Here is a 121,896-nt window from a genome sequence, read left to right as displayed (position 1 = left end):
CCAGTAGAATCGAAGGGACGTGGTAGATTCAGAGGATTTTGGACTGAGTTACTGGTTTAGAATGCAGATTGTGACTGCGTGTCAGAGGAGTCAGCGTGCGAAGATGGATCTGAACCAAAGGCAATCCAAACACTGTCTGACTTAAGCCCAAGTACCTGGTGTGCTTCAAAAAACCCCTTCAAGTGTGTTGTGATGGACATACCACCATTGTTCCTGCAAATGCTATTTATGTTCATGTCATCTGGAACTAGCAATTTTCTTGTGAATCCTCCAGTAAGTAGGTCGTGCCTGAGCCAAAGTGCCAGGTCAGCCAGCTTTTAACTGAGGGAATACAAAGGGGGTTGGTTTGTGTTGCTGGCAGCCAGCAGCTGAACATGAAACTTCTCCCACATGGATAACCCAATATGATTCAGTTTTTGGACAAAAAGAAAAATAAACTGGTACCCTGAAAGTTGTTGAAAAAAGCCCCCAAATCAAGTTTCAGGTGCAAATCAAGAAAGCAAGGAACAAAAATGAAACAAAACACACATTCTTTTTTATACTCTCTTGTAAATTTTGGAGACTTGCTGCTGCTTGCATTAACGCTGTCCTGTCTGGGCCAACAGCTGGGAGGGAGTGTCACCCATGGGGACTTTCTAATGTAGCAGTGAGTAGGTATCACAGGAACCTGAGATGTCCAGGGGGAGCCTCCACACATTTCCTGGGGAAGAGATAGAGAGAAAGGGGACAGCAGGAGGAAATAGCGTTGTCACAGGTGGCTGCTTCATCCATCCATCCATCCATCGATTTTCATAATCTACCAGCCAACTACCCAGCAATGTGATTTCTTTGCACCTCATAGGGCTCTTCTTTTTCCTGTGAGGTGAGCTGAGGGCACAAATCTGCGAGCCATCATCGCTCTGGTTGGGTCTCCTGCCTTGAGGATCCCTCCGGGTGCTCAGTTTGGGGCAGAAACCACTCGGCGCTGCTCGGCAGCCTCAAAAATGAGACCCAGGGTTTCCTGGGGTGAAACCCCCCTCGCTGTCTCCTTTTATGTCACCTCATCCTCCGCTCGGCCCGCAGCCAGCCTTGCCCCTCTCCCCCCGGAGCGGCCTCTGGGCAGTGTTTTCCGCCGAACGCCGCGAATTCGGGGCTCGGGGCCGTTGTGCTGCCCGGGCGCTCCGCAACCGGCTGCGCTCACCGAGGGCTACGGGCGCGGGACTCACCCCCGGGCAGGCGGCAGCGAACGCCGCCCCCCTCCTCCCGCAGCAGCCGCGAGTTTTTTCCTACTACAGCCCTCAAACTTTCCACCGGCGCGGAGGCTTCCCAGTTAACCCTTGCGGACGCCGCAGAGAGGCCGCCGCGGCCGGACCAGGAGAGGACCGGGGGCGCCGCGGCGCCCTCCGCCCCCCATGACGGCTCCCCCTCCCCGGCAGCAGCGGCGCCGCTCGCCCCTGGCAACCTCCTCCCGCCGCGGGCCGGCGGCGCGGCCGGCGCCGGCCCCTTTAAATGGCGGCCGCGGCCCCGCCGTGGCAGCTGAGGGCGCCGCGCGGCCCTCGCCCCCCTCCATGGTAAGCGCCGCGCTCCGCGCTCCCTGCCCGCCCCTCCGGCGGGCTCCGTGCCCCCGGCCGCCGCCCCGCCGCCCCCCGGGCCGGCGGCGGGCCGCGCAGGTAGGTGCGGGGGCGGCAGCCCCGCTCCCTTCCCGGGCGGGCCCCGGCGGCGCGGCCCCGCGGGCAGCGCCGGGAAGCTCGGCCGTCCCCACGCACCTCCCCGAAAGTTTTTGGGGCGAGGCGCGGCCGGGGGCAGGGTGCCCGTCGGGGCTCCCCGGTGAGGGGTGCCCGCAGGGCCGGTCTGGGCTCCCAGCGGGGAGGCGGCTGCGGGGTTGCCGGGCAGCCGCCGAACCCCGGCGTTTAGGAGGGGAGGGAGCGGGCCAGCAGCAACTGGTGGAGGTTGCAGCGAGTGCGGGGGCAGCTCTGCTCTCACAGCACGTAGCCCGGAGTGTCTGTGCCTTTGCCCCGCTGTCCCCTCCGCAGCCTGTCCCCAGCCCGGGCCGCGGCCCCGGGGCGGCGCTGGGCGAGGGTGCGCACCCCGGGGTGGCCCAACACCGTCTCGGTTCTGAGCTGGAGTTGAAACCCAGCGTTGCCTCATCCCGGCTGGTCCGGTAGTACAGGCGGGGTTCCTCGTTAGGGCCCCGGGCTGGTTTTGTCCCGTTTGCTGGGTGGGATGGCAAAAAGTGACATTCTGTGGCTCAGTTTCCCTTCATAAAGAAAACTGACTTCCAAAGCAAAGAATACTGATAACAAGGGAGAGTGCTACAGAATTAGAAAACAGTGCTGCTTGTTATTTTAATAGTAACTGACATGAGTCAAATTATTTGTCTCTAAAGTGTTTGAATATTTGGTATATAACTGTACACATAAATTGTATGTAAATATATACAATTGTATGTAATTGTATTTATATACAATTCATAGTGTAACTAACAGTAAGTATAAGCACTTGAAGTATCAGTATTATAATAACATATGTCAGTCCTCTAGTAAAAATGCTACACCTGTATGACCTTTCTCGAGCTTTGAAAGGTCTCACAGGTTCCTGAGATGTGCTGCATGTTAGGCACTGTTGTCTCATGTTGATATTATTTCAGTTCTAAGTATCTGTGCAGCTCCAATATGCGAGTTGGGAGGCTGCAGTGCAAATAAAATACTTTGCTAAAAGGTGTAAAATATAATTAAATATAGTATAGTCTAGGGGACAAAAAATAACCAGTGAAAAAGCTGTCAGTGGGAAGTTTCCATGCCACTCACCTTGGTGAAAACTACCACGTCAGGTTTCTTTTAATATACAGCTGTTAAATGGACTAACTGTTGTGTTTCACCTTTCTCCACCACTGCTGGATCACATACCTTACTTCTTTGTTCACAGGAAGTTCATGAAGTGGATCATGGTCTTATTAACCAGCTGCTTGCTGAGCCAGAGGAGACTCTTAATTCATGCACAGAGAAAATGCAGGGTCCTTCTCAGTATAGCTGGAGTGCTGACTGGAGCTTTTGGGTAATGTGTCTTAGCTCTGTTCTAACTTGGTCTCAATTTTTAAATATAATACATGTCTGTTTTAATTTACATATGTGTGTATATGTACAAGCTTTATATCCATAGTTCTCGAGTTGCTTTGTAGTCATGAATTAGTAAAGTGTTCTCCACCCATGTAGTGAGGCAGGTAATTTTATCATTACTGGCTTACTAAAGTGTAAGGTGAGACTGAGAGGGGGTGAAGTTGTTTATCTGATGTCAGGGATCAAGTTAGTGACAGAACTTGTTGCTTCTGTGCCCAGTCCTGTCTCCCAGTTCCTGGCACGAACCCACCCAGTGTTTCTTATGCTTATAGAAAGACATTTTTTGATGCTCTGATGGCCTTTTAAGCATAAGGGCTGAATTTTGATTCTTAGTGGTGGTTTGTGGTTCTGAATTACATTCCTAGTGTTTTTGTCAAGTGAACATATTTGTTTTCCACAAGAGTAAATAAGTTTCCTGTGTCTTCTGTAAAAATTGAATTTGTGGATAAGAAAGAAAAGAATTTCTGCCTTTAAGTTTTTTCCTGTCCGAGGAAATGCCTGACTGAAGGCAGAGTGTGTAATAACAAGTGCTTATTTCAGTACTTTTCTTTTGGTAGTGGGTTTTTTTTTTTAATGTCTTGGGAGAAGGTAAATGTGTGTGTGCAGACTTGGAGTGTATGTTTTGCAGTTAATTTGGTGCGTGGATTGTGATTGTTTGATAAGAAAGGAGGCCACATGTGCATGGAGCCACAGGCATGGTAACAGCTGATCATGTGGGAGACACAGAGTGCCAGAGCTGTGAGGAAGGGAATCTGACTCAGGTGCTGTATCAGGTGTCCTCAGAACATCCGTGTGCTTCAGCTCCTAGGAACATTGTCTGGTCTAGCGTGTCCTTCTCCTGATGAGGTCATCCCAGTGCTCGTTGTGCTTAGCAGGTGAAAGATTGAGTGACTGGTGAAGGCCAGGAGGAATCCATGGCAGAGCTGTGAGCAGAAGGGGGGATCAGATTTCCCAACTCCTTGTTTATAAATCTAGCTTGTATGTTTTCAGCATTCCTCTTCACAAGTAGATGTCCTAGTGGTCAGGATATCTCTTTTCGCATCTCAGGCCATAGGATAAATCCCCTCCAAGAGCAAGAGTACTCTTAAGCAGAGCAGTAGTAATCTGGAACCAGTGGAAATGGGACAGGCCTAGTAAAATCCCAGCAGGTTTTAGACTTGTGTTGCTAGAGTGAGTTCTTGGGGTGTTCAGTATTTTCTTCACTATCCCTGCAGGGACAGGGGTGGCCCCGGGCTGTCCTGCCTGTGCCCAGCTGTGTCTCTGCACTGGAGTCGATAGGAAGCCGTGCTGTGCAGACACTGTAAGTGCCAGCTGTGCTCTTGTTAGGTGGCAGATTAGACTGTGTAAACTAATGCTTGATGGTTTGTGCACAACCACTCATGCAGGTGGTATTTTGTGCAAGGAATAAACCTGTTTGGGTCTTGGTGTCAGGTTGTTGGACGTGTAGTTAACAACTCAGTATTTCCTTGATAGGCCTGGTGATTGAAAGTAAAGTCATTTAAGTATGCTATATGGAGAATGCAGCTGTGCTATTGGCATTGCATTCTTAGGTTTGAGACACATGCTGGAGGCTTGAAGTTCCTTTGAGCAGAGCTTTGAGCCTGCACACTGCAGGATATTTTGTGTCCTCACAGTGCCACTCTCTGCTTCCTGTAGTAATGTGTGCCTGTAACTTCAGGGGAGTGGGATTCTTCAGTGCAGTGGCAGCTGCTGTGTGAGGTGTTTTCCATATCATTAAATGATTATCTTCTGTCTGATTTATACTCCAAAACCTTTGTATGTGTTTGATGTTGGTGTTTATCTGGTTCTGCAAATATGACCTTGCAGTTAAAACCAAGTAATTGTGTAAATACTTCCCTCTTGTAAGATAATGCTGCGGCTGGAAATGTTGCAGCCTTACCGTCTGTCACTGATTAGTTTTAAAAGCCTATACCAGTCTGGTTGTAGGAAGCCATGGTGCTTGTTTTCTCAGCCTCAAGGCAACTGAACTGTAAAGCAGCAAGAACCAGGAAGTCACAAATTCAAGGTGAAAATTAAGATTTTTTTTTTTAATGTTATGTCATTGGCATCTCTCCTTGCTCTTCTTGACAGAAAATGTTTCACTAGCTTGCACAGTTGATGATCAGCTGCTGACTATTAAAAACAAATTGTTGAAATTCCCAAAATTCTGAGTCATAGTAAATGTGTAGGTGATAGCAAAGAAGGCAGCTTGTTGCAGTGTGCGAAGCATGTGTCACTAACATTTGACAAAGATGATCTTAGTGTCCTGTGGCAGGTGGGGACCTGTTCTGCTTGTTCCCACTCCTGAGTCAGTAGAATGGAGGGATTTCAGCAGGACTAGCCTGTGGTAGCATCCAGGAATCAGCTTTGTTGCCAGGGTTATTTGCTTGGAGAGGCTGCCTGTTTCCAGCAACTTAGGTTTGCTCCAAGGATTCATTTCTTCTGAGGGTGACGTACTCTTGTTTTGCTGATGACAGAAACCAAATGTGGATGTTAGAGCCTGACTGGTTTGACTTCAATTTTTCCTGGATTGAGTGGGAGTAGGCAGTTGTGCCATGCCTCTGGAAGTCAGGCCAGGTATCATGAGTGCTCAATAGGTGCTGGGAGCACAAGTAATTAGCAGCAGGCTAGGGCTGGCAGCCTCTGGGACACAATCTCTCTCCTGGCTATGGTGAGTGGGGAGAAGCAAGGGTAGCTGAAAAATTATCAGGGAAGGAAGAGGAGTATCCTACTGTGTGGAATTTTTCGTGTCTCTCAAAAAAAATAATACTTTGGATCTCTTTATTGAATAATTTTTGAGAAATAGTTTTCTCCTTGAAGTGATTCTTGAACTGATAGTTTTACTAACTGCTATTTTTAAGGCTGATGGTGTGTCATGGGATATTTTTTGGTTTTTTTTTTTTTTTTTTTCTCCCCACCTGGTGGTGGACAAAGCTGGACTTCTGTAAACTCACTGGAAGAAGAAAACAAGATTGCTTACAAGTTTATTCTTGGGTCTTTCTCTCTCCACTAGAAACTGTACAGCTTTTATCTCCAGTTGATTAAATAGTCCCAGTTCTGACAACTGCAAATAGATGATGAAAGTGAAAGATGATTGAAAATTATGTTATATCTGGAAGCTCCATCTGAGGATTCTGAATTTACCTTTTTATCCTTTTTTATGCCCTTTATACTGAAATATGGTTCCATTTAATATCCTTGGAAGAAGGCACCTGTGAAAGCTTTAAGTATTTTCCTACCATAGTGAAGAAGGTAAAGGTGAATGAGGAAGCTAATGAAAAGGATCCTTGCATCTAAAGTGAGGGTGTTGTGTCTGGGAATTCTAGTTTATATTAATGAACAGTCAAAGCAAGTTCATGTATGTCAACAATAAGAAGAATGCCTGTGGAAAAAAAACCCAAAAAAGTAAGTCCTTCCCTTGGAATGAAAAGGTAGGTGGAATGAGTGGAAGTCAAATGAGCCTCTCAGAAAATTGCTTGTATCTGGGAGGCTTCTTTAAAGATTTGGAAATGTGAGGTGTCAAGGAGGTGTTGGAAAGCAGATAATAAAAGAGGCTTTGAAAAGGCAGTTGATTGGAGCATAGTGCCAGTTTAAAGAGTTGGTCAGTGTGAAGGAGTTTGAAAATAGAAGCAAATAATTGATACAGTGAAAAATGAAAATAAGCCTTTTACTTTTCATAATATAAGAGCAACTGAGGTTGCACAAGATTGAGAAAGTATTTTGAGTTTTTACATGCACGGATCTGGTTTCTACAAGAAAGAACTAGTCTGGGAGTGTGTGACAATATATATGGCAAGAATACAGTAAGCATATATGACTCAAACCTGCACAAGGAGGGATGCAGAGATGTATCCCAGTTGGAAGATAACTTATTGAAGCACAGACACAAATTGAGGCACTTTGAGGGCCAAGACTGGTAGGGTTAAATGAAATATTTCTTGTATCTATAGTTGTTTGAATCCTCCTTCCACCTTCCTCTGAAGACTTACACCACTTTTGGAATGGCTTACCGGGCTGGCTGAAGTGGTAATTGTTTTGGGTGCTGATATTTGAGGCCTTGTGACAGTAGCTTGTATACTTGGTATGCTGCTTCTCCTTATCTGTGCCTCCAAATGTTTGGGATGTGGAGGAGATACATCAATTCTCTTGACATTGGAAGAGGATTTTTAGCCTCCTTTTTATTTGCTGGTATGAAGCAGTCTGCTAAGGAGGATGAGAATTGGCTCAATTAATTGCTATAGGTCTACAAAGAGAGTAAAAGCCTTTAAGCACATTAATGCTGCATTTTGGTGTTTTGTTGGTTGGGCTTTTGTTTATTTGACTTGGTTTTGGGTTTTTTTAATGCCCTAACTTTAGTACAAATAGCTTTCACTGTAATTGTAGGACTGGCATGTTGTTTGTTTACCCACCTGCAATGTCCAGAAACAGGTGGCTTTTTTCAGCCCTGTGATAGCACTGATATTCAGCAGCAGTGTTTTAACCTGGTAGGAAGACAAACTGCAGTTCTAACCAACACTTGAACGTTAATGACACATAGCCTTGTGATTAGGCTAAAGGGATTTTTCTCCCTTATTTTCATGCTGGGAATGTCTTTATTTCTGTTGGTGCAGCTCCAGACTGAGCACTGAGATAGATCTGGTTATCATAAATTTTAACCAGTTCTGAACAAAGATTGACAGTGGTGCCATGTCAAAATAAGCTTTTGCCAGCTGTGGCAGTAAGTAGTTCTATATAACATGAATTATTACTATACACATACAGATTAGTCTAGAAGCTAAAGATTAAGTATAATAGGTCAGAAAGAAAACACTTCAGATTTCTTTCATTTACTTATTTTATTCTAGTCACTGGGAGCAAAACATCAGAAATGCAACATGGTCCAGGAAATCTGCATGGAGTTGGAATACTGATACCCTTTTAATGAAAGGGAAGTCCCTAAGTTGTAGAATGAGAACTTTAAAAGTCAGCTCTAGGAGATGGGAATATGGTTTTTAAATCTTTATTTTTTTTGCTTTTGTTGTTTGTTTACAACTTGTATTTCTGCAAACAGGCAGTGGTGTAGCATTGCCTTTTTCAGGTCTGCTATGGGTGAACCACTTGTACATAAGGAGAGGGAAAGAAGACAGGTAGATAAAACGGTGCAAGATGTGATTGTTTTCTGGTGTATTAAGTCATTAGCAGCAGCCAGGAGCAGAAGTCGGGGCAATTGCTTGGTGAGTGCCACTTTCCATGGAATTTCAAGTGCAGGGCTACTGGCAGGCTTAATGAGATGGCCAGAGTAATTTACAGCAAAGCAGTTTATGTAATTGGCCACAGTCACTCCTGCATTGTTAACTCTGTAGTGTTGTGGTTTAATATGCTCCTCCAGGTTTTCACTGTAGTCCTGATCGAAAGTATTTATGTATCCTTTTATGAGTTGCTGAAAACTAAATGGCACCAAAGGGAATTACTACCTTGGTGACTGTTTCCTTCATGATGTTGTTTTCTCATCCTTGTTTGGGCACTGTTATTAAACTTAAGCGCAGATCAGAGATGCAGTTACAGAGAGACAGATTTTACTGGCAGGGTAAGGAGGGAAGTGTCCATCTGAGGTGTGCTGTTCATTTTCTTCTGTATTTGGCTACTTTGGCATCAGATAATCTTGGTGGGACTTTGTTGCAGGTAAGGAAGATGAGTTGAGAAGTTGTCTTGTGGTTTCTTTATTGTACAAGGCATTTTTCTTCACACTGAAAACATGTGGATTTCCCCTGTGTTTGTTAAATGGATCAAAAAAGTCTAAAGACAGGCAGGTTGAATTTTTTTGTATTACTTGGGCAGCCTGCAGTGAAAGATCAGGTAAAAAAACAGCTGTTCTCAACCAGTAACACTTGCTACACACACGTGCTGTAAAAACAAATGTGAGTCAGATGAAACTGCTGTTCAGAAAGGAATGCATTTGGTATCCAAAAGGAAATAATCTCAGGTGAGCTTTTAATTGCCATTGCATCATAATACTTAGTACATCTATGGCTGTTGAAACGTGGACAACATAGTTACAAGACACAAAATTAGCCTAGGGAGTAGACAGATTGATTTGAGCTAAAGGGTACTTTTGTACTGGAGTATGACAAACTCACCTCAAGTATGATGTTAAGATAGTAAGTGCAGAGCTCATCCAAGCACACTTGCTTTATTTGTGTTAAGTTTGTTTTAGAAGCTGATGTATCACAGGACTTTGTTGTTATATTTTGATTTACCTTTTTCCTTTTTGTTAAATCTTCATGGGGTAGATAAATTACTGAAAAAATAGAACTATAAGAATGCTTGAATGCTGAATTTATGAAGTCAAGAAAGCAGGCACAGATCCACAACTTTTCTCTAAAATGAGAATGAGTTGGGCAGTCAAGAGCCTTGTGACCTTGGCTTGTGAGATCTGGTTTCTGGTTTCTCTGAGGCTACATGAGATATAGTTTCTGGTCAGGGGCATGATAGAAATAGTTATACTACCAGGTTCAAAGATGTTATTGCTAGCTAGGGAGGTGTTGATGAGAATGCTGAATAAATCTGACATTGGGACATCTTGGCTCTTAAAAGCTAAAAGTACCTTAATTTCTAATTCAGAACTGAGGAAGATGTTTGCCCATGGAATTGTCCAAAACTCTTGAACTTTTTACTTTCATATTTAAAATCTAAATGTTTGTTTCATCCAGACTCAGAGGTGTTTGGTGGCAGTTATATAAATTATATTTGAAACTGAAATAATCAGCCTCATTGCTAGTTGCAAATGTCCACACTCAGGTGTTCAATCAGCTGCAGATGGTGTTATTTTATAAACAGGAAATGCACTTATAAAACAGTCTATGCTAATGCTGTTTTTGAGACCTGAGTCACACTGGTACCCAGGCTCTGATAAGGCCTTTCTGAGATCACTTAGAATCCTCTCACTGGCTTTCTGATGGAAATAAATTGCCAATGAGTATTTTTCTGTGTGGGTATGCTTCCCAATGTTTTGCTGCTCTTTCAGCACAGGGAGATTCCCCATGATGTATCCTGTCTTTGCTTTGGGAAAGCAGAAGAGTTACCTTGTTTTTCTGGTGAAACCAGTTCCTGCTATTTACATATGTAGCTGATCTTGACAGCAGAAGCGCAGGCCCTCCAAAGCCACCACCCAGCCAGGTGCACAGAGACAGCCACTTATCCTAGCCAGCAGCCCGGGCTGCAAAATGACTGTAAATACTGCCTCTTTGTGTTCCATTATCTTTTCCTTTCAGACTTTAAGATTTAACTCCGAGTGATTAAAGTGCATTTTTCTGTCTCTTCTGTCAGTCTCCTCCGTAGGGCTGTGCTGGGAGAGGGCTCTCTCTTTGGGGCTGGCTCCATGTGGTTAGTTGTGGAAATGTGGCAAACAGGTCCTAGGTAAGGCAGGTGGAAAGGGAGAGCCAGCATGAAGAAAGCAGAATAAGTGCATGTCTGCTGCCCCCTCTCAGGGCAGGCAGAGATCTTTGGGCATGCAGAACCCTGTGTCCCTTGCCTCAAAGTGCCTGAGCTGAGGGAAGAGCTGAGCTCTGGGTGGCTGGTAATGTACACGTTTTGGGGAATTTGGGTGTGCGTGAAGCATGCTCTGATGTCTTGAGCTCCTGCTCAAGGTGTCTCAGTAAAGGCTTGACTTTAAACAGGGAACAGTGGCTGAGTTTTGTGTGAGAGATTTGGCTCCATGCTGAGTTGCCGGGTGCAGATGTACTCTTAAGGCTGCTTCATGGATTGTAGCCTTCAGCAATGCAGAGAGGAGGGGTGCTAGGCATTAAGTGCTTCTCTCCAAACTGGTGTTTCCCTGGTGATAATACTTTCCTCTGCTATTCCCTTTGGGACTTCTGTGAACTTGAAGTGATTTATGCTACTGCAGTCTGCTTCCCAAAATCAGTTTTGGTGATGGTGGTTTTAGATTGGAGCTAGGCAGTTCTTAAATGTCAGCCTCTGTGCAAGTTTTCTTTGCCCAGTTGCTGCAGCATTTGTGTGCCTGTTCTGCAAGGCTGGGGTGTTTCAGCCTGTTTCCAAGCTGGCATGCAAGCAGAGGCTGGCAGAACTCAAGCTAGCACTGCTGGAGGGTGGCCAGCACCAGCTCTGAGCAAGTGGGTGAGAGAGGGGGGAGCTTTAGAGGCTTTGGCCAGGGATTTGTATGGTTTGGAGCAGGCTGCAGGCAGCTAGAGGAGGTATGTGTGGGGGGTGTGTGTCTTCTGACTTTACATTAGCTTCATGCCTCAGTCAGTTTTATTCTGAAATGGAGCATATGCTTTGCTCTGCACTGTGCATGGCAAGCTTGAGATTTTTGTCTCCAAATCAGAGTTGCTATGAAAGTACATTGGCTTCACTGTTTAAATGCTTTAAAACACTTGCAGAAAAAAAAAGTACTGAATACTACAAAACCATTGCTTCAGAATAAGCAGAGGATATTCTCAATCCAAGCTCTTGTTTTTCAGGAAAAAATATATAGTACTACTAATGGCAAGAGGCTTTCTTGTAATTGATAAGAAGGTTATCAGCTTGTTTCCCAAGCACCTTGTTGGAAACAAGCACCTTCAGCTGAACCCTATTTCAGTGAAATGTGAAAATGAGCTAATTCTGGTATGACCTTGAAGGAGAAATTTGTGAGAGTTCCTCACATGTTCTAAACTGAAATACAGTTACAAAATTATTCCAGGTCTGTTCTACTTTTTTTTAAGGAGAACATTAAAATCGTAATCTCTAACTGGTTATGCAACTCAAAGTTCTCTGAAGAAATACCTTTATATTTTCAACTCTAAGTCTTTTAATTTTCTTCTTGGGAAGGATGCCAGATTTTAAAATTCTTCGCAAAGATGTTACCTTTTGTTATAATTATATAACCTGATGTTAGCAGCGTAGTATTACATAGGATGTTAAATTTTCTTGTCTGTCAAAATCATAATTGTAATAACTTTGGTTGTGGATTTTCTAGGCTATTTTGAAGCCATGCTCTACTGAGTTTTGATATCTGTACTTATATGGGTGAAGCTGAAGCATGAGACCTTCAATCCTGTTCTTGGAAGGACACCGAGGCTGGTGAGGTGCAGGAAATGACCAGGCCTCCTGTGAGCAGTATTCCAGTTCAGCCAAGTTCATGTTCCACATGGGGAAATGCTTGGGATCAGGACTTCCTGGTCAGCAGTTGGCCAGGACTGCTTTTCAGGAGAACAGGCTTTCACCGTGGATCAGGCCAATGATGGCTTGGTGAGACTGAGGTCCATCTCAGCTGGTGAGAGCTGGGCTGCTCCTGTGGGACACAGTGCTTTGATGTGCTGTACCCAGTCTTCAAAAGAAATGGAAACAGTCTCCTTTTAGAGGCACCTCATTCAGTCACTTTCAGGACAATGGGTGTCAAATGTTTTCCAAGTGGGCGTCCAGTATTTCAGCAGCTCTCCATAATGAAATAGTTCAGAGGAGTTTCTTTCTATTTGGAAGCTCCTGGTGTTGCTGGTAAATCATAGTCTGTCTGACATTTTCAATGTGCCTGCCTGTGCATATGTGAGAATTAGTTAATAGTAACACTCATTTTGGGAGAACTAGGGACTCTGTCTTTATCCTTGTTTATGGGGTCTTGTAGGCTTAAAAAAGCACAGCCACTACCCCTCACCCCCCTATCCACCCGAATCTTCCCACCTCCAACCAAACTGGAAGATACAGCAGCTGGAGTATTTGCCAATGATGTATTTTAATATCCCTTTCTTTAAGTCATGCATACTGTATTTCCAACAGAGGACATACTTTTGCCAAAGTTCTACTGGGTGCCACTGAAGGAGAATGCTGTTTGTTTTCTTCTCAGTCACTAAGAAATGTTAGACATCCTTTCTTCTTCAGCCTCCACAGAGAAGAGAGGGGCTGGGACACAGGAATGGGGACATAATGACCTTAGTGCACAGCCCTGTGCCTGCCAGTGGCCCTGTGCTTGTGAGACTCCCCTCTCCACAGGTAAGGGTGAAGGAAAAAAAGCATATAATGAATGGAAGGAAAATAGCTGTAGCTCCCTAAACAGTGCCCCCTCCCACTGTGACTAGAAGCTTGTTCACATTTCCTTGAGAGCATGGGAACTGTGGAAAGCAGGCTGCTAACGAATACAGGGGCTGAGCAAACCCTGGCAACAGTTACTTGGTTTCTTTTTTTTTAGTTGGCTATTTATTTTTAAATTGGTATTTAATTGATAGGTCTCATGACTTTTCAATTAAATACATCTGTGTGAATATGCAGATGTGATCAAATATCTCCTTATTAAAAAAAAAAAAAAAGCAACAAAAATTCCCAAACACACACAATCCCCCTCCCAAAACCAACCAAAGTGCTCAGTGTACTGTACCCAGCACAGTAAGTCACCCTAAGTCATGTCATGTCTTCAGGTCCTGTGAGTGGTTTTCCATGTGAAAGTTAAATGCTTTTGGCCTTCAAGACAGAAAAGAACATAAGTCACTGCTAGTAAAGCTTTTGAGTACTCAATGATTGCAAGTTGTTCCTAAACAATTTTTTTCTGTGATTTTTTCAAGAGGTGGTTTGTGAAAACAGATCGCTGTAATAGAGCAGATCTGGACTGTTTACATGTGACAAGGTAAACTGAACAAGTCTGACACTTCCAACATACAGCCTAGTGCTTGTTGTCAGAAGTGGGAAACTGCCCTGTAACTGCAAAAAGATAAGGCAGACTGGGAGTCATGTGGATGTGAGCTTTCACTGTGATTCTGTGCTTAAAAGCAATCTGTGATTCAGATTTATCTGTTTGTGGTAACTCCTGCAATGCTATATATAGCATTCAAGAGGGACACTGAGAGGATTCAGAAAAGCCACAAGAATAAGTCTGAAAAAGAAAAATCTTTTTTTGCTAATACACTTAGGAAGCTTAATCCCTACCTCAGGAGATATGGAGTAACTTACTTATCCAAAAATAATTCACAAAGTAAAGATAAAGTTAACCAAATATACTAGTAGAAGAACTATCCATAGGTAGGATGGATTTTTCCATCCAGAATGACTTTAAATTTAAAATGGAAAAATATATATTTCATTCTTTTCTAAAGGGAAGTTTGGTCATGGCAGCTCTAGTTTTAAAGCCAGAGAGCTGTGGCTTGTATGTTATAGATTAGATAGGATGATTAGTGAACTTTTGTGGACTGAAGAAATGTCTGCAGTGGGATCAACATTTCTGTGATGGAAAGGCTTGTCAGACATGGCACCTTTTACAGGTGAGAGATCATCTCAGTGTGCCATGGGAAGTGTTCCTGTGATAATAAGGGAGCCTGCCTGAATCTGTCTTGGAGTATGTGAAGTCTTGCCTGCCTTACGCTGTTTAATGAGGCCTTTGTTCAGGGCTGTTAACTTGGTTCTCACCTCTCCTAGTGAGGCTTTAACCTCACTGAAAGTGTCATCTTGGTATGTTTAGGTGGTGGGTTTTGTTGGTTGGTTGGTGGTTTGTTGGTTGGTTTTTTTGGTAGGTTTTGGGTTGATATTTTTCCCTACTGTATCCAATAAGTTTGAGGAATATTTGCAGTATAGAAGAGTCTTGTATAAAATCCAGACTTCTCTCTGGCTGGTTGTTGTTCTGAAGGCTGTATTCTTTTTCTTTCTCCTGATGCTAAGAAGAGTTTTATATGAATTTGAATAAGGAAGAAATCATTACTCAGTAGAAATGCAACAGCTTTTGCCAGAATACTTCATGTTTGTTATAATGTGCTAATGTAAGGTTAACATGTACTTGTATCCTAACCTTACTAATTCCTCCAAATTTGTTTTTGACCATGTCTAGAAACTTCATAGGAAAGTCTTTGGGGAATAGTCAGATGATCTTTTAAGCGGGGTTTGGGGTTAGTGTCCTGGATTTGTGTGTTGTTAGACACAGGAGGAAAGGTATGAGTTCCATGGGCCATATTTTGATGGTTAAGTGAGGCTTCTGAGCATGAAAGAAATGGTAATTTGGGCAGCTTGCTTATAGGCCTGTTTGATTCTGGGACCGTGTGCCTGTGGTGGTAACTGATAGGGAGACTGAAGCTCGGTGGGAGGCATCTCCTGAAATGAGGAGGTATGAGAGTTATTACCCTGCTGGTGAGGTCAGCTTACCTGTCATCTCAGCTGTTGTATTCGTGGCTGCATGTCACAACTATGGAATGCAAATTGTCAGGGAACCTGGGTTTTGTGGTGTCTCAAAACAAAGGGAAAACACTAACAAAGCAAATGCAGAATTATTGCTGTCATTAGTGATTGTTAAAAAATGTGCACAGCATTCTGCTGGAGTTGATTGCTTATTTGCATGCTTAGTGATATCTGCAATCAAATAATTTCCTAATGATTAGGATTTTTGCTGTACTCCTGGGAGAATGTGTTGTTTAATTTTCTTCTGCAGTTTGCTAAATGGCTCAAATTGTTTGCAGTGGCTACACTTTGAAGATGTAAATGCAAAGGGAAGCTGTTTTTTTAACAGGCTTCTATCCTATAAATAACTCAGCTTAGTTCTATTTAAGTTTACATTCTTTTTTTCTGGAACATGACTTTATATAGTTGAACTGGTCCCTTTCTAAACAAGGTATAAGAATGATTTGGTTATGTGTCTCCAATATCTGGTTCTTACATAACTTTCTGTAAAACTTTCTGGTCGTTACTGAAAATGGTTTTCTGTTCATGATATTTTACAAGTTTCAGGTGTATTTTGTGGCTTCAGATGAAAAATGCTAATAAGTTGTTGTCCACACTTAATAATTGCCTTGGTGATTAAATACAGCATAACCATAAATGGCTAAGATTATCCTCAGGCCAAGTGTTTGCCTGATGACTTATAATGAAGCATATGTATTGACTTAGAAATGTGTATGTATTAAAAACAAGTTGCTGTTTTCACCTTGTGAGTGCCATGCTACAACCTGTTTTATGCCTTTCCTCTTAATATTTGGTGCTAGATTCTGTAACTCAGAAGTGGCAACCTGCTTCAAATGCTGCCACGTGTTGGATGTTATAATCGTGATTAGGAGACATGCTGTATTGTAGAAATGCCTTGTTTCCTTCACTTTAATGAAGCTGAAATTGCCAGTAGTGTTAAGATTGCCCTTCTTGTTTCCCAAGTCTGTTGAGAGATCTCAATCACCAAGCCACCTACTGAGTAGGTAAAAAGTACAGATTCAAGTGAGCTAGTTTTCATGCAAAGTAGAGAAAAGGTAAGGTTCAAAAGTTTCAATCTGCTCACAGTTTTCTGCTGATCAGATAAGGATTCAGAGCAGACTCTGCATAAGTGTCCTAAGAGCTGAGTAGAAATCTTCAGTTAATAAGGATGTCTTATAGTCCAGTCACTCATGACAGCACTTCTGAATGCTAGGAAGGGTTTCTAAGACAAGCTGTAGCAGATTTTATGCTCTAGAAAAATTTCAGTTCTAAGTAAAACTCAGTATCCTGAGTCTGGATTTTTGGACCTGTTGAACTGGCTGATTGAGGCACTAATATAAATGTGTCTGTGACACTGTGATATTCCTATTTTATTTAATTGCTTTTGTCTTACAACCACAAAAATCCTGAACTTCAGGGTAGCTCTTATCTCTTGTATACAGTGTGTTTGAGAAACTGCATTTCTCCTGAAAGGCATTGCCTCCTAAATCATGATTGCACAAAGTGTGACTTTCATTTTCCTCTCATGGCAGACCAATTCTTTTATTCCCTGTATGCTGGCATTGGCAATGCAAGCCCAGACTTCAGTCAGCTGAGTTAGGCCTGTGTGTAAACCATAGGGACTCTGGAACTACAGGTGGAAACTTGACAGATGTGAGTTAATTTTTAATTTTCCCCTATGTCGCTTTCCAGAGTAATTGCAAAGAACTCAGTTTCTTCAAAGCAGTGCTGATATTGGATGCCTTTCTTGGATGATCAATTAAAAATTGCATTTCAGGGCTGGATGTTGCAAGCCAAGAAACCGTAGCCTGCCTACTTCAGCAGATGACATGCTTTCCAAGAATGTTATTTTCATAATCACAGAAATAACTGAAATATAAGTGGAGGCATTACAGCTTAGAGGAGACATGTCTAGCATGTTCTTTAGCTGCACCCAAACTTTTCATGTTTACTTTTCTTAGAAGGGGAGGAGTGGATGTATTTTTTTGTCTCCATCCCTTGCTGCCTTTTTGCATTACAATACTCAGCATATTAATGGACAGCAAATATGTATTCAAACAGAGGTCAAACATAAAGGCTTTCTTTTATTCATGATACTAGAAGGTAAATTGACTTTTTTTTTTTAAAGCTGATCTGTGTCAGGGTAACTCTGCTCTCTCACATGTTGCATGCACTTAAACACTTGACTTTGAGGTTGCACTTGTGTTCTTGTGGCTTAAGATCTCAATTCTCGAGTATAAGATGCCAGACCATTGTAGGATGTGAGTGTAGGGTGGTGTTCAGGGCACCTTTGAACTGCAAGAAGCAGGAATGTCCTCAGTGAAAAAGGGCAAAGTATGGGAATCTTGAGGAGGTGGGAGCACTGTTGGCTCTAGTTTATTAAAAGACCATCAAGCTGAAGATAAATCTATCTTTTTCCTGGGATTTTGGGACAAGCACAAACATAGTAAAAGGGTAGTGGCCAACTAACATGCTGTAGGTGTGTGTCTAAAGTAAGTATGCTGCAAGGTCGTACTGTCTAAAGTTGTTCTTTGCCTCCTTTCTTCTTTCTTCCCCCACCCTAAATATAAATAGCAACTAATCTTGTGGTGGAGTTGAGTTTAATGGTGAATACCAAGTTTTGGAGTAATACAGGTGCTCAAGTAGAGAATAGCATCCATGTGCTTAAGATCTTTAGAAAGGTTAAAGAAAAAAGTGTGAAAGGCTTTTTAGTATATCTATATCTGGTTCTGGGAACATTTAAAAGTGATTTCTTCCTGTAATAGCCTTAGTCCACCTGAGTCACGGTCTTACACAGCATTTAATTAAGACCGCCTCTAAAATAAGTGTCCAATATCTGTTAAGAAAAAAAGTATGATCCACTTACAACTGCAAATGAAATGTAGGACTTTTACACAGAATATTTTCTGGAGAATGTGCTGAAGCTCTTCATTTGAATGGGGCAGGCACATTTGTTTATAAGAGTAAGGAGCTGAAGTCCATCAAGATGGTCCTCTTTGCTGTGAGTTTGCTGCCCAACTTGAATCTTAAGAAAATCATAGACAGTGATCTTTAAAATGGGATGAACTGTAGAATATGACAGAAAATCAAGAAGTGATGGTCATGCTGCTCTTCATTCTTACTGGAGGAAACAATTACCTTTTTCCCCCACAGGTCTAGTTACAGCAACTGGTGAAAAATCCACTGCACTGCAGTATTCCTGAAGTGGTACTCCCAGTGGACATTGATGTTCTACGATGTGTCCCTGTGTTCTGTTGGCCTCCACGAGGGCTTTATTTTTCTCTCTTACCTCTGTGTTGTGGCTTTGCTGCCTCTTCACTTAGTCTGTGCTAGAATATTTAGTCCCAGAAGGGCTCTCATCTCCTTATGGGTGGAGCAGGTTGCTATCACAGCACTGTAATGCCTTGTGACTGGCATCTGGCCTGATACAGGGAATGGTTTTGCCCATGCCAGATAAATACTCTTACATAAGTAAGCATAAAGTTACAGTGAGGATCACATTTAGATACCACCTATTCTTTATTGCTCTTCTGAGGTTCATTTGTTCTCCAAGATAAAATTACACATCCAGTATGAAGGCAGTTGATGGCTGAAAATAAATCTGTTTGCATAACCTTTTACTGTTCTTTGTTGCAGCTCTCAAGTTCCACTTACAAATATAGGAGTGAGGAATTCAAGAGACAGTTTTCTCATCTGCCAGACTCAGAGAGACTCATAGTAGGTAAGAAGTAATCACAGCAAAAGTCCTTGTCTTCTGTTTGATGACTTCAGATTGCAGTCATGTCAAAGCATTTTGGGGTTTTTTTATGGCAAATTCTGATTGCAGCTGATAAGTCCCTATTCTCCTGTCTTTGAACCAGCATGAGATACCTTCAAGGAAAGCCAGGTCCACACTCCTCTCCTCTACTGCCTGCTTTGTGGGGGGATGGAAAAAAAACCAAAAAGGATGTTGTTTCTGAGACTCTGTTAACTAGGTAGATCATCCTTAGCAAAAACTTCCTCCTTGCTCCCTGGAACTAACACCCTTGCCCAAAGCACCTTGATTAATGTGACTCCTGGGACTGAGTGACACAGTGGGTGGCTGTAATTTAAAAGACTGTTTTTCAGATGAATGGGAGAGGAAAGAAGCAGGTGTCAGAGAATATCAAATTATGATGCATAACTTTTCTCAGCACTGAAATACTCCTTTTCCAGCTGTTTCACTCCACTGCAGAATCCAAAGCAGCCAAGCATGTAACCCTACCTCCTTTGCACCTTGTTCCCTTCTTTATCACCTGCTTGTGTTGTATTTGTGTAACAAGTACACTGTATATTCACATTGAAAAGTGGCATTGTGACTGTTTAAAGTTCATCTCTCATTTTATGCGACTTCTGAGGAAGCAAATATTGACAGGCTGTTAGTTGTATGCTTGCAGTATGCCAGCAGCAGCTTTGAAGCAGTTAAATCCCTGTGTCTTTTTCCAGCTTCAGGAGGCAGTTATCCTCTGAAATGCCTTCTGCATTTTTAAAATACTTCAGTAGAGATGTAAAACAGAAGAAAAGGCTATTACTTCAAAGCACTGTTTTGATGTTTCTCCTTACACATGATTGATGCAGAAAGCCATGGAGACAACTTCTGAAGCAGTTTCAAAGAAGAGATTGTAGCATTTAGAGAAAGATTTAGTAATGGGTTAATCTCAATTTGTTCCATCAGAAGCAAAGCCACTACTTTTATATAATTTTTTTTACCCCATAAAAAGCAGTGTTTCCTTGAAAGGACTTTTTGCATCCTCCAAGCAAGGAGCTTTTCCTTTGCTTGGTGTAGAGTAACTTAGTACAAGCTTTGCAGTGCTCCAAGAAGCCATTGCTTGCTGCTGTTCATTAAAAGAATTGTTACTGCTTCTGTTTTTAAATCAGCTGTTAAAAATAAGCGACTATTCCACTGTAATGAGCACTGTATGTAAAGATATATAAAATATTTCTTAAAATGAAAGGAATTACTTAGACTGTCTAAATGGGAGCTGGAAGGAGGGCCACTATGATTTGCCTGAAATGTTGTTTTCAAGCAACATATTAAGTTACTGGTTCTGAAAACTTAAAAGGAGAAATGCTAGTATCTTCTGTTTGTTTTGATATTCTCTTTTATGTAGGTAGGTCAGAGCAGGGTTGCTCATCACTTGCCCAATGGTGACCTTTATAGGTCTGAATCTCTTTCCTAAAAACCACAAAAGTCAGATGCAAGCTTCTTTGTAATGCTTTCCTCAAGTCCTTAACTTCAGTCCCTGTTGCCTTCCTCTTATCAGCATTTTGGTATCTGGCTGTTCTTAGACATGCACTTAACAACTAACTTCTTTAGATTTAGGCTTCTGTAGTTCCATTTGTAGTTACCTCTCCAAGGGCTTATATACATGCCTCATTCTTGTTACAAGAAAATTTATTTTCACTTGATTATTTGAGAGGGGAAATGCTAGAGAGTTTTAAAAATCGTAATAAAAGCTTCTGTAAATGCAGATATAGCTTGAAACTAGGGTGTTGGGGACTCCTGAACTTCCTGATATTTGAACAAGAACTGTATTTATTATGTTCTTTAGTACACAAAATCAAAATTCTGGCTCGGACAATACCAGATACAAAACTATTAGATACCTCTAAGGGTGAAATCCCTAATATATATTGAGTCAATACATAAATTCTGCATGTTTTCTATGCATTAGGTAGCCTTCTTTAGGCTGGAGCCCCCAAAAGAGGTCTGTCTTAATTATCTAGCAGCAATACTTCAAAAAATTCCTTTTGTTTGACTCTTCAGGCTCTGAAATTGGGAAAGCTCTCTGAGATTTTTAAGAAGTGTGACTAAATCCTCTGCTCATGCTCTTAATTAGCAGGTATCTGATGATGGGTAATGGCACTGTAGATGAAATCTGTTTCTCAATAGGGATGTTTCAGTCAGAGACAGTATCATAAAAATGATAGTCAACTTCAGGAAATACCCCCTGCCTCAAGTACTGGGTAGTTCAATCTATCTGTTAGTGTCTCACTCAGCAGATAGTTTTAGCTAGTTATAGGATCTACTCAGTGGAAAACTATTATCTTAATACAACATATGAGCTGTTCTGTAGGAGTTGATCTGTTGGACTATAAAATGTTTGCATTCTGTTGTTTAGGTGCTTTGAAGTCTGGCTAATGAATACTTCTCCCAAGTACTCCTGGTCTTGCCTGACCCCTCTTCTCTGAAAACATAAGATAGTGCACAGGGGTTGATAGATGGAGTGCTGTCCTCACACAGATGTACCATCAACTCTGGCTTTGGGCTCTTCCCAGAGCAATGGTCTGGATGCAAGGCAGTACAAGTCTGCCTTCACAGACTTCCTGCAAGTGAAAGAAGTGGCTTTTTATTGTATTGTAATACCCATCTCGTTTGAGTTAACAGGTTTGGGTCAGTGGGTAACTTGCTCTCGCTCTCTGTACACAGATTACGCCTGTGCACTGCAGAAGGATATCCTGCTGCAAGGACGCTTGTATCTCTCTGAAAACTGGCTCTGTTTCCACAGCAACATTTTCCGATGGGAGACCACAGTAAGATCTCTTAGCTGACTTGAATCCCACCTTTTCTTTGTCCTATCCTATCAGGACATAGGATTAGAGTGTCTCAGATCCCATCCTGTCCATCTCATACTAGTAACTCTGGGCTGTGAAGAAAGAGCCTGCATCCCTGAGTGGAAATGCAGATCTGTCCTCTGTAAAATAAGAAGAGCAATGGAGGCATTTGAATGCTGAAGTAAGCCTGCTTAGTCAGTCATTCCGCATAAGAAGTTTAGGGATTATGCTAAAGCTGGCTCTTTACATTTCTGGATGACAATTTGCCTTTCCTTACCATGCAAAGTTGTCCTATAAAGGAATGTAACACATAATCTCCTACTGCAAGTCCTGGGGCATGACATGGTATGTGGTGATGCCCTATTCAAGCACTCTCCAGCATTGAACCTTACTTGACTTAGCCTAACATGTAAATATCAGCATCTAAGAACAGCTGAAGGGAACTGGTAAATGACTTCTGCAAGTTCTCATATTGTGGTCTGCAGCTTTTGAACAGTACAAGCAAAGGTAGATATTTGTGATACCTTGGCCCTTTATTTCTGTCAGATTAGGTTAATGAGTTAAAACTTTTCATTTGAGCAGTTGTTGCATCTGCTGTAGAACTTGCAGTGAATAAGAAAAGGAAGATAACCTAGCAAACAGAGGGTGGACATGTCTAAATGTTGTGTGAACTGTGAGACTGCTCATAACTTTAGTATCTCACATTTGAGTGCTTTGAAATACACAGCACAAACAACAAATAGCTTGTGTATTTAAGACTGCAAGGGGCTGTAGAAATACTCAACTCAAAACCAAGCTTACTTTCATCAGATGGATTTGAGGATGGAATATTTCTTATTTTAGATGTGAAATTAATTAAAAAATAAACCTTTTGGAATTATACTTTTGAATATATAAACTGTTCAAAGACTGATTGGGTGGTTTTTTTAACCAGCAAAACAGCAGACATCCTGGTAACCTGTTTCTGCCTGTCTAGCAGAGTGATATCTTCAGAATACCTTTAGGTAGTCTGACTCGTCAGCTACAGTGGTAGAGCCAAGTTTGGGACCTCTTTAGCAGGCTGTGTTGTTGCAAAGAGAGCAGGAGTAAGTGGAGAACGTTCTGCTCATACAGGAAAAAAGCAAGTTAGAGCTTATATTCCTCCTTTCTCTAAGCTGAATGGCAGCATAGCCCTATATTCAAGAAGAGGGGGTAGGCTGGAAGGAAATGGCTTCTTGCAGCCAGTTAGACCATGTTCTTCTAAACAGAAACATTTCAACTACTAATATACAAGTCAAATATGCTGCCTAGGCAGGAAGAATTTCTTGCAATGACTAGACTGCAAATAAAATTTTGAAAATGGACTGTATTGTAAACTTCTGTGAGATAAAACAGTCTATCTGATCTCTCTCATGTATGTTCTGCTTTATGTACAGCATTCTGATTGGGATTGACTTTCAGATCTGTGGTTTGTGTTTGGTTGGGATTGTGGCTGGAGGAGTGGAAGAAAAGCAGAAAAAACAACTTTCTTCTCTAGCCCTAATGTGAAAGAAGGGAAGATGGCTCTTAAGTCACCTCAGCTTCTACCTCGAAATGCTTGCTGTTAAAGCAGCAAGTGGAGACAGTAATTGCCTTTGTGATCTCATCTGAATTGCATCACAGGGTTTGGGGTTAGTTTGAGTTCCTCTTGCATATTCTGTAACTTCTAACTTTTCAGTCCTACGGTTTTTTTAATATGTCTTATTAAATGTGTTTCTGCTTAGATTTCTATTGCTTTGAAGGACATCACTTTCATGACAAAGGAGAAGACTGCTCGTCTCATTCCAAATGCCATACAAATAGCAACAAAAGGAGAGAAGGTGAAAATCTGGTTTTAAATGTGTTCTTGCTAAATGATAGAGTCCAGAACACAGCACTTGTTCTAGTCTGCATTTGCATATGTAACTTCCCTGTCAAATGTTTTAAGTGTGGTTGGGATTCGAAGGCAGACTTAGGTTTCATCCCTGTGCATGTTTGCTTGATAATTCAGCTCCAGTTTGACTTCAGAATCCCTTAGTGGTGTTGATACAGTAACGAGAAAGTAAGAGTTTGTCTCAACTATTCAAAGGAAAACTAAAATTCAAAGCATGATTTCGGAATGTAAATTCTTCAGACTGAAAAAATATCAAAGTCACTGGATTTCAAGTGCTCCTTGAAGAAAACTATTGAAAATAAAAGGACTGTGATGTCATGGGATTTGAGTAATGGAGAAGTTTACCCCAGAACATGTGCTGGGAAATGAAGTTTTTGAGTGTATATTTGAAAAACTGAAAAGCATGATGCAGGAGTCTTATGAGCAATACACTGTGATAAATTCTTCTATAAATGCCTTGAAAATAGTAATTCTTGGCAAAGAACAGAGCTTTCTACAGTGAACCTGGAGCTGTTCTTTGAGAAGCAACTGTGATTCATCATATTTGGCTGCTCCCTCTCAATTCATCCAGTATTAACTTTCAGTGACAAGAAAGATAGACCTCTGTGCTAAAAAAACCCAATGGGAAATATTTTAACATTTCAAATGATGCATATAATTTGATTTCCTGTTTTAATTATTTTAATTTCACATCATCTCACGTGAAAATGATAGTAAAAGGCTAATGTGGCAGAAGAACAGAAATAGCTGTAAAAAATAGGCATATGTGTTTCTGATTTGTTCAAACTCCTGTGGGAAAAATGTGAATGTGTTTAAGTTGAGGAAGAGCTCTTCCTTTATGCCAAGGGTTAGTCACATGTCCAGAACAGCAAATGTCTTCATACACTGTGTGGACATTGGGGAACACACTCTTACTCCCTGAAAATGATACAAACTGGAACCTGAGGAATATGACCCCCCAGGTTTGTTGAATGTCAAATGAGGCAAACTGTAACTGATAACCTTGGGATGGTCAAGATACAAGGAAGCATTCTGGGATTCTTGAAAATAGCTATGTGTGAGCTTATTTTTTACCTTCTTTTTCTTTCTGCAGTTTTTCTTCACGTCATTCAGTGCAAGAGACAGAAGCTACCTCAGTATCTTCCGTTTGTGGCAGAATGTGTTGCTGGATAAGGTAAGCTTGCCTGCATCAGTACCTGTGGTTAAGCAACCAAATGAACTTTTTCTAATGTAGACAGATGTGCCTCTGGAGAATAAGAGACTTAATGTTAGCTTTTCCTTTCCGACTTAAAATTCTAATCTGATGTTCTGCTTTGGTTCCTTGTATTTTAGATCACAGACAAAATTCCCATCTTTTCCTTCTCAGACTGCCACCTACAACTCTGCTGTTGAAGTAGCATTTTGTCTTTGCATATCGATTGCATGCTTTTCTTCACTGTGAGCTCAAGCATATGTTCCTAAATTGATATGCATTTGCTTCACATTTTCTGTGCTTAATTTGTGATCAAAAAGGCAAGAGGTTTTCTCAGTGAAAACTTTCAAGGAAAAAAGCCGAGACTCCTTCTCAGATAAGTTAGGTTAACCTTTACCAGACAACTCATTACAACTCTGCTGACCTTGAAGAAATGCAGCAAAGGCAGGCTGTATGATATGGAAGTGTATTCTGGAAACTTTGGCTAGTTAGCTTGATTTATATTGAAATTTGTGGATACTTAAGCTAATCTTTCTAAAAATGGACTTACACTTTCACAGAACATCACTGTAAGACAATTTTTGTAAACCAATTCCTTCCTGTTTATGTCTCTCATTGTTTAAATATTTTAACCCAGTTGCAATTACACACTGAAAAATCCATACGTAACACTGCAGTGATCTCCAAAGGTTTAAAGCTGTTGTGCTACTTACACATAGTAGCTGCATCTTTTTTCTTTTTGTTAGATGAATTTTAGGGCAGAATTGAGACACTTTTTGTCAAAAGAAAAGCTGAAAATAAAGGGAAGTGCTATTTAAGGCAAAACCAGTGTTTCTTGCAAATCTCTTGTCCCTCAAATCAAATACTATTTAATTTTAACTTCATAACCATCTTGTCTTGAATCCCACCACAATGTACTATGTCACCTTTTGACTGGAATGTGAACTGGAAGTAACCTTGCTTTCTTTCATTGTGCAGAGTTTGTCAGAAATGGCACTTATGTTACTCATTTGATCAGGCTGAGGTGCTGGAGGGTCAATGTAAGGACATTCAGGTACACAAACCTATCCTAGGGCTGCAACAGAGGTAGCAAGCTTTGTGCTGTTCAGTATTACTTTTTTTGGTGTGTTTCTTCTCTGTGACACTGAAATGAGTGTCACATTAGGATCAATTTTTCACTATAGAGCAGTAGCTAAAGGATAGATAAGAAAGAGGCATGGACTGAATGCAAGATGAGAGGAATTAAGCCAGCAGGTTTTAGGAAACAGTGTGTTTCAGTAGCTTGGGAACTCTGGTTGTTATTTCTATCAAATCTTGCTGTTAGCTTGCTTGTGTCCTCACTGAAGTATTAAAAGATAAATCTGTTTATGAGGATTTCTGCTTGGGGTTCTCAGTTGTAAAATGGAGCATGGTCATGAGGTGTATGTAGGGCCTTTTAATGTAGTGTGTTTGGAACTATTATTGAAACAGGATTTCTGTTAGGTTGAGCTCCTACTTCTGAAACGTAGTAATGACTTCTGGTTCTCTGCTAGAATGTGTTTGAGTCACCTGTCAGCTGCCTTTATGATATTCTTTACTAGATAAAGCTGTAGAGGGGCTCTGTGGAATTGAAAGTAGAAACTGAAGTTGCTGGAGCTGACAGCTCCACTGACAGTACTAGAATGAAAGCTGTCTGCTGAACTAAAACTAAAAGAGACCCCTTGATGTTTTCAAGCAGTTTTGCTGTTTTCCCCCCACCGCTCCAATGTCAGGAACAGCATACATTTGGAAAATGTCTCATGCACCTGAAGCCCTGCCATGGTATGCAAAACCTGAGTGTGTGCAGTTTGGTGTTCCTGGTTTCAGTGATCAAAGGGATGCCATCAGAATTTGTAAGGCTTTTGACAAAAAGCAAATCTCACTATGGAACCAGTTCTAAAAGGAGCTGGTTTTCATGTTTCCTCTGCAAATAGCTAAATGTTTTAAAGCCTGTGAATAGCTTGGTTATATTCTGGAGCACATCTGCTAGACCTGGAGATGACATCCAACTCTTAAACTATGAAATAAAGTTGTCATCAGAAGTATAACTCTGACTATAGGTGTAACAGTGTTGGTTTGAGCCACCTGATGGTGAATAAACCCCAATTATCAGGATGTGGACCCAGGGGACTGAAATTACATTTGCTTCAAATCATGTCTGTGCAGTGATAATTCTCAGTCCCTGGCCTCTTCGGCACTTCTGGGCATAGATTTCGTGCTATGAAGTCTCACCTCTGAGGAGTGACTGGTCTGCCTTACCTGATATACCTTAAACTTTCACCCCCTGCAGAATTTCTCGGTGGGGTCAGCCTCATACCCTTTCCCAGATCTCCATCTGGTGGCCGTTCTGCCTTGTACCTGCCAAGTATTGCATGTCCTGGGTGGCTGAACAAGTAGTCCTTTGACAAGTCTGCCTTTCTAATAGAAGTGACTTGCACCGTGCAAGAAAACTAGCAAATGGTTACATGCTATTCTGTGCCCAGACTTACTTCATCCATCCAGATGCTTTCCCCCAACTTTGCACCACTGCTCTGACAGTCCTTGTCCCCTTTAGCTCAGTTACAATTCTCATAGCTCATCACACCTGTTTGTAATACCCTATAGTGTGTTTGGTGCCCTTCAAACTTCAGTTCCTCTGCAAATCAGTGGGTACTTTCCTCTTATCATGGGCCTTTCTTAGGCTTTTTATTCTTTAAATGTCTATGCAAAGACTTTTTTTTTTTGAAGAAAAATTCCACACTTTTTTTTCCCCCATCCCTGTTGCAAAACGTGTGCAGAGTGTGACTTGTAGACTTTTATCTTGCCATTGTTTTTTAAATGACCCAGCATCATGGAAAATAAGGAATCATTAATGCAGGTCTGGAAGAGACATGACACCGGTCTTGATAAAACAGATAGCTGCTTCCACATCCACTGCAGCTTTCAATAGTACTTCAGTTTATAAAATCAGCCAAAAATCCTGTTTTGCAGGGGGCTTTCCAGATTGGTACAAGAAATTTATTCATGGCTGCTATTGACAATAAGAGCAGTGCCATTCACAGCTTTGCTTTATTTTCTAAACCTTATGGGTGTCAAATATCCCTCAAGTTTAAGGGAGAAGGAACAAATTAAAATGTAATTAGGCAGGTCATTCAAATCCCAAACAAACACAGCACTCCTTATTTCTAATGGAACAAGATCTTAACTTAATCGGTCTCAATTCCCATGAGTCTTCTGCCTTAGAGTTGGATTTATTTTCCTATTGTTGTTCTTATGCTTTGCTGGGTAGAGATTTGCACCTTTCTCCAGAGACATTGTAACAGGTAAGTCTAGAGGTGTGAGAAGGGACCAGAATTTCTGATCAGCTGAGCTTCTTGTGGCAAACGTCTCCCAGGGCAGCAATTCTGCCTTCCCCAGCAGTTTCTCAGGGAAGGCTGTGAAAAAAGAGGTGTTTATTTGCACCTTTGTGTACAAGAAGATTAATTTAAGAGATGAAAGAAGGTTTAGTTTGATTCTGAGCTTCATGTTTAGGCAATCAGAAGGAGAGTGTGCTGTTTCCCTCCCCTGTTCTTCAAACAGTTCTGTATCAGAGTTGCCTGGCTGGAGTGTGGTGTATGGTGGGGGTTGTCTCTTTAGTCAACCTGTATGGCATGCCTTGTTCTTATTCCTGCATTTGTCCACAGAAGGTCAAAAATCATCAGCTTTGCTTCTGTCGGTGGTACTCTGTAGTATTGCTTGTGCCATGACACTGCTTTTTCTGGCATGAAGCAAGGTATTGATGCTCTGTGCTCTGCTTGAAAAGACAAAAGTGTATCCCAGCTGCTTCTTGTAGCCTTTGTTTTTGTATACAAAGAGAACTGAGGAAAAACCCAGTGTAGACGATCACCTTGAATGGGCAAAGTAATTCATGTTTAGATTTTGCCTTTCAAGCTTCAGAGCTTCTCTAAGCTGTCCTCTCAGAAGCAGAAGTCTGACCCAGAAAATTTATGCCCTTCTTTGCTTTCAGAACTGACTCTTTCTGATACAACAAAGCAAGTCTCGTTTGATCTTGGCTTGTGACCATTAAGAACTTATTATATCTAGCTGAGCTAGGAATAATTGAGGAGAGTGCAAGAATCCTGTTTTAGAAACACAAGTTGGTAACATTGCTTTTACAAAACAACAGGAAAAAGCTTTATAGATTCTTTTATAGAAGCTGAAAAGCTCCTCTGCTTTCTTCAAACTATTGAGCTGACTGTATAAGGGCAGACTGATTTGCCCATGGACAGAACATACCAGTGAATTTAATTAGCAACCTTAGCTCTGTGCCATTGTGACTGGGAATCAAGGCATTGGCAATATTGGGCAACAGAAATGAAAAAGGCTTTGTTTCTGTCCTTTGATTCCTGGTCGGAAGGTGTGCTAGCTAAAGATCCACCTCAGTTGTATTTTGAAACCGTGTAATGGCCACCCGTTTTTCGGCCTTTAATAAGAGCAGCTGTAGGTGGTTGTTTGTGGTTATGAGTTTATTGCTCCAGAAGACAGAATGCCCGGGGAAAGTAAGGCCGTCTCGAAGTGGATGCACGTGTTCCAGCACCGCATTGCTCTGTACAGCGAACCCCCGTGCGGAGCGAGGCTGGCATTAGCCGCTATGACCCTTGCTTTATAGCGGTGTGTTTTGTATTTTAATGTTTGCTTTGCCCTCGCTAGGATTAAATACCTTGAAACTGATCTCTGCCAATGGGGTGCTTGTTACCAGCTGCTTTCTGAAAAGCCCGAAACCGTGTTATGCTGGAAAATACCCGAGGGAAAAACCCTTCCTGGTCTCCCGAGCTGGGCTGTTTGCCCGGGCCCTCGGGGAAAGCGGCTCCCGTGCGATGCCATGCAGTGCGGGGGGCGAGGGGTCAGCGGGACCCCCGTGGGGCCCGGCCCGGCGGCGACGGCCGACACCGGCTGCGTCCGGCAGCGGGGGAAGGCGCTGCCCCGGCCGGGCCCCGGAGCCGCCGCCCAGCAGGAAGTGGGAGCGCGGCGGCACCGGCGGCGGCTCCCGGCGGGAGCGGGGCTATCCCGGCGGCGGCGCTGCCCGGTGCCAGGTGGGTCGCGGAGCGGGACGGGGCGCGGGCAGCGCCGGGGCGGCTGCAGGGGCGCATTTACATCCTGCGTGCGGGTCAGCTCCTCCGCGTCTGGCTAAAATTGCGGGTACTGTAACTAACACTCCACAGGTGAGGCAAGCGGGTGGAGGGGATCATTTAAAGGCCCTTTAAATAATGCATGGGTATTTAATGTCATCATTTCATGCAAATAGTAAGCACTACTTGTGTTACTGCCTCATTAGCACAGTCTTGTTCCCTTGATCAATATGGATGGTGGCCGAGGCACATTTTCCAGTGTAGTGTCTCCTGTTTTAAGATCGCTGTTATTGCTCTCTGAGCTCTGTTAAATTCCAAAATTTTTATTTCCTTTCTTTCTCTCTTCCTCCCCCCTCCCCCCCCGCCTCTGCACACCCTAGCTCTTTACAGCCGAGGTGGACTTTGAAACTCATTGCTTACTTTGCAGATATGAGTGTGTCATTCTACTTTCACCTCCAAGCTTTCCTGATGATTTTAGAGAACTTACATACGTCTCGGTAGCTGTGGGAATTTGTGGAAGAGGATAGAGATATTGTAGAGTAGGAGAAGACTTAGATAGTGGTGAGTCAAGGTAATCCTGAAGAAAAGCAATTACTTTTCATAAAGAGGATGCTGATGAGGTACAAAGTGAGGGCCCCTGTCCCACCTTGGCAAAGTGGGCAGTCGGCTGCCCTAGACACCAGTGTAGTGACTGAAATGCTAGCCAGCCTCCCACAATTTGTGAAGTACTCTGAGCATCCTCAGGAAACAGGTTTGTTCACAATCAGAGGTACTTCCTTACCTTGTGCCATGTCAAGTGAAGTTCAAGAGGGAGGGACCTTGAAGGTATCTGTGAAAATATTGGTGACCTGTGAAGAAGCAAGTAGTGGCTACAAGTGTGTGCTTTCTTAAAATGATGATTTTTCTTGCACCTGGTGTTACTGGTTGAACAGCGAAGGGAGTACAGTTGTCCAAAATGCTGAAACCCAATCTCGGAACATGATACCTGAATGCTTTCAGTCCGTGTCAGAATTGAGGTTAAAGGCTGTGGCGTAATTAAAACTTGTTGCTGTTTTTCCTCCAGTGCCTTTCTGTCCCATACCGTGGTTCTTGACTAGCTTGCTTTGTTTCAGAGGCTGACCAAGCAGGAATTCTGGCAGCTGGTGCACCAGAGCTATGGCTCTGAGCTGGGCCTGAACAGCGAGGAGATGGAGAGCTTCCACTCGTCATCTGAGGACAACGGGCAGTCTCGGTAAGGAGAGGCTGTACAGCCTATTGGAACACCTGGGGAGAAGCAGTGTCCTTTCTCTTAGAAACTCAGTTTCTAAAGAGCCCTACCAGAAAGGCTGAGCCTTTAGTAAAACTGACTGCATAGACTGAGTGTTCATAAAAACTTAACTGTGTGAATTTTCTGAAATAGTAGCAGTGCAGCTGAGGCCCCTTAGAAGAGGAGAGAGGAAGATCCTCTCTCTGGATCTGCTTGGGAACCAGCATAGGGGAGCTTAAATAGCAGCTTTTTCACGTGATAGTGCCTAGTCAGCACCTGTATACCCTCCAACAGTTTGGAAGGTTCAAATAGAATGGAGCTATACTATTCTTTTTTCTTTCTTCCCCTCCTCTGTGGAGACTGAAATACTTGTTTTGCCTTGTTCTCCTGATATATGAGGTCTTAGCTTATTTTTGTATTGTCCTAAGCTTGAACTGAGAAACAAGAATAATAATATAATGAGCTGGAATAATTGTAATAATAATGGTGTGTTTTTTTGAAAGAGTTGCCTTGATTTTTTTTTTTTAACAAATGTGAACTGAATAATGTGACCTGCCAGTCTCAGTCTAATAACAGCACTTCACATATCTCTGTGTAAATAAGCATGAATCTACAAAAGTGAACAATGTAATTTATGTCCCTTCAGTCCTGTGTTATCTGAGTATGTTTGTGGGAAAAGTGTCTTGAGTTGATTTTGTTTTGGATTTGCTTGAGTTTTTTGTTATGTTTTGGGTTTTTTGGTTTAAAAAGTCACAACTTTGCAACTGTGTAACAAGAGATGCAGGAAAAAAATATTTTCTGACACTTCCTTAAAACATTTTCTTTCCAAATTAATTATAAGCTGTATCTGTTTCCTCATTTCCCACAGCACTCACTTTCTTGGTTTTATTAACCTGATGATCAGAAGCTGAATCTTCTGAGAAGTGGTTGGAATGAGGAAAATGGTTTGATATTAATGAGCTGTATGTGGGAAGAATGACCTGTAGTTTATAATGTTATCTGAACAGCCAAGTTTTCAATGCAAAAATCACGCATGAGACGCTTTCTCGGATTTCTCAGCACTTATATCTCCAAAGATATCTTCCTTTTTGGTTTGAACAGATCCAGCATTTGTGACGATTCTGGAGAAAGGGATGAAAAACTACCCAAAATGATTGGTTTAGTTCGTGAGCCCACGCTTCAAACAGAAGGAGAGTCACTCAACAAACACATGTTGCCGGGAGTAAGTGCTGACAGAGCCTTTCTTGCTGTTTGTAGCTGAGAAGCATATGTGCTTAACTTGTACATCTGTAAGCATAGGATGAATGGAGATGTAACTTCCAAAGAAGTCTTTGAGAAGTCAAGGATGTTTCTTAAATTTGAGAATGAGCAAAATTCTGTATAAGAGAATATTGTTGGTGTGAGCGTCAGCAGTGCTCTGTCACTAATTCACTGCACAGCCAGGCTACAATGCTGAGGCTTATGTCCTGGTCTGTTTTCTGGTTTTCCTTTAAAAACAAAATTTCTTGGTTTTTCTTATCCAGTTCCCAAGGGGACCATATCTGTGTTTTATCCAAGTGCTTTTTGAAAGTAATGCCTTTTTCACTTCCAGTGCTTTCTTGCTTGTGCTATTTGTTATTTAAAAAGATATCTCCTCTTAGATTACTGTCTCTCCTATACATAAGGCTTATTGAAGGGCAGTTACACTTTGTCGTCCTTGCCTTCAAAGGTCGATTAGTCTGCTGTTGTGAATATATTAAACCTTTTTTTAATGCTTTAGAAGGAAGGGGAAAACCCTTACACTTGCTATAATAAGGATTAATTTTACCTGGATGCCTTGGGTTAGTGCAACTGAACAAGCATGAGTGCCTCACCCATGTTCATTCATGTTGTATGGATTTGTGAATGTGTTTGGCTGGTGTGAACAGCAAGTGCATTAGTAGTGATATCTGAGATGGCCACAGTGTCTAGCACAGTTACTGGGGCTCCTGTGTGCAGCTGTAGTCCTAAAAAGTTGCAGGTATTTTCTCTTGGTTATTAGATATCCTAAAGATCTTGGAAAAGGAAATAAACCACTAATGCATTTTTATAAGCTTCACTAGGGCTGGGTTCTTAATTGCCAGTTTTGCTTTGGAGAATTTGGGGAAGGAAGAAAGGAGATTGTTTTAATAGTTTTTACTATCCTGTAATTTTTCTGGCTTTTATCACTTGCTAAAACTGATCTGGAGGTTAAGTAGGATTTAACTAGTTTTGCCAAAATCCAAGTTAATGGCTAGAAACTCATATCCAGCAAGCAATATCCGTGTTTCTTGGGTTAAAAACTTAGAAGCTTGAGTGATGGGTATTCTTCATGGACACCTTAGCAGTATAAAACAGGATTTTTGGAGAGTTGTTAGGTAGCCTGAGAGGACTGGGGATGCTGCTGGAATTTGGCCTGTTTAGGATAACTAAAAATCTACACAGGTAGCCTTCATTTGGACTTGTGAGTCTTATTTGTGCAAGAACAAGCCATTTAAAAATAATTGCTGTGCCTGGAAAAGAAGCCACACCCCGAGATGTCTCTTGCATGTGCCAAATCTCATTGGGCATCTTGGTAAGGAGAAGTGCCTGGGGATTTGGTCTGTAAAAATTGATCGGAATTCTGCCTTGAATAAACAGCCTCTGAAAAGTCTTTTAAGTATAGTGTAAGAGTGCAGTCTTGATAAATGAGTTCCTGTTTCAGGGTGGCTAAAATGCACAATGATTTTGTTTAGCTGTATGTGTCACTTGGCATTACTCAAGAATGTCCATGTTCTCTCCACAGCCCCGGGATTGCAGCATATTTTGTAGAACCACAAGGGAGTAGGTGGAGGCAGTAGTGCTTAGAATGTATTTATCAGAAGCCATCACAGTGATGACACAAAGCACACTTAACCACCTTCCAAAGGTTGGAGGGAAACAGGCTTAAACTCCTCTATACTGCTCTGATAGAGCAAGTAAGTCCCAAAGCTCTCATAAGAGAAAGATCTGAAGAGTGGAGGGGTTGGCTCTAGTATTTGACCCATCTTGAAAAAAAATATTGTTAATGGCTGTCTGTAGTTGATTGAGGAAAGTCTGTGTGGAACACCAGCCAGGGCTCATCACCCTCTCAGTACATGTGAACGTGTGAGCCACCTCATTGCCTGATTTTGCAACCATCATCTTCCCTCCAGCCCCTGTAGGAAGGCCTTCCAGTCCCAGATCTTGCTGTTCACAGGCTGAAAACCAAAAAAGCCTTGGCACAGAGCTTAGCCATACTGGACTAGCTCAGGAGATAAATGCACATTGGGGAATAAATCATACATCTTTAATTCCAGCTGAAGGGTCTTAAAATCTTTACTCTTTAGTGTGAAAAAAACCCAAACAAACACAAACCAACCCAAAGCCCCATGAAATCTGTGTTAAACTCAATCAGTGATTAGAAGAGCCCCAGCTTGAATCTCTTCTTCCATGACATCATGAAAAGCTATCTTTTTCTGGGAGCTGTTGCTTTTGTCTTTTGACTGAGCCTGGCTTTCTTTCTCTGCTCATGGCATAGTGGGCTGCTCTTATGCTGCTGGTGGGAACCCTGCTTCACTAGATCCCTGACTGTTGTCAAAATGCCATGAGAGTTCCTTGGGTTTATGCTGGATCAGTGTGTCAATTTTTAGGCTGTTTTGTCACAACTAGCTCCTTTTTGACTTCCATCTGTATTCGTATTTTGACATTTAATGTTGGTTCTGTCCTAGATCCTGTTATGTGACTGAGTGAACTTACATGGCAGCTTCTCTCAATAGAAGCATTTGTTAATTGATCCATTTTCCTGATTCAGTCTTCCTTTTAGATTTTTTTGACTCTAAAGGAGTACTTCGGTCTGCTTATTCTGCAGTCAGATTTATGCCTGGCTCTGTTTTCCAGCCACCCACCTCCTAATAGCCCTTGGCTGCACAAAAAAGTGACAGGGTTTTAGTTTGAAAAAACCCAAGAAATACAGGAGGTGCATGATGACTGTTCAAGCAGTGGATGCTTTTGTGTTCTTGAGTCAATGCTGAATAATCTTTAGGGATGATGGTTTTACAGATGAATCAGAACAACTCGGTCGAGGAGGCTTAATTGTATTTACTGTGGTCCATGCACTACTCCTCTGGGGTCTGTGCTGCTCTTGATCCCAGATATTCCACTGGTGGCAGTGGGGCCTTGAGGAGAGGTTTAGAATGAAAACTGATTCAAAACTGGATTTTAGGGTGGCTCTAGACAGTATTTTAAAACTTTATTTTCAAAGGATGATGGTGTCCTACAACATAAGAACTTTTCAAATATGTAATTGGAGTAATCTAATCTTGCTGAAAGAGAAGAGCACCCTGCCTGTTTGAATGTGCTTCCCCTCTGGGTTGTTGGACCCTTGCTAAACTGCCAGGAAAAAACTGAGGAATACAAAGTAAATCTGTGTAAGGTTGATGAATTTATGAATGCTAATGTCAAAGCAGGCAAGGGGCGCAAACTGTGCAGATGGGTGCAAGGGGACTGTCCCATTTAAGGGAGCTCTTGGTACCAACAGTACATAGAAATAAATCTGTTCCTTGTTGCCAGGGTTTAGTGAAATATTTAAATAAAGGGAAGAGCAACAAGGGGGAAAAAGGGGGAAATTAGTGCTTGACTGTGTGGTAATTGAGCAGATTGAACTTTTGGCTTACTTTGTATGGCTGCCTTTTTTTAAAGTAACTTTCTCTTTTTTTTTTTTTTTTTTCTTTTTTTTTTTTTCTTTTTTTTTTTTTTGTAATGATCTCTGATTACTGATATTTTTTCTTCTCTTGGTTCTTTCAGGTGGAGGAGTCCCCAAGTGAGAAGCAAATAAAGAGTCCTCTTCCATCTCCAGAAAGAAAACCTGCTAAGCTAGTTAGGAGCAGGTCTTTAGAAAAGTCCTTGGACCTTAATGAGAATGAAAATCTTCCAGAGAAGAGCAGTGCTTCAGATAGTGAAGAAGGTAAATCTCTGAACATTTGGGATCTGTGAAACAACATGATTTTGGTGTTCCATCTCACTTGTGGAGAAAGTTATAGAACTTTCTGATCTTATGGAACTTTTTTCGTATTTGTATTTGTTTCGTATTTGTTTCACAGAATTGCAACAAAACCTTTTTTTTTTATCTTAGTTTGTGGAGGGGAAAAAAGGTTGTTTGGTGTTTAGAATGAAAACAAAGAAATTGTGGTTTTCTTTCTCTCTTTTCCTGGGTAGAGAATTGCCAGTAGCTTAAACTAGAAGTTTCTTGACAATGGAGTGGTGTTAATTTCAAAGATATTTCTTTCCTCTCTTTGCATATCTTGGAAACTGAGGGGAAACATTTCAGGCTGTTCTTAAGTTTCTGAAAGACTCCCCCAACCCCCCCTTCTTTACACTTATACTTTCTTGAGGTTTATGAGCTTAATTGTTATTGCTGGAGTAAGCTGAGGAACTTACTGAAAGCCCAGGGAAGACAACTTCCCAGCTTTCAGGAGAATATTGTGCATAATCTGAAGATGAAAAACCTTAATGGATGTCTTGCAGCAGATTACACTCTCTGTGCAAACAGTATCTTAATGGATCCTAATATCCCAGCCTCATAACTCATATCTCATTACCCAGTACAAGACAGAAGAAACTCAGGTACCTGGATGACAGACTTTGTGCTGAGGTTAGTGGGTGCTTGTCCTCTGGTCCCACAGTAGCTCCTGACAAGTTCCCACTTTCTATGGTGAGATTTTCACTTAGCCTGGGGAAGTTTTCTGTGCCAAAGGGCTGTAGCTGTTCAGACAGCTCATTGAATTTTGATGGATATTCTGTAATATTTGATTCTTGGATTCTGTAAATGCCTTTAAAGAGAAATGTGCACAACATGTATTGGTTCCAAGGTTATATGGTGGTGAGCAAATAAGAGAGAAAACCCCAACAGTGGTACTGTGCTCAGTAGCAGCTGTATATTTCTTTCATGTGCAAAGAGAACTTACTTCATCACCTGTTGGCAGGAATAGAACAGTTTAGTTAATTGAGGCCAGTTCTTAATCTCACTGAGAAATTGTGTCTTGTCATTTTAGAGGACAACTGAAGTTGTTTGCAGGTGTCATTACAGGGGGATTGTTGAGGTGTCCAGGAAAGCTTTCAGAGTTATGGATTGAGTTGGCTGCCTTCAGGTTGAGATTTTTGCCTGGGGATGTGCTCATATTCAGTTAACTTTGCTGCTGCTCTCCCATAGTGCTTCTGTGTTGGCTTGAGTTCAGACTCAACTTGGTGTGTGTCAGGCACTATCGTTTCTGTGAATATACCTACTTGAACAGGCTGTTGTTTATGCCATACTCCTACACACTTAACAAGCTTCACAAATTAATTTACTCTTTCACAGGTGTATCTTCTAGAGCAGCAGAAAATTTTGTCCTTTGTATATTTTAGATATTTTGCAGCTTTCCTATCTTCCTGTTACTACATCTCTCTTCAGTCTCTGGATTTTATTTTTTGTGGCAAAGATCTCCAGTGAAACTGATTAAAAAGTAGTCCTGTTGTCTTTCCTGCTGCTAGTTGCCTAAACGATAGCAGTAAATATTCCCTGGCATGCCTGCATTAGTGATGTTGAATAAATAAACCATATTAAACGGGAGATGTCTCTTTAATAGAAAGAAAACTAACTTCATGCTGCTTTTCTTATTTCTCTTCCCTTCCCCAAGACTAGCCTTTTTTATTCAGAGCAGGATTTCCTAGACTCACAGCATTAATCTTTTCTCTGAGAATCTTCATGCTTAGAATTTTTTTCTTCTGTTTCTCTGTCTGTTTTCTGTTGCAGTTGCCCCACACTCTTACAAGGTGAATTCCTTCACGCAAACGAAACTAGCTTTCCTACATGGCAAAGGTTTACCCATGCGATTAATTTCTCTTGTGTCCTCTGGCTCAAACTCAGGCTGCCCATGGAGGTGTCCTGGCAAATAAGGTGAGGGGCCAAGCTCAAGACTGTTGTTCTTCACAACATGAATTCCCTTGTCCTAAGCAGTTCTCACCTTGGGGATGGGGGGTCTGCATCCCACTGTGCACCACTGGCCTATTGACCTGCATCTTGGTGTTTTTGTCCAATTTCATAAATCAGAGTATAAATCCTGAGCCATGACAAATTTTTGGCTAAGCTAAACATTAATATCTCTGGCCTTAATTCTGAATTTCAGAAAAGATTTTATTTCAAGCATAGAACACGTTTCCAACACAGAGCCAAGAGATTTATATAATTTCCTCAAGACTCTTTAATATATAGGGTAGTTTGCTTTTAAAGATGATGTTCAGCAACATTAAATACTTCAAAGAAAGAAGGAAGAAGCAGAATATTGGAAGAACAGTATTTTCTGTTAGGAGGCTCTATTGTATACAGAGAGATCACACATTTCTGTTCTCCTTGTGTAACATGACAGACTTACTGTGTTGTTCCTGTGTGTACTAATAACCACCTTAAATGTGATCTGCAGGAGAGCATAGCTGTCTGCACTGTGGTGCTGTAAGATGGGCACAGCAGAGGCTTGGCTGCTTGCAGATAGTGATATATGGAGTATACAGTGCTTGAAATACAGAACAGTTGAAATTAGGTTCAGCCCTGTGTTAGTTGTCTCCCTCCCCCCACCCCCGATACAAACTTTTGGACATGCAATGTATGTAAGGGAGAGTAGCCCTGTTATCTTATTGACATTTTAATCAAAATACTGAAAGGATATATTTTGTTGGAAAAAAAAATTATTTACTTTGGTGTTTGGAGGATATATGTTTGAGTCACCTGAAGGCAAAAGGTTGTGGGGATTTTTTATCTTGTGAACTGGAAAAAACTAGCATTGTGGCAATACTTAGTGGCTCCCCAAGATAATTCTGTAGTTAGTCTTTAAAGCATAGGTGAGTTCTCTAAAAATGGTTAATCCTGCTGATACAGTCTTTAAATAGATGATATCTGGAACATGTTCACTCTAGGAATTGGTTTTATTCACTTGATTTCAGGTGTATTTGGTTAAAAGCTTCTACCTACATATCTTTCATGCAGCATGTAATTTTTCCCCATCCCCAGCGGTATAGAAAGTGCCAAGATTTGCATACCTACTTTTTAGAAATCCTGATCCTCCCCCAGCTCGGTGGAGTGGAAAAATCAACCTTCTTACTAATTTGTTTGATAGCCTCTGCTCTTATCAGTTCAGCTTTCTTAATTTGATTGTGGTATGTGTTTAGCTTTTTGCTGTTGGTTGTTGATGGGAATTTTAATAAAAATGTTTTTCTTACTGCCCCTTCCCCCTCCATTTTCTTTCTCTCTCTCTTTTTTTTTTTTTTTTTTTTTGCACTGCACATTTCTTTAAACCTCTGCCATCCCTGCTGCATAATGGTATTATATTCAAACATTATTTCACAGCTTGCTTTGCAGTGATGAAAATGACCTTATGAAGTGCAAGGCAGTAGTGGAGGAGGGAATAGACCTGCTGTCATTAGGCTGAACCAGGACACTCTGGGTAGTGTGTTTACTGCTGTGTTTTCGGGTCCCTAGGGATCCTTACCTAAAATAAGGATAATCTCGTGTTCTTTCAGTAGACAGCTCCAATTCAGCTGTAAATGTATTCAGGTTAAGAGAGTTAGGGTTGATAATCGTATGCTGCTGAGGGGTTAGAACAGCACTGAAAGTGAAAGAGTTACTGATATCTCTCTATTTGCACAAAACATTTTGTTAATAAAGAGCATTCTGAGCCAATCTTAGGTGAAATGCTTCATGTTGCCCTACTGTTGTGAGAAACAAAGGCAGATACAAGTTTACCTGTGTGAGTTAAAAGAAATGTAACACTAGACAAACTGTTATGTAACATGTTATGTTATGTTAAAACAAATGTAACAGGAGACAAACTGTGCATCTTGTAGCAGAGATAAGTGGCTAAAGCTGCCTATTCTGTTCAAATTGCAAGTGTATAAAGTGTACACTTCCACATTGCTATGCTACTGTTTGTGCTCACTGCTTCATCTAGGATTTCTACACATACATTTTCAGAAGCCCAGGTGGAAGTGACCTGAGGCTTGTCAAGCTCTTGGTGTATCTTGCTGCTTGGTTCTATGGATGTGGATCTCCCAGCAGCATTTGTGCATACGTGCACCTTCCAGACCCATTGGCTGAAAAGTTTACAGTTTTTCTGGAGAAGAGCTGTTGGAATCTTAGCATCTAAAGTTACTGATGCACCTGATATGTAAACCTAGGTTTAGCTTGGATTTTCTGAAAATTATCTGCTATTGTACATGTTAACAACATATTTTAAAAACCCCCTTTATTTCTTCCAAGAGCTGAGAAGAATTGTGAGTAAAACCCACATTTCTCAGTAGATACTCGTGCACTTGGCACTTTGACTGTTAGAGACATGACTGTATAGAGATAGTGTAGGTCAATGACGGGGAGTTTTGCATAGGCCTGTGGATGCTGTTTCTTCAGACTCACTAGCAAGAGGACAGACTGAGTAATAGAGCTTGGTTGCAAGATCTGCATCTTAAGGTAATAAAGCATGGGCTTTGAGCATATCACAAGTTGCCCTGGCTTACCAAATTACATTGCATCAGCAGAAAAAAATAGTAGCTGTCCTTAGGCATTTCAGGTGAACATGAAGTTGAGTTGTTTAGCTCAGGCTCACTGGGGCAGAGGTAACTTGTGTTATCTTCTGTTTGCTAAGACATGCAAATAGCTGACAAAGCTGATCTGGTGATTGTCTGGTGGCTTGATCATGTGTCTGGGTCTTTATTTTTTTTTTTTTTTTTTTTTTTTTTAATGGTAGCAGAGTCCTTGGGCATGGCAATGTCCAGCTGAGTAACACTCAAACACAGTAACTAGGTTTGAATTGCCTGGTATCTGATGCCATGCTAGCAGATGCATGTGGAAGGGGTGTCAGCATCAGTGTCTGAAACTTCCTGGCTCTTAGCAAAGGAGAGGATGTGGGGAGTGCACTCTGAGAGATATGTCATGTTGAGGTCTTGTTAAATGAGGTCAAACTTACAGTTCACTTGGCCTGCCTTTTGTTAGAGTTAGATTCAGCTGAAAGAGGAAGTACAGTGCGCATAAGCTGAAAAACTCAGGCTGAATTTCTGCTTCCTGCAGAATGTTTCAGCACAGCAGAATTTGTATTCTACATGTAATGACTGCATATTGACTGGTTAAATAAGCCTCTTGAAATGTGTGTTTGCTTTCTGTCCCATCTCATAATTGTGTGGAATTACAATTGCATAAGCAGAACACAGCACAGAGAGGAAGTCATTCTCCTGTGCAAGCACAAAATATGGCACTCGTGCTTCACTTTTGGGGTCCTATTTTGAAGCCTGAAGAGATTAAGGAGAGCTTTTTTGGAGGCAGATGTTCTAACAGGCTTCTAGCAGAGTAGGAGCAGCCCTAGAGAGGAAGTCTGCTTGGTCAGAACTGGTTTCATTGGGGACTGCTGTGGTTGTTCAGTTGGTGCATTTGCCTCATCAATACTGACTGCTACCGAGCCAGTAATGTTTTAAATGCTGTACCCTTAGCCTGCAGGCAGCTTGTGAACTACAGCGTGATATTCAGGCTACCTTTGCATTCATGGCTGGCACTGACCTTTCCTAGCCCTGAGCATTCATTTGTATCAGTTGAAAGTTTGGCCATCCTGAGTTGTGTCCATCTGCTGCAAGATTTGCTTTGGGCTTTTTGTTTCATTTTAGTGATGTGTGGTGTTGGGGGGGGGCTTGTTTTTCTTGCTGGTAATTATATTTAGGATTGACTTGTTTCTAAAGCATAAGCAGATTGAGTCGGGATTGGCACAGGAAACTGCTTGCCCTCCAGGATTATAATTCTATCCCTTATCTCTTGCAAGTGTGGCTGAGACAACCACAAAGCTGAGTCATGCCAGCAACCACCAAGTAGCAGAAATAGCAAAGATCAGTGCTGCAGCCACAGAATGCCACTGGGGTGCTCGGTGGCTTTGAAATGGGTGATGGCATATGAGCCTCTTTGTGTATTTTGGGGGATTGCAAAATGGAGCAGGGTATCCCTTGTGTTCCTGTTCAATAGGTATGGAGGGAAGAACTGTTTGGGAGTCTGCCTGGTCCCTCAGACTGTGAATATTACCAGTATTACAAATGTTAAGAGCAGAATTCTGAAACCAGCCACAAGAAGAAAACTGTTACTGTTTCCCTGTCCTTCTTGCTTGTCTTTTGTACAATAGACACACATATTAATGAAAATTATGCTAACTTTGTCTTTTGGCAATGTTTCCTGCAGGATTAGTAGAATACTGAAGGCAGAATTTAAGGGATGGAACCTTTTGCTGTTAATTTATCAATTTGCACAGGGAAGTGGTGGTAGTGGTGTGTATTTGAAAATCAGCTTTTGACTTTGTTCCTGAAGGCAGCCTGCCTACCAAATCATTTGCTGCTACTGGGTTTCTCCTTCACTGGGTCTCTGAGAGTGAGAAACAAATGCTGATGCAAGCTTGGGGAGGATTTAAGCTGTAATAATGCTTAGAATGCTATAAAGGTTCTTTATAATACTGTTCTTAATGTGATCTCTGTCTTTCTTAGCAGTGAAGGAGACTGTCTCTGACAATGATCTCTATGGGAGACTTTTTATAAACAGAGTTTTCCACATCACTGCAGACAAGATGTTTGAAATCCTTTTCACCAATTCTCACTTCATGCAGAGGTTTCTTAATTCCAGAAGTATAGTAGGTAATAAACTCTTTTCCCTTTTGTCTATTACAAGCTACCCTGAACTTTTTTACCTCTGAGAATTGCTAAATAGGGCTAAGTTGAATTTTAAGTTTCTCCTTACTTTAAAATAATTTCTAAGCTTTAAATTTTCAATGTGAGAGAGGATATTTAAAGCAAGTCTATTGTTTCCCTAGGTATGTACATTTTGGAGTAAAAATGTATTTCAGTGCACCACAAAACTGCACCTTAATGCCTGAATTTTGAGTAGGTTATTAAGTTGATGCATTCTATGGGGTATTTCTGATTACATTGGGTCTCAGAAACAGTGAAATTTGTATGGCTGGTACAGAGGCAAAAATCATTGCATCCTCCTAAAAAATTAATTTTCTGGATGAGTAAATTTTATTCACTGAGACCATAAGAACAGAAAATTAAGTCAAAAAGGGTGATATTTATTCAGTGTCAGCTTGGAAGGCAAAGTGGCAAAAGCTTTTGATAATGCTAAGTGAATCTATTCAACTTTGAGCAAATGGGAAATGACATATTTTCATTTAATTGCTTACTCTTTTCTCCACCCTCAAGTCTCTTTCAGTACATTCAGGCTCAGCTCTTTAGAGCCTCACCTTTGTTTATTAACAGATTACATGGGTATGGTTTTTCCTGGAAAAACTCCACAACTATTTGGGATCAGTTTTCTGTCTTTTCCCCTACTGTTCTCAAGCTGTTAAGACATGACAGGGCAGAGATAATGCCCTTCAGATAATTTGTGTGTGAGATTTTGCATAACTTCTCATCTAGATGCTGTATCAACGCCTTGGAATAGGGACTCCAATGGCAATCAGCTGAGGACTTTGACGTACACTGTAACCATTAACAATCCACTCTGTGGGAAGTTCACAACTGCGACTGAAAAGCAGGTACTCTGTGTGTGTGTGTGGTGCCCTTTAGAGCAAGGGACAGGTCAGCTCTGTGGTCTGTCAGAGTTCTGACTGTGGGTTAAAGTTCAGTGAACTGAATGTGTGTCTGCAGTTTGAACAGAGCATCTCTGAGGGTGGCTTGCTGTCTCTCTCACCATTACTGAGCCAGTGCTTATTAAATGAGAGAGGCTTTCTACCTTTACAGATGGCTGTAAATTCCCACAAAACTTGTGGGGAAAGGTATTAGTATTTCTTAGGAACTGGAAGGTGAAAAGGTTCAATTTAAGGCTTTCAATGTCCATTTTAGGGCTCCCCAGTGTGAGAGGTTAAGAGCCTAACAAAGGGACACTAAGATGATGAAGGGACTGGAGCATCCCTTGTGAGAAACGGCTGAGTGCTGGAAATGTTCAGCCCAGAGGAGACTCAGGGGCATCTTAAAATTTGTAGAAGTATCTGAAGGGAGGTTGCAAAAAATTCTGAGTCAGACCCTCACCATCAAAGGCCACAGATTTCAGTGGTGCCCAGTGACAGGACCAGAGGTGATGGACACAAACTGAAACACAGATGATTCCTTTTGAACATCAAGGAACACTTTTTCACTGTGAGGGTGACTGAGCAGTGGAACAGATTGTCATAGAGGTTGTGGTACCTCCTTTCTTGGAGATATTGGAAAGCCACCTGGACATGGTCCTGGGCAACCAGCTCTAGATAGTCCTGCCTGAATTCTTGGACAAGACAAGCACCAGAGGTGCCTTCCAATCTCAACCCTTTTGTAATTCTGGTTTGGGAAAGGTCTCAAAGAAGAGCTGTCATCATGGGGCAGTGGCCAGCCTTGCCTGTGGTACTTGAGGTGGCAGTGGGGAAGTCCTGCTGCTGCCAGTGTTGGCTCTAGCAGAAGGCATCTTCTCATTTTGCACCCCACCTGTACTTGATATTCTTAACTGGTTTTTATAGTGGCTCTTCAGGTGTTCTCTCTCCTTGAGTTCCCTTGGAGTTGGTTGATCCACCCTAAGGAACTCAGGCTGAAAGGGGGTAGGGGAAATTTGTGTACCATGAATATACCTTCTTCATTTCATTTTCTTTTATGCTAGATCCTGCATAAGCAGAGCCAGAAGGGTCAGTCTTACCAGGTGGATGCTGAGGTCCTGACCCACGACGTGCCCTACCACGATTATTTCTACACTGTGAACAGATACTGCATCAGCCGCACCTCCAGTCACAAGTGCCGCTTACGGTGAGCCTGGGTGGTGCACGGGGGGAGGGCAGAAGCCAAGGTGGGGATGTTCTGAGTTGATGATTACTTAAAGACCACCTGCCAGCAGCACAGAGAATGTTGGGTTCTATTCTGAAAAATAAGCTTAGTTTATTTCTTGTCACATGTATGCTCTGCTTGGATTTCATTAATGCAGTGAGAAATTAACTGAGATGTTGATTCTGAGGTGCAGAAGTCATCTCCAAGACTGAGCTGGGTCTTGACGAGCCTTGTGTTTTTGAGTGCAGCTGTATGAGTGGGAGAAACTGGAAAAAACTGAGATGTTTTATTAGAAGGTTTCCCAGGCATGCTTGCTAAGGGCCTGTAGAGGAGAATGGTTTCACAGGAATGTGCAGGGGAGATAGAATGTACATAATTTTGCAAGGAGGGTACTCAAGTGTCTAGATATGGTACTCTGTCTAGATATGGAATTTTCTCTCCCATTTCTTGAAAACATTGGAAGTGGTGCTGTCTTTAGTAAGAGCTTTTATCTCAAACTTAATCAGTATTCAGGAAAGGTTAGCAAGCCTGGATTCTGCTCTGGTTAATCTCAGGCTATAAAACTACTGAAAACTCCCTCTCTGCTGGGAGAAGGAAGGAAAGAAGGTCCTTGAACGACTGCTTTGGAATTTTTTGAGTGAATCACTGTTCTTCGAGACCTAGACTTGCTTTTTCTGAGATGTACGACAGCCCTAGGATAAGAGCAAAAACCTAGGTATACATGGTGCACAGAGCATACGTGTATAGAACAGAAGGCACGTGGTGGTGGTACATGCTTACTAAATTGTTCTTAAAATGGTTCAGAAACCCTGTTTGAAGAGAGTGATTTTGTTATACCATACACAGTGGGCTTCCCTTGATTTGGAAGATTACTTAAGAAGTTGAAAAAAGTGTATTCTAGGATGGTCAGTGACCTTGACTGAAATCAAGGACTTTTGTCCTTTATGAATAGCTTCGGGATTCACTCAGTTGTTAGAAGAATCCCTCTGAAGGATTCTGGTCCAATTCATTTTTATTCTGGAAGCAGTATTGATTAGCTTGACCTGAGGAATGCACGGTAGGAATGTCATTTTCCCCTCTATCATGCTCACAGAAAGACAGATTTTAATTTCTGTCTACTCAGGATACTATGTGAGCACTTGATGTATGAGTTGCGATAAAGAATTTCACCTTCTGCTATTGCAGTGCCCATGTAATATATCATGTGTACACATACAAAGTAAAAATCACAACTTTGTTATCTGGAAGACTGAATCCCATTTTAAATGTGTGCTAAAATGAAAACACTTCAGAGGGTAGAAATCATTTGGTAGTCTGAGTCTGAAGGAAAACATTCCAAAATGTTTGCCATAATTTGGACATTTAGATTTTGATGCTTTAGCTAGAGATATTGTCTTTGCTACTTGTCTCTTGTGTTTTTTCAATGAAAGTGCTGCCCAGCTGGAGAACTGTGGCAGTTCCAGTTGGTATTTCAGATTTAAGACATGAGCTGGATGCCTGCTTCTGATAAGAGATTTCTGCTCTCACTCTGCCGCCTAGAAGAGCACTCTTCCATTACTGCATTCTGTTTGCTAGGGTTTCTGCAGAAGTGAAGTACAAAAAACAGCCCTGGGGCCTTGTCAAGTCTGTAATTGAGAAGAATACCTGGGGAGGAATACAGGAAAACTTCAAACAACTTGGTAAGGTATTTTCTTCTTTGTGCTGGAGTAAGGAGGCTACTTTTTCTATGTATGTTTTTGTGTCTGTCAAATCTGGCTGCTCGAAGAATAGCTTGAAAAAAAAGGCAACACCTAAGCATTCTTGAAGACAGAGCCTCCTGTCATCAATGTATCTGCCAGTTCCAGGGTATGAAAGAAGCCTTGTGGCTAACAAGGGGCTCTTGTATACCTGGCCATAATTGCTTTCAGAAGGAAACACGAGGAGCAGCAGGAGAGCTGTTATTCTCAACTGCATGTGCTTATCTCTTAGAATTTCCTTGATTGTGCATATAAGAAGAGAAGCAGTGGCACTTGGCAGGCTCCATGAATGTTCACAGCCTGGCCAGCCACTGCTGCGGGCTCACAGACTAACACAATTCCTAGTCTCAGTCTAACAGTGTCTTCCAGTGCTCTTCCTGCTGCTGTCTGGCATCCTTGAACAATCCTGCCTGGGCTGAGTGAGCACCACCTCTCAGAGTGTTCCAAGTGCCCTCTAGCAAATAGAACAGGGTTGGAGGTCAGGGTGTAATTTGCCAATTACCTGCTTTAAGTTCATGTATTGGAAGGTGTGCTTATTCCTCTCACTGAGACCTTGCATATCTCACAATTTGTCTTCAGCTTTCCAGCTTTCTTTTTGACAGTTCAGTAACCTTATGTTTTTTTCCACTGCAGAATCAGATCTCCTAATGGAGGAATATGCAATTAATCAATCTATAGAAGATTCTGGGAAATTACTTGCGCTGAGGCGAAGGCGACGCACTTTACACCGGGGTTTGGCAGAATCACTTCCCAAACGCTCTTCCCAACATTCCTCTGGTGACATGGGAGTAGAGTCCCAGGGCAGCTTAATAGGTAGGATTTTTTTATATCAAGTGGTTTCCAAAAGATATGTTCAAGAACGCATAACTCTTAAAACAGTGCAAGAGTAGCAAAATAATGTTTATATTACTCTTGTCTGTGATAGCAAATGTTTTAACAAGTTCAAGCTTCTTCAGGCTTGCATAAAGTAGATTTGGAGCATGCGTAATCATTTTTATCATGAGTATCTCATGAAATTAAGCCTGATATCACCTTCAGTTTCAAAACAAATAATAATCAACCAAAATCTTAAATACTGCTCTGTATCTGCAAAGGATTGAAAATGAGATTGGATGAGGAAGTAAAACCAACCTGATTGTTGTGAAGTTTTTGAAAAATTGCTTTTTTTCTTCAAATAACTGCACACAGGTCATGAGTTGATTAAACTTTGCCACTTGCCTCAGTTTTGGTTATTTATTTTTAATGCTAAGAAGTCTGTTTCCTATATGCTTCTGTAATTTCTGTGTCACTGAAGCATTTCTTGCAGTTCTGCTGCCCTTAGGCATGACAGACTTGGCTGCCAGCATATACAATATTAGCCTCACCTAGAGAGATGAGGAACATCTGTGCACTAGTTTCCACCAGGGAATGAATGGTGGATTCCATGACAGAAGTTGAATTTTAAACAGTGAGGTAGCAGCAAGTACACTTCCCTAAAGAGGGAGGCAACACTGAGTATAGATAGCACTGAGAGAATATTTGGATCAGCAACATGTGTAAATGACTTTTCACCCATTGAATTGCTTCCTAATTGCTTAATTTTGCTACTGTTGCTGCACCTTTTCAGATGAGCGTGTCTCTCAGTGTACACTACAGCTTTTATGGATATCTTTTGTCCAGTGCAGGATGTGCAAAATTAATTATGTTTAAAGATCAGTGTGCCTACAGTGATAGGTGCTCAGTTTGGAGAGGGCACTCGCTCTGTCCCTCAGTGTCTGATCCCTGTTGCCTGATGAGTAGCAGATGGCCTCTCCAAAGGCTCTTTTCAGGACAATAGATAAACCAAGTGGGTAAGGATGGGACAAGTTACAGGAAAATGTGGCTGACACTGGTTGTCAGAAAGATGAATGTGAGCAGGAGAACAGGCAGGAGAGAGCCACTTTGCAGCCTGTCTCTGCTGTGTGTGACTAGCAGCACACGTGCATGTTAGTAATGGATGGACTGCAACCTTCTCAGGCTATTCAGGTTTAATGTGACCATGCCCCCAGCACAGTGGGTAGGGGGAATTCTGATGGAAGAGCCTGATTGTTCACTCAGCTTCTCAGAGATGACTGCAAAAATGCCTTGGTGAATGTTGGAGGTGATCCTGTGCACCTACATGACCTGATTTTTTTTCCTTCAGAAGTTGTTGAGCTATTCTGTGTGAAGTGCTGGACACTGACATACATCTATCTGTAGACATCCTTTAGGAATGTTCTTTAGTAGTTTTTAACCTCCTTCTCTTTCATGCCCTATAGGAAGGAAAAGAGATGCAGTAAGTAGGACCACCACCATCATTGTAGTAATGAGTGTCTTGTAAGTACTCACTTGCATTGAAATGTTGCTTGATTCAAGCTCGTCTTGGTTTTTGTTTGTATTTATTCCTCATTTGCATGTGAAGATTGCATGTAGTATGATAAAGTAATTTGAGTCGAACATGTGGGTGTAAAAGGGGAATGGATTGACTTGGAAATGATGTGCAGGATGAAAATACTGACTTGTCAAACTAGTCTACCTTACAGGTTTTCTCAGGTCTGATCCTATTAAAAAATAAAGTGTAGAATCTACTAATTCCTAATTTTACGAGTTCCAAGAAGAGATCCTGTTATTTGTTTGCTATTACCCAGCTTAGTGGTTAACTGCTAAAAATCGTTCAGATAGATAATAATTTCCAGTGTAGTGCTACCCCACACCTTTTTTCTCCCAGGATTCTGGGAGGATTCTGTTTCCTTAGCTGTCTTTAGCCATGATTTTGTATTTGTAGCATTGCAACTGAAATTGTTACAAAACTTGATTTTTGTTCTTTTCTTGCTACAGTTTGCTGCTCTTAGTCTTGCTGAATATAACACTGTTCCTCAAACTGTCAAAGATAGAGCATGCAGCTCAGTCCCTTTATCATGTCCAGCTTCAGGAGGAAAGCTCTTTGAAGTAAGTTGAATTCACAATCTTTGCTTGCTTTCTTCTTCAGCTTATGTGAGAATCTGATCTAAGGAAATAAATTATAAACAATGAAATTCAGTGGCAAGTTTTCAGAAGAGGCTGGGGCTTGCTGTACTTCTGTGGTCTGTGCTGAAATCCACTGACATGTCTGACTGCATCTTGCAGTAATAAATTTATCCTTTGACAAGCTGTTTTGGGAGAAATGTTAACCTTAGTTTGCATTATCAGCCTGCTGTGACTCATCTTCTGTGAATATCATAGTGCTGATCACAGAACCGGAGTGTTCATCCTGTGTGAACCAGCATGTTCTCAAATGGAATGTTAAAGATTCATTTAGCTTTTTAGCTTCTCTGTGAGTCTCCTACTAAATCTCCCCTCCTTCACAAACTTCCATGTTAGGTGCCTTTTGTACTCAGATACAGAGAGATGTTGCTTCCTGTTAAATACAGTATCAACAAAAAAGTTAAAAACCACATCTTGATGTTGAGTCTGGAAGGGGTGTGGGGACCTCCCACAGTGACCATCTCAGAACTGGTTAGAGCAACTTTCTTCATTAGAAAGATCTTGCTCCCTGAAGCATGGACCTTACATCGTAAATGTAACATGAGCACAGCTTCTTCTTGGTGGCTGTTGCCTGCCAAGGTCTGAAGTACTAGCTTCAAGAAAACAGGGATTGGAATTCAACTGCAGGCAGCTTTTTAAAGAGGATGCTTTTAGCAAGGGCAGAGCAATGGTGACAGAGAACAGTTGCTTTTGAAAAGGTATTGAGGTACTTGTTTCATGTTTCTGATGTAATTTCAATCTTTTTCAGCATATCCCCAGAAATTGTATCAAAAGAGGAGATACCTCAATATGATAAGGAACAGGTTAAACATGTGAAGGGAGTTTTAAGAGACTCAATTGAAATGCTTGAGCAGGTAGGTCTGAAAATCTTTCCTGGTGATGTTCTTGTTTCTCAGCAACTCAAGTTTTCTCCCTTGTGTTATCATAGCTTTTGTTTGATGTGGTCTGGTGCTAGATGAAGTTTTTTTGATCTGTTTTGCCCTAGGCTTGAGTTCAGTTAATAGGCACTGCTTATGTTTCTGGTGGTTTGGGTTGCTTTGGTTTTGAATTTGTTTCTTCCAGAGTTGGGGTTGGTTTGTTTGTTTGCTTGGTGGGTTTGTTTTGGTTTTTTTTTGGTTTGGGATTTTTTTATTTGACGAAGATGCAAGTGCCCATGTCAATTTTCTTAAACTTGTCAAGTGCTTAAGATGTGTTAATGCAGTTCTGAATCATGACAAAGCAGACTGGAGTATTTCAAAACAGATCCCCTTTTCTAAGAATACTCTTATTAAGATTTGTGAAGTATTTCCCCATCTTATTATGGGGTTTCTTCATTCAGATTTATCCTGGCCTTTGCTCCCCACTACTCTTCTAGATATTGGCAAGAACTTCACTTAGCGTTGGTATCAAGGGGCCACCTGATCTCCAGTGAAAAATAAATGATTTCTGCAGACCATATGTTTCTGAGAGGCTCCACAGAAGATAATCCTCCTTCACAGTAACTTAAAATTTCAGGCTCTCGTATACTACAGACACACATGGAAAAAAAGAAAGATGTTGAATACTGATGTTGTGTGTCTCTGATCCTGAAGTCCATGACTTTTAAATCCTCACAATCCCTAGGCTGAAATTTTGACTCAGTATTTGAAGAACAGTAAATTCATGCTTTAGTTTTTACTTACTACTCAGGGATGTTCTGATTTTAACTTTATTTATTAAATCTTAAAATGCAATGGAATAAATTATTAGTTTAGGAAAGCTGAAGGGGGAGCTCACATGTACCTTTTTCCATTGTTTGCTCTTTGTTCTTCTATACACTAAAGGAGGCTAGAAAAAGCAGCTGTTTTTTATACTCCTTGTTCAGAGGTGTCTCTGCACCCATAACTGCTATTAATCTATTAATTAACCACTTTGATCACAGCTTGAAAAAGCCTGAATGCTGAAGGTCTCACTTTAGAGATGAAGTTTTCTGGCTTCCATGCCCTTTTTATTTTCTCTGCTTACTATCCAAACAATTCCTAATTCTGAAGTGTTAAGTGCTTTTTGAACACACAGTGTAAAAAATAAAAGTGAGAATTTAGCCACCTTTTTCATCAGAATAACACTTTTTGTCTGGCAGAACTGACACATCTTAGTGCTTGCTACCTTGTGTTTCCTGAGGGTTGTCAATAATCTAAACATGTTTTGTGCACCAAAATGCACTAGAAGGGCCAGGTATTAAAAGAAAATTCATGTTGTGCTGCCATGTTCCTTGGAGTATTTGCACTGAACATTATCTGTGGCTAAAAATGAGTGGGGTGGTTTATCTTCTGTGCTGTTGTCTGGTGAGGTGTTAAGACTTTATCATCCTGGACTGTTAGTATTTATAAACTCTACAGAGTGTAGCTGTTAGGAGAGCACAGTAAGCCAACTGTTTATGGAAACAGGGAGGAGGAAATCACATGAAATCTTTAAAAGAAAAGGAGGAGGGAGACTTTATTTTCCTGATGTCACTCACCCATGCAGGAGACTGACTTAAGTAATTGGTGGGGGGGATGATTGTATCTTCGCAGCTGAAGATTTCCCTTTCCATGCTCCAAAGAAGCTTTGACCACTTGAACAGGACACAGAGCAGCAAGACTGAGAGTTAATAGCCACATCAGCTTTTCTTCAAGATGTTGGAAGAACAGATGTGTGTGTGAGGACTTGTGGGGTAGGGATTGTAACTGTCTTCTCTGGACTCTTTACTGTTTGGCTCAAAAGCTGCACAGAATAAAGGTTTGTGGAAGAAGTAAGTCGGGTTCTGCATTGCCAAAGCTTGGCAGTCTTGTCTCTCCTGCAAGCCTTCTACTCTGGGGAGTCTCAGTTCCAAGCAGTGCAGAGCTCTTGGATCCATCCCACGGTGAGTGAGCGAGGGCAGTTGTATTGCTGATGATCAGATCTGAACATTTCAGACGGGTAAAAACACCCTCCGCAGAGAAATGAGCTTGTCTTGTATGAAATTGCAGCTTTTCACGTCAACGTAGAAAATGACCATCAGTGAGAAGAGTGTTTTGGAGAAAAAAGAACGTTAGTGGATTCACAGCCACAGGATCTTCATAGGCTTTTTTTAGTCGTGGGGACCTTGTGAAACAAGTCACCGACTTAAGGATGAATATGCCTAAGATTAATTAACAGGAAAGGGTTTGATATCTCTTGCATATTGCAAGCTTTGGCAGGCTGCCTTCTGCCATATGTTGTTTCCAGCTCTCCCAGAGAAATTTCAGCCCTCGGTGTTTTCCCTCCATCAAGGGCTGTGCTTCAGTGCTTCAGCGTGGTGTGCCCACTGACGATGAAACACCTTTTCATGTGCTTCAAGCGTTTTTTAAGCAGGTTGAGGGAAAGAAGGGGAATACAGAAAGAAAATCCAAGAAAAAGCAGGGGCCCCTCCCTCGAGGCTGGGGCACGTTTGGAGGGCAGCGCTGGCTCGGGCGGCGCTCAGCCCGTCGGGCAGCGGTGCAGGCACAGGGTGTGGGGTATGGAGGTGGGTGCAGGCTCGGTTTAGGGGTGTGCGGGGGCAGCTTTCCCCGGCCGCCCGTCCGGCCCGGGGAGCGGGGCCGCGCCCGCGCCTCCACCTGTTGCGCTGCCCCTTTAAGGCAGGTGCCGCGCGTGACGGCGGCGCCGCCCCCGCGCGCCCATTGGCGCGCGCCGCCGTCAGGTGGACGGTCCGGGCGGGGGCGCCGCCCCCCGCACACCTCGGGGCTCGCGCGGCCAATGGCGGGCGGGCGCCGCGGCGGGGGCGGGGCCGCGGGGCGGGGGCGGCGGCGCGCGCGGGGCACCTGAGGCGGCGCCGCCGGCGGGAGCCGCTCCCGGCGCCGCGGGAGCGACGGGGCGGGCGCGGCGATGGAGGAGCCGCTCTGCTGCTGCGAGTACGTGGACCGGCGCGGCCGGCGCAACCACCTAGCGGCGTGCTGCTGCGACTGCGAGGAGCTGGACGACGGCTGCGACAGGTACCGGCTCCGCGACCCTCGGGGGCCGCCCGACTGCGGGATACCCTGCCGGCGGCGGCGACCCCACGGGGCTGCCGCTCTGAGCGCGGAGGAGCCGCGCCCCGCTTTCCGGGAAACTTGTGGGGAGAAAGGGACGGGGGAGGCGGCGGGACGGGGCAGGGGCGGGAGCGCGGTCGCCCCGGTGCCAGCCGGCGCTGTGCTCGCAGGTGGCTGACGTGCAGATCCCTGCCCCCGGGAGCGCTGGAGAGGATCGCCGACACCATCGCGGACCGGCTGCGTGTCCCCTGGTTCTCGGGGGCCGTGAGGATCAACGTCAGCCTCGTGCCGCCGCTCGTCCTGCTGCCCGTCTTCCTCCACGTTGCCGCCCTGCACTTCCTGCTGGGGCTCATCATCCTGACGTCCCTGCCCGTCGTGGTGCTGTGGTATTACTACCTCACCCATCGCAGGAAGGAACGGACTCTCTTCTTCTTGAGCCTGGGGCTCTTCTCCTTGGGATATATGTACTATGTGTTTCTCCGGGAGGTGGTTCCCCGGGGCCACGTGGAGTATTCCCAAGTGGTCGTTCTCACGTGCGGGTTAATTTTTATGCTTGCAGCCCTGTCCCGAGCCAAGAAGGACCCTGGCTACCTTCCCATCCCAGCAGGCGACGAGAAGCCATCGCACCAGGGTTTGCCCAACAGGAGTGTTAGAGGGAGCTCCATCGGACTCCACGGTATCTCAGGTGCTGCCAGCAGTCGCGCTGTGAATGGGGAGGCTAAAGGTTATTGCAGGATGTCAGCTGGGCAGCCAGAAGGTGTGAAAAAGGACTGGTGCACTAAATGCCAGCTGGTCAGGCCAGCCCGAGCAGGGCACTGCCGGCTTTGCGGCAGGTGTGTGAGGAGACTGGACCATCACTGTGTCTGGTAGGTTTTGCACTGATGAGGCTCCCTGCGTTCTCTCTCTGAGTTCCCTCCTTTCTAAAGTAACCTTCTTTTTTTACAGTCCCTGGCAAATAGAGTTGCATTTGCTATGTGCAAGACCTTATAACATTCATTAAATACAGAAAGCTTTGTATTTACCCTTTAAAAGAACAGTTAGAATAACTGTTTATTCTAAGTGGGTTGACATGATGGCTAAAAGCTTCTACAGCATGCTTTAGAATTGCCTTATTTCTCTACTGTTTTTCATTAGTTTGGGGTTGCTTTTGGTATGGGTTTTCTTAGGTTTTTTTTTCTTTAGGCTTGTCTGTAGAACACTAGCAGTCCTGCAGTTCAGTTGCATTAGTGCTCCCCTAGGCCAAGGGAACCCAAAGCTGCCTTTTGGGTGTGCATGTGGTGCTGGAACCAAGGGACAGCAGGGTATAATGTGTCTCAGCAAAGGATACTACCCTTGCTAAAAAATTGAGGCAAACAGTCTACTGCTGTTACCCTACAGGTCTGTTGGCTTGTGTTTGTAACTTTTCTATATAAAGTTATAAATCTTCTTTCAACATTTCTCAAAGTTCTTAGCCTGTGTTGACTGGAAGCACCTTGGAAATCATCTTCTCTGACAGCTGGGGGAGGGAGAAGAAATAGAAGACTGTTCCTTTTCTTTTTTTAAACAAAGTAATCTCTTCTTTCCTTTTGGAGGATTAACAGCTGTGTAGGGGAGCAGAACCATCAAGCTTTCATCCTTGCACTCTCCTTCTTCATGCTCACCTCTGTGTATGGGATTACCCTGACCCTGCACACCATCTGTAGGGGCCGAACTCCGTTTGTGGCATTGCTCTACTGCCCCGGGGCCTATTCTGACTACAGGTGAGATGTCTGTCTGGGACAGAGCTGGGGTAGGAGCAGGCTTGCTCAGGCAGCTTAGCTCCTGTTCCTCTTTCTGCTGGCTGTCAGACCTGAACACAAAGGGCTCCTTAAAAAACTCTGGAAAGCAAAGATGTGTCTCTGCTTTTACCAAGGTGGGCAGCCTGAGACTCAGAGAGAGCTTGCTATTTGGAAAAAGTGGAAGGAGTTAGTATTTGAAATATTTATATTATCTATAGATGTACTTTTAAATATCTATGCCCCCCAATGCAGTAGACAGCCTGGAATCCACACACTCTCTCTCGCTGTTGTTCCTCACTGTTTATCTAGTGACTGTCCTCCAAGTTATCTGCCTAGAACGTGCCCTGTCTGGCAGGGAAGGTGGTGGGAGCTGTTGGACTCGAGTTCAGAGACCAGCACTAGCACAGATGGGCAGAGCATTGCTAGTACACAAGTGACTCTTCCTTCCTCTACTGCATCTCATGACCTGTAGAGTGAGAGCATCTTGGGGTCCTTAAATAAGGCCCCAGCACCATTACAACAGGAAGAGGAAAGAGCTAGGTTGTGTGACAGCAGTGTGCAAGAGTAGCTCTGGTAGCAGTAAAAGCTCTCATTAAGTAAGCCCTGAAGCTTTAATTTTGAGAAAGCCTTTAAGGATTATCTGATGAAAGCAGCAAAGTGAGATCACTATGGCAGATGTAGACAGGGATTTGAAAGGATAGTGATTACCAGGGAAAGTCACTTTAAAGCAGCTGCTCCAGTGCTAAATGGCTTCCTTCCCATCTTTTTCCCTGCTGCCAGCTCTGCCCTGTCGTTCACCTGTGTATGGTACTGTGCCATTGTAACAGCTGGCATGGGATACATCCTCCTTATCCAGCTGTTGAACATCAGCTACAACGTTACTGAGAGGGAAGCTCGGCTGGCTCTGCGGGACAACACCGGGCGCAGACTGCTGGGCGGGTTAGTGATAGACACTGGCCAGTATAACAGGGGACTCCTCTGCAACTGGGGCCACTTCCTCAGCCTGGGCTCTTCTCCTCCACAGCGCTCTGCCGAGGACATCGTGTGACACCCCTCTTTCTGCAGGTGGCCTTGTGTCATGGCTCACTGACTTTGTTTAGCAGGGGAGCAGCCCCTCCCACCAGGACTCCTTCCTCGCACAACTTTCCTCGTGGTCAATGTGTGGGCTATCCCCGCAGTGACAACACCAGATGTTTTCCCTGGTGGAATGGTTCTTCGTGTGCTCTCAGCCAGCAATAGGATGCAGAAAGCAGTAAGCCATATGTGCAGATGGGGAGAGGAGGAGCCTGCTGCCTTTTTCCACTGTGGGAATCAGCAAGAAGAGCACAAGGTTTTGAGAACTTGAGTTTCTGTTAGATGTGAGTACTGGCATCAGGAGGAACCTGCTGCTGGGCTTCAGAGAGTGCACTGGTTCCTGCAAAGGTTAAGGAATCCCTGGGTTTGTATCTACGTGTGGCATTTTGGAGATGTCAGAAGAGTGAATTTGGGATACAGATGGAGCCCTGCAGAAACCAGGCTCTTTGGCTAACAGACTGTCTAGGCAGTCACTGGGCAGCGCTCTCCTCTCTGGTGCATTCATTTATTTATTTTTACTATCTCTGATTCCATCCAGCTGTGTACATGCTTCTATTAAGTGCCTTTGTGAGCTGCATTCCTGTGGGACTTTGTAAGATTCCTTCACCTCTTGATCCCTAAAGTTGTTATTCCATCCCTGTCTGTGTAAATGAGTGAAAAGGGATCCCATTGTTCCTTCTGCAGGCTGGGTCTGTGTTGATTTGAAGGCTTTGTTCATCTCCCTCAAAGTGTTTCTGCTCTGATTATGGGTTGTGAAATGTGACAGCAGGTAAATGCACCAAGTAAGGAGTTTTGAAGCAAGGTGTAACAGTGAACTCTGAGGGCAAAACAAGAGTGCTGTCTGTCTGGTGTAACCGTAGCTTTATGGAAATTACCTTCATCCTCTGTGTGTGGGAGAAGGGAGAGTAGGCAATTCTGCTAGCAGCACGTTTGGTAGGTAGCATCTTGGTTCTGTTGCTGTTAACACAGTGATCTTGTCTCCTCTCAGCGTGGTTACTGTGGAGCTGCCTGACTGCAGATCTGTTTTCTCAAGTCAAGAAGCCAAGGACCAGATCAACCCTAAGGTACATAGGGAGAGGTAGAGGATGTGTTTGTTTTTGGGATGGATGACCTGTACTGGCAGGTGAATGAACCTGTTAAAATGTGCTCTGCAAGAGTGCTGTTTCTGCCTCATCAGCCTGCAACTTATTATGGCCTGGACTTGAGCTCCAGCCAAAATAACAAGGTTTTTTGTTATTCTCCAGTGATTTCTGGATTTCATGGATGGGATTTTTTGTTGCTTTTTGTTTTAAACTCTTTATGTATGCTGTTGGCCCTGCAGTAATAGGGAAGGTCTATCTAGAAGAGCTGGGGACTATGGTACGAGGATTATAGGATGGGCCTAAGGTGCAAAAGCAGAAATAAGAGCTTTGTCCTACCTGTGGTGTTTCCAGATGCATGCAGCATGCATGGATCATGCTGCCCCTGAGTGCATGGGCATGGCAGGCAGCTCTGGGGGATGTTGGGCAAGTGATGCACATTCACTGTGCTGCTGTGCAGTAGCTTTGAAGAATGGATGGATGGTGCATGGTGCCAAAAGAAAGCAGGGTCGAGACTGTCCCTTGGGATCCCTGCCATATTTTTTGTGAGTGCTCCTCATGACGTGTCCCAGTTTAAGGTAAAGACTGTGTCCCTCTTTATACTGTTTGGTTTCTTCAAGTGGCACTTTTTATAACCAGCAGATAATTAAGGAGCAGCTGCATTTGGAATGTGGCTGTACGGTTACTGAATTTCCCTTGTTTCCTCTTGCCCGTTTTCATCCAGTGAGCAGCTCTTTTTAAGGAGGTAAAGGGGCAGCTCTTTTGCTTCCTACCTCTAACCAAGCACAGTAGGAGTTTCTGACCACTTTCCTGATCCTAATGTGAATAAAAAGGTACCCAGCTGGACTGTGCCAAGTGTTCCTTTATGACCTTCTGTTAGGATCTTGAAGCCTGATCCCAGGAGTTCAAACTGAGACAAAGTTGCTTCCACTTGAGTTGTCTGTATATGTTTCCATGGCACATATGTATTTTGTGATGCCTGCTGAGACGATGTCGAGCTTGGCAACCCCGGAGATAAGGATGCTGTGGGCTAGCAGGATCTTCTTAGGCCTTATCCTGCTGGCACTGCGGGAGATTAAGGCAGAAGAACCTCCTGGGCTAAACGAACCTCTGCAGTGGAGACAGCCAATTTGTCTGTTCCTGTGAGCTGCATGCACAGGAATCAATCATGCACCCACCAGCTGAATGAGCTCTGGAGCTTTTGTTAGGTGTGAGATAAGTGATTTCTCAGAGTGCTGCTACTCCTGGCTGGGAGAAAGCAGAGCAGATTGCAGGGGACTTCCCTGGCAGTGCTGACCCTGTGGTGCTCACCTGCTCCCGCAGGCAGAGATTGGTTGCACCTTTGCAGCCTGATTGTCACTGTAGCCTTGTCCCTTGTCTCTCAGCAAGTTCTTAGTGACTCAGAGGTTTCATCTGAACTGCTCACACCGAGACTCTCTCTGGGCTGTTCTCCTAGGCAGTGTGGAATTTGGAGTGCAGATTAGGAACAAAGGACCCGGGATTAATGTAACCATTCCATACCTTGGTCAAACATGCTCCAGTAGAGTGGAGGTGAAGTGCTAAAGTAAATTTCATTTTTTGCACTGGCTCCAGGGGGAAACCATGCAGGGCACTAAAAGGGTTACAAGGATTTTTTTTTTTTTTTTTTAGGAGGAAAATGCAGTGCTGGTTCTTCAGTGAATAGGAAGTTTAGATGGTTGTAATCTGCATAGTAATGGTGACTGTTTCTTTTACCTTTTCTTCCTGATAGGATTTGCTTTGTGAATGCTTTGGGAGATGAGAAGCATAAAGTAATAGGATATTTAAAAGACATCTAAATGGTGGAAGAGTTTCAAACCCTTCAGATGCATATTTGGGAACTCTAACTCTCCTTTTAACATCCCTGAGAATTAGCAGGAAACCCTTGGAGGGTAATGCTCCCTTTGCAGTTACTGCAAGGGCAAACTGTTGTGATCTGGAGTGCTTAGGAACGGTTTCTTTTCTGAGTAATTTCCTGCTGAGCTTGGTACTGACCATGCTGGTAGAGAAATGGTAAAATCTAAGCACGCAGAGTCAATCTTTAGGCTCCCCGTGTTAGTAGTTGCCTTGATCCGTGCTGCCTGGGGTTGGAGCAGTGGGAGCAGCCTGCCTGTGACAGGGGACTTGTGGGTTGTGTGTGGCCTTCAGGCAAGGGCCAGTGTCACACCTGTACAGCTATATGCCAGGCAGAAAACAGTACCCTGCTGGTGCTTGAAAGCTTTCCCTGTGTGTGAAGAGAGGACACAAAGCTGATCAAGAGCAGGGAAGGATTTTGGTAATAGCCAGCCTTGATGTTTTTCCACCCAGACTTTGGAAGTTAGTTTATCTTGCTCTGCCTGTGACCTTTGAAGAAGTATTTGTTGTTTCACAAATAGAGTGGACTTCTGCAGACCAGGCAGCTCTTAGGGGTCCAGGGTTCTGGTGTTGTAGTGTTACACCCTCTGTGTCCAAATGCCATCAGCCCAATGTTTGGTGTCTGTAGTAGGAACAGTGCACCATTGGATACACCCTGTAAGTGGTGGCTTGGCACTCTCTGTGTCTTCCTGCATTGTGCTTTTTTGTAGGCGAGTCACAGGTCCCCACATCGACTGTTTCTCCATTTAACTTGTCCTCAAATGACAAAAGTCACTGGTGAGCCTGAGCTAATGCTGCTTGTGACTCCTAATCACATTCCAGCCTTCATGCTATGATGGTGCTTTTTTTTTCTCTTCAAAGTAGGTTGCTTTCAAGTGTCTTAATGAAACCATTTGCTGTAAAATTTCTTCTGAAGATAAAATGGATACTGCCTCACTGCCTAATGTCTTAATAATGTGCTTGGTTTTTTCCTCCTATATGAATGTATATTGCCTCATTAGGGCAGGAAGTGTGATTATGGATGTGTTTTCCTGTACTCCTTCAGTGAAAAAGTCTACAGTTACCTAGGATTTTTTTTTTTTTGCCACAACCAGGATGTTCGTGCAGCAAAAAATCTGTCTGCAGACAGGTGAAGTTCTTCCTGAAATGTGGGAATTTAGCCTCCCAAGATCTTGTCTTTATGGAATTTCTCTAATGGTAATGTGAAGAGTGATGGGCTCTGGAAGAAAGTGGAAAGTTTTTTTTTTTTTAAACTTGAGCTTTAGGAAGAAATTTTGTGAAATATTTGTGAGCTTATTTGAAGAGACTGATGTGTGTATGTTTGTGTACATTTTGCATCATATTCAGTGTTTCCAAATGGGTATCAAATGAATCAAAATAAATTAATGGAAATTATCTGTGGAGTGGCCTGTTGATTTATGCCAACACATGCAGGCGAGCCGAATGACCAGAAGCTGCCTCATGGCTATTGAGCTGCACTTGGGAATAAGGGCGCAACAGGCTAAGGAAAGCTTGGGAAACAAATGTTCTTCCAGTTCTGCAAAAGTTGACCTTTGTGCTTGTTGGTACAGAGATGAAAGAGAGACCTGCTGGCAGTTCTCTGCATCGTAGAAACTAGGGATATTCCCTCATGGTAGGAATTTGAATGGGGATCTTTCATCCTATGAGCAATACATCAGTATCTGAGCAAGTTCCTGCCCTTTTTATCCTGTATCTTGCTTTCCCACTGACACCTGCCCACATAATACACCCAGAACCCCCAAAAGGAACGATCTCATACTTTAAACCCTTTCCTAAGCTATATTTGGAAATGACATGGATATTTGCCTTGTAGATAGTGGGAAGAGATGTAGCCTTTAATTCTGTTGGTATCTTGGGACAGCTGCTGAAAGGCAAGATAACTTTTAATGAGTAGAATCACAGGTGCCTTTGGTTGTTCCAGAGCTCTGCTTTGGTTTGCCTGGGTAGTACTTCTGTCTGCTGTTCAGCTGTTTGTTTGAAGGTAACTTTGCACTGCTGACAGGGACCTTCCAGCAGGGTTTTAGTTGGACGAGACTGGTGTTTGCAGAACGGTGTCAGATTTGGACACCCAGGCATGACCAGCTTTGTTAACTCCAGTGCTGTTGATGGGGACACAAGAAATTGTCTCTCCCTAGCTTTTTTTCCCCCCTGTTGTGGCTTGCTGTGCTGGCCCTGCAGAGCACAGCCCTCCATGCCTGGAGTGGCAGCTGCTGTGCTGAGAAGGCCAAGGTGCACTGCTGGGGCAGGTGCCCATAATGAATAACAGGTCTGCAAAGATGTGGGCTGTGGATCATACTGCAGTGGTCCATGGACCCTTCCCAGGCTAACTATTGTCCCTCCCAGCCTAGAGGGAGCAGAGGAGATTGTGTAATATTTCCAGCACTCTTTCAGATCCAGTTTATGCAGGGCCTGGGGGACTTAAAAGTGATCAGTATACAGATTTAATGAGAAGATGGTATTTCTGTGGTTAATGTTTTTGGGACACCGTGTAAGAACTGTGTAGGGCAGGGGTGTCTATAATAGAGCACGGGGAGTTTGCAATCACTTCAAGGTTCTGTATTTGCTGTCGTACTGCAGTAACAGTTCTTCCCCCACCCCTGTACAGGAGAAGGAAAGCCTGGCTGTGCAGCCACCTCCCTCTCTTGCTAAGAAAAGCAAGGAGCTGACAGGCAGGAGTGTGTCTGAGCTGTGAGTGTGGGCTGATGACCAGCATTAAGGCACTGACATCTGCATCTCTCAAAGTGCTGGAGCAGGAGGAATGCTCTGGCACAGCTGTAGGCTGAAGCTGTTACCTTGGTCTGACAAGCTCTCTCATGTCACCCTCCTGTGGGAGCCTCAATTTTCAAAACACCAACATTGTGCCAGGGATTTGAGGGGTATCCTGTGCATCATCTGGCACAGCCTTGCTTCTGCTGACGAGGTATGAGTTTTTTCAGCCAAGTATGGATCAATAGGGAAGTCAAAGGACTTCTCATCTCCCTTTTCATTTAGACCATACTCAGTATGAATTTGCCTGATCCCTGAACATCTTCCCTATCCCTCAGCTGGATCTAGCTGAAGCTTCAGATCCATGCTGATGCAGGGCTGTCAAAGCACAGCTCCTGGATCTTCTTTTGGCTTGCTGCTGCACTGTCTAAGCAAAGAGTGTCTTGTCAAGAGAATCTTTCAAAGCTACTAGGAATAGAAGGAATCCTGGAAGGTAAGAGCATTGGAGGCAAAGAACAGTTTCCAAAGTGCTGACTGTGCTTCAAGTTCTTTGGAGGCAATAAGCTCCACATAAGCAGTGTTATTTTCATGCATGGTGAGGGGCACTGAGATGAGTGGGAGCTGTGAGCTTTGAGGATAAAATGTGCATTTCTGGGGAAAGAATCTGCAGTTTAGTAAACTGGATACACCCCTGAGTAGCCAGTGGCTTGGGGCGCCTTTTTAGCTGTGCAAGATGTAAATTTAATACATAAGCACCCTGTTACTAGGGTCAATTCCAGGCTGCATGTGGGCACAGCCACTCTACTGCTACAAGCTCCTGTTCTTCCCCTTACAGCTGCAGTATGTCCTGTCTCTGACTGGCTGGAATGCTGCCTTCTTTCTAGAAGGAGATGCTTTCTCTCTCTCACCATTTGTCCTCTGGCTTACTATTGTCCTTACACTGTAAATCAAGGTGGAGTGTGGGCCAGAGACCTTCCTTGCTGTGCTTACTGTCAAGCCACAGTAGGGAGGAAAATTCCAGCAGAAAAATGGGAGTATAAGGGCTGGTTCAGGAGTTCCAGGAGCTTGTTGGTCATTACATGGCAGAGACTTCCAGTGGGGGAGAATGTCATAGGAGCAAGTGGATTGCTGATAGCACTAAGTGTGGCTGCTGGCTGCACTGGGGCATTACTTTGGGAGCTCAGCCCCAGCTCTGCTCCTCCCTGCCTGTTTGGCTCAGTCCTCTGCAAAAATCCTTCCCCGCAACACGAGTTATCCAGGCTCTCCCAGCTTGTGCTTCCTCTCACAATCTGCCTCTTAATGCAGCCAGATGGTCTGAGCTCGCCCACACTCCACGCAGGCACCTTCAGCTCCCTGTGCCTGCAGAACGTGCTCGGCTGACCTGCTGCTGGGCAGGGCTGCACCGCGCCTCTGGGAGATGGGCAGTGTTGGGGCGTTGCAGAGGATGGCTGTGGGAGGTACCTGGAGTGACAGCTGTCCAGACCTGCACCAACAGCCTGCTTGAGAGCCTGGCTTTGTGGGCAGGTCCTTCTTCTGGCCACATCCCTGTGTCCACATGGACAAATTCCCGATGCTAAAGCTCTGGAGAGCGTGCTGATGTGCATGGGCACCCATCTTGTCCTATGCCACTTTGTCTGCAGCATGGAGTGCTGGTCTAGGTCCCTGCCTCTGGCCTTCGGTCCAGTGCCATTCAGTTGGCTTGACACAATCTGCACCAACAGCTCAGTTGTATTCATTTTGGATTTGCGTTTATTGGAAACTTTCAGTGCATATATGGGTTTTACTAATGATCTGTTACACAGTAACAGTACACTGTTGTGTTTCTGGTGTTACTCAAGTACTTCCTGTACTGCCAAATGCTTTTGGAGAGCTTTGCCTATCTGGCTGTGAGAGGGAAGTGATTCCAGCTTCCTGCCTCATGTTGTTGCTAAGACATAGTGTACCTGAAGGGCATTACCCTGTCTGCATTATGCTGCAGGTTAAGGTTAAATAGTAGTATGAAACTTATTTTAATCATGTCAGCTTTAGCTTCTGTAAGCTGCAATCTGCCTTTTTCTTGGAGTTTTATCTTTTTTTTCTCTAAGTACTGGATCAAGTGAAACAGCCCAGACAGACTTGCACAACACACCCTGAAATAATGAACAGCTTGGGAAGTTTAAATGACAATTTAGACTCATAAACTTGGGATCACTGCTTAGTACCAAAATCAAAGCACTGTGCTTGTGAACTGGCCAGTGCTGCAAAAAAGGCTGCCCCTTGCAAAAGGTTTTACACTTTCCATATGGAATAATACTATTTCAGTCGTTACCAAATACAGTTTGCATGAACAGCTCTTCCCTTTCCTCCTCCCATCCAAACTTTCCTGGCACAGTTAGCTAGAAACAATGCTCTGGTGGCCAAGTTCACAGCAGTGGTTGGGGGTCAGCTGACAGTCAGGTCTGTCTGCCCTCTGGACAAGCTGTCACCCTACAGAGTACTGCCAACAAAAAAGCACCGGGTTACTGCTTAGACAAAAAGAGGTGCAGTTCAGTTCTGTGCTTCCCTGGATGGAAGAAGATTCATGTCATTGCTGAAGCTCTGCATCTGGAAATGGCCTTGGCCTCAAACACACCCTGTGCTAGGCTTTGGTTATCTGGGCTTCATAGCTACCAGCCAAGACACCCCTACAGAGGCTTGAGAGGAATGTCTCCACGGAGTGCAACCTGAAACTGTCAGGTAAGTTTCCATCTATGCTTTGTTTACAACAATAATGACCACAGGGAGCTCCCTTTGGCTCTAAGACCCTCTGCACTTGGTAAGTCCCTTCCCCCTGGGCTTGTGTCAGTCAGCAGAGAGATAGCACGGAACAGAACTGGGCTTGTTGTCTCCCTCCCATCTCTGACTCTCTTCTGTCATGTTTGGAAGTTGGGGAGAATTTCAGCTACTCTCCTGCGTAGCTGGTTCCTTCTTTCTTCTCTTTCCCTTTCCTTCTTCATCAGTGATGGGTACTGCCTCCATGCCTTGAATGCATTCAGTGTAAGTCTCCTGAAAGAAATTAGGGACACAAGGAACAAAGTGACAACATGCAGATGTGTACATGACATAACAGGCAATCAAAAGAGAACTTCTGTTCAAAGGAGGAATTCAGATCTTGAGGATTTGTCCTTTGCTATTAGTCAGGGCTGTCACATGTTAAGCATCTACATGCAGACCATTTCATTGGTAAGTCAATCATGCTGGGGAAAAATAACATATTGCCCTTTTCTATTCCTCTCCACCAAGAATTTTGCTCTTCTCTCTGACAGGATTCATTAGCTGGTGTTTGCTTAGCACTCTAAAGATGAAAGAGGTTTTTTTGAAGAATAAACAGGCCCTCTGAAGGAAGTTTCTTTAGAAAAAATGCTGGCTCATTTGGTCTAAACCAACCTCTTGGAAGTGCAGGCAGCTAGGCTCCAACTCTTAACTGATTTTAACCACCCCATCAAAGGTGCCCTTGCCCTGGGTTCCCATCTGGGCAATAGGGAACCACAGTCCTGTCTAAAGAAGGGTTTGTTATGGTAAGGTCTGAACTGCAAGTGGAGAAAGAAATAAGGAACAATATCAGGTGATTATGCTTCTAATAGGAGGTCGTATGTAGAACAAATCCAGTCTCTTCCTGGGTTTGACTTTGCCCTGGTTCCTCCAGTTTGCTGGCTTGTTAATGTTAAACCATGCACTATTCAGACCTTACCAATACAGCAAGAACAGGTTTGTTCTACCACATAAGAGGTGAATTTAGTTTCATTCTTCCTCCATGGTGCTGCAGATCCTGTTGGGGCTGTGCACAGGCACAGTCTATTCATGACTGCATGCAGCTACCACACTTCCCATGATGAGGCAGGTGAACAGACTTCTGTCTTCTGCTGAACTTTGACAATAGTTTTTTCTTCCTGCTAGAATGCACTTTATGGGACAAGGAGTGGACTGGGTGTGTCCAGCTCCAGCCATGACTGGTAGAACTGAGTGCTCTAGTTTTTGCTGCCAAGTCAGGTTGATGATGGCATAAATGTAAAGACTCCTAAAGTAGGATTTCTAGTTGATGAACATTGGATTTGTGAACTAAATCATTTGCTATGGACAAAAAAGTACTATGTAATTCCTACACAATCATTTGGCTTGCTATAATTGTACTTAAAGATTTTCCTAAGGCAGCTTTTAGCAGAAGCTGCATGGCCAGATCTGCTAATCAGCTTAGGAAGTTTCAGCTTCTTATCCTTACTTAGGCTTTCACTGTATTCTCTTTTTTCAGATTTAGAAGTCCTGTGAAGGGTGCCATTACACTTTCTTTTCCAGGCTACATGGAAACTTAGCATAAACCTCTGCTGATGCTCTCTGCGCACATGATAGAAGCAAAATACCAGCAGTATAGAACTTGTTTCATGTGTTCCTGGGGAGCAGCTGACCTGTCAAAAGTAGTACCTAAAATAATCTACAGGGTATATTAAACTAAAGTAAAAAGAACCAGTAAGGGAACTAGAGTAAGTGCTAGAACACTTACTTGTTACTGTGTTCAGTAGCAATCCTCAGCCTCTCCTGTAAGGCCCTTTTTTCCTCCGTGGTATGATCAAACCATGCCCAGAAGCACTTCCTCACAAGGCAGACTGTGTGGAAGGTACTTGCTCTCTCCTCCTGAGCAGAGAGATAATCCTTGTACTGGGGAGGACAAAGAAACAGGTGAGAATGGCTTTTTTTTCTTCTACCACTACATACTCCTAACCTCTGGCCTAATAAATAAAACAGTGGTGACTGTGGCAGTGAAGGGTAGTGGGCACAGGAGTGGAGGAAAACCAGCAGGGAGTAGGATGAGAGACTGGACAGTGAAGGAGCACTGTGTAAGAGAATTCTGTGTGGAAGAGAGTGATGCAGAGTAAGAAGCTGAGAGAAGGTCTCTGGAAAAGGGAATAATGTTGTTGGAATGGGGATAGCATAACTCTACAAAGGTTGTACTGCTGGTGGGTGAACTGGCACTGTGGTGAGGGGAAGGCGCAGCAGCAGCCAGCTCTCTCGGTATCATTTCTCCACTGTGGTGCAGGCCAACCTTTAGCCAGTTCCTGAAGCCCCGTCTCAGTAACATATGGGAATAGAAGTCCTCAGCTTGAGACATCTTCTCCCTGAGACTCTGCTGGGCATCCTGCAGCCAAGTCATCAGGCATTTCCTCTGCAGGCCCAAGCTGTGGTGCCTTTGTGCCACCTGAATGAAGACAGCAGAGACAGCAGCTGGTTACCTGAACTGGTGACAGTACCTAAGTATAAAGCCACAGAAAATTTGGTGCACTAGAAAATCATCTCAGCTTTTTGGGGCTGCTCAAATCCAGATTTCTGACAGCTGGAATAACTTATAGGACCCCACAAAGAGGGGTACAGCACAAGGAACAAGACCAGTCTCTCTACCCGGCCACTGCTGCATCACTTCTAGAGAAACCCCTTTTGAATGAGATGCTCAGTTTAACAGATGGTGAATGGGGTAGAGACATGTCTTGTAACAGCTTAGTCCAAGCCTGTCCATAATGCTGACCAGCGGGGTGGACATATGGAACAGCTTGTATCCATCTCCCTCTTCCCAGCTGGAGGCCTGCGTGCATTTGGTGAAGTACTGTGAATAGCTCCAGTTGCAGTGACTTAAATGGAAGCTTTCCAATTTAGCCGTGGGCTCTGGCTGGATCTTCAGGATACGGCTGAGTGTTATCAGTCTCTCCCTGATAAGGGATGCTGACTCAGTCACGTGTGGAAATGTTTCATTAGCAATATTCCTGCATCGAGGTCTCGGAAGCTGCCACTCGCTGTTCTGCACTGAGGATACGGCCAGGATAGAATAGACTGTTGGATTATCACCTGTAGTGTCCTGCCACTAGCAGTGGCCAACTCTGTACCAGCAACTTCAGAGTGAGTGAAAGTCCTGATGATAGACTGGGGTTAACTCCTGCAGCTGAAGTTGCTTGGCAGTATCTCACTGATAAGCATTGCTGTGGAGTAGAGAGCTGGCAGGCACATGTCATCTAACTTTAATATTTTTTTTTCTGTTTAATCCTGTTTAATCAGCTATAAATGAGGATGCCATCCCTGCGGGTTTTTAATGGCTTTTCATGATTATTGTCAGATGGGCTGATTTAAAGAACTAACATAAAGCCAGGGTATGCAGGAAGAGTTTTTGCTTTTTCCACCTCTACCTGGCCTAAAAGCCTATTAAGGCTTCTGCTAAGTGCTGCATCTAGTTTTTCCCTTCCTCCTATGGCAGCAGTCATTTCCTTTACCCTCAGCACTTACCATTAGGTTTTCCTTGGCTTGCTCCCTCAGCCTTTTCCATGGCACTATTCCCAGCTTTTTGAGAAGGACCTTCTCATAGTGATCTCTAGCCTTTTTCTGGAGCTGCTGCTCTTTCTCCAGCCTCCTCTGCTTCTCCAGTTCTTTCTGCAATATAAAAAGCAGTAGTTTTAATTCTCTCAGGATGAAGAGGATATTTGGTAATGACAATAGATTATCATATTGGAGCTGGAGGTTCTGACCTGACAGGAAATAGGGATCTGCCTCATCTTTAGCACTGCAGACTAGACATGACCCCATGCAGCAGAACCTGTGTCCTTAAAGCAAACTGTCTTCTGGGAGATGATTGTATTCCTGGACTCCCTTAGCCTGTGTATCAGCACTACAGTTTGGAGTTACTGTAACAGACATGACACCTGTGGCTACCACAAGTGCTGATGTATCAGGAACCTTCTTTGATGTCCAAAACATGTCCAAAACCGATTCTGAGTTTATGCATGGACCCTACCACTTCATCTAGCCTAAACAGCAGGGGAGTGATGTGGGTATTTTGTAACTGCATAACACAACTTTTGACTGATAACTCGAGGATGAATGTCAAACGTTCTAAGACACTCAATCCAAGTAGAACAGTAGTTGTAGGTTGAATTCCTGTAGGATTTTAAATGTGTTATTTGGGTTATTAGGACAACTCATTTCCAAGTAACAATAATGAAGTGCAGCTATTCCTAGGTTAGCTCCAAGAGGAAAAGGTGCCCTTGATGTAACTGTCAGGCTTGTTTACTTGTGAATCATGTGTTTGTGACTGGTATCACTGTGTACATTGGAGGAGCGACAAGAGTGGCAGGAATCTGAGAGTAGACTGAACATTCTGCCACTGTGAGGGGCTTATGTGGCTGTATCTCAGCAGACAATGTCCAGCAGCTGGGACCTCTAGTGCTGCTGAGGAGACAGACAGCATATACTTCATAGCATGTTTGAGACACAGCCCTTCCCCTAACACTGCCAGCAAGGACGCAGATTGTGAGTCTGTATTGTGAGTGCTGTGCTGTGGAACTCTGCTCTACCAATGAAGACCTTCAGTTCCCATCACTCTGGCTGCTGACTGAGTACCAGTGGGTAATGGATCTTCTTCCCTATCCCTCCTAAAGTGGAAGAAACAGGTGAGGCATTTGGTTACCAGCTTCTGCTGCCTTCTCTCCTCCCGGCGCTTTTCCTGCTGTGCTTTCTTTTCCTCGGCTTCCTTCCTCTGTCGTGCTTCCTCTTCAGCCTTCAACTGGGCCTTGAAATGGAGAAAGGTGAAATTCAATTTGTTTCATGTGACTTTTTCTATGAACACAGATTTCTAAACTTTCCTAGTATTCCCCTTAATATTGACCAGCACCTGAAAACTCAGCAGGTGAAGTTTTCACATACTGGGCATGATCTGTGCTCAAGAGTGAACTTGAAGGAAGGGACGGGGAGGAGGGACTGTCCTTTTTACTACCCATATACATATCTCTATCTATCTATTTTTCTATGTGTGTACATGTATATCTTTCTTTGCCCAAAGTTATAGTATTTGTCCACTCTTCCTCTGAAAAAATGTAAACCGTACACCAAGTAATTTATTGAGAACTTGACTACTGAAGTCAGTTCTGAATCCCTAGGCACTGCTCTCAAGTTTCATTTCCACATGCAGCATTACAGGTACCCAAACATTTCCTTCCCCAGACATTGAAGATCACACTTTCTAATCAAATTTACTAGAAATGTTTTAAGAGTTTAATACCCTGACTTGAAGAAGGCTCCTCTGTTGCATGTGTATCACAGAATTTGTGTATTAACTATGCAAACAGTCAGTATATTCCCTCTTCAGCAGAGATTTGCTAGGAAGTTGTGGATTTTTATTAGGTGAGACTGTATATCCTCAAGCTGCATGTGACCAGAGAAGAAAGGCAGGGAGGGGAACCCCACCACTGCCAGGTCCCATCAAGTCCATCTCTCTGTGTACTTCCACCCTTACCATTCTCAGCAAAGACAAGCTTCAGTCATGTGGTAGGTGTGAAAAAAGTGTTGGGGGTAGTAAGGGAGACTGCTTCTAGAACTGCAACTTCAAGATGAGGTGTCTGCCTATGATACAGCAGGGCTGGTGCTGCAAAAGCAGCAGTAACTACTTTATTTGGTATGTGATGAGCATTTGCTTTCTCACAAGTCATAAAACTCCTGCTTTAGATAAAGGGCCTTTTCTCCCTGACTCTGGGGTAAAATCAGTTTTTCTTGTAACTGGAATCATGTGAAAGACACTTTATTTCATTTTCCGCTTCCCTTACCAATTTTTCCTCTGCTTTTCGTTGTTTGGCTTCTTCTATTTTCTTCTTCTGTTGTGCCCGCAGAATCGCTCTCTCCTCCATCCCTACAGAAACAAAGGACATAAGGCTTAGTGGAAACCAGCTATGGTGTAATGGCTGAAGTTTGGTGAACAAGGATGCACCACTCTATGCCAGGCTCCCTCTTCCTTGGCAATGCCAGCACAAAGGGACTTGCTTCCTACTGCCCCTTGCAGCCGGCAGTGTCATGAAAAAGGAACCTATAAACATTTGTGAGGTGACTCAGGACCATGGCAATTACATTCACTCTACCCTCCTTGGCTGACAGTCACAACCATAAGGCTCAGTTATAAATGAAGCTGTATTCAGAGGGTTTGTCCCTCCCTGCCTTTCCTGACTGAGGGCCAAGGCTCAGGGCACATGATTTAGCAGCAATTGCTCTGAGGTCTCCAGTAAGCTCCAACTGCTTCTTTAAAAGCAATTCCATGACAGCATCATTGTCACAGTGACATACAGGTACTTGGTCCCACTAGTAAGAAATTACTGCTTAATGCTTCTTCTGGAAGATAAATTGCAATGGAGTGATCTTGCTGGCCATCAGCAAGGTGTTACACACAGAACATGCAGAGGGGTTGGGGACCTGTGCTTGCTTCCTCTGCAGTTGCAAACAAAGCACAGCCTGAAGCAACCAATAACTGAGAGGCATTGAAGTGTTTTGACCACAGTACATTTCCTCAGATTCTCCTCTCCTCTCAGCTGTCCCAGGATTCTCTGCCAAGGGAAAACCATTCAGTGATAATTACATCACTGAATTTTTTTTGGGATCTTTAAACACAAGTACTTGAATGCTCTGAAAAATATGCTTGCTGTCTCTAAGGTGTACAGTGTTCAGGCAAATCAGGGTGAATGATGGCTTGGACTAGGTAGCATTGGAGCTGAACACAGGTAGTGAAAGACAACTATTAATGCCTAACTGTCATGGCCAAAAGGGTCTGCTGATCCCAAAACTATTGAAACATCACAATTATCATATTCCAGGCAACCTTTCATGCACACTGTTACTATCCTGCACTGATACAGAAGAACTTGACCTAGAGATGTAACAGAACCCTGATCCTAGTTTACTGATCAAAAGGCAATGTTGCATGTTTATTGTGTTCCAGTGTGGCCAGAGAAGGGGAGATACCTTACAAAATGCAGGGATCTGGAGTTCCTTCCCCAGCCTGGCTATTGTTGTCTCACAAAACCTTGGCTAGGCACTTAAGTCCCTCTGAAATCTCAACACCTCTGTCAAAGTTGGATGAAAATAACTGGCTAGTTTAAGTGTTACCTGGATGCATAATGAAGGGAATGAGACTGATGGCAAAAATCACCTGTACAACTTCTGAGTCTTGTCATAGCAGAGACAACCAGAGGTGTTAGGAGTAACTGCCACAGCAGTGTACTCAGTGTGGACATGAGGGGTGTGCAGCGTCCCAGGTTTTACACATGCCTGACTCACACAGGAAAACAGCTCACCCTTTCCTCTCACAGCACTCGTCAGACTGGGAAAGAAAGTGCAGAATTTTACTTGCACAATATCATCAACCAGCAAAGCTGAGGCAAAGACAGACATTTCCATACAAGCTGTTGAGAAAAAGTGGCCTGGAATGGTGTTTGCAATCTAGAACAATACCTTTCAGTATGGGATGAGGTGAGGTCAGCCGGCTGGAGGGCCTCCTGCCTTGCACTGCTGCCCTTGTGTTTTCTGGCCCGAGAGAATCAGGTGGGCTATGAAAGAAGAGTAAGGAAATTTTTCAGTAAATGTAGTCAGACTGTGTCTCACACCTACCACCTATGGCCTTGTAGCTTCTGTTCTCCATTGTGCTGCATTATCCCTGACACACCTTTCTTCTGCTTCAAATGCAAATGCTGATGCATCCCTGCACAGGAACTGAGTTCCAGGGCTCCTGCATAGTCTGAAATACAGACGATGATGGTCTCTTTTTTCATAACTAAATAGATCCCAGCTGCTACTATAGGGGACACTGGTGTTGATGTTTCTAAGTAGATCCTGCTTGGAACACCTGATGTTGAGCCAGTGCAGGGAGGGAGAAGGAGAGAGAACTGTGGCCAGTCTGACACTTCCTTTGAGGCTAAGTCATAGCTGAGAGGAACAGCAGATAGCACTAGCATGGCTGAAATGTGCCTGGCAAATTCTGGCTCAACTTGAGTGGGAACGAGACATGACTAACTGACCCTGCTTTATTGAGGGCATATACCTCAAAGGGGTTGTATTCTTGCATCTGGATTGTTTTTCCTCCCTGGTTTGAGAAACAGAATTGTTAAATGTCTGGGTTACAGCCAGAGCTTGTGCTGCCTCTTCTTTATCACTGTTCAGCTTCTGATTTTCCTGCAGTTTAAGGATCAGCTCTTGCTGTTTCTGAAGCTGCTGCCTCTGCTCTTCAATCACACGTTGCTGGAAGGTGTGACGGTCCTCAAAACAACTACCATAAGCAGGAGATGTCTTTGGACTGGGTGCCTGAAAATGCTGGAGAACTGTGGCTATTTGATTCATAGCCTGGTCCTGGGTACTCAGAGCTGCATGCTTAATGGTAATCTCCCAGGCAAATTTGGAATTTCTGCAGAAATGAGATGTGTGAACAACATCCCAATAAGTCTGGTCTCTGGTCTGATCAGGCTCTTTCTGTATGAGGCAAGTTTCAGTTGGCTAGGAGAAAAACAAAAAGAAATGAGGAAAATTTAGCATTGATTAAAACCAAGCACTCTTCTGCCCTTCCTGCATAGTGTTTTTTTAAATGCAAATCTAGTGAGATGCCTAAGAAGTAGGGTAATCTCAGCTATGCAATCTTTATCCAGTCAGGCCAGAGGGGCCCCATTATGCATAAAATGGAGGCTGTAGAAAAGAACTCTCAAGGAGCTGAGTGCCATTTCACGAGGAGGAAGAAATCCTGATTAGGCAAGAGCTTTGGCAGGAATACATTCTGACTGTTCTGTTAGGGAGCACATTTTAGGACAGCTCGTTTCTCAGGGATTAGCACACTCCCTTTTGAACTGTGTTGTCCCTGCTCAGCACTCAGATGGAGAATAAAATTAAAAACAGTTGTTGAAGTGATCTACACAGCTGATCTACTGAACAGTTCCCTTTTAGATGGAAGAGAAGTCTACAAGGTGCTGCTTCTTCATGCCTCTTTTCCAGCTTTGATAAATGTTACCACAAAACAGGTGCACAGCAGGGAATGAGGCACCTTTCTGACAAGTTCTCTGAAGAGGCATCAGCTATAAGGTGTGCTTTCAGATTCCTAGGTCAAACCTTAAATTCAGTCCCATTCCTTAAGCACAAATTTTACCAGTGCAGCAGAAGAAAAATATGGACCTGCTAGGATGGTATAAGCACTGAAAGAAATCAACTTTTGCTTACACTTCAGCAGACAGAAAGCTTGACCTGTAACATGTGTGTGTGAGCTCTAATACTGATATTAGGACACTGATATTGTACAGGTTTTATAGACAGATCCAACCTGACAAATGCCAATTTAAGGAAGCAACCTCTGATGCTTCTCTTTTACCTTCCTGTGATGTGCATTATCCTCAAACAGCCAGTGACAACCTTTTTTTCTCCCATAGTTAAAAGCAGGAAAGCTGCACTGGCATGAAAAATATCTCTTGTCATGCAGTCAAGTTATTCTTTTTAAGTCTAAGCTGGCATCAAAGATGTAACTAATCTCTCAGTAAAAGTGATCTGGGGGTGGGATGCTCACTGCGACTCAGAGTACATGCAGGGTTGTTCTTTGGCAGCACTAGAGGTTATTTTTAAAACTCATCCATTGTCCTTCATGTTTGCCTCTGATTTTTAGACTTCTCTCCTGAACAGTTGCAGGGAGGTATTTGGGGGTCATCCTGGGAAAGCAGCTTTCCTCTGGGACCATGTATTCTTTACTTCAGACTGCATAAAGTAAGTACTTTCTAAGAGTACTGCTATGCCAACAGGCAAAGCTACATGAGAAGGATTTACCTTGTCTTGCTGTAAATCTTGATGAGGGTTTACTTCTGCTGTCCCAAGCTTGTTAGCCTCCAGTGGCCTGTGCCCACCTTTCCCCAGTGACACAGCCTCCAGCAGCTGTTGCATCTTTCTCTTTGTCTGCTCCCTCCTTATCTGCAGCTCTCGCTTTTCCGTCTCCTCTCGGCTCCAGTGCTGCCAGGCCAGAAAGCAGCGGCGCAGGAGGCATCGCTGGTTGTGCTCCTCAGCCAGTTGGGTTTTCCTGAACGAGAAAGTGTTTGTGTTATGGCAGGAGTGAGGCTTCTGCCCAGGCACGAAGCCACATCAATTCCCAAGTCTTTTTGTTGCTTAACTCTGAAGGCTCTCTGAAGCTGTACAGAGCTCCTCCAAGGAGGAGTGGGAGGGTTGAAAGGATGCCTGCTAGTCTGTATTAAGTTTCCCTAGGTCACACTTTGCAATTTCCTGTGGCATCTCTGGGATGCAGGACAGCTGCAGAAGAGGTATCGTGTTCCCTGGCCAGCTGCACCTGGGGAAGTGACAGCGTCTCACCACTGCAGCCTGCCAGACACCTGCGAAGGGAAGCATTTTCTCTGGATGATAGGGAATTCATCCAACAGCCTCCTTAATGAAAGGCACTGGACAAAATCATCTCTGCTGTACTTCTACTGAAACAGCAAATATATTTATCAGGAATAAATTTGGCAACTCATATCCTCTGGAGCCCAAAGCGTGCCAGGGTGAGTTTTCTAGGAAAGATACTTACAGAGACTGAGACACAGGCTTGTTGGAAAGTGCTAAAGCTCTCGTTTACATCTGTCCTCCTTTTCATCTGTGCCACAACGCCTCTGGCAGACTGCAGGCAGTGGAGCAATTTTCTCAAAAAGCTGCTGTTTCCCTCCTGCTGGATAACTGACAAGCTCCTCTTACAGCCCCTGATCGCTGCTCTGCCCAAGTACGGCTGTAGCAGGAGGAATTCCACAGTAAAGGGGCACTACCTGTTTTGATCTTGGAGATGAATTTCCAATTGTTGTGTCTGCTGCTCTACTTTCTGAGCCCAAGTATAGTTTCTCCAAGCTCGCAGGGCCTTCAGCTGGCATCTCCAGTCAGCAAGGGCTCTGGCTTTTCCCATTTTTATTCTGTGCTCCAGAATGACTTTCAGCCAAGCAGAGAAATGTCGTTGCAAGCACTGCAGGGGAGAGTTTCAGAAAACCAATGAGCAAGATACAGCCTGTCACACAAATACTGATCCTCTCTACCCTTTGCCTGTTTTGGCCTTCCTTTTTGAGATTCTTTCTAGAATCCTCATTTTCAACAATTATCTTGAGGATTAAAAAAAAAAGTATTGCAGAGCATGTGCAGGTCTACAAAACGCAGAAAGGGTCTAGCAAGAGACATCATATCAAGGGACTCTATGCTTTGGAGTGAAATGAACTTAGTTCACCAAGTATAAAGGAATGAAATGGGTGAGGAACATACAATTTCTAGAGACAGAGAAAATATTTTCAAATCAAGAAAATGTCTAAGATGCTACAGGTAAGAACACATCTGTGAATAACTGCTGCTTTAAAAAAAATTAACTTAGACAAAAATCAAGACACTTCCTAGAGTGAATTTATGACATGGCCTCAGCTCATCCTCATTTCAGCAGGAAGCCAAACCTTTCCCCTATTGTGTAATTAGACTCGCTGCCTTTGGGAGTAAATTACATTGTACAGAGCAGCAATTTGCTATCTAATCTACCCCATAATTCTAGCCCTGTCACTGCAGACACTGTTCATTTTGATCCTCCAAGTGGGTCAACTTACAGGACTCTGCTGTTCCCCTTTTGTCATAGTGCCTTGTGTTAATTGCGTTCCTCTCTCACTGAAATCTTCAAATGGAATCTTACAAAAAGTCAATGCATTAGCTGTTTCTTTCTGCTTTAGGAAAGTAATCAAAATGTCACTATTGCTTAGCTCAGCCAAGCTGTATCTTCTCACATTATGCCAGTCCTGAATTGTTCTGTGGTTTCATTCAGGCTTATCTTCACCGCTTAGACTGTGCTGGAGAGAGGTTGTGTACTGCTAAACAGCAGCCAAGCCCAAATCCAGCAGATGGACAGATGGATTGAGCTGTGAGGAGAATCACCATCAAACCTACAGGATTCTTCCGCTGAAAAAAGCCCTAGATGTAGCTATATAGACATCAATGATGAGGACTGCTCTATTAATTAAAAACATTCTGTGATGGATGGCATTCATACCTGCACTCAGGAAATTTATTTCCTTTGCTGACACTGCCCATATAAAATTATTCAGTACTAAAAGATCACTCTTTAGTTGCTAGTATTTGATATACAGTATCAAATACTGTATTTGATACACATTTAAGCCAGAGCTGACCATGGTACCAGAATAACGAAGGTGAAACAAAAAGATTCCTACTAGGAATTATTAAAGTTTGTTTGTGTTGAAAGAGCTGTTGCAGTAACACAGAATATCCTACTGGCGTGCATCAACTCTCAGAGCCACAGATCAAAATTCATCCAGGCTGCAGCATTTCTCTTTCCTCTCCCTGTTCCTGAACTAGAGTGTGCAAGGCAATCTTTAAAATGCCTTCCCATGCATACAATAGGGGCTTCTCAGGCCTTGGTGTGCCACTTTCCCCTTTTATTTCCTTCCTTGAGGGAAAACAAATCTCATTCCACTTCCTCCTGTACATCTCCTTACTTTTTGATTGCAGAAGCCTTTATGGTCTCATCTGTCTTGTGAGCCATGTCTTTTCGACAATTTTAAGTGAAATATTCCACTGGATACATTTTAGGCACAGGCCCAGTGGGGTTGGCACCTCAGGATTTCTTGCTCCCAGTCTTACAAGACACTTTTGGCCCTGCTTTCCTACTTTCCTGATATCAGGAGGTCTTCAAAAAAGTAAAAAAAATCTGCATAAGCAGGACTTTTTACTTCAGGTTTGCAAATGGTAGCCAAGGGCAGGTAGCTCAGTGTCTCAGATAAAGAAAGGTGATGCTCACTCTCTGCTTACTGATCCTGTGCAGCAGCTCCTGAGCCTTTCTCTGTTTCTCCTCTCCTTGCTCTTCTCTCTTCAGCAGCAAGGGTGGTGACACAGCAGACACCTCCTGCATTGACAGCTTCTGAGTTTTTTCTTGTCTCTTCCCCTCCCTGCAAAGTGAACAAACACACAGATCTAACATCATGATATACAATCTAATACCTTCTCTTTTTGGCCAATTGCAAGAGAACCACCTCTACAGCTTACAAACTTGCTGATTTTAACTCGGCCTTCTTAAAAACCACCTCTGTAATGGTTTGGGAGCCCAAAGATTAACCAGTCTGGTGCATTTCCTAAACACAGAAGGCAGAAGGAAATAGTAAATTATTTCAGTATATTTCATTAAAGCACTTGTATAAGAAGATTTACGATCTCAGGCCTGCCTAAGTAATAAATGGCATTCCTGAAAGTGAGATCTCTGTGACAAGACAAGCTCAGCAGAAGAAAAAAAATGATGTCTGCAGAATTCTCAGCCGAGAATGCTCTTTATTCTCTCATAGTAGGGAAAGAATTGCAAGTGCTAGACTTCCAACAGAGACCTTTTTTCTTTTATTTTTTTCTGTGTACTGGCTTTCACGTGGCATTAGATGCTAACAAGGCTGGATGTAACCACAGAGCTGATGGAGAGAATGCACAGCGGTGCAAACACCCTGCTGCCTAGTGATTCAGTGCACATAATGGCTGAGGGGAGGATAACACTGTTCTTAGCCCACCTTCCCACTCATGAGACTCTGCCACTGGTGTTAGTAACAGAGGAATAAAAGGTTTTGGGAGAGTTCAAAGTCAGTAACAGCTGTTTTGTTTGGGATCACCACTGCTCTTATATTTAGCAAAAGGACCTTTTAAATGGCTTTCATCTCTCCACTCCCCCCACACCCTCCTTACATTCTCCAAACTTTTGCCACAGTGTGCTTCTTTTCAGCCATTTCCTTTCGCAGCTTCACTATTTCCCTCTGGATCTCCTCCTCCTCCTTCTTAGCCTGCAGGGCCTTCCTTCTGTCCTCCTCCTGTGCTCGGAGCCTGGCCTCAGACAGAATTGCTTTCTTCAGGGACTCTTCTTGTCTCTGAAGCTCTAAAGCCTTCTGATACCTCATTCGGTTTTCTTTCACCTGGGCAAGAGAAAATTGGCAAAAGTCAAAGCAAACACCAAAGGCTGAAGAATTTGAAGTTCACTGTACACTGCCAGTGTGACTGGTGGGTCACAATCCACCTTTCACATGAAGCAAGAAGCCCTATCTGTAGCAGGCACTGACTGGAGAGACTGTGCTCTTGACCAGCAAAACACTCCATGTGAGAGTGAAATTAAATCAATACTCCTTAATGGGAGCAAACTCAGAACTGACTGCTGTGGCAGCTCTTCTTGTCAGTCCTCAGAAAAACGGGGAAAACCTCAACAGTTTTAGTGAAAGCTGACTGTGCAAACTGCTGAATGACTGATGTGCCCATGGAAATGCAGTAAAGTTTCAGCTGAAATGTGGAAGAGTATCTTTGGGTGGTTGCTTCCAAGTCAGAGATTATTGCAGGCTGTGAGAGAATACTGGGGAGGTATCACTGAGCATTTACTCTAATCCTATAATCCTCCACCTTATTCCTTTTAACTGAGCTGCTGTGCCTGCTCACCTGCTTGTGTCTGAGCTCCATGATTATTCGTGGATCTGCAGGTTGTTTTTTTTCCTTGATCTCTTCAAGTCTGAGGTGTTTTGCTATCCCACAGTTCACAGCTTCACTCTGCAAAAGATGCTGGAGGTATTTCTGGACAGAGGAACTTTCCATTTCACATTCCAGATAGCTGCACAAGTCTGAAATGAGAAATTCGGATTATCTCAGGCTAGGCTGAAATGAATAAACCCTTCTGTCTCAGATCACAAAGCCTAATGTAATTAAAGGGATCACTTCCCCAGACTGTGAATGCATTTCTGATGAACGTGGACATACTGACTGCACTCCATTTATCCCCAGAGCCTTAATCAGTCTCCCATTGAACACCCTAGAGCACTAACAATGTTTCCATTTTTTACTGTCTTGCCTCTGAGCATCTCAGACGGCTGTATAAACTTGACAGGCCTCAAAAATACCTGTTCACAAAAGAAAAAAAACAAATTCTCTTTTTACAAAGGGAGACATTGAATGTTTATGAGGTGCCTTTATGCAGCCCTACAGCAAATGCTGTAAGATCTGGGGGACAAAAATAATCACATATAATCTTGTTTCTACTGAGTCCGCTGTCCTCACCTCAAAACACGTGTCCCCTTTCAGTCTGACAAACCATAAGGCCTGACCTCCTTCCCCAGCACAGCCTCAGAGAGGAAACCAGGACTTTGCAGTGCTCTCACCATCAAAGTGCTCATACTTTGGAGGGGCTGCAGAAGGCTCTTCCTGAAGGACAGAGTCAATGACCTCTTCTCCATCGCTCAGCTCCAGTTGCAGTTTGGACTTCATCCAGTTACTGAGCAGCTCCTGGGCTACCATGAAGAAAGAGACTGATGACTTCACTTGCTTAAAAAAATATATGGCTAAGTATAAACTAGCAATAGTCTGGGATAGTTATATCACATGCTAGGAATGGCTGAAACCGGATCTGTAACAGAAAGTGGAATAAAGCTAATAATTTTGTTCTTACCTTCTTGATCTGTAAAAGAACAGGAAGAGAAGGTGGCAAACTTTTCCCCTGTCATGTATATCAGAAATTAATTCTTCTCCACCTCATTTTTATACGATTCTGCAGACATTTGGATCACTTTCTTGCATTTATCAAGGAGATGGAATTCACATGAGGTAATTCATAATTTAGATAGCTTTCATATGTTTTACCTCTGCACTTGCAGACACTTAGATGGTTTTCACATGTGCAGCCAAGGCTGTCATCTGCTAAATTCAAAAGAACCACTATTTGGACAAACTTTTGCTTCATGTGTACAGGTTAACCCTTTGCAAATACCACAGAAACAAGTGGTGAGTCTAACTACAAATCTGTCAGGTGGCAAGCTTCACCTGGCACTCAGGGTTAAGACTGCAGCTACAGAAATGCACCCATGATGAATGTGGTACTCTTCAGTGAGCTCAAATGCCTAATGAACAACTGGGTATGAAGTCCTTCACTGGACTGTTGCCATCTCCATTCTTCTGTGGAAAAACGAAAAAATTCTTTTTTCAGAGTTTCTTCTCAAAAGCAAGGTCAGCTCATGTGTCTGCTGCCTCAACAAAGCAGCTGGCCTTGCTGCATGGGTGGCCAAGCTGCTCCTGAAGCTGGACACAGGGCTGTAAACTGCAAGGCATCAGGAGCAGCCCCACGAGAAGTGGAGCCATCCTCAGCCATCCGTGCAGTGAGGATGGACAAAGAGCTGGGACCTCAGCAGCCACTCCAGTGGGAGTCATTACACAGTGTAAGACACACAGGCAATGGACAGGAGCAAGCAGCTGCTCCTAATAGCTGCTCCTAACACAAGTGAAGATGCTCCCTGGTACTTCTAAGGCAATAAAACCTTTTTCAAACTTTCTTTGAAAACAGGGCGTTTTTTGAAGAAAACATAAATCTAATGTTCATTGTCTTTCAAATCACTTTTATTCTCTTTCATAATCTCTCCAGCCAGAACAGGAACAGGGAAATACATCTGACAAGAGAAAGACGAGCGTAAAACAACGTGCCACTTGGGGAAGTGTGACATTTTTGACTGGGATTTGTGATCTTCTCATAACTAGAGTAAAAGTCTTCTGGCACTTCTCTTATTGATACCTTCCTTTACAAAGTGGGCTTTGTGTAGTTACTACCATTAACTATTGTAATAATGAATTCCAGGTGAAAAAAATTCAGTTGAGGTAGGAACAATTCTGAGGGATTGGTAGCTATAAAAAGGAAAATCCTAGCAGAGAAGGGCAAACAAAAATAATAAACACGAGGAATGTAAGCAACCTTCCCACCAAAGGAAAAGACAAGGCTTTTCACCAGCAAAGACAGCTCCTTTGGAGCCATTGGCTGTATAATGCATTCAGACAGTGCACTGTAAGCAGGTAAGTGTATTCCGTGCTGTTAGTTGAACCCTTGATGATTACAAGTGAAAAAGCTGACTTCCTGGATTGAAGTGGATGATCTTAAGATGTGTCGTCATCTTGTTCTGTAATGCTGACTTTTGATTCTTAAAAGAATGGTTAACTCAGTTTCTAAAATCCTCTCAGCTTTTTACACTGCAGACATATTCTAGTACTGATGGGTGATAATTTCCCTCCTTTTTGTTTTTTAAATCTACCACAGCTTTACTTTCAAACTTCAGCAAGCACTTTTGGCTGCAGGCTTTACAAAAGAAATATTTAGTTAGGTAATTAGTGAGGAAAATCTTACATGGGAATCAAAACAAAACCACATTGTTATTCACAGATGTGAAATTTACACAGAGCAACTCCATTTCCACAACTAATCTGCTATCAGAATTATGTCAGGTAATTTCACCTGGTTTCCTATAGCACACTAACTTGGTTTTGACCACACAGTGTATCTTCAAGGACAGTTTTTTTCCTTGTCTTTACCTGATATCTCCAGGAGACAGAGAGATTACCCTTCTCTCAAGCATGCCATTTAAGATCTGCCTTGAACTCCAGCAATTGATCCTTCTTATGCCTTTCTCCATTAGACAAAAGACATCTTACTATAAACTCAAGCTTTGCAAGAGACTGTTCAGGTCAGAACCACAAAGCTGGATCAAGAACAGTTCATTTTAGGCACCTTGTGGCAAGCAGAATTTTACCTCACCTTCCTCACAGGCCTCACGTTGAACTTGCAGTCGTTCTGCAGTTTCCCAGCTTGTCAAAGGACCCCAAGGCCTCTGTGGACATCCTGACTTTTGAAGGGAAAAAGCTTCAGAGACAGCATACTCAGAGGCTTGGTCCACTCTCTTAAATTAAAGAAAGAAACACATTTCTAAGGATATTCATTTTTACACTTCCTATATCCACATTTCTCCTTTGGAGAGCAAACATCAGTGGGAATGTAACACAAAACAGCATGGCTGTTATAAGGAATTGATTTCTTTTGAAATGCATTTCTACAACTGCTTGACTGCATAAACTGGACTTAGAAGTCATTAGGCAATAAAAACTCATTTGGCAACTAGTGCCAAACACAGAGACTGGAGAACACAGAGAGAACAGAAACACCCAGCCTCCAGGTGCTGGATGGAGACTTGCTGAGCTAGTGCCCAGCAACCAGCAACTATGAAATTTGTTATCAGCTTTTTGTCACAGCCAGGCTGAGACTTCCTGTCCCATATTCATCTCTCTGAAATATTAATGGTCCTGATGTGTCACTGTGTTTTCACAAGTAACGCCTGTGCCCCAGACAGTCCAGATTGCTGAACCCCTTCCCTCTGTGCTGCTGCCACAGGCCCAGGATGCCGCTGGAGGAAGCAGATACACTCCTACCAGCCACAAGAAGCAGGCTGAAGCTGGGAGCACTGGGTGTGCCCAAGGAAGCAAAACAAGGGGAACCTCACGCTAGAATTCATTTTCTTTGATGTCAGGTGGTTGTAGGTGCAGGACACAGTGCTTTGGGGTAAATCTCTTGTATTACTTGCCCAAAAAGCTGCAGCACTCCTCAACAGCAAGTTTTGTGTGTTGAGTTTTATGCACAGCAACACCTTATTCTTCATAGAGTTTGGATTGGAAGAGACCTTTATAGGTCATCTAGCCCAGCCTCCCTGCCATGAGCAGGGACATCTTTGATAACACCAAGTCGGATAGGAGTGTTGCTACTTGAGGGCAGGAAGGCTCTGCAGAGGGGTCTGGACAGACTGGATTCATGGGCTGAGGCCAGTTGAATGGGGTTCAGTGAGGCGAAGTGCCAGGTCCTGCACTTGGGTCACAACAAGCCCAGGCAGCACTACAGGCTGGAGCAGAGTGGCTGGAACGCTGCCTGGCAGAAAAGGACCAGGGGGTTCTGGCTGACAGCAGCTGAACACGAGCCAGCAGTGTGCCCAGGCGGCCACAAAGGCCAATGACATCCTGGCCTGGATCAGCAGCAGTGTGGCCAGCAGGAGCACCAAGGTCACTGACTGTCCCTCTGTACTCAGCCCTGCTGAGGCTGCCTCGAGTCCTGTGTCCACTTTTGGGTCCCCAAATTCAAGAAAGATACTGAGGTGTGTATTGAGAGAAGGTCAAAGCTGCTCTAGGGTCTAGAGGAGCAGCTGAGGGAACTGGGATTGTTTAGTGTGGAGCAATGGAGGCTCAGGGGTGAAGTTGTCACTCTCTACAACCACCTGAAAGGAGGATGTAGCCAGGTGGGAGTTTGTCTCTCCTCCCAGGAAAAAAGGGACAGGGTAAGGGGAAATAGCTTCAAGTTTCGCTATGGGATATTTAGATTGGATATTAGCAAAATCTCTCCACTGAAAGGGAGACCAGGCATTGGAACAGGCTGCCCAGGAAAGAGGGGGTATCCATCCCTGGAAATGTTCTAACAACTGTTGCACTTGGATGTAGCACTTGGGGACATGGTTTAGTGGTGAACACGGTGGTGCTGGATTAATGTTTGGACTTCATGATCTTAGAGGTCTTTTCCAACCTTAATGATTCTATGATCTTCAACCATCTCAAGTTACCCAGAGTCCCGTCTAACCTGATCCTGAACGTCAATGCGTGAGTTATTCCGCCTTGCCCCATTGTTCCAAGCTACCCGATCCAAACCTCGGCAGGGACTAAGGAAAACCACAGCGTCCCCACCTCCCGTGCCTCTTCCTGAGCCCGAGTTTCACAAGGCAAACTTTGGCGCCGTTCGCTCGAGTGCGGCGCGGACTTCCCACCCGCCGGCAAACAGCACAGCCCTGGGAAACCTCATCGCTGATCCTGACCCTGCCGTGCGAGGTGCCCGCGATCCCAAGGAAGCGGGATCCCAGGGACGCGTCCCGCCCCCGGCGCCCCCCGCGCCGCAGAGGGGAGCGGGCCGCGCTCCGCCGCCGCGCCCCGTTACCTGCGGGAGGCGCTGCCCGCGGCGCAGCCCCGGCCGCTGCCCGGGGAGGGCCATGGCCGCGCCGGGCACCGCCGCCCGCCGCCCGCCGCTCCCGGCCATGGCAACGGAAGGGCGGCGCCCGCCCGCCGGCGCCCGCTGATGACGCCCGGCGCGGGAAGGGGCGGCCCCTTTCCCCGCGGCCCCGTTCCCCGTGGCCCCGTTCGCCGCGTCCCTGGCCGGCGCCGCGCGGCGAGGATGAAGCTGAAGCTGCTGGGAGCGGGCGGAGGGCGGCTGGGCTCGCTGGCGGGGCTGGGCCGCAGCGGGGCCGGCGCGCTGGCGCTGCCCGGCTGCCTGCTGTACACGCGGACCGGCGCGGCGCCGCACCTCAGCCACGACACGCTGCAGGAGGTGCGCGGCGTGCCCGGCGTGGCGCACGTCGCCCTGCCCGCCCTGTGAGTACCGCGCCCGGCCGCGGGGCCCTGCTGCCCCGCCCGAGGGACGTGCGGGGCCGGGGTGGGAAAGGAGAGGGGAAGGGAGCTGCAGGGCTGCGTCATTCGTAGCGTGTTTAGGCCGAACCCATCGTGGTGACTTCACGGTCGTCTTCCTGAGGTGGTCAGCAGGGCGAGGGAGCTGATTCTGCCCCTCTGCTCTACTGACACTCCTCCGAGAGTGCTGCATCCAGCTCTGGAGCCCGCAACATAAGAGAGATGCGGGCCTGTTGGACCAGGTCCTTTGGAGCACCACAAAGATGCTCAGAGGGGTCGAGCGTTGTGGAGGAAAGTTGCCAAGCCTCTCCCCTGGAGGGATGTCCCTTGAGAGGAGTGTGATAAGCTCATCTCAGCCCTCCCCGGGGGAGATACCCTTGGCTGAGGCTGTTCTCCCTGGTCACAGTGACATCCCATCGTGCTCAGATATACTCACGTAGATTCTTTCTGACCCATCGGTCTTCTCCCTTTGGTACCACCCTCACTTTCCCCCATAAATACCCCAGCTTCTGCCCAGTTCAGCAGGGAGCTGTCGTCCCTGGCCCCCTTCACAGGGTGCGGGATAATAAAGCTACCCCTGTCTCTCTGTCGCTCCTGTCTCTCTGTCCCTGGGTCGGGCCGGGATCACCTCGCAAGGCAGAGCTGAAATCACTGCTGGGAGCCGATCGCTTGCAGCCGCAGGCTGTGCCCACCTTGCTGAGGCCGCCCGGCGGCCGAGGACTGCCCGAGACCCCTAGGAGGTTGTCCCTGGCAAGACCCATCTTTCTGGGAAGATTGCGGCATTCGGGGTCGGACCAACACACCCCCGGCTGGCCGTCATAGAGCATCGCTCTTGTAACAACAGGCAGAGAGATTTGGGGATGTTCAGCCTGGGGAAGAGAAGGCTCCAGGGAGACCTTTTACCAGCCTTCTGGTACCTAAAGGGGGATTATAGGACAGATGGGGACAGAATTTTAACAGAGCCTGTTGTGGTAGGATAAGAGGTAATGGGTTTAAACTATAAGAGGGTATCTCTTGTAATGAGGGTGTTGAAACACTGGACCAGATTGCCCAGAGAGGTGGTAGGTACCCAATACCTGAAAACACTTAAGGAGCAGCGACTAACTCTCAAAACGAGATAAATTGCAACCAAAAGGAAAGATTAACATGATAAAGCTTGTGCAGTTGTTGAATGATGTGAACACATTAGTCATGCTCCCCAAAAAGTCACAGTCTAGCTTCATGCTTTTCATCGAGTTAGTGGTCCCTGGTCAGTGCAGGTAAAAGCTTTACTTTCTTGCCATAGACTTATGAGAGCCCCAGGTTGTGAGCTGTGATTCTTGAGCTCTGTGGTTCTGGCATTTCATTCCATCTGTCTCTGCTTCACTGCCTGACAGCTGGATGGTAAATACCAGTTCAGTGTCAGACAATGCATAAGTATGGAAAAAAAAGCCTTAGTTACGAAACCACTAATCTCTTTAGTTGTCTGCTTAGTTATTGTGTTCCTATATCTGGATTGCAGGGCAGAAATTCATGACGTCCTGGAAGAGTATAAAGAAGGAGCTGCAAAATTTATGGGTAAAGTACAAGTATTTGCTTGTATATCTGAGAGATAGTGCAGGTGGATCCCACTAGAGCATGTTCAGGCAGTACAGTAGGCAGAGAGATGTAGGCTTTGCACATTTAGAGATTTTCTCACTCAGAGTGGCACTAGGGAAGACTTGAAATAGTATGTTGTCACTAGTATGGCCAAAAATCCTTCAATCAGGCTACAAAGTGATGATGTGTCTGTAATTTCTATAATTTGCACAGTTCTTTGTGTATGGAATCTAGCATATTTTGCAAGAAAAAAAAAAGAGTTACCAAAGCTTGTTTTGTTTGTTTTAGTTTTTTAAAAAGCACATAAAAATTTGGGACATGCATTTCATTATATATAAAATAGTTATGGTTTGGCTTTCCAAAGGAAGTTTGCACCCAACTTTCAATAAACTTTACCTGTTTGGAGCAATTAACTCCTTCAAGAAAAATTGAAAAATGTCTTTGTCTGGAACTTCCAGGAGGCTTTACCAGTTTCAATGACTATCTCTGAAGAGAAGGCTGTATGTCACTGAGACATACTGTCTAGCTTTCTGACATTTGAAACCTCCAGTCTGTCAGGGATGATAAATTTCTCATTTGTGTAATTGATTCATTATCTCACTCTCCTGTTCTTTTCTGTGAGGGTGGTGAGCCACTTAAATTGCCCAAAGAAGTTGTGGATGCCCCATCCCTGGAAATGTTCAAGACCAGGTTGGATAGGGCTTTGAATAACATGGTCTAGTGGAAGGTATCCCTGCCCATGGGGTGTGGATCTCTAAAGTCCCTTCCAGCTCAAACCATTCTGTGATTCTACTTTGTCCTTCCTTAAAAGTCCTAGGCTAGCGATTGTAGCTAGTTTGGATTGTGTCGAGTGTCACCAATGTCTCAGTTATCAGTTGAGTGATCGAGTGAGTCAGCTGTTGGGTCTGGAAAATTATAATAGGTGAAGTATTAATCAAGAAGAAACATAAATAAATCCCAAAGCAGCTATGCAAGCTGCAGAACCAAAGGGTATTGTTTCATGGTTTGTCCTGCTGCTGCAATCTTCTCCAGGCAGTTAGTAAAGCTGGGGAAGAAGTCTGCCTTCTTTGGTGCTGAGAGATAGATGAACAATATTTTCTTTGTCAGAATGGATGTACTTGTCTGGGGGACAACATCCTGTTCCCTTTTTCAGATCTGCAAGCCACATCTTTGTGTTAGCTTTGCTTTGATTCATGAAACTCTGCTCTGGATCTGTCTCTCTGTTTCCAGGTATGCCAGATGCCGTGCTCTACTGCTCCCTTCATGACCCAGTCGCTCCCTGCCCCTCTGGCTACAACACTAACAAGGTACAGTAGCTGTAAAGACTTGAAAGGGTCCACCTAAAGTTCCCAGAAGAAATCCGCCAGTCCTCCCTTCATCTCTGTGGATGTGCTCAGACAGCCACAAGATTAGCAAAATAAATCTTTGCACAAAGAGGATTGCCGTTTACATGCTCATAACTCCAACTAAATGAAGCTATACATGTTCTTACTTACGTGGCAGCATGTTCCCTGAATGGTTCCTGAGCAGTTAGGTGGCAGTTCAAGTAGAAAGGAGAGCTCTGGACTACCATGCTGTTGTGGTTTAAACAGCAGTAAAAGGAAGTACCTGTGTTTTGCCATATTTGTTGTACAAGCTTATGCTTGTGCCACTGACAAACAGTAAATCTGAACCCCTGTGTGTGTATTTACACACAGCCTGCTAAAGGCCCCCCCTCCCCTACAAGAAGGACATCAGAATTCTTGCAGGAGGGTGGCTCAGCAGTCCGGGGGTGCTGGACAACAACATTTCTCTGTTGCACCCTGCAGGCACACACACTGCCTGTGCAATCCACACACTGCCTGCTGCCTGACACAGCTTCGTGCTGGAGCTCCTGGCACCTGCTCAGATACAGTCAGCCCAAGGCCAAGGTTTGGGGATGGCCACTTTTGGTGGAAGGTCACTGAGTGACGGAGAATAACTCCTGCCATACAACTATCAGTGTGTATTCCTTGCTGCTGGGATCCAGGCTGACTCCTGTCTCTGCAGGGAATGAATTACCTGAAGCTTGTCCCACTGTTGTGCAGCTTTGAGGTGAGAGGAGCAGTCTAAGCTTGGGTGTTGGGAGTTTGATTCAGACTTTTTTGGGTTTTTAAAAATAAGCTGGTAAAGATATTTGTCACCTTGTTGTAAGGCCTTCTGCAGCTGGATCTGTGCTGACAAATACTTACGAAAGCTTTTTGAAAGCAATGGGACAGAAAGCTCTGTGCCAGAAAGCCTAGCACTGGCTGGATTTAAATAATCACAGGATAATGCTCAGCTCTCTAAGCTGCATGGCTATTTTATTTATTAAAGCAGCTTTTTTCCTCTCAAGAACAGAATGAAGGTAACTAGATGTGATTACACACTGGCTCAGGCAACTCTGACTTTCCTCTGCCTGCCTTCACCAGCTGTTCCTCGATGTTCTCACAATAAGAGGCAGCAGGTACTGTGTGAACATCATGCTGCTGCAGAATAAATGCTGCTGTGCTTCAGTTATTCTGTAGATACAAATTTTGGAACTCTGGAAGTTTGCAAAAAAAATTATTGTTTTGGAGACTTCTGTTTTTATTCAAATTTGGTGAAAATGGCTGATAAGGCCAGAAGTAATCAGGATGGATGGACGGACAACAGGCATGCAGTATACTTGTGCAATCCTTTTAGGTCTTTGTGGGGACCAGACCAGAAAAAAAATGCTTTTGCTCATACTTTTTGCATCTGCTGATGAAATTCAATTTGCAAATTAGTATGCATGAGAACTGCACTGCCTAATCTGTCTGTCTGGCATAGGCTAGGAGAATGTGTTTAAACCCTCAGGCCCCAAAAAGTGCCCATAACCCTCCAAGCTATATGCTGTTTCTGATGGCTGAAAACCCATTCTCATTTAAAAAAGCATGAATAGAATTGCAGATGAGAAGAGCTGACTTCCAAAGGGCTCGAGCCCTTTACTTAACCTACTTGAATACCCCTTTAAAGTTGTGGAGCAGCAGTTCCACAAGCCTAACAATAATACAACCAAAGCAATGGCCAAGCTGCACTCACAGGTTAATTACAGATTCTGCAAAATAGGCTAAAATGTGAACATTTTATGAATCTGAATGTTTAGTGAATTGAATGGTGACATCTGCTAGCCTGGAGGTGTTCAGGTAAGATAACCTCTCTGTCTATGTGCTTTTGTCTTGCTTTATATTCTTCTGAGGGTATCACAGAGTAACGATGGAAGCTCCCATGTGTGCTGGCAGGATGGAAAGCATGTGAAGAGACAGGGAAGAATCCTAATGAGCGCCTGCCATTCCTTGCATTGGTTCAGTTTGGGTATCGCAGTGCCTTCTGGAGTTGCTGGATTAGAGACCTAAAATAACATGGGCTTCTAAAACTGAGTGCTTAACAAGCCTTTGTATTCTTCCCAGTCTGTATGGTTTATATGAACACCTACATTCGTGTGTGTTGTATGAGTGAAGTGCTCAGAAGAGGAAGTAGTTTCTTGGGTTTGCATTTTGTATGTAAAACTAGCGAATTGTATTTGCCATTGCAACTTTGCTGCTTTTTATAAGCTTTTGCTTACTAGACAACAAGTTTGATGGGAGTTCAAGCTTTTTTTTTTTTTTCCCAATTCTGCCACTAATTTGTGTGATGAGAGGCCAGCTGCTCTATCTTAGGTTTTTAAAACCGGAGAAGTCAGTGCTAAGTGGGATGGTTCACCAAAGAGTATCTTAGAAATTCCAGTTCAGTCATTTATTTCCTTTCATTCATTGTGCTAAATGCAGCTGATTATCTGAGCCATGCTCCAGGGGAACTTACCTAATGAGCTATCATTCCAGTATCTGGTGTTTCAATTCCTTCTCTCCTTTCACCCTAAGATCTGCTGTCCTTACAACTGCTGTTCACCCCTGTTCTTCCTGTACAGACGGTTTCCCTGTGGGGAAGCTCCGGGCGCATGGAGATGACAGCTTCCAAGTTCATGGACATCCAGCGGGCCATCCAGCCAGACTGGTTCCAGTGCATCTCTGATGGAGACACCATTTCTGGGGAAGCTGGCAGAAAAAGAGCCAAGAAGTCTGTGGATAGGTCACTCTCCTTCTTGGATATATGCCTTCAGCTGCAGGAAAAGTCACCGGTAAGGCCCCCAGGATACTGAGGCAGTATCACTGCATGTGCTTCTTGGTCTGTGCTGCATCCTGGACCAGCCCCAGGATGTGGCTTAGTAGGAAATTGTGTCGTGTGTGTATCAGAGAATGCCCAGCTTACAGTCCAGAGTAAAGTATAACCAGCAGCACAGTGAGTTTTCCTTCCTTCCTTTAGTAAATGGTGTTCTGCACCAGGATCACCCCTCATCTCTACTAGTTGAGGAGAACTACATTTTAGGATTTTTCTTTCTGCTTTTGGGTTATGATGCATTTCTTTCACTTACCTTATTTATTAGATGCATGGGCAAAGTGGGATCTTCTTATTTGGATTGAGAAAACCCATCTTTTTGCTCTGAAGTCCCCTTCGTTCCAAGTGAGGGAGGATTTGATAGAATTAGTGAGTGCTATTCTTTATTTCTTCCAGCAGCTTTGAAACTTTCCTCCCTTTTAGTGAGAGGAAACATGCTATCTAAATCTGCACTACAAGGGAAAGGAATGACAGGAGTTGGTGTTTGTATGTCCTGAAAGGGAATTTCCTGTGACATCTGTTCTGACAGCCAGGATGATGACACCTGCTTTGTATTTTGCACTAACACATCTATTGCTGAGATCCCATCCATAAAAAGCCCTGTACAACGCTGGTGTGTGGTTATTGCCTTCTGTAGGGAGGTGGGAAGAGTGGCATCCAAATTCTCAGTGATTAGTGTCAAGGCAAGGAGCAGAATCTGGTCTCCACTACTCCCATTTCTTACACATGGACTTCATAGTGTTGTGTGGGGAATACTCTTACATGAGATAAAATCCCGTGGTTCTGGCAAGTTCCTGGGAATGTCGGGCTTAGGTAGCAGGCATCTGAAGTCTCGCTATGAGATGTGTTTCATGTCTTTGGCAGAGCATGCTCTAACACTTGTAGCTTTCTCCTGGGACAGGAACTACAAGGAAGTGTAATGTTTGGGGCAATTGAAGGTGGAGATATCTTGGAAGAGAGGCTCAGATCAGCCAGGGAGACTGCCAAGCGGCCTGTGGGTGGCTTTCTGCTAGATGGCTTCCAGGGAAGTGCCATGGCCAAGGAGACCAAGTTGAAACTGATAGCTTCTGTCACAGCAGAGCTGCCAGAGGATAAACCAAGGTAAGTTGTGTGGGCAACATCCCAAGAAATCCATCTGTCCTATTATGAGGAACATCTACAGGCTGCTGTGCAGTTTCCCTGTAGGAAATAATCACTGTATTGCACAGCTCTGTGTGTGCCAGGCTGTGTAAATTTTACCATTGTCAGGCTGCAGTCTTCAACACTTTTTTAGCTGCAACTGGCACCAGGCTTTGCTCGTGCTGTGGGTTTGAGGAAGAGTTTTTAGGAAGAGTTACAGGTAGGATATGTCAGGGTTACTTGCATTTGGTATTGGAGGCCATGGTTTACTTGAAGTTCACCTCAAACAAGAACGTTATTATAAAGATATTTTGCAGGGACTTCTCTTTAGTTTCCAGTTCTCTCTGGCCTGAACTGGCAGATGGCAGAGAGGGGTGCTGGCAGAACCAGCCAGTGCTTGCCACACAACCTTGGTCACCAGCTCTGTCCTGGTACCTGAGGCACTGGGCCTGTGCACTACCTGGGGTGGTACAGGCTGGCCCAGAACAGTGGTATTCTCTTCTTGGACAGTGTGGGGCTTATTGCATATCTGAATTGGTAGTTGTGCCCATCAGACCCATGCCAAGGACTGGACAGGAGTGGCAGCTTTCTTAATCCTTACAACTGACTAACAGTAACTAAAATGTGTGCTAATATTTGCTAGTGGTTCAGAAGTGTAGAGGTTTCCTTATTGGGTTGAGCCCGCTAGATTGCTCTTACCAGGACAACTGCTACAGAAATAATATGGTTGCCTTTTTGATTATTTCCTGAAGAGAATGACTGAGGTCCCACTGTGTTCCTGCTTCTCTTTGCTAGCAGAGCATTGCTCTGACCTAGTGGTGTTTAAAAGGAAATTAAATGCAAGAGCACTGTGTCTGGTGTTGCAGCAGCTTGTTCTTGCTTAGTGGTGCCTGGGGTTTGAATTTTCCTGACAATTAGGAGGCTTGCTGTGTTGTTGCTATCCTGTCTGGTTGAGCTACTTAAAAGATCCCCTGGGAGCATTAGAGTCCAATCTGCTCAGCTAACCTCGGTGGCTACCAGTGCATCTGCCTCCTCTATCAAATAGTTTGCTTGTCTTGTTAAGACAAGTGTTTCTGACCTCTTGATAGGAAGAGAGCTGATTAGCCCCTGAGGGGTCTTGGAAGTACTAAAGTGAATTTCAGGCAGTCCTTGCTCCTGAATCACCCTTGCCATTCTGGCTGGAGAAGTTGTTTTTCAGCTCTGTTCCACCCCAGCATGAAATTCTCTAGAAGACACTTTCTGTGCTTCACGCAAGAAGTGGCTGCTTTTTGTGTGATGGTAAAATGATCTTACGAGTGTACTCTTTATGAAGAGTCCTTTCATGTACCTAAAGGGACTTAAGTCTCTTGATAAAATTCGTTTTCCTTTCCAATAGCGTAGGAACCCTTGCAAGAGCAAATGTTTGTCCTTATCTGTGCAGGGATGAGTTTCAGCAAGGCTTTGATCGAGCTACTGTTTTGACTTTTGCATATTATTTTCTCCCTGTCATGGGAACCTGAAACATAAAACACTCATGCTGTAAACTTCTCCTATCCTTATTCTGCGCTCATCAATTTAATTGGAGTACTTAGAAAAGTGACTAAAAATGGCACCTTGTGCCTTCATTTATCAGCCCCTGTGTATTTTCCTAATTATCTGTTTAGCTCATTGCCCCACATTAACTTCTGCTGCTTTCAGCCCAGCCATGCACCTGCAGGAGAGCAGGCAGTGCTCTACTCTCTCACACTTCACCCACCCTCGGTGAAGCTGCCAGCTAAATTTGGCTGCCAGCAGGATCTCTATTACTATTGATGGCAATCCAGCCAGGCTCTTGCTGGCTCTTAGTGCCATGTCTCAGGAGATGTTACAGCCCATGTTTTTGGGTAGATCAGGTAGGGAGAAAAGAGAAGGGAGGACTAAAGCAAGGAGGTTTTCTGTTTCTAATGATGTTTTTCATTAGTGCGTTCTCCCCCAGGCGGTTTCCCAGTGCAGCAGGATGTGTCTGTCACCTGAAGGACTTGTATCTTTGACCAGCCATCTACTGCTGTCTCTGTTGAGACTCTTGTTAGACTGTCTTCTAAACAGCTAACGAGCAAAAGGCTCCATGTGTCTGGGAACTGGTAGTTCACTGGGACACAAACATGAGTAAGGAAAATATCTGTCCTATGGCACAGATGTTGTGAATCTAATTGTATTTATGTGAAAGAAATCACGTGCAAATAACTTCAAACACAGTGAACAGAATGGGGTTTTTCTACAGTAAATGAGGCATTATTGCTGTCTTCCAAAGGGCAAATAATGAAAAGCATGTTGTGTACTGGATGGGTTGGAGGTGGGGAAGTGGAAGCACGCGGAATTCTGAGCGGTGGCTGTTAGCAGTTGCATAGAAAAGCTTCATGTGCTGCACATGACCTGGAGGTCTTTTCCTTCAGGTACCTGCTTGCTTCTATTCAGAATATTGTAGATTTGGCTCCCTGTGTGTCTCCTGCAGAATGATTCATGGTGTAGGCAAACCAGATGAGGTGCTGGAGTGCATTGAAAGGGGAGTGGACATTTTTGAGAGCTTCTTTCCCTTCCAAGTGACGGAGCGAGGCTGTGCCTTGGTTTTCAGTTACAACTACCATCCAGATCCTGAAGCAACAGGTAGGCTTCTTGATGGTTGTTACAGTTTTTACATTTTATATTGTGGTAAGCATAATTCATATTTGGGAGAAATCTGTGTTTGAGGGCTTTGTTCCTGAAATAAATGCAGTGACCACTGGAAAAACTGGGATTCCACTACCACGTGTTGCTTTTGAAGGCGGGGTGCTTTGGGGTGAAATCTGCTGAGTAAAACTTGAGGCCTCTGAATGTCTCATGAGCCAAAATGTGATGATTAAATATTTCTTAAACACCTCCTGAATAGAGGGGTTCTAGTTTGACACCATTGGCAAATTTTCTGTTACCATTAACAGTGAAGGCTAGACCTATTAAGTGATCTCTAGAATTAAATTAAAATGTGTCTGTTGTAATAATATATTTTTAAGTTCTTTTTTCTAGCTGTCAGAATTTTCCCATTTATTTGGGCAGTTTTCCTCTCAGTCCTTGCATTCATAGGTTTATGTCAAAACCAAAATGCTCTGTTCATAATTCATTGCTCTGTGAGATGGGCATGTGTATCACCCATTAAAGCAGCTATCAAATGTGTTTCAAGCAGCTGTTTTGTTTTGGCCTATTAAATGTTTTTAATACAGAGAAACATTTTACATTTTTTCTCTTGGGTAGAACCTAGTGGCTTTTCATGCCTGGATAATTCAGAGCCAGCTGAATAGAACAGAACTATTCAGCTGGCTGAATAGTTTCTTTGTGCTTGCTGCTATTTTTTAACAAAAAATGTTTGTTTTTCTTTATCTTGTCTTACTTTATTCTTAAATTATAAGGCTCTGGATAATGGCAGTGGTTTTGTCCTGTGTCTGTTTTAAAAACAAACACGGTAGGCATGGATTATGCAAACAAATATACAAAGTGATATTATACAAAGTGATATTAGTATTTCCAGATACATCTCCTTAAGAGCAAACTTAAAAATGCAAACCTATAAAATCATGGGATGGTTCTTTATTTTTCAGATAGATGCTGAAAAGGCAGACGTGGAACCTACCTCTTCTGAATTAGTGCTACCAGCCTCTTTGGATTCCAGGGTTGATTTTTTTAAAAAAAACAAGAGGCATCTAATTCCCTGAGTGATCACAGTATGGAAAGTAGAATGACTGAATGCAGATGAGTTGCCTGTCTACTCTAACAAAATCTCAATAAAATCAATTTGTTCAGTGATTGCATTCTATTCAACATACAGTTCAGACAAAATACTTTTGGCATTTTATAAAGAATTCAGCTCAGTAGAGCAGCAAAAAGTTATACTGTTATTTCAGTTCTAACTTTTGATTAGTTTTCACTTGTCATTTGCTGTTTTGATCATCTAAAAGTGTATTTGTGTTAATTAACCTACAGCAATTAAAGTAAAATATCTGCTTTGTAGAAGAAAAGTGGAAACTTGTGGCAGGAGTTTTCAGTTGCAAGAAAGTACCAGAAATATCTACTCTAAGGTTGCTACCCTTGCTCTGCTCTTGCTCTCTGTTCTAAGGCTGTTGTGTGTTTTTAATTTAATCAGTTTTAACACAAAATGGGACCCAGGACTTGGAGAAGAATGGTGCTCAAGAAGACCAGGAGGAAGTCTCCAGTGCTGACCCCGAAATGACACCATTTGAGATATCTCTGAAGGACAAAAAGTATGTGAGTTTGTAGGGAGGGTACCTGCAGCTGTGTGAATAAATATGATGCTTTTGTCCTCTGTATTTATTTGTATCTGGTCAGCAGCTGGATGAGAGACTTCATAAAGCATGAAGTTGTTGAAGAGACCACTTCTGGACATTGAGTGAAGGACAAAAATTCTAGCTTGTTATCAGGCAGCAGCCTGTCTGTGAAAGCGTTGTCTTTTGCCTGACCTAGAGCCAGGGGTTTCCTGATCATTTATCCAGCAAACATTCTGTGGTCGTAATTATGTCTCAGCTGAAAGACCATAGGTTCACAAAGGTGGTCTCTGAATCACTTTGGTCTTCCACATCTAACTTGGGTCATCTTGAGATACTAGATCTTATTTAAACTATGGAGACCCCTACTCTGGGACTCAGTTTTGGCAGCTGCAGAGCAGTTCTGCCATTTCTGGATACTTCACAAAAACTTGGGCTGTTGTTATCACTTGTCCTTCCTTCTTTTTGTCACAGGTACTGCCAGGCTGTCTGAGTAGACAATTGTGTTGTTTTGCTCTCTCTGTGGAATGGTGCATCTGTTTTGTGAATAGTGGGATTAGTAAATCTGTGGTTTTGGTGGCTTTCTCCTTCATGAACTGTGTGATAGCTGTCTTGCACTGCAGCTTTTCTGCCAGGGAAGGCGCAGATGAGGCCTCTCTCTGCTGTTAGCTGTAGTGTAGTCAGAGTTATTCTGACTTAAATGTGTGGCCTTTTGGCTCTGAAGCGAGTTCTGGCATGAGGAGGCCTGGGCCATGGCAGAGTGTGGGAGCTGCACGATGTTTAAGGTCCCTTCCAACCCAAACCATCTCTGATATCTGGAGTCCTTTGTGCCAGTGGTGCTGGTCTGAGCTGTCAGCAAATCTGGATTAAGGACCTCAGGACTTTAGGCTCAGGTCCCTGCAAAAGGCCTGGTGGTTAGAGGGGTACTCTTTATTGCTTGCATGGGTCTTCTTAGCTCTGATGTTACCCAGTGTTGCTTCTTCCTTAAGGTACCACGACGACTTTGGTCCTGTGCTGGAAGGATGCAGCTGTTACTGCTGTCAGAGGCACACTCGTGCCTACGTCCATCACCTCCTGGTGACCAACGAGCTGCTGGCCGGTGTCCTGCTCATGATGCACAACTTCCAGCACTACTTTGGTTTCTTCAGCACCATTCAAGATGCCTTAAGGGACAATAAACTGCATCAGCTCAAGGAGCTTGTCCTCAGGCAGGCGCTGCGAGGCCCGGCAGATGGGACGCTGGGACAGTGAGCTCAGGGAGGACAGAGCAGGTTGCAGGCTGCATCCTCATCCAGGAGGACTGTGTTTCCTGGACCTGTCAGTAGTAAAATGCCTTTTTTCCTTCCTGGAGGGACCTGAAGGAGACATTTGAAGAAGATCTCACTTCCTGGTGGGCAAGGACAATCTTGTTCAAACATCTCTTTTGGTTAATTGGCTTGCTGCATTCTTGGTGGGTGGAAGAGCCTGGACAGTTTACCAGTAAGACCAGTATGGATAGGTTTGTTTTCAGATACTCACTGTTGGTTTCCCATGTGCAAGGACAGAGTAATTGAACTCGTGATTGAGGATAAAGCAGGGCATATGCTTAAAATTAATCCAGCTGCCTGGAGACTCAGCAGCTGCTTGGGACTCTTGTTCCATACCCAACAGTAATTATTTTTCTAGAAAAACCTAGTGATGTCCTAGTCTCTCATCATGTATCTCCTGGGTGACAAACCCCCCGTCAGTCTAACACACTGTCCTTGTAGCATCTGTCCTTGTAGCACCACCGTAGCACCATTGGCAGCATCTGTGTCCTTGGAAGAACTGACTGGAAGTGCTGCTGTGTCCAGTGGTGCAAGGGACTGTGTGTGTGCTCCTCTCTCAGGCCACCTGCAGTGCAGAATGTTCTCTGGGCCTGGAAGAAGTTTGCCACCTCGGCCTGGCCTTGGACACCCCTGCCTCAGGAGTCCCGTTCAATGACATGAGAGCCAGAGAGAAAAGACAGTGTTTAATCCATGCCCTGCTGTAGAGGTTTTTTGTTAACTCTGTGCACTTTTTCCAGATTTCACTCCTGTGTTAGCACAGGGGTGACAATGTCTGTACCATTCTTTCCAGCCACCCTAGCACTGGTCACAGAGCAGGCTACACAAATGTCACTGTGAGATGGAGCTGTGGAAGGAAAATGTCATAGGAAAGGACTTTTAGAAAACATTCTGGTGGGTCCTTGTTTTAAAATGTAACTTAGTTATGCCACATTCCTCTTATTCAACTGGGTTTTTTTACTGTCTCTTACTGTGGAATCGTGGATTTAATCATTTTATATTACAAAGCAACAATAAAAGAAATTTATTATTTGTTACACTGACTCCTCAATGTGTGACACAGGTGGTGTACCAGAGAATCTGAACTCAAGAAGATGTCTCCTGAAAACTTGACCTAGCAGCCTGATGGAAGACATTATCCAGGAGTGGGATCCTGTCATGGTGCATGTTTCCAAGTAATTTGCTTCAAAAGAATGTCATAATAGACTTGGAAGTGTTGAAGACAGCTGCTTGTCCCTCTCCCCATAAGAGCTCTACTACCTTAATTAAGCTTGAAAAAATACTAAGCTTAATGGCCTTAAAGCCATTAAGGATTAATCTGTAGTTTGCTCTTCACAATTTCTGCAGCGCTTTAAGATTTTAATACCTCCCATCAGAATGACTTTACCATAGAGTATAAGGGGTTTTAGTTTCCCTGTCTCTTTGTCATAGTCCTTTTTACCATTCCAGCCTCTTTCACTCTGTTGCACTAACTACACTTCTGTTCCACAGGCTCCTAAAGAAAGGGTGCAAATACGGCTCTGCTGTTGTCTTCGAACAGATTACAGAGTGTGATTCAGAAACTACATAAAGTACAGAATTATCATCCTCACTCCAAGTTCTACTTTGTGGTTGTTAAAACTGATGCAGCACTGGGAAACTTGGAGATGGTGTCCTGGGTATACAGTGTGAGGTAGAAGGTCTGCCTAACTTCATAAATCTAATGAAACAAAAATGGTTTATGCTTTTTTCAAGAGGAATGCAGTGGTACTGCATGGAATCTTGCAATGCTTGTTTCTGCAGCACCTGTTTCTACAATGTTGCAAGTGCCTGTGCAAAATCTTTTGGGAGGGGATTTCAATCTTCTGAAACTTCTCATTCACTGACACTCCTGTATCCACATATTGGATCACTGAAATGCCTGAGTTAGCCTGGCACCACCGTGGTTGTGTCCTGCAGGTCAGTCAGGAATGTTCTGTGATGACACAGAGGACAAGGGGTGCTGCTCCTTTTGTGTCCTCACATTTTCTGCATCCTTCTTAGGTTGGTAACCTTACTGCTAGTTTTGGAGTTGCTGTTTTATACCTTTTGGTGACTACTTGGGATCAGTCAGTCTCCCCATCCTGCCCCAGGGTCCTGCCCCTCTGAATCATTCAGATTCATTAATTTTTCTTTATCTCCCAGTCTGGATATTCTCAGGAGATAAATGTGGCTGTACTGGGATCTTAGTGGCCTGCTAAGCTAAGTGCCAATAACATTCTCAATAATCCTTCTCTTCTTCTGGCTTTCCAGTCCTTCCATACTGCTGTGTTATGTTTCTTTTTCCAGTCCTACCCATTAGGCTTTCCAGTTCTCTTGCTTGGCTTTTATGTGTGTGCACAAGTGTACCACGGCTGCACAAAGTAAACCATTTCATACTGGGCAGAATTTGAGCAGCTGCATCATTCAGTATCTAACAAACACACTTACAAACATCACTAACCCTGAAACCATCTTAATGTGTTGTATTTATACATATAAAGAAGAATAAAGAAGAAGTTATAATTAACTTCTCAACATGTCAGTCCTCTTAGTTCACACTGTAAAAAATCAGCAACATTTTTCATGCTAACTTAGAAAGTTTTTAAATTTATTTCCAGGCAGAGATCTAATTTCTTTTAAAAACAGAATTCTTGCCCTAATACGGGGGTGGAAACTGCATGAAGAAAGCTAAACTTCCCATGGAGAAGTGAAAATTGAAATTAATAAGGAGTGGAAAAATGTCTGTGCTGAATTAACTTCACTAAGCACAGAAGACTGCAAAAACATCCTTGACTGCCATCCATCCCCAAAGGGCAGAATATAAAAGAGCAGAGCAAAATACAAAAGCAATGGTGTGTTACAAAAGTATTAGACCCTTGAATATCTTTTCCTTAGCAACTTTTAGAGTAATCTTCCCCTTAATACAGAAAAACCTTTCATGCTGATGAGAGTATAACTGTCAGGGCCTCGTGTTCAGTCCTGTGCCTTTCTGACCACTTAATCAGTATTCTGCTCAGTAACTTCCTCCTTCCAGAGCGATATTAATGTTGCAGACTCTAGCAGTTTCAAAGGTATGCCTTGAAATGTATTAAGGAAAAAAATCAAATTGGCTTATCACAAGAAAGTTTTCTCCTTCAGGTTTGTAATTTCCTGCCCTCCTCCTGCTGTTTATCCACCCCATCCTGGAAGTTGCTGGGACACAGTGTCCAAGACACACACTGTGTATATCCAGCCTTGTCTGACAGTTTCTGGGTCTGCTCCTCTGTGGCTCTGCAAGATCACAGGAGCTGCCCAAGACTGAGAGTGTTCCAGCAGGGTGTTCAATTTATTTCTACATCTCTAAGGTCCAGAGATTTTCCAGATCATGGGATTTTTATGCATTTAAAAAAAAAAAAAAAAAAAAAAAAAAAAAAAAAAAAAAAAAGAAAGACTTCCAGGTGTGTTTGAGAGGTGCTTTTAAGCATTGAGTTGCTTTTTTTATTTTCTTCATCCTGAACCCTGTTGGTTTTTGATTCACAACCTGAGGAGGCAGACAAAGGGCTCCAATAAAATGTGTAAACCTTTCTCTCAATAATTTCAGAGCTGTTTCCTCTGTGATGTGGAGGGCATGCATGAAATAGATGATGGTGCAGGACAGTTTAATGGTTTTATTTGTAGTAATCTGGAGTGATCTGCGTAATTCACTAGGGGCCTCATCTCTTTTCTGGTAATTCAGCACTCCTTCAGACTTTTAAAGAAGTTCAAGCACATGTTACCAACCTTTCTTATGCACATTCTTATGGGCAAGGCAGGACTTTTTGAACAAAAAGAAAATTAATTTTAATCCCTTTGAGAAGTTGGATCTAGACTGGCAAAGTTGGTTTTGGCACAAAAACGATGCAGCAAAATGTTCTTACTTCGCTGTTGATGTTGCCAACGTGAACGGTGTCTGTCAGAGTACACAGTCTCCTCCCTGGGAACATACTGACTTGGAAAAGCAACACCTTTCCTGCCTCACAATGAGGTGATGATTAACTGCCTGGTTAATCTACATCTGTTGTCTGTATGTTTTAATTACACTGGTCAAGTGAAGGTGCAACACAGTGGGATGCTCTGTCATGCTTCTGACAGCTCCTCCAGCTCTTGGCCTTGCTTACTCTCCATCATTACAAAATCTTTGGAGAAAGCCTGTTCTTTTACAGCTATTTGTGCATCTGAACATCTTGCAGAGCTCTTTGGGAAGCAGTTTTGGATGAGAAGGGGTTATATGTTTAACCAGGATTATTTCAAACTTCTGAAGCCTGAAAATCTAGGAATCTGTTTAGTGAGGACCAGAGGTAAAGGAATTATCACTAAAGGCATTTGGGTCTGCCAGACAGCTCAGGATGAGCCAGCTGTCTTCCCTATCCTTCTGCTACTCTGTAAAGCATTTTCTGGCTCAAGTGTGTGGCCACTGCACTGGGAAAGGCAATGGTTCATGCCAGAGGACACGGAGGACAAGGTGCATCTTACTGCCTGTATGTGCAGAGTCGATTGATTTACAGGGTGCTGATCAAGAAAAAAAGCTAAAAACTATGGCCTGAATATGTAATTGGCCAGCACAGACCTTCACAAAGAAAGGAGTGGTTCCAAGGTCCATGGCCAGAGTTCCTGGACCCATTCCTGTGCTCTATGTGTGGCACCTTGTGTTCTTGAGCTGGCTGCCTTTCTGAGCTGGTGGGTGTGTTGCAATGTATGACACGAAGGTGGCTTTGTAGCTTTGTGCTCACTGCTCCCTCCTGCCACAGGAGAACATCTGCTTTGCCTTTTGATGAGGTAATCAGGGGAGGAATTGATGCAGCCAGCATCTTGCAGGGAGTCAGCAGAGTCTACAGATCTGTCTTGAGCTTTTTTATACTGCCCTTCCTGGGCCAGAATGGAGCCATCTACAAAGTAATGTCAACTTCAGTGGTACTATGTGCTGAAAAACAGCTGAAGAAACCAGCCCTTAGGAAAGCCAGATGCTTTCCTCAGACAAAGCTGAGGGAACTGGGATGAGAGAGAACAAACTGGCAGGCAGCCGAAGCCTTTAAAGAGATGCAGCCTCTTCAAGAAAGGGAACAGGAGATGGAGCGTCTGGGAGGAAGGAACATAGGCAAACAGGATGATTAGGATTTGGCAAGGCCAGCAAAAACAAGAAGTGGGAGCTGTGCAGTATGTCCATGGGTAGCACTGCCAACACCAAGTTGCAGAAGCCACTGGCACGTGCCTTTTTCCATCCCCTGTTTTGCGTGCATCTTGAGGAGAAGAAGCACTCTGTTGTGGTTCAGGGAATTCAGCAATGGCTGCAAAAAGGCAAAAGGCCACAGAGTGATGCTGGTAGCCTTCAGAGCTAAGGCTGACAGGGGTACTTGGTGCTGGACTCAACCCTGGTACCTGGCTCCCCTACTGCCCACAGCCAGTGCCATCACAAATATCCAAGAGAGTCCTGTAGCATCTGCTCACGTCCCTTGCGCTGACCCCCACACAGAGGCAGCAGTGCTGCTGCCTCTCAGCTGAGGCATGGCAAGGTGAGCAGTCCACCTGGACTACTGCCCTTCTGCCATGACATAGATGGCAGAAAGAAATGTGATTTAGCATTTGTGCTTCTGTCCGGTGAAAAGTGGTCTTTATTCGGGCTGTTCGATTTGCCATGCTCACAGCTGTGCGGTAAAACTTATTAAAACTGACAAGAGTCCCCAGGGCAAGAAGGCAGAAAGGTCTTCCCCACATCACCAAAGATACAACTGCCTGATGCTTGTCTCACTGAGATGCTTAAATCATTATACTGAAATTAATTTTTAATTATGTTCATTTTTGTCTTTGGCCCTGGGGGTTTTCTTTGCTTCACATTTCCAGAGGCATTCAGGGATCAGACCAGTGTCTGGCAGGAAGAGATTCACTCCCAGAATGATGAAGGAAGCTCAGGAGAATTCCTGGCCTAGGCCTGGGAGAAAATGGATCCCTGTTGTGGAGAGGTGTGATTGGCATCAGAGCTGGTGGGCTCCTGATCTGACACTTGGGGCAGAGAGGAAGCAAGGAAAGGTGGCATGAGTGATGTCAGGAAGGCATAACAAGAATGGTCACTGTTATGTCTTAAGATTGACTGTTTGGGGAGTAACACAGAATAACTGGATCAGTGGCTTTTGAGATTGAAAGGCAGTGTTGGTCTGGGATGCATCTTCTACATCCTGTTCAGTGTCATGCAGCAAGAGGTACATAGCAGCTGATGCTGACTTTGAAGAGGTACAGTTTTGAATCCCTCACACTTTGAAATTCCTACAGTCTTGTGAGCCTTCCTTTGCTCATAAGGCAGCAGGTCAGGTGGCAAAATACTGCCAGGAGATGACATTGTTATGTTAATGTTAATTCATTATTACCATTAGATGAGGAAAACATCACCTCAATGGCTCATTTAAAGGCTCATGCAGATTTGGGACACTTGCACTGGTCAGGGAAAGAACTGATGAGCCCATTCTTCTTGTTAGATAAGACACCTCACAGCCAGGTGTGTTTGCAGACTGAGGGCTGCCAGGGTCTGTCACTTTGTGACCAAACCACCACACACTTAGCTGAAACTAATCAGATTGCTGCAGGTGTCCTCTGAGTTGTCCACAATTCCTATTAGTAGTTTTCTGAGTGTCTCCATATCAGCAGCCTGCAGGCTGTTGATCCTTCCTTGAAAGGCTGGCATTGATTAGAGATTCTTCAGAAAACATCACATCAGGAGCAGCAATAAGCTGCAGCCAAGCTCTGCCTTCCAGGGGAGCTGCCATCCTGAGCAGGTTGTGCTGGCCCAGCTGGGAGCAGAGAACCCTCTGGCACTCCACTGCCCTCAGAGAGGCAGGCTCCAGGTGAGCTCCCTCCTCTTCCAAGGGGGAAGCTCCTGTGCTCATCCCCACCGTGGGGTCCAGCTGAGCATCTGGCCAGGCCAGGCCAGCCCCTAAGGGACCTAAGGAGGGTTACCTGGGGAAGTGAGATTTTTCTGTGAGTTTGGCAAATGTGGATTTTAAAGCTGGCTGCAGCTGAGATTGTTAAAATAACATGTTCAACAGCTGCTGCAAGGTACCTGCAGAATGCTCACTGAGCAGTGTCACCTGCAGAGCGTTGGTCTGTGATGGCAGGTGAAACCCATCTCCCCCATAACTGCCTTGTTTTCCCAGGAATCAGCTTTTTTTTCTCATTGAAGATGGTTTTATCTTCTGCCCCGTGGACCTTTGGGCTCTTCTGCTTAAAGATTCTTGCATGATCTGGTGCCTGTTGTGCCTGTTGCTGCCTCTGACAAGGTAGAGTGTTTTATGGTTTCTTCTCTGTTTGTATTTTACAGTGCAAAACTCAAGAGCTTTTGGTTTTAACTTTGGATGGCTTCTGTTCAGTGCCTGGTACCATTTAGGATTTGAGTGATTTGGGTAACCTGTGTTTTTCGTCCTAGACCTGAAGTTTAACACATGTCACATGCAGTACATCTGTCACAGATGGGGAGCCCCAGGTACACCTGGAATGGCAAACTGTGGGATATGTGGGTGCTGTGGCTCATTCATCTGGGTTCCTGCAGCTGAGCCAGAGCCTGTGGCTCTGTGAGCTGGGAGATGCAGGGGATAAATGGTGTTTTTCAGTCCATTTCTCAGGCGTGCTGTGAATGTGTCCAGATAGGCAGTACTTGGATGGCTGCCTCCTACCTTGGGGGGGGTGGGGCTGATCTTCCCAGTGTGTGCTGCCAGCTCTACTTCATCTCCAAAGGGGCTTAACTCTCCTCAGCTACGGTGGAGCTGCTTCCTGGCTGCTCTCTGCACTGGCTCCTTGACAAATGTCTTCCAGCACAGGGCACCTGAGGTGTCCCGTTCCAGCTGCCTGGAGGTGAGCACAGGCTGCAGGGCCCCGTGTTGCACCTGCACAGCTGCCCAGCCCTGCTGCCACAGCAACTGTGCCCATCTCTGCAGGAGAGGAGGCTCCTGCATTCCCCAAAGGCTCTTCTGATGTGAATATCAGCGTGTAAATGAACCCCCACAGAATGCAGAGCACAGCGTCACAGCTCACCTCTGCCAGCCCGTTGTGGGGTCAGGGAAAACAAAACACCAGGGAGGAAAATGTAGGAAATTAGGGTTAGTAGGAGACATTGAGCAGTTGGAAAAGGAGAATGCAGATTACTCTGCTGTAAATAATGAGGGGGGAGGTGTCTTGGGGGAGCCCTCAGCAATCTCTCTGGCTTGCTGGAGAGGGTGGAGGGACATCAACTCCTTCCACCTTTGATTGCTGCTGTTCCTTGGCATTTTCTAGGGGTCACCTATGTTTGCATTGCCAGAGTAAAACGGCATGGTGCTCAAGCAGCACTTGAGGGAGGGGGAGACAGAAATTGTTTTGGTTTGGACTTGAGTTTTTGTAATTGTGTGAGGGTTTTGTGCTGTCTTTTTTTTTTGTTCCTGGTCAGTTCTGTGATCTGGTAGTTCAGATCTTAGTAAATAAAGGACCATATGTTTAGATACAGAATTTTCCCTATCCCTCATAGCTGTGTGGACATCAAAATGCTGCTTAGTCTTCTGCCACACCTCTTGTTCTTACCTCTATCCTGAATCATCTTGGGGATCGCTCCTTGAGGAACTGGTTCACATTCAAGAAAGATCAAACTGACCCCTGAGAGATGCTAGGCTAGGTCTTGAAGGGACCTACTAATTCTTGAAAAGATTTTTCAGTTTCCTCCTTTCTGACAATTGTTAAATAAAGCAGCTGGACTGGTCATCTCTGTTATGAAGCATCCTAATGAGGATTCCTTGAGTGGCAATCTGTCCACGGGTTGGTTCACTCCATTTATACCTTCACCCTCCTGTGTGCTGAGTCTCCCGTGCTAGCCAGCATCTTTGAGCAGATGGAGTAACACTACTGCATGTCTGAGTGGAATTGCTGGGAAATTAATTGACTGTATTTCCAGAATTCATCTGCTAGAAGTGCTCACAGCAGCCTTTGATTTCTTTCCCAGTTGCAAGGAAAATGCCAGTAATAATAAAGACTTCTTGTGGGTGTCTAGGTGGATGATAACTTTTTACACAGTAGGTCTTAAGAGGGCTACAGGTGACAGAAGACTTATAAAGAAAGAGCTACATTTACCACAAAGATACCAAAACTTCCAGTTACACTTGTGTTTTATTGGGTTAAGGCAGCTACAATGCAGTATGGAGGGCACCTGCCCAGGCAAATGACGCTTGCTCTCCACAAGATCCTCCTCCCAAAGCCCAGACAAACCAAAGCAGCAGCTAGAGCTCTGCTATGTGCTCTGGAGTCAGAGGACAATGGCTTTGGCTTCATATTAGGAAAGAAAGGAAGCCCTTCCCAGATGGAGAAGCTGTAGCATGGACACAGGCAGGAGCAGCACACAGAGTTAGCCCAAAGCTATCAAATGAGCATGGCTGACAGCACAACTAAGCCAAGTCCTGGGAGTGAGAGCTGAAGCCTCTGATCCAGTACTGCAAGGGGGCAAAATGAGAGAACCATGCTGAGGCTCTCTGGCCCATGCCAGGTTTGTCTGTATGAGGGGAAGAGCATTACAGTGCCCTGACATGAGACCAGCTTAGGGTACATCAGAACTTGTCTGTTTTTTTCATCCAGGAACTACTAGAGATGGCTTTGTAGAATACTGCTGGGAAAGGACACCATAGCCAGGCTGTATTTGGCCAGCTCCTGGATGCTGGGATACACAGATGCCATATGTGGTGACTACAGTTTTGGCAAGGGGTGTTAGGGAGAGTCCTGGGGCTGATGCCAAGACCAATGTCCCTTCTCACTGGGAGGAACGTTATGAAACAGCTCTCCCCCAGATTTGGGCTGTAACTGGAGCGATTGCAGCAGCCAGGTGGTACAAACCCTAAACCTAGCAGTGCTCCTGTCAGGAGAGGAGCACAGGTGAAGATTGGTTCCGAGGAGATGTGAACGGGTTTTGAGATGGGGTGCATGCAATCAGCTGAAAAAACAGGTTTGAATCTATGGCAGCAATCAAGAGCCTTGTTCTCTTGGTGGCCCCAGTAGACCCCTGGGGCGTGTGGTGGTTAAGCAGTGGCCAATCTATCACTGGTCCTTGGGTCAGGAGGAGAGGCGACCCCGGGGTAGTATTGCATTTCCAATGTGAGCTGACCTACCAGAGGGAGGGCAGCCACCTCTCTACCTTGCAAGGAACAGTAAAATACAAGCTGGCAGCACAAGGGAAAATTTCATTTGCAACTAGGGCGATTTTCTCAAGCACTTAGACTGACCTGGTTTTACAGGCAAACCCTTTCATGGAAACAACAGGAAAGTTGTTATTTCTCCATCAGTGCTCCTTTTCTGTTTCCTTGTCCAATTTTCACTCTCCTGACTGAAGAGATCAGGGTCCTCAACAAAGAGGCCAAGTTCTGTCCTCTTACTAGGACTGCTGTGCATGAGCTGGGTGCCTGCTGCAGGCTGAGGCTCCAGCTGTGGGAGGGCAAATGCATTTCCATGGTGTAGGAATCCACCAAGATGAGCGATGCCCTCTGCGGCTGGGCCGCGTGTGCCCTGCAGGCTGTCAGCTCCCAGGAGCCATGGCTGATCTGCTGCACACCTGGCTGTGCCCAGGGCTGAGGGACTCCCTGGCTCATTCCTGTCTTTCTCTCCTCCTGGGGTGCTGCTGCAGACCCGTGTGGCCCCACAGTCAGCAGCAGAGGATCTTGAGGAAGGCTTTGCGGAAGTCGGTGTTGAAGGTCGTGTAGATGATGGGGTTGAGGGCGCTGTTGACGTATCCCAGCCAGGTGCTGGCACTGTAAAGCCCTGGAGGCACGTGGCAGGATGGGCAGTGGGCGTTCAGGATGTGAATCAAGAAGAAGGGCAGCCAGCAGACTATGAATGCCCCTGGGTTTAGAGAGAAGCAGAAAACAATCCATGAGTTCAGAGCATCAACTGTTTAGAAAGGGGCCTCACTGGTGGCCTCTCCCTCTAACCCCTCACTATTTCCATGATGTTCCTATATTTCACAAACACTGAGGGCCACATTTATTCCTGACACAGAGGGACCTGGCAAAAGCTTGGGCTCCTTGGGACCAGCCTTTTGAATGGATGTGGCTTCAGAAGTGTTTTGTTGACAGACAAAAGCAAGTGGCCACAGCTTTGAAGGAAAGCCTCAGCTGCTTTAATGAGTTAGGATAAGGGCTGCTCCATTTCTGTGCTAGTACTGAGTTAACGGGGGGGAACAGTGCATGTGGTGACCATAGCAGGTGACAGAGACACCAATCTCTTGGCTTATCTACACAGCTGTATGAACTGGTTCCTTGTGGGTCCTTGCCTCAGTTTCCCTTTCTGTAATTAGATCTAAGAGCTTCTGCATGTATAGGAAACTTAGGATTGTTCCAGCCTTGTAATAGTAAAACAAGGGAAAAGGAAAAGCAAGGTATTGGCTGTTGCTCCCTCTAGTAGGACTTGCTGGCCCCTGATTTTAAACACAAGGGTAACAAAATATGGTAAATAAAATACTAACATACATGGCTCTCAACATTTGGGAGCATTATTCTAGATCCCTAAATGCCCTGCTACTGTCTCTCCTGTGTTTGTGAAGCAGTAATAGCTAAAGCCAAGGCCCAGCTTGCACTTCTTACAAATCTCAGTGTTGTATTAGGAGATTCTGTGCTCCTGGGAGTCCCAAACCATCACCCCTTGCACCCCACAGGCAGGATGGCTCTTGCTCACCCAGGACGATTGCCAGCATCTGTGTAGCCTTCCTCTCCCGCAGCTGGATCAGTCGGGGCTGCTGCTGGGCCAGCCTCAAGCTGCTGATGGTTCCACCGTTGCTGAGCCTCCGTACCTCCACTGCCGGCTTCGTGCTCCTTCTCCTCTCTTCCCACCTGCTGTTTTGGGTAGTGCCTGGTGCCTTGGTGAGGGAGGCCTCGTGGCAGAAGCTCCGGTACCGCTGCAGGCTGAAGGCTGTCAGCAACCTCCCTTTTGTCGACATCTCCTGGCCTGTGCATTTCAGCGAGAGGCAGGGGGAAAACGTGCCCTGGCATCTGTTTGGCAAAGCCTTCCTCTCTGTGTGTTCCTGCAAAAGAGGATGCCACAGAGGAACTGGAAACCATCCAAGCTGCTCATTGGGCCAGAGGATGATGAGGGAAGTTGTAGAAGATATCCTTAGCCTCACTTGCCTCTTACATTGCACCATATCCTCTGGACTGACCGGGGGTGAACCAGCAGTTGATAACGCTTTGCCTCCATCCCACCAAGGAGAAGCATGAGAACAGTAAGAGCAGAAACCCCTGCTCTGCTAACCTCTCGTCTGTATTTTTCTGTTGGCCCTGCTCCCCTCAGCATCCCCACCCTTTTAAAGCAGCTTCACTGTGCAAAAACGAGTGGGTAAAAGGAGTGGATATGCATGACCAGGTAATTTCTTTCAAACTGCTGTTTGAAACCAACTGTGTTGGTTCCCATGGTTGCAGATATTTCATCTAGAAATGTCAGTGGAATAAATGTTGCATGCGCCACGAGTATTTTGACCTCTTAAGTCTATCAGATGAAGAGGGTTTTTTATTTTAATAACAGAGGTTAAAGCCTGTGAAGCCCTGAGAATGAATCTTCATAGAGCAAAAATCAATAAATGAAGACATAAAAATCAATAAATGAAGAAATTACTTAGACTTATGCATGGCTGAGAAAACCCTGCTCTGAAGAAATATTGAAGTAGGCTGTGCTCTTTTCTACTTGCCACTTCTGGAGGGCAGAGATACCCAGGGAATATCCTCATTCTAGAGGTCTGAAAAGGATTTAACTGGAGCTTCTGCGCCTCAGATATCTTGGTGTATGAGCAAGGGATGGGATGAAAATGTGTCCTGCCCCTCCTTATGCTTTCTGTTCTGTTTTAACCCTTTGAGGAGAAGAGAGGATGCATTCCTGTCCTGCTGGCTCGAGTGGCTCTTACTTGGTGTGCGTAGCACGGTTTGGTGCTGGCGCTCGGGCTGCCCTGCCGCGTGAGGCTTCGCTTCCTTTGCCTCTCTCTGAGCACCAGGTAAATCCGGACATAGAGCAGCAGGGTCACCATGAAGGGGAGGTAGAAGGACACCAAGGAGGAGTAGATGATGAAACTAGGGTTCGATATGGAACAGACACTGGGATCCCCTAGGGAGGAGAAGAGAGAGAGAGGAGTGGCTGAGCTGATTCGGTTTAGTACAAGGAAGCTCTGGTGAGTTGGCAAAGCGAGACAAAAGGTGGCTGGGGGCAAAGGCAGGCTAAGGAGTGCAGATTATGCTCTGGCTTACCCAATTACCTATGTGGTGCTTAAAGTGAACCCAACACAGGACCATCTAGCACTAGCCAGCATGCATCTGCCTGCTTTTCTGGCCAATAGGTCTGTTCTCTTCTCCCATGTCTATTCCCATCCTTTCTCCTATTCCTTTGACAGCCTCTGAGCTGTCTAGATGCAGGGTGTGCATTCACCCCTATCTGTCTGAATCAGGCAGAGGGGGCAGCCAAATTTCCCACTCCCATGCCTTTCCTCCCTCAAGTACTGCAGAGAGGATGGATGGGGAGCAGAGGCTTCTGCCTGTGACTCAGTGGGAGGGGAAGGAAGGCTCCCCTGCTCCTCTGCCTCCAGGGAGACTGTGTTGCCGTAGCTGAGGGAAAGGAAAAAGACCAACCTGCTTCCAAGGTGGAGGCTAAATTGTTTGCTCTCCTCAAGGGATTAGTTAAGGAGGCAGACAGCCAGTTGGATAGGAAGGTTTCTAACAAGAAATGCTAATATGCAGTCCTTGCTGTTTAGGAATGTGTTCTGTATCAGAGTCAAAACTGTGCTTCTGAACCTATTGATATTGGCAAGATGCCATTAAGTCTGGTGTGTGTGTGCTGTATGTGCTGCACGTTTTGATGTGTGTGACCAAAGTGATTGTTTGATGGGAATCTGAAGAGCTGGACGCCTTGATGGGCATTGATTTGGCAATAGAGCAGGCAGGTTTGCCCTTTACAGCAATAGTCAGTGTCTGCCTGAGCAAATGGCAAGTTTATAGGCAAGAGCACATGGGGATTTTTCTCTCCTTTCATAGTGTGCTTCCCAGTTCCTTAAAATTTCCTGTAGCTTGGCAAATCTGCAGGACCCATGTTCAATGACCTGGCCACACACAGGGCAGCTCCACTGCCAACCCCTCCTGCTTGCTGTTGTTCAGGATATCACCCACCTGTAGTATTGAAGCCAAAGAGGAGAGGGCATGACACTGCGAAGGCCAGCATCCAGACAATCACAATCATGAGAGAGACCCTCCTGCAGGAGCTCTGCCCAGTGCTGTACTGGTACTGAACTGGTTTCACCACTGCCGTGTACCTGCAGACCGAACCAGCTCCGGGAAGAGGAGACGGAGGAAGGAGGGAGGGAAAGGACCAGGTTTTTAAAAGGAGAAGTGAAAGCAGCACAGGGAACGTGATGGTGGATGTGGTGAAGAAATAGAAGAGGAAAGTAGAGAAAATCAGATGATGGGATCAGCAGTTTGTGGAAATGGTAAGTGGGGCATTGCAGGGAGGAACAGAGGAAATCACAGTTAGTTGGCAGCAGTGCAGAGAAATGCTCAGCAGAACTCACAGCATGTGAAGCTGCCAGGTTTGGGCTACCAGATGGATCAAGAAACTCCAGGAAATCCCTAACCCTCAAGCCCCTACAGTTACTGGGCACTGCTGTGAAAGAGCACTCTCTGGAGTAACCACAAACTACAAAACTCTTTGTCTCAGCTGCCTGGTCTGGTGTTAGCCTGACGAGCAGAGAGTTGCCCAGGGGCAGGTGTCAAGGAGCTTCAGTTGCTGGGGTGCCCCAGGAGATGCAGCTCAGCAGGGTAAGAATTGGGAAGGCACAGGAGTCTCATTTTTAGGAGAGCCTGGGGACTGCTTTCTGCAGACAGAGCCAAACTGAAATGGGGATACAGATTCCCATGGAGGAACACTGGACCAATGCAGCACTGAGAGCTGCCTGTTATCCTTGAACTACACATTAGGTAGTACACAAAGGTACAGCATGCAGTATTTTTCCCTTCTCCCACTCCTTGGTCCCAGTAGGATCCCATGTGCCAAGGTCTTGGCTCCCAGCCCTCAGCATTACTTAAAATAGGCTCAGTTTTAAAAGGCAGAAAACCAGGGCAAAGCTCAAGATTACACAGCAAGAACGCTCATCTCTCCCTGTGTACAAGGCAGGATTTTGTTTATTAAAGCTTCATGAGTGAGATCTCCAGGAGAAACCCTCTTTGACACCAGTGGGAGTTGGATTACCAGTTGTGGTTCCTGCCCTTAAAAAGCTCAAGGATGTGTTTGACTATCTACTGGGGATGTCTTATGGCTTGTGTCTCCCTGCCCTCCTGTGCAGACCTCTCCTTGCACAGTGAGAGCAGAGCCTCATCAACAGCAGTAGTGGCAGGCACGGACCTTCAGGGGTTTATTGTCCTGAAGACACCGACGATGTCTGTGCTCACCCCACCTCTTTGTCCCTGCCCCACTGGGGCACAGGGCTGCCCCCATCTCCAGGCTGTCCCCTGGATGCTGTTGTGTCTCACCTGTCAATGCTGATGGCACAGAGGTTCAGAATGCTGGCTGTGCACATCATGACATCCATGGTGACGAAGATGTCGCAGCAGATACGGCTGAAGGTCCACACCCCTCCGGTCACCTGCACCAGGGACACAGAACTGTCAGCGTTGCTCTGCACCTGGTCCTGACAACTTTTGTGTAAGGAGCTGCTCTCCTCAAGTATCTCAGCAGCTGGAGGAGTTCATGTCCACAGTGATGGGCAGAGGGAAACTGAGGCACCTGTGTTGTGTTCTACAGCAGTAGGACGTGAAGAAGGAACCTCACTTTAATTTCAATCCTTTATTTGCTCTTGCAGAGGGAGGCAGGGAGAAGAAACAACAGTTATCCCTTATCTCAAGGCCTAGCATGATAAATTGATTTAAATTTGATATCACTGTATTTATCCTTTGATTAATGGTTATCTGAGGAAATTTAAGGGCTGAAAGTCTTTCTCAGCTTAGCTGCCAGGGTGCTCTTCCAGGCAGCAAGCCGGGAAAGTGCTGCAAATTTTCTGCATTTATGTATGAAACTGAGATCTGACACTGAGGCTGCTCAAAAACCTAATTTGAATTCTTATCTCAGTTACAGATTTAGATTATTAGATCTGAGTGAGAACTCACAGACTACTCAGATAAAGGGGCCTGAGTTGCTACCAAGCTGTTGTTCTGGTTGTTTTGAATTTTTAAGCTGAAGTGTGTGGTTGTGGAAGCTCAGCTGCAGCCAGTCTTAGTGATGGACGAAAGTGGGTTTTGGAGCAGCCACCAAGTTCTTCACAACGACCTTTCTGATTGACAAACATGCTCCAAGCACTGTGTGGCCCTGCTGTCCTTGGGGTTGGGATGACAGCCTGATTCTGAGGGAGGTGGTCTGCCTCAGTGCCCACTCCACATAGGAGATGGAGGGCAGGCTTCTCCTTGTTCAAGTGCAAACAAACCCAGTGCTGTGCTGAATGGGGGAGTAGGAGAGAAAAAAGGGGGAAAGTCCATGCTTGGGAGAGAGCCTTGATTTTAGCCTTCAGCCCTGTAGATTCTGCTGTTTCAGCTGGATCCTGGGAAGCTTTCAGAAACTGCCACTAGTTCCTGGTCTCTCTGCTTACATTTAGACACCATCTGGAATACTGTGCCTGGTTTTGAGGTATCAATAGAGGAAAAACATTGATAAACAGGAGTGAGTCCAGTGGAGAACCACTAAAACAATCCACAGGGGCTGGGGCAGCTGTGAGGACCAGGTGAGAGAGCAGGACTTCTTCAGTCTGGAAAAGAGATGGCTTTGAGGGGTGGGAGACTAACAGCCCTCAAATGCCTACTGGAGGTCATTGAAAAGATTGAAGGCAAGTAGCTGAGAAGATGGAGCCGAGTTCTTCACAGCAGTGGTGTGGTGGGAGCAGGAGAGGCAACAGGCATGAGCTGGAAGCAAACTGGTTATGAAGGTTACTTTTCTACTACAGGACAGTGGAGCCAGTTGCTTGGTAAGTCTGTGCAGGATCCATCCTTGGGAGTTTTCAAAGCCCATTCAAAAATACCCATCCCAGACCACACTGGAGAGGGTGCCACAAGTAAGCTTGGCTTCTCAGGCAATGGGTCAACCTTGAGTGTTGGTGCCTAGGAAACATGCAGCTCCCTGCACAGAGAAGCACTTGTATAAATATAAGATTCACTCTGTGGGAATTTTGCTGTTTAAGAAATAATCCTGAGAAATTCAAGTGGTTTTGATAGTGGCAGCATTCCCACACATGGGCACAGAAACTTGCTGAGGGGTGAGCTGTGTCTTTATGGTGTTCTCTGCTGGACCCAGCTGCTACATTTCAGAAATCAGGTACTGAATGAGGCAGTCTTCCATTAGACCCTCTGACCCTGAATGAATGCAGGGGAGGGAAATGGGAACTGGCTTTCTTCTCCAATTCTCTTGATAATGGTGGTGTTCCTTTGTTTTCTTATAAAAAAGTAAGTAAAGGGGAAAAGAAGTCAATCCAAAACCATTGAGCTTTTCTGCAGTTAGGTGAGCTACAAGACATGCAAACTGAAGGCTGTCCATCTGAGATTAGGGACCTCAAGAGGTAGGTTCAGCTTCCAAAGAAACACTACACTGGTTTTACTTTAGTTTCATGTTTTGAGATCTGCTTGACCACCACAAAATATATTAAAAACAAAATGCTGGAAGCCTTTGCAGTGGGACCCAGTAAGGGATGTTTCTGCAGTTTGAGGCAAAAAGCAATGCAGTTCCTGTGTGTGCTGTGGAGTCTGAAGAATATTCACCAAGCCAGTGGCAGGTGTTCACATGAAAGCCAGCTGCTGCTAACCCAGCAGATGAACAAGCACTTAACAGAGGGAGTTTCCAAGGTCCTGAACACATTAAAATGCTGAGCTCAAGAATGTGAACCATTAAAACTGAAAAAGGTGCTGGTGGGGATGTCTCAGAAGTGAGCCCTCTCAGGATGATTCTATCAGATCACACCACCTGCATACTAGACTGTAGCTTGTCTAAGAGGATGCTTGACAGATCAAAATGTTTGGACTTAAAACCCATTCTCACTTCCACCTGCCACTTCTAAAATGGGGAGTAGCTCTGCTGGAGTTGGTGAAGTAGTTAATATTTACCTGTGGGGTATACAAATGCAGGATTTATTCCAGAATTTAGGTGAAGAAGAATTTAATTTAGTGAAGAAGAGGCTTTTTATTGTATGCCATGTTCAAAATTTAAAAAATTTTATTTCTGCCCTTCCTTTTATTGCTCTGTTCTAATCATCTTTGTTACAGCAGCTAGAACCTGCTAGTCTGCCTTTCTGGTTTTCATGTGCTGGCAGGGTACCTCTTTATCCCTCTGGTGCTTTTTGTCCAGGAATCTCAAAGAATATCCCAGGTATTGAATGAATTCGCACATCTGCCTGGGTGAGGTGGATGGTCAAATATTATTATCTTACAGCTGATGAGAGCAAACTACAGAGAGATGAGCTGACACAATCTCTCATTACCACTCAGTGATTATGCAGCAGAAGAGTGTCCAGGGTGAAATCCTGGCTCTATCAAACGCAATGCTAAAGATCCCTATAGACTATTCAGGCCAGGTTTTCACCTAATCTTCCTTGACAACCAGTCTGCTTTATCTACAAAATTGTGGTGTTATTATTTTTTAACTTCCAAACCCTATAGGAAGCTTTCCAGTTCATGAATGCGCAATGATTATTTTTTTAAACTTATGCATATCCACCACTCTCCTGAATTTTTAAAATAAACAACAAAATCTCCACAATTCAGATATGAATGGTGATGCCACATTGAGCAGCACCTGGGTGGGAAAGTAGGAAACCAAGCTGCATCAGGCAATGGCAGGTATGAAAGCAGTGGTGCTCTTAGCAGGCTCCCTGAGGGTTTTGTGTTGGAGAGCTGATGCTTGGGGCTGCTGCTGGCTCCTGCAGCTGTGAGATGGCTGCTGGTGGGTTTGCACAGTGGGAGTAAAAGAGCACTCAGTGGTCAGGACTGCTGAGCTGCAGTAACTCAGCTCTCTCCTCCCTCTGACACCAGTCCAGCACAGCTCCTGGAGCTCACAGAGCAGCTTGGGTCTCACTGCTCCCCTGTGAGAGACAAGATGAGGAGACAGTGTGACTCCCACAGAGTACCAGCAGATTAGACCTCAGTGACAACCTTCTCCTGAAGCTTTCTTCCCCTCTGGAGGTAGAACTGGATGTTGTGAGAAGACTGAGAAGGGTGTTCCCAGCCATGCTGCTGCATGTCCTCCTCCATCTATGCCATGACAGTGTTTAACACCCTCAAACTCCAGTGGGCAGGATACCCTAATGCCACTGTCTTGGAAACCTTGGTGAGCTTCAGCAGCCACAGCACCAGGGATCAGTAAAGAAGGCAGCAGTATTGGTGTGTCAGACCTACAAGTTGGCCCCCAGAAGATTGCTAGACACATTGCTGAATAGCACTTCTGTGCCAGAAACCTCCTAACGTGGAGATGAGGATTTTGAAGCTATAAAATGTTCCTGTTGCTGCTCTCTCACAGCCTTCCCAAAAGATTTCTCAGAATGAGACACTTATGGTCTGCATGATTGATAAAATAACACATTTCATGGCCACTGATAACTTTAAAAATGGAGTGTAAAGCACAAACTTCACAAACAGCGTTGAAGTCTGAGGCATTCATCTGCCTTAAGCTTCTCCATAAATAAGGGCCAGTTCTGAAGTCTAATTTGGCAAACCTTCAGTAAATGAATAGGTATTCTACATGGGTTCAGGGACTGAATGTTTTTTTGGCAATTTCCAGGCTCATGGTGTATTGAAGCATGATGCCATTCCTGCTTCATTGATGGCATTGCTGACCCATAAACAGCAGCAAATATTGAAAAAACTTTGGGGCTTTTTGGACTGTTTTTTAAATCTTAGTCTTGCTGGAGTCAGACAGCCCAGTTCCAGAGGAAGTACTGTGCAATGCCAGGATTGGTAGTTGGGTTTGGGATGTGTGTGAGTTCTTTTCCCTGTTGTTTGGATGACTCTTGCATCAGCTGCTTCAATTATCCAAGCTCCACAGATGGAAATTAGTCTTGAATGGGTCTACAAACACAACTAGGAAATGGACCTACTGTTGTGCTCACAAATCATGACCAAGGCATTGCATGGGGCAGAGGCTGCTCCACAGATGTGCCTCAGTCCCACCCTGTCCACAGCAAGAATGAGTGCCAAGTGTTTTCTAAAGCAAAGCATAATGTGATTTCATTAAGGATTGGAATGCACTTGAGTTGATAGACTATTCCAGTCTGAAATAAAACTTCACTTCAATAATATTTTTTAGTTGCAATCAAACTGAAGAGTCTAATTCTATCTTGCTGGGATGGCTTCCCACACACACACACACACACACACACACACACACTTATTCCTTTTCTTTTTCATCATTCCATGTAGCACACCCAAGCAGCACACAGCCTGCAGGACAGCTCCAGGGCTGTTCCACACAGATCAGTCTAAACTGATCAGTCTAAACAGCCCTCGTTAGGAACACGACCACGCATGCAGCGGTGTGGGTAAGGTCTGTTAATCATTCCTGAGAGGTACTCACCTCCAGGTACACCATCCATGGCATCACCAGAGTGGCCACCAGCAAATCTGCCACTGCCAGGCTCACCACGAGGTAGTTGGTTGTGGTTTGCAGGGTGCGCTCCCTCAGCACGGCCAGGCAGACCAGCACGTTCCCGAAGATGATGGCCAGGATCAAGATGCAGTAGCAGAGGGCGTAGTAGGTGTGTGACTGGGGCAGCTGCGGCTCCGTGGTGCTGTTTGCCCCACAGGGAATGGGTTCTGTCGTGTTAGGATGGCTGCTGGCTCTGGTGATGAGGGCCATGGGGCTGCCACTGCAAAGAGGAAAAAAGAGAGGACTGAAAATCAGAGCTCTGCAGTAATTGTGGAGAACAGTACCCCCTTTGGGTACTGGTATGATTTTTATACTTTCCTTATGAATTCTCCTTCAAGGCAATCAGAGAGGTCTTTTTTCTGCTCATATGTGGGCAGAGGTTTGCTTAAAGACTTGTTTGGCCTGTTCTGTTTTTCATTAAATATAAACCAAGGGAAGAATACAAGATTTCACCTCCTGTGTGTATGTGAAAGGTGGATCTTAGCAACCAATACAGCAGTTTGGAAAGTGGGCAATGGTTTTGAGAAGCACCAAAGTCACAGCACAGTACAAGTCAGCTGGGGAAGAGTGCAGCCTCAAAGACAACAATTTGAAATGATGAGGAAGACCCAACACAGTTACTCAAACGTACTAGGGCTTGGCCAGAATTTGGAACTTATATCTTTTCTTCTGGGAAGTATCCTCTTCCTTCTCTCATCAAAAAACGTCTTCAATACCTTCACACACTCGGGTGCTAGGCAGCTTGGCAGAGCCTCTTGATCCCTGCTTGCCTGGCAGCAAGAACCACCTCCAGAATTCCTCCTTTCCTGCTGCATGTCCCAAGCCTGCCTGCCTTGTAAAGGGTTGACTGCTGGTGCTGTTCCCATTCCATCCATACCATGCTCTGTGTTTTCCATGCCTGGCCAGAACATGTGCTTCCTGTGCTGAAAAGCAAACCAGCTTGATGTTTGGGATGAAATAATCTAAAGATTGCAGGGTGGTCTGCATTTCTTTTTCTTACAATAGATTCAAGTCTGTTCCCAGTAACCAACCTTTCCTTGATTTCAGAGGGGGATTTTCTCCCAGAAATATGAAAGCTGCTGTACTGAGGTTGTTCCATGACATTTAAGGGCTTGTATCTTTTTTTCCTTTGCTACTGCCCCTGTTGCTGAACTCATCATCAGCATGACAGGTAGGAAAAGCAAGGACAAAACATTGCAATGCCAGTGGTATAAATGTTTCTGTTTCACCTCACTTCTTGAACAGCAGCATCTGTGATGCACAGCTGCTGCACAGCTACACTCCAGGAAGAATAGCTGTGCAAATAGGTACAAATTGCTCCAGCCCCTTGGGATATACTCATCCTTAAAGTGGTGCCACTCTCCCCAGATGCTTTGTAGCTGGGAGAGGACAAGGGTTGAATGAGATGGAAACAGAGCTTCCCCATGTCCTGTGAACACGGATCCCTCAGAACAGGGGTGAAACAATCTCTTATGGCTTGTGCTTGTCTTCTCTATCTTTCTACTGCCTGACCCTCACAAAGAAGTTAAGATTTCCACTGGATCACGAAGATCTCTTGTAGCATGAATGCTGCTGCTGAGTCCAGGACTGTTTATAAAACAGTTGAGCTGCAGCCACCCAAAGACAGGATTCATTTTACTGTGTCCCTTGCACGGACACAGCTCCCACCCTGGGAATTTTGTATTGTCTAGAGCCAGGAAAGGATGGATCTGTAGTGCTGGACAAAGCAGCTGCCTAGGTGATAAGCAAGGCCAGAACAGGGGATGAACAAAACATCACACACAATATACATAACCAGAAGGCATAAGGCATCCCAATACACAGTTTGGCTGTGAGTTTCCTGTCTTGTCTTCTGTTTCTTATACCCATGAGCACTGTTCTCGTCTCTAATCCCAAAGTCAGTCTTCCCTACCAAGATCCCTCCCAGGTCCCGTATCCCTGGACTGTCCTCCACCCTTCCCCAGTCCTGCTCACTCCGCACCTGGCCAGGGTGCTGCCAACCCGGGCACGTTCCCGTGCACCTGGATACCCTCCCAGAGGGGTGGCAGGACACCCCCCGCCCTGGGAACGGGGTGCCACACTGCCGTGGGGACGAGGGTCACCGCCGTGGGGAAGAGCAGAGTGAGGGGAGAGGGGGAAAGGGACGCTCCTCCCGTGGCTCTCCGCCTCGGAGGGGTCCGGGTGCGGGGATGGTTCGGGGTGCGAGCGCAGGCTCCAGGTGTGCCGGCGGCTTTGGGTTGGTCTCCGGCTGCGCTCCGCTCCCGCCGTTCGCAGCCGCCGCACCCGGGGGGCAGCGGGAGCAGCGCCGCTCCCCCCGGTGCCCCGGGAGTGCCGCGGGCCGCCGGGGGCTGGGGAAAACCGGGCAGGGAGGGAGGCGGAGGGCTGCGGGAAAAGGGACCGCCGGCACCGGGCGGGAGGGGAGCGGGAGGCAGCCGCCAGGACTTACCCCCGGCCCGTCGGGCCGTGCCGCCGCCGCCGAGCACAGCTCGGTCCCGGTCCCCGGCCCCGCTGAGTCCCGGCCCGACCCGCTCCCTCCTGCCGCCTTCCCGGCGCGGAGCCGCGGGGCGGGCCCGGGCTGGGCACCTCCTCCGCCCGCCCCTGCCCCGGGACCCCGCGGCGCCCGGCGAGGGGCAGCGGGCCGGGGCTGCGCTCGCCGTGCCCTCCGCGGGTGCCCCAGGGCTTCTCCTTCTCCTGAAGGGACGCGGCGGAAAGAGCCTGGGCGGGCTGTGGAGCCGGGGTCCGCAGCAGGGGCGTGCTTTGCTGAGGGATGGAGCTGCTCCTGCTGGAGGCGAGGCGGGGAGCTGCGAGCCCGGGGCGCCGGGGCTCGGGAGGTGCCCTGGCCGGGCTGCGTGCCCAGCTGATAGAAAGCTGTCACTTAAACAAACAAACAAAACCAACAACCAACCAACCAACCGAAAACCCAACAAACAAACAAAACCCCACAAAAAACCACTCCCCCCCCCCCCCCCCAAGAAATCAATCCCAACAAAAAAACAGTTGAAAAAATTTATCAAAGCAGAGATGACTTTAAGAAGGGGGAGGTTTAAAAAAATATGTATCTTTAAATGAGCTACCTTAAACCTGAGATGGAGAAGTGTGGGTGAGGGGGAGGAAGCTGGGAAGGAGACTAATATTGGGAAGCATCCTTCTCCAAGGACCACTGCCAGCAGGCACAGCACGAATGGCCAGGGCATGGCTGCAAGCTCTGCCACATCTCTGTGATGTGGCTTCTCTTGGGGTCTGAGATCGAGTCTCTGAGGCACGGTTCTCCTCAGACTGTAATCACCGGGGTACGAGTGATGCCAGTGGATCTTCTCTCCCTGAAGGTCGGGTTGTGCCTGCCACCCACTCTGGCACAGCAAATGGGGCTGCAGGGAGTTGGCAGGAGGGTGCAGGGAGCTCAGCAGCAGGGCTGAGCTTTCCCTTCGTTGCACATAATGCTTGTG

The 121,896-nt window shown here is 44.6% G+C and overlaps 5 protein-coding genes across 12 annotated transcripts; 3 read left to right on the top strand and 2 right to left on the bottom strand.

Moving 5' to 3' along the window:
• Positions 1 to 1,247: 1,247 nt before the first annotated feature.
• Positions 1,248 to 52,568, top strand: LOC134548838 (protein Aster-C-like). Of its 4 annotated transcripts, none has more exons than XM_063393970.1 (18): positions 1,248 to 1,550; positions 2,905 to 3,033; positions 18,858 to 18,942; positions 21,670 to 21,773; positions 23,537 to 23,632; positions 24,779 to 24,859; positions 31,095 to 31,213; positions 32,330 to 32,450; positions 36,029 to 36,188; positions 42,761 to 42,907; positions 43,688 to 43,806; positions 44,898 to 45,040; positions 46,634 to 46,737; positions 47,428 to 47,607; positions 49,071 to 49,128; positions 49,630 to 49,740; positions 50,564 to 50,669; positions 52,347 to 52,568. In XM_063393970.1, exons 1-18 carry the CDS (start codon positions 1,392 to 1,394, stop codon positions 52,422 to 52,424), a joined length of 2,100 nt encoding a protein of 699 aa, XP_063250040.1. In that variant the 5' UTR covers positions 1,248 to 1,391; the 3' UTR covers positions 52,425 to 52,568. The 4 variants fall into 4 exon arrangements, with proteins under 4 accessions (XP_063250040.1, XP_063250038.1, XP_063250037.1 ...); XM_063393968.1 differs by having other exon boundaries at positions 1,248 to 1,649; positions 42,764 to 42,907; XM_063393967.1 differs by having other exon boundaries at positions 1,248 to 1,649.
• A 997-nt stretch (positions 52,569 to 53,565) lies between these two features.
• Positions 53,566 to 60,975, top strand: LOC134548839 (palmitoyltransferase ZDHHC23-like). Of its 3 annotated transcripts, XM_063393973.1 has the most exons (5): positions 53,566 to 53,762; positions 53,969 to 54,664; positions 55,370 to 55,537; positions 56,336 to 56,494; positions 56,580 to 60,975. In XM_063393973.1, exons 1-5 carry the CDS (start codon positions 53,656 to 53,658, stop codon positions 56,653 to 56,655), a joined length of 1,206 nt encoding a protein of 401 aa, XP_063250043.1. In that variant the 5' UTR covers positions 53,566 to 53,655; the 3' UTR covers positions 56,656 to 60,975. The 3 variants fall into 3 exon arrangements, with proteins under 3 accessions (XP_063250043.1, XP_063250044.1, XP_063250042.1); XM_063393974.1 differs by lacking the exon at positions 56,336 to 56,494; XM_063393972.1 differs by having other exon boundaries at positions 56,336 to 60,975.
• A 3,478-nt stretch (positions 60,976 to 64,453) lies between these two features.
• On the bottom strand, positions 64,454 to 85,012 carry LOC134548835 (coiled-coil domain-containing protein 191-like). 2 transcript variants are annotated; one of them, XM_063393963.1, is made up of 16 exons: positions 84,896 to 85,012; positions 82,688 to 82,829; positions 80,277 to 80,405; positions 79,564 to 79,742; positions 78,829 to 79,052; positions 77,906 to 78,053; positions 75,891 to 76,081; positions 74,911 to 75,157; positions 73,157 to 73,605; positions 72,571 to 72,665; positions 70,899 to 70,981; positions 69,767 to 69,868; positions 68,590 to 68,733; positions 67,364 to 67,516; positions 66,824 to 66,978; positions 64,454 to 65,331 (listed from the first exon to the last, which is right to left on the bottom strand). In XM_063393963.1, exons 1-16 carry the CDS (start codon positions 84,992 to 84,994, stop codon positions 65,199 to 65,201), a joined length of 2,673 nt encoding a protein of 890 aa, XP_063250033.1. In that variant the 5' UTR covers positions 84,995 to 85,012; the 3' UTR covers positions 64,454 to 65,198. The 2 variants fall into 2 exon arrangements, with proteins under 2 accessions (XP_063250033.1, XP_063250032.1); XM_063393962.1 differs by lacking the exon at positions 84,896 to 85,012 and having other exon boundaries at positions 80,294 to 80,405; positions 82,688 to 82,826.
• A 21-nt stretch (positions 85,013 to 85,033) lies between these two features.
• On the top strand, positions 85,034 to 98,838 carry LOC134548837 (queuine tRNA-ribosyltransferase accessory subunit 2-like). Of its 2 annotated transcripts, XM_063393965.1 has the most exons (8): positions 85,034 to 85,326; positions 86,861 to 86,916; positions 88,168 to 88,244; positions 90,863 to 91,072; positions 92,012 to 92,211; positions 94,700 to 94,851; positions 96,359 to 96,476; positions 97,487 to 98,838. In XM_063393965.1, exons 1-8 carry the CDS (start codon positions 85,034 to 85,036, stop codon positions 97,746 to 97,748), a joined length of 1,368 nt encoding a protein of 455 aa, XP_063250035.1. In that variant the 3' UTR covers positions 97,749 to 98,838. The 2 variants fall into 2 exon arrangements, with proteins under 2 accessions (XP_063250035.1, XP_063250036.1); XM_063393966.1 differs by lacking the exons at positions 85,034 to 85,326; positions 86,861 to 86,916; positions 88,168 to 88,244 and adding an exon at positions 88,893 to 89,010.
• An 8,092-nt stretch (positions 98,839 to 106,930) lies between these two features.
• LOC134548568 (D(3) dopamine receptor-like) lies at positions 106,931 to 120,951 on the bottom strand. Its single transcript, XM_063393468.1, has 7 exons — positions 120,897 to 120,951; positions 118,379 to 118,670; positions 113,308 to 113,420; positions 111,952 to 112,094; positions 110,703 to 110,899; positions 109,484 to 109,829; positions 106,931 to 108,652 (listed from the first exon to the last, which is right to left on the bottom strand). Exons 2-7 carry the CDS (start codon positions 118,658 to 118,660, stop codon positions 108,456 to 108,458), a joined length of 1,278 nt encoding a protein of 425 aa, XP_063249538.1. The 5' UTR covers positions 118,661 to 118,670; positions 120,897 to 120,951; the 3' UTR covers positions 106,931 to 108,455.
• Positions 120,952 to 121,896: the final 945 nt, after the last annotated feature.

This window comes from Prinia subflava, chromosome 3, assembly GCF_021018805.1.
Source record: "Prinia subflava isolate CZ2003 ecotype Zambia chromosome 3, Cam_Psub_1.2, whole genome shotgun sequence".
NCBI lineage: Eukaryota > Metazoa > Chordata > Aves > Passeriformes > Cisticolidae > Prinia > Prinia subflava.
This window is presented reverse-complemented; position numbering and strand designations above follow the sequence as displayed.

Bases quoted from the DNA above. Each gene is read 5' to 3' on its own strand.
- LOC134548835 (XM_063393963.1), bottom strand. From the start codon at position 84,994: ATGGCCGGGAGCGGCGGGCGGCGGGCGGCGGTGCCCGGCGCGGCCATG. The intron at 80,406-82,687 runs GTGAGGTAAAAT...TCTTCATGGTAG, and splicing joins ACGTGAGGCCTGTGAGGAAG to CCCAGGAGCTGCTCAGTAAC. The intron at 75,158-75,890 runs GTAGTGCCCCTT...TTTCTCGTTCAG, and splicing joins CATCTCCAAGATCAAAACAG to GAAAACCCAACTGGCTGAGG.
- LOC134548839 (XM_063393972.1), top strand. From the start codon at position 53,656: ATGGAGGAGCCGCTCTGCTGCTGCGAGTACGTGGACCGGCGCGGCCGG. The intron at 54,665-55,369 runs GTAGGTTTTGCA...TTCCTTTTGGAG, and splicing joins CTGGACCATCACTGTGTCTG to GATTAACAGCTGTGTAGGGG. The intron at 55,538-56,335 runs GTGAGATGTCTG...CCCTGCTGCCAG, and splicing joins GGGGCCTATTCTGACTACAG to CTCTGCCCTGTCGTTCACCT.
- LOC134548568 (XM_063393468.1), bottom strand. From the start codon at position 118,660: ATGGCCCTCATCACCAGAGCCAGCAGCCATCCTAACACGACAGAACCC. The intron at 112,095-113,307 runs GTGAGACACAAC...TTCGGTCTGCAG, and splicing joins TGTGCCATCAGCATTGACAG to GTACACGGCAGTGGTGAAAC. The intron at 109,830-110,702 runs GTAAGAGCCACT...CCTCTTTTGCAG, and splicing joins AACCGTGCTACGCACACCAA to GAACACACAGAGAGGAAGGC.
- LOC134548837 (XM_063393965.1), top strand. From the start codon at position 85,034: ATGACGCCCGGCGCGGGAAGGGGCGGCCCCTTTCCCCGCGGCCCCGTT. The intron at 88,245-90,862 runs GTACAGTAGCTG...CTTCCTGTACAG, and splicing joins CTGGCTACAACACTAACAAG to ACGGTTTCCCTGTGGGGAAG. The intron at 91,073-92,011 runs GTAAGGCCCCCA...CTCCTGGGACAG, and splicing joins AGCTGCAGGAAAAGTCACCG to GAACTACAAGGAAGTGTAAT.
- LOC134548838 (XM_063393967.1), top strand. From the start codon at position 1,392: ATGACGGCTCCCCCTCCCCGGCAGCAGCGGCGCCGCTCGCCCCTGGCA. The intron at 3,034-18,857 runs GTAATGTGTCTT...TCTTTGTTGCAG, and splicing joins GTGCTGACTGGAGCTTTTGG to CTCTCAAGTTCCACTTACAA. The intron at 32,451-36,028 runs GTAAGTGCTGAC...TGGTTCTTTCAG, and splicing joins ACAAACACATGTTGCCGGGA to GTGGAGGAGTCCCCAAGTGA.